The following is a 110358-nucleotide window of genomic DNA, read 5'->3' as shown; positions in this document are numbered from 1 at the left end:
TTGCCTCCCCGCCTTTGAGTCGGGGAGGGGGCTGTCTGCAAGGTCTCGACGGGCCTCCGGGGACCGGGCCGCAGTCTCCCCATCTCAGACCCGGGAAGGAGATGCACAGACGGGCACAAGACCGAGGCCGGCCCGGGAGCCGCACGGACCCCGGGCTCAGTCATCGCCCGGGGCCACACCTCGTGTCCTTGGGAAGGGTGAGGCAGACACGCCCCTCGCCCCCACCTCCGCCTCCGAGGCTGGTGCGCAGACGGGGTGAGACAGTGGCTGGCACGGAACCAGTGTTGACCAGACGGACACTTTCCCCCTGGTTTCACAAGTGGTCAGTGGCTGAGTCAGAACCTCCTGTCAGAGAGCGGGTGAAAACCATCCTCCTCACTGTGGCCTCACGGACCTTGGCCCACGCTCCCCTCTTGCCCACTGGTTTCCAGCCACACCGGAGTCTTTCCTGCTGACCTTTGTTCCCACTCACTTCCGATTGCCCACTCGACGTCTCCACTTGGATTTTTTTTAAAAGGTATTTCAGACCTTGAGGTGGACAGAGGAGAATGTTTCGCCCCTCCCCCCTAGCAAAGAAACTTGCTTTCGTCCCAGTTTTCTACGGTCTTAGGAAATGAGTCTAAAGGACTTCCCTAGCGGTCCAGTGGTTAAGACTCCACGCTTCCACTTCAGGGGCCTGGTTTCGATCCCCGATGGGGGAACTAAGATCCCACAAGCCACGCGGTACAGCAAAAAAAAAAATATATATATATATATATACAGTTGGATGGCATTTAGGACATTCACATGGTGCAAACCATCACCACCGTCCATCTCTAAAACACTCCTTATCTTGCGAAACTGAGACCGGCCACACTCGACTCCCTCGTTCCCATGCCCCAGCCCCTGGCAGCCCCCATTCTACATTCTGCCTTATGAATGTGAATATTCTAGGCACTTCACGTAAATGAAATCATACAGTACTTGTCTCTTGTGACTGGTATATTTCACTTAGCATAATGTTTACCCTTGTTGTGGCACGTGTCACATTTTCCTTCCTTTTTTCTTTTAAGGCTGAGTAATATTCCATGGTATGAATAGACCACATTTTGTGTATCCATTCCGCAGAAGGCTCTTCCTAAAACTTAAACTTTTGGACTTCCTTGGTGGTCCTGTGGTTAAGACTCTGAGGTTCCACTGTAGGGGGTGTGAGTCCAATCCCTGCCTGGGGAACTAAGATCCTGCATACTGCATGGCAAGGCAAACAACAACAACTTAAACCATTGACTCTGGCCTGCAAGTTCCCACAAAATAGGACCCCTTCATAGACCCAGGATTCCTCCAGCTTTGGGGCAAATCAGGAGTGCCAGGGCTTGCCTAGCAGAGTAGGGAGTCAGTAGATAAACATTCATTCCCTAGTGGGCTTCCCTGGTGGCTCAGACGGTAATCTGCCCACAATGTGGGAGACCTGGGTTCGATCCCTGGGTTGGGAAGATCCCCTGGAGAAGGGCATGGCAACCCACTCCAGTATTCTTGCCTGGAGAATCCCCAAGGACAGAGGAGCCTTGCTGGCTACAGTCCATGGGGTTGCAAAGAGTCTGACATGACCAAGCGACTAAGCACAGCACAAATAAACATTAGCTAATTTTTCACTTTACCTATGGTTGAGTCAGTAACGAAAGCATGCCCAACCCAGACACAAAATTCACCCCACCCCACCCCCAGCCTGCTGCCATGAAATGAAATACCCTGTTTCACCACAGAATCTCCTCCGCTTATCCCTTGTCTGATTCCTGCTGCGCACTTGTATATTGTTATTAATATAAAGACAGATGCTGGGGCAGACTCAGGACATGGGCAGGGTTGAGGAGGAAGGACAAGGCAAACAGATTCCAGGTCCATCTGGAGCTTCAGCGTTGCACAATGGGTGTGTCAAGGTTCAGAATCCCCTCCAGCACCATCTCTCACACACACACACACACACACACACACACACACCCCATGCCGTCCTCCCTAGCTACAACACGTCAGCATTTTCATCTGAATTGTAGGTGACCTAGCACGCAGATATATTCCCAGGTGGTACTAGTGGTAAAGAATCTACTTGCAATGCAGGAGACACAAAAGACATGGGTTCGATCCTCAGGTTGGGAAGACGCCCTGGAGGAGGAAATGGCAACCCACCCCAGTAGTCTTGCCTGGAGAATACCATGGACAGAGGAGCCTGGTGGGCTACAGTCCATGGGGTGGTAAAGAGTCTGTCAGGACCGAGGGACTGAGCACACAGACCACCTTCAAATTCTTTATATGTATCTATATATATCATTATTATTATTTGGCTGCTTTGGGTCTTAGTTGTGGCATGCAGGGTCTTTGGTTGCGGTGCGCAGGCTCTCTAGCTGTTGCATGCGGGCTCTAGAGCATACCATTCTATAGTTGCCATGCAGGGCTTAGCTTTCCATGGCATGTGGGATCTTAGTTCCTCAACCAGGGATCAAACCCGTGTCCCCTACATTGCAAGGTGGATTCTTAACCAATGGACCACAGGAAAAGTCCCATCTTCAAATTATCTTTGTGTGTGTGTGTGGGGGGGGGGTGTAAATTGAGGTATTTTAATGTTAAAAAATGAACACCAGTGATATTAAAGAATATCACTTCAAGTATATTTCAGGTGCCCTTTGAGATAAGAAAATATTGTGAATATCTGCATTTGAAGTTGACTTTGGCAGATGCTAGACCCATCTTCAAATTCTTAATGCTTTTTTTTTTTTTTTAACATGGGGCTCTGCATTGTCACTGTTCACTGGGCCCAGAAATTAAGTAACATAACATCGCCTTGATGAGTTATGCAATACCCACACAAGGCGGCCGTTTCTCCAGCGCTCACGTGTACCGTCGTTATGGGTGAGGAATAGAATAAAAGGACTCTCTGGATGTCTTTCCTCCATTTCTTCACCCAGTATGATCGTACCTACTGATCAGTGATCAAGTCACATGTCACCTCCTCCAAGAAGCCCTCCCAGACCATGCCCACTGCAATAAACCTGGAGGAAGGGCCTCATCTGACCCTCCACAGTGTCCCTTCTCTCTCCATCTCTGTGGGTGTGTGGCTGCCCCGCCCACCCTCTGGTGAGGAACTCATCAACACAGATCCAGTGGTTGCCAGCTCCTCGCTTGGGGCCTGATCTGGAAAAGAGTAAATAAGCAGGGGAGGAAAGAAATTCTTACCCTGCTTCCCAGGCCTGAGGGCGAGAATTCCTTTGGCAGCAAACCTAGCCGTACCCCACCAAAGCTCCCCGGCTTCTTTGTAGCACAATATAATTATTACTCAAAATAATAATTAACGCTTTCTTTCTGTCTGGTCTTTAAAGTAAGGAGATCCAGCAGGGTGGTGAGGGCGTTGAGCTCTCCTCTGGGTCTCTGGCCCTGCCCTGAGCGGCCGGGAGGCTCAGGTAACCTTCCTGCATAAACAGGTGATAGACGAGCCCCTGCACAAGGGAGGGGACAAGTCCTGGGATGAACGGGGCAGTCTGCACCCCACCGCAAGGGCTCCGGGGCAGGGAGTGGGGGCTGAATTTGAGAGTGAGTCATCTTCCCCTTAGGAAACACTCAGGATAAATAAGGAAATTAGGAATGAATTGCTTAATGATGGGATTACACTGCCCCCATTATGTTATTTCACCGGCACACTCACCCAGGGGAGAAGGCAGAGCAGGTCAAAGCATTGAGCCCATTTTACAGTCAGGAGAAGTTAGGCCCTGCGAGGTGAGTAGGCTTGGCCCAAGTGACACAGTGGGAGAGAGGCAGGGGTGGGGCTCGACCCAGGCTTTAGGACCTGCAGTGGAGGGTGGGGTGCAGGTTCTTCGCTGGCTGGAATACATGCCACCCCCCATCCCTCCTTCCATGGGTGTAGGGACAGTGAGCAGGGCCTACAGCAGGAGGGAGACAAAGAGAGGTTTAATTTTTCACCATTCTGGAGGCTGGAAGTCCAAGATCACGGTGTTGTGGAGCCCTGTACCAAGGTCACAGAACTAAAATCCCTGGAACTGACCACGCCCCATAGCAACTGTTTCGACGAGTCTATAGGTCTAAACCGGCCAATTCCCTGACCCCGGGTTGTTCAGTCACTAAGTCATTTCCATCTCTTTGCGACACCATGGACTGCAGCTTGCCAGACTCTTCTGTCCTCCACTATCTCCTGGAGTTTGATCAAACTCATGTCCATTGAGTTGGTGATGCCATCCAACCATCTCATCTTCTGTCATCCCCTTCTTCTCCTGCCCTCAATCTTTCCCAGCATCAGGGTCTTTCCAGTGAGGCGGGTCTTTGTATCAGGTGGCCAAAGTATTGGAGCTTCAACTTCAGCATCAGTCCTTTCAATGAATATTCAGGGTTGATTTCCTTTAGGATTGACTGGTTTGATGTCCTTGCTGTCCAAGGGCCTCTGAACAGTCTTCTCTAGCACCACAGTTTGAAAACATCAATTCTTTGGGGGTCAGCCTTCTTTAGGGTCCAACTCTCACATCTATACCTAACTACTGGAAAAACCATAGCTTTGACTAGACAGACCTTTGTTGGCAAAGTGATGTCTCTGCTCTTTTATCGTTGTCTAGGTTTGTCATGGCTTTTCTTCCAATCTTCCTGATCCAATATCAGATAAAATACCCACCCTATTACTCACCCTGTAGCATCCTAGATCAGATCAGATCAGATCAGTCGCTCAGTCCTGTCCGACTCTGCGACCCCATGAATCACAGCACGCCAGGCCTCCCTGTCCATCACCAACTCCCGGAGTTCACTGAGACTCACATCTGTCGAGTCAGTGATGCCATCCAGCCATCTCATCCTCTGTCATCCCCTTCTCCTCCTGCCCCCAATCCCTCCCAGCATCAGAGTCTTTTCCAATGAGTCAACTCTTCGCATGAGGTGGCCAAACTACTGGAGTTTCAGCTTTAGCATCATTCCTTCCAAAGAAATCCCAGGGCTGATCTCCTTCAGAATGGACTGGTTGGATCTCCTTGCAGTCCAAGGGACTCTCAAGAGTCTTCTCCAACACCACAGTTCAAAAGCATCAATTCTTCGGCGCTCAGCCTTCTTCACAGTCCAACTCTCACATCCATACATGACCACAGGAAAAACCATATCCTTGACTAGACGAACCTTTGTTGGCAAAGTAATGTTTCTGCTTTTGAATATGCTATCTATTGGTCATAACTTTCCAAGTTGGTCATAACTTTCCTTCCAAGGAGTAAGCGTCTTTTGATTTCATGGCTGCAGTCACCATCTGCAGTGATTTTGGAGCCCAGAAAAATAAAGTCTGACACTGTTTCCACTGTTTCCCCATCTATTTCCCATGAAGTGATGGAACCAGATGCCATGATCTTCATTTTCTGAATGTTGAGCTTTAAGCCAACTTTTTCACTCTCCACTTTCACTTTTGTCAAGAGGCTTTTTAATTTAAAAAAATTTTTTTTAATTTTTTTTAGTTCCTCTTCACTTTCTGCCATAAGGGTGGTGTCATCTGCAGATCTGAGGTTCTTGATATTTCTCCCGGCAATCTTGATTCCAGTTTGTGCTTCTTCCAGCCCAGCGTTTCTCATGATGTACTCTGCATATAAGTTAAATAAACAGGGTAACAATATACAGCCTTGACGTACTCCTTTTCCTATTTGGAACCAGTCTGTTGTTCCATGTCCAGTTCTAACTGTTGCTTCCTGACCTGCATACACATTTCTCAAGAGGCAGATCAGGTGGTCTGGTATTCCCATCTCTTTCAGAATTTTCCACAGTTTATTGTGATCCACACAGTCAAAGGCTTTGGCATAGTCAATAAAGCAGAAATAGATGTTTTTCTGAAACTCTCTTGCTTTTTCCATGATCCAGCGGATGTTGGCAATTTGATCTCTGGTTCCTCTGCCCTTTCTAAAACCAGCTTGAACATTAGGAAGTTCACGGTTCACATATTGTTGAAGCCTGGCTTGGAGAATTTTGAGCATTACTTTACTAGCGTGTGAGATGAGTGCAATTGTGCAGTAGTTTGAGCATTCTTTGGCATTGCCTTTCTTTGGGATTGGAATGAAAACTGACCTTTTCCAGTCCTGTGGCCACTGCTGAGTTTTCCAAAGTTGCTGGCATATTGAGTGCAGCACTTTCACAGCATCATCTTTCAGGATTTGGAATAGCATCCTAACCGATCACCTAATGCCACCCTTCCAGTCTACAAACATCAACTACTAGCTCATGAGAGAGGTTAGCTCTCCCTTGAGCCGGTCCACTCTTCTAACAGTGTCGCCCGCTCTCATAAACTTTATCCTTCTCTCATTCTGCCTCATGTCTGGAAATTCTCTTCCAACCCGCGCACAGACCAGGACAGGTGTCGTCAGAGTTGGTTTCTTGCAAGTCCTGATTTTGAGTATTTGTTGGGCATAAACCCATTTACTTAGTAGGAGAGTTCAAAGGTATGGAATTCACATACAAGGAGGATCGACTACTTTTTTTGGTTTTTAACTGGAGTAGTTGCTTTACATGTTGTGTTAGTTTCTGCTAACAGCAAAGTGAATCAGCTCTATGTATACATATGTGCCCGCCCTCTTGAGCCTCCCCCCACCCTTCTAGGTCATCAGAGCACAAGCTCTGTGCTACAGAGCATCTTCCTGCTGACTATCTACTTGACACACAGTCGTGTATGTACCTCAGTGTTGCTATCTCATTCTCCCCCTCCCCCTTCCCGAGTCCACAGGATGGACTACTTTTTAAGAAAATAATAATAGTTTTTAGTTTCATTGGTCAAGAGAGAATCCCAGCCAAACCCAGAAATAACATTCTTGTAAATACGAGATACAGGTCCCTGTGGGAAGTGGCCATTCCCCAGAACCACTTATTCTGGGATGCTGAGGCCCTCGTGTGCTGTTCATTGTCATTCCACAGAGTCCCCGACACACACACACACACACATATGCACAATGCAGCCTGGAGAGAGGCGCTGAGAATGACCAACTGGGAGATCTTAGTTCCCTGCCTAGGAATCGAACCTGGGTAACCTGGCATTCCTGGTGCCTCAGTGATAAAGGACCCGCCTGCCGACACAGGAGATGCAGGTTGGACCCCTAGGTCCAGAAGATCCCCTGCAGAAGGAAATGGCAACCCACTCCAGTATTCTTGCCTGGAGAATCCCATGGGCAGAGGAACCTGGTGGGCTACAGTCTTCGGGGTGGCAAAAGGAATCGGACATGACTGAGCAGCAGAACCAAAACAAGTCTGAGTCCAGGGTCCCTCACCTTCACAAAGGCAGCCCCTGCCTGTTCAGTGGTCCCTCTGGGGAGTCAGGGAGACAGTAGTGGGATCAGATGCAGAGCCAGCAGCCCCAAATTTATCTTCTGTCCTGTGATAATGTCGGGAAAAACTGCCAGACATAAATAAACGTTTATTTTTAAACAAACTCCTCCGGCAACAAGAGAGTGTTCCCTTTTAAACCTCACAACCATTTGGAATTTACGCTGAACTTTTTATAGCTCTGGGAACAACCCGCCAGCCTAAGAGGAAAGTTTAATGGGTTTTATAGTTTGTTTACACCAACCAACGCCTGCCCCTGCCCCCACCTCTAGTTAACTTTCTCCTGACGTTTTTGTAATTGCCAAACCACATCTCGCTGGAAATGAACTGAGATCTAGAGGATCTTAATGCACTTTGCTTCTTCAGTAATAAGGATCCTACTTTATTTTGTAATGAAATGTATTAAAAGCTGGTTGGATTAATAGTTAAGGAGGTCTTTGGGGGTTTTACTGTGTCTTATTTCTCTGGTCCATCTTTTCCCCCCTTGAGTGTCAAGAGTGTTAGGAAGAGCAGTGAATAACCAATTCAGTCTCACTCGGAGATTCTTACTCTTTTACAGATGGAGTTAGAAAAGCCTCTTAAGGAGACACACATTTCATTCTTTTTTTGAGAACCTATTTATTTATTCGCCTGTGCTGGGTCGTCTTTACCGCGTGAGGGCTTTTCTTTATTGTGGCGTGTGGGCTTCTCATTCCGGTGGCTTCTCTTGTTGGGGAGCACAGGTTCTACGGCGCACGGGCTTCTGTGGTGGTGGCATGTGCCCTCAGTAGTTGGGGCACACGGGCTTAGTTGCCCTGAGACCTGTGGGGTCTTCGTTCCCAGACCAGGGATCAACCACATGTCCCCTGCTCTGGAAGGCAGATTCTTAACCACTGAAGCATCAGGGAAGTCCCCATGTTTCCTTTAGAAAGGGAGTTGCCATGATCTGAATATTCACGTCTCCCCAGCATTTCTGTTGAAATCCTAATGTGGCTGGATGCCTTGATGTGTGTGTGTGGGAGGTCTCTGAGAGGTGATTAGGTCATGAGGGAGGTGCCCTCAGGTACCAGAATTAGCGCTTGTATAAAAGGGACCCCAGAGAGCTTGCTAGACCCTTACACCATGTGAGGCCACATCGAGAAGGTGCTGGCTGTGAGCCAGGAAGGTGGTGGTGGGGGGGGATCCTTACCAGAAGGCAACCGCGCTGCAGCCTTGACCTTGGACGTCTAGCTTCCAGAGCTGTGAACAATGAATTTCCATTGTGGAGAAGTCACCCAGTCTGCGATGTTCCGTGATAGCAGCCTGAATGTACTGTAACAAGAGTATACATTAATGTGTATGTGTGTGCATCCGTATTGTCCTCTATCTTCCACATCTGTGTGTTCTCAGTTGCTCAGTTGTGTCTGACTCTTTGTGACCCCAGGGACTATAACCTGCCAGGCTCCTCTGTCCGTGGAATTCTCCAGGCAAGAATACTGGAGTGGGTTGCCGTTCCTGTCTCCAGGGTATGTTTACAACCCAGAGATCAAACCCAGGTCTCCTGCATTGCAGGCGGATTATTTATCATCTGAGCCATCAGGGAAGCCGAAGAATACTGGAGTGGGTAGCCTATCCCTTCTCCAGGGGGATAACCGAGGGATCAATCCCAGGTCTCTTGTGTTGGCAGGCAGATTCTTTACTATCTGAGCCACCAGGGGATCAAGGGACTTGTTTCATGGGATTGTTGTGAGGAGTAGTTGAGATCAGGTAAGTGAAGAGCCCAGCAGTGTCCCCATGGACACACTTTAGCTGATGTTGTTAATTCCTTGCACAATGATGAAGATAAGGTGAGGAAACGCCTGTGAAGCACCCAGCACGCCCACCTGTCACCAGCCTGGACCCTTCCTTGAAACCTTCACTATCCTCCCAGTATCCATTCCCTTGTCTCCAGTAACTGCACCCAGTTTTCCTGGGGAGCCGAATGGGTCACCTTTTCCCGACTCCTCTTCTACCTGGTTTTGGGGAAGCTGGCTCCATAGGAGTGATCCTGTGACTCAGGACTGGCCAATCAGAACAGCACACCCCCCCTCCCCAGGCCACTGTGATTGGTTCAGGCCACCCAATCAGATTTAACCAAATAGAACTGGGCCGTTTGCCAGGACAAGTGAGAGAAAGGCACGCACCAACTTTCCCACCTAATTTTTAGAGGTAAGCATAGTTTGGAAACTGCTGGAGGCCATCTTGCCACCATATGCATGCCTAGAATGAAACAAAATGGAGGCTAGCAGAGCCCAAAAATACGTGGCAAGAGACCAGTACTTGGTGACATTCTTTGAGCTCCTGGATCAAATCACACCTGAAGGTGTTGATACGTGTGGAAATTTTGGGATGTTATATAAGCCAACACAATGTTATTGCCCTCCCCCCTTTTTGTTTTTGGCCTTACACCTTTTTGAACTGTGGTTCTGTTTCATGCAAGCTGAGCCCTAACTGTTCAAGTCTTAGTTTGTGATCAGATTTCTGGGGATTGGAATCTTTGAAATCTGCATGCAGCAGCCACACACTTGGATCATAGAGCTCCAAAGCCTTAGGGCCGCAAGGGGCTTTTGAGGAAACCCCAAGCAGTGACCAGAGTTTCAGAGCCCGATAGGTGTGGGATCGAATCTCTGCCCTGTCCTTGCTCACTGTGGGTTCTGGACAAAAAGGGGTTGTCATTATAATGGGAATGGTACAGGGAGATGGAGGATGGGGGAGGTACCCAACCTGGTTGAGTCAGGAAGGATGAGTAGGAATTACTGAGGCAAAATGAGAGAGAGCAACAGAGCTTAAGGGACCAGTGAAAGAAAATGCCCAGAAGTGGGGAGATGGCAGCACAGCTGGGAAAATTTCCAGTAGCTTCTGTGGCCATGGTCTAGCGTCACTCTGGGGGCCGGGGCGGCTCTGAGAGCCTAGACCCATGGGCCAGAGCCACACTGGCAGGTCTCGGGGCTCAGTCAGCTGTGGCTTCCTCCTGAGGGTGATGGTGAGCCACTGGAGGGCTTCAGACAGTCATGTCAGGGTGTTAGACACAGTCATATAAGAGCGACAGACACAGCCGTATCAGGGTGACAGACACAGCCGTATCAGGGTGTTAGATACAGTTGTATCAGGATGACAGCCATATCAGGGTGACAGCAAGTCATATCAGGGTGACAGACACAGTCATATCAGGATGACAGACTCAGTCGTATCAGGGTGTTAGATACAGTTGTATCAGGGTGACAGACAGCCATATCACGGTGACAGACAAGTCATATCAGGGTGACAGACAGTCATGTCAGAGTGTTAGACACAATCATATCAGGGTGACAGACACAGTCATATCAGGTTGACAGCCAGCCATGTCACGGTGTTAGACAGTCATATCAGGGTGATAGACACAGTCATGTCAGGGTGTTAGACACAGTGATATCAGGGTGACAGACCGTCATGTCAGGGTGATAGACAATCATGTCAGGGTGTTAGACAGTCATATCAGAGTGACAGACAGGCATATCTGAGTGTGTGTGAAAGCTCTTTCTGAGCCTGAAATGAGGCGAGACTGGAGCAGAGGAGACAGGACAGTCGGGAGTGAACCATCCCCTCCGTCCCCTGCGGCCCTCAGCGCCTGGGACGCACAGAGGAGGTGTGGAAATCTGGGGACATCAGTGATGTAGAGGGTGGACAGATGTTATAGGAGCACCTGCAGTGTCCCCTTGGGAAGCACTGATGCTGAAGCTGAAGCTGCAGTATTTTGGTCACCTGATGCGAAGAGATGACTCACTGGAAGAGACCCTGATGCTGGGAAAGATTGAGGGCAAGAGGAGAAGGGACGACAGAGGATGAGGTGGTTGGATGGCATCACAGACTCAATGGACATAGGTTTGGGTGAACTCTGGGAGTTGGTGGTGGACAGGGAAGCCTGGCGTGCTGCAGTCCGTGGGGTCACAAAGAGTCGGACACGACTCAGCAGCTGAACATGGAAGTCCAAGTTCCATGGAATGGAAGTCCAAGAGTAAGGTACTGGCAAGGTTGTGTTCTGGTGAAAGCCTTCTTCAGGGCAGCAGACGGCCGGTTTCTTGCTGTGTCCTCACATGGTGTAAGGGAAGTCTCCGGGTCTCCTTTTTAAATTTTGTTTATTTATTTATATATATTTTTTGGTCGCACTGCACGGCATGTGGGATCTTAGTTCCCCGACCAGGGATTGGACACTCGGAGTCTCTTTTTTTGATACCAAATTCATTCAAATTTATTAACAGACATTTAAAATATGAAACTATCAAAATAATAGACAAAAACATAGAAAATCTACATGATCTTGGGTTTGGCCTGTGGATCATGGACTTTGAATTTTAACACACAACACAAAAAGCCAGCCCACAAAAGAAAAAGGTAGTATTGTGGAATTTATAGGGTTAAAGATTTCTACTCTGAAACACCGTATTCAGAAAATCAAAAGACAAGCCACAAATCGAGAGGAAAATATTTGTAAAACTTGTACCTGATAAAGGATTTGGACTCAAAATACAGAAAGACCTCTAAAACAACTCCATCAAAAACGGAAAAGGATCTGAACAGACACCCAGCCAAAAAACATTTACAGATAGTAAAAATCATACGAAAATACGCCCAGCATCATAAGCCTCTGTTGTTTTTGCTATGTTGTGCCCAACTCTTTGTGACCCCATGGACTGTAGCCTGCCAGGCTCCTCTGTCCGTGGGATTATCCAGGCAAGAATACTGGAGTGGGGCGCCATGCCCTCCTCTAGGAAGCTCAGAGCATCACCTCAGGGACTAGGTTTCAACATAGGGATTTTGTGGGTACACATGCAGACCATAACACCATACATTACAACAGTAAACCACAAGTTTGTTTCTCTTTAAACTTTTAATTATTGTAAATACACATAACTTACCATCTAAACCATTTTAAAGCGCACAGTTCAATGTCACTAAGTACATTCACATTGTTGTATAACCATTCCCACCGTCCATCTCCAAAGCTGCTTTCATCTTGCAAATAAACTCTGTCCCCATTAAACTCCCCATTCCTCCTCCCCACCAGGCTCCTCTGTCCATGGGATTTCCCAGGCAAGACCAGTGGGTTGCCATTTCCCTCTCCAGGCATCTTCCTGACCCAGGGATCAAATCTTCCTCTGTTACACCACCTGTTACGCTCAGGTGGCAGCCAGCCAACTGTAGACCCAGAAAGGGATCAGAGGGACTCAGCCCGCGAGGACACTGTGGTGTAAGTTATTTAAAAAGCATGTATTTATTAACAGAAACAGGTAAGCTCACAAAGCGCCCTCCTCTCCAGAGAGAAGGAAATGAATCCCTGGACGTTACGATCAACCTTCAGTGACAGGAGGCAGTTTGCAAAGGCACTGCTCAATGCAGGAATTGGGAGCCAGATTCCACGAGTTCGAGCCCAGGACCCGCATCCTCGGTGTGTGGCTTTGGCCAGGTGCCTTGACCTCTCTATTCCTCGTTATCTGCAAAACGGTACTGGATTATCCACAAACTACTTAATGTACCTAAAGCCCCTGGAGGCAGGCGCACAATGTGTTACTGTCGCTCTAGAAGGGAGGACACCGGCTCAAGCGGGCGCTGGGAGGAGCCTGAAGCGATCAGTCCAGTAAAGAAGGGACCAGGGTGGCAGACGAGCCCTCCGGGCGCGCGGGCTCCGGCCGCCGCGGGCGGCGCCGGCACGGAACGGGTTACAACGATAGAGACGACCGGCGGACCCAGGGTAGCTGAGCGGCCCCGGCCGCCACCCTCGACGCCTACCGCGCGACCGCGCAGGCGCAAGAGCCCGGCGCGGGGGCGGGGGGCACCTCCCTGGGCACCCGGAAGTCTCCGCCTAACGGGCCGAGCCCGCGCCTCCTGGCCTGGAAGGGGGCGGGGCGCGAAGCCCCTCGTCGTGCAGCGCCATAGAGCGTGGCCGGAGGACCCGTGTCCTAGACGCGTCCGGAAGTGCCACCCTGGGGCGCCCGCTCCGCATCATAGAGCTGGGGGGGGGTGGCCCGCGGCAGCTGGGGGGGGTCGCCGGACTCGCCTTCCTAGAGCGGCGAGGACGGGGTGGAGGCTGGAAGGGGGGTAGGGAGAGGAGGGGGGGAGCGGCGCGGGCGGAAGCGGCCAGGAAGGTCACTTCCGGCCTGGGCGCCCGTCCCCCTGACCCCAGGGTCTGAGTCGCCGCTGCCGCCGCTGCCACCATCCGCGAGGGAGGAGAGAGGAGGAGGAGTGCGGCGCGGCGGCCCCGGGACCGAGGAGGTGAGGGGAGGGCGCGGGGGCGGGGGCCGTGCGCCCGGGGCCAGGTGGGCGCGCGCCTCAGGGCGCCGGGCTGCGGCCGGGGGGGCGGGCGGGGAGGCGGGCGGCGAGCGCGACTGGGCGGGCGAGTGCGCGTGCGCGCCGCGGGGGGCGGGGGCGTGAGTGAGCGCGCTGCCGCTGACGCGGGGCGGGGCGCGCGCGCGCCGGGACGGGAGCTCGCATCACACCCGGGGGCGCGCCCGAGGCGGGCGCGCGCAGCGCGGGCGCGCCCGGGGGCTCGCCCGTGGGGCCGCCGTGTCGCCCCCACCCCCACCCCAGCCTTCCCGGCCGCTCGTGGCCGGAAGTGGTGGCGACTCCCGGGGGAAGTTGAGGCCCCGGTGGGCGAGGCGGCGCGCGCGGGCCCAGCAGGCCTGACCGGAAACGGTGGCCCCCGGGGGGCCGGTGGCGGCCCCTGGCCTGCCCGCTCCGCTCTCCCCCGTTTTCAAAGGAGCCAGATCCCGTTGCCGCCCCGGGCGCGCTGCGTGCGGCCTTTGATCCGGCCGGTAATTACGGGCATTCCGGCCGGCGGGAGGCTCATTCATTCGCCCGGGCGCGGGCGGCGGGCAGGAAGCGCGTGCGCTGGAGGGGAAATGTTAGGCCAAGGTCAGGCACCGCGTGGCCCGCGGGGCAGGGCGAGGCCGACGGCCGGGCCCGATGGCCACCCCGAGGCCTCCCGGGCGCCGCACAGCGCCCTTGAGCCCCTGTTTGCGGCCCGGCCATAAAGGGGAGCACCCCAGTTCGTGGAAACGGGTGCCCCTGGGGCACAGGCCAGCCGGGGATGGCGTGATCAGACGGAAAAGTGAGCCACGGCGAGTGTGGACAGAGACTCTTGCGGGCCCATTGGTTGGCACGAGGACAGGGAGATGAAGCAGGCTCGCTGTGTGCACGGAAGAGCTGGACCGGGCCCATGCGCCTCCTCACCTCCACACTCCTGTCCTCACCCAGGGGACCAGGGAGGGCACCCTAGCCCCAGTCCAGAGGGGCACTGTAGGAGGGGACTGACTTAGTCTGTGTGCTCTGCGTGGTTCCTGGTGCCTGGACCTGCCTTAGGGATCCAGGGTTAGAATCCAGCTGGGGGTTGGGTCTGCCCTTGCTCCCGGAGAAACCCGGTTACGGTGGCTTATCTCTTCCCTAAGAACATAAGCCTCTTTGGCTCAGCTGGCATTCACCCTCCACCTCTGCAGGCAGGCCCTCCGGCCTGAGTCCCAGAACATTCAGATCTGATTCCTTCTTGTGTTGTCTCTTGTCTTAGCCCCTTGCTCCTGGAGGTCTTGGAGTCTAACCCCCGCAGGTGGAGCTAGAGAACTGGAAGGATTCGGCCCAGGGTGGCCCCGGGCGTCAGGCGGCACTGCTGTGTGGTAGCCCCGGGCTCTGGGGTCAGACAGACTGGTTTCAGGTCCCAGCTCCACGTTCATCACCTTTCTGACCTCACAGCACAAGGAATTTCTCAGTTTCTACTAGTGCAAAAGAGGGGCTGTACTAACGGCGCTGACCTTGGTAGGAAGGCTCCCAGTGCTCTCCTTTGGGAGCCAGCGCACAGCTCTCAGAAGTGGGTGTGAAGCGGCTGCACAGGCCTCAGGCCGCCCAGCATTCCCGGCTCCGTCTCTTCCAGCCCCGTGACCTTGGACCTGCCGCTTCCCCTTTCCCAGGCTCAGTTCCTCCTCAGGCCCCTATGACCCAGAGCACAGTCCACCATCCCTGGGTGAGCCTCGTCCATTGAGGCTGCTGCCAGCCCCGCCTGGTGCTGGGCCTGGGACACAGTGGTCCTGGCGCGGTGCTCCGCTGGGGGTGGGGCAGGACGGTGCAGTAGTGGAGAGGCTCGGACGCCCCAGGCAGGGGCTGGGGGTTGCCAGGCTAGCCGGGAGCTGGAGGAGCCTGGGGGAGACACCTCGAGTCTCACAGGACAGAGGAGCTGGCCGAGAGGACCCGGGGACCTGAGGGGGGCCTGAGTTCCGGGCTGGTGGCGGCGGTCTTGGTCTTGACCTCCAGTCTCTGCCTGGCTGCCCTGGGTCTCGGGTGGTCCCTTCTGGGCACTCCTGGGCTCAGACGCCCCCAGCCCTGACCCTGGACATGTGTCCTGCAGCGCCCCCAGCTGGCCGAGGCTGTGCCTGGGACCCCGCTGTGGCCCTGGCCGCCTTGTGGAGGCAGACTGCAGCCAGGGGCCTGGCTCACACCCCAGAGGCCCCAGGGTGGGGGTGGTCGCCCCACTCGAGGGGGGGGCTGAGCCCCCACACTGGTGCAGGGTTGGCGGGAGTCCAGAGCCTGGCCTTTACCAGAGCTGCCGCCTCCTCTGGCTTCTTTTGGCCAGGCTTGGGGTGTGGGGAGATGGAGGCTGTTCTGGAGGTCTCTGGGGTGTCCGTTGGTTTGGGGTTATTAGGGGACTTGGGTACCCCCCATGGGGTGGGGCCGATGACTGGCTCGGAGACTCAGAGCTGGCGCCTGTTTTCAGGTGTGACTCTCGGTCCGTGTGTTAGGAGGCCTCCCTGCCCCAGTTGCGGGGGGTCGCTCGTCTCTCCAGCGGGGCCAGCAGCCCTGTCCTGGTGGCAGAGAGGGCGCCTCTCACCACTGCGCTGCCCCCCGGCTGAGCCGGCTGCTCCTGGGGTCCACCTTGGTGTGGGGGTCTCCTTGCTCTGCCTGCCTGACTGTTGGGCCCACAGAACACTGGCCTCTCTTTGCCAAATGGGGGGTCCTGTGCGGGCTGCCTCATCACGAGTGATGCTGGGGACCCACATGTGGCCCAGCCTGGAGGCGCAGGGTCAGGCCGGCCAGGACATCCTGACTCCCTGGGCTGGAGGAACTTGCCGTCTGCTGGGGCGTGTGTGGACACACAGGGTGGAGGAAGTCAGGGAGAGCCTCCAAGGGATGTGGGCTTGGCTGTAATCGGGAGTAAGGGGACCCAGTACTGGTGTTCTTGGCGGAAGGGAGGACGGGCCCTGGAGGCTGGGCCGCGGGTGTGTCCCAAGGCCTGTCCACGTCCCCTGGGCGCCCAGCTCCTAGTGGAGCGCAGCCGTTCCTCTCGTGATCTGGATGCCAAGCCCTTGAAGACGAGGCGCGGGGTGGAGCACCCGCCCCGGATGGTGTGGCTGGGGGTGAGGCCGACTCCACCCTGGCCGCCCACCTACCAGCCCAGCGAGGGCAGCCTCCCATCCCCTTAGTGGCTGTGGGGATCAGGCGGTGCCCACGCTGTGTCCAGTCCTCGGTGTTGTTGTTTGCTCTTGTGTGGGGAGAAGGGACAGTGGAGCTGAGGGAAGGGAGGAGTCTGGGAAGGCTTCCTGGGGGAGGTGCTGTGTTCTCTGGGCTCTGGCGTCAGATCTCCAGGGAACAGACGGGCGGGGCGAGGAGGAAAGAAGTACCCTGCAGATACCAGCCAGGACAGCCCAGCGCCCCCAGAGGGAGCGGAGTCTGGCCCATCGCCCGGTCAAGGGGTGACAACCAGCGATGGCCCACATGTGCAGCTGTGTTTTTCTGTCCTGAAGAGTATTTTGTTGTTTTAAGGAATCTTCATTTATCTACCAGCATTTAAGGGCAGATGTGTGGGAAGCTCTAGGAAGGCCAGGCACTGGAGAGCAGACCCCTGGAAGGCCAGAAGGTGCCCGGCAGGTGTGATGCGGGGCAGCGCTCCCAGGAGGAAGTGCGTCTGCAGGGCTGACCTGGCAGACACCGCCCGGGTCTGGAGTTTGGACCTAGTGCAAGGGCCACGTGTGGGGGTAGTTCAGGTAGGGGGGTGGTGGGACCGAGCTGCCCTTAATAAAACAGACAGCAGCTCCCCTGTGAGGTCGTTGCCGTGCAGACAGGTCACCCTCTACAGCTCACGGTGGCCACGTGCACAGGGACGTGCCCCCGGGGACCACAGGCCCGCGTCCTGTCTGGGTCTGCCCGTCCTGACTTCTCGAGCAAGCGGAGTCACCGCGGTCTCCCCTCCGAGACCAGTGCTTCCTCTTCCTGCTCCTCCAGCTGCCACGGGCTGCACGCGCGTCCATCACCGGTGACAGCCGTTTGGGCTGTCTCCACGCGCGGCTCTTGTGACTTGTGCTTCCGTAAACACGCGTGTGTAAACTGTCGTGTGGACGTGTTTTCACTTCTCTTGGGTTCGTGGCTTGAAGGCCCCGCTTCTCCGCATGCGTGCGCGTGCTTTCTGTGGTCATCATGTCCGGCCGGCGCGCCTGCTCTGGGGTCTGTCTGTGGTCTTGATGCCACGCCGAGCATGTATCTCTTCGTGTGCTTGCCAGTTCCTTGCGTGTCGTTTTGGAGAAGTGTCTCTTCCCATCTTCTGCCCCCTTTCAGTCGACTGATTTGTTTGAACCTAGTGCCTGGAAAAGATGAACCGGTCCGTGGTGTGGGGAGCGGATTTGGAGAGGGCTTGGAGCGTGCAGGCCCCAGGGGTGGGAGTTGGGAGAGGGCGGTGAGGGTGGGTGCAGGGCCCTCCCAGGGTGGAGGCTGAGAGGTAGCCACCGGGCTTTGGTGGCCTTGAGGCTGGGACGGGGGCTGGGGAAGAATGGCTGGGGGTCCCAGCTAAGGCCTGACTGCAGCCCAGGAACAGAGAGGCGCGGGGGGTGGGCGGGGGGAGGGTGGGGCGGAGAAGCGAGGGGACAGCCGGGGCAGCTGTCTCCGGCAGCGGGAGCCCTGGGCAGGCGCCGGAGCAGCGCCGGCCGGAGGAGGCAGCGAGATTGGCAGCGGAAGAAAGAGCCGGCGGGTAATTGGTGGGCAGGCATCCAGTGCAGGTGGGTGGGTCTAATAACAACAATAATAATAATTTGTCTCGCAGGCCCTGCCGGCTCCCAGGCTAATTGGATCGCTGTAGGGCCCCGCGGGGGTGGGCCTTCATCTCTGTGGAGTGGGTGGGGGTCAGAGTGGGGCAGCCGGGCCTGACAGGTGTGCCGGGCCTTGGAGCGTCTGGGGGGCCGGGAGGGCAGGACCCACTACCTTCAGCTTCCGGAGTCATCAGGTTCCACAGTCGGGCTGGCGCGGGAATCACCCCACTTCCCCCAGGGAGCCGCCGGGTCAGGGGCTGCCCCAGCCCCCAGCTCTGGGTGGGAGGGCTGTGGCTTCCCCCTCCCCCCAGGTCCCAGGGTTGGACCCCAAGGCCCTGGGGCTCGGGGCAACACAGGAGCCCGAGTGGCCACAGTGGAGGAGCACACAAGTGGCCAGGGGTGACTCTCCAGTGCACGCCCTTGGCCCTTCACAGGGATCCAGGGAGTCTCCCAGGGCGCGCTCCGGCTCCTCCCCACCCCCAACCCCAGGCTCCTGGGGTCCCTGCTGTGCGAGGCCTCGGTGGGGGCACAGGGCGCGGCCCCCACGAGAGGCCCAGCAGGTGGATGCCAGGGTGTTTACCTGGTGGCTGGCTTTAAGTCTCCCTTCCCGGGGGTGGGGTCACCGCCCTCTGCTCAGGGCCCAAACCAGAATGCAGAGCAGACTGTCCCGGGTCCTGGGTGTGCCCCGCGCCAGGTGGGAGAGCCTGTGGGCCCTAGAAGTCAGCCAGAGAAGCTGCCATTTGTGGAGTGTAATCGGGGCTTCCTGCCAGGTCCGAGGTCCCGTCCGATCGCCCCCGCCCCCTCCACTGCGGGCTCTGCCTTGGGCTCCTCCAGGCGTTTCCCAGGGTGCCCGCGTGGCCGGCGCTTCCCCGAATCGTGGCGACCCTGTGCCCTGGCCTCTGGGTCTCAGACTCTGTGACCTGCCGCTGGTCGGCCTCGCTGAGGGTCTGTGTGGACACCTCGATCCCACTTAGATCCAGTGAAAAGCGCCCTTCGTTGGACGGCAGCTCCCAGGAGGATCATCGAGTGTGCACCCCCGCCCCTGCTCTGCTCCAGTCTGTCGAGGGGCCTTACCCTGCCCTCCTCTGCCCTCCTGGGGCTTCCAGCTGGACTGACTGAGGCGATCAGCAGGAGAGCAGATGGAATCTGTTAAGCGCCAGCTCAGGAAAACCGAGTGACAGGGCGGGGCGCCAGCGGGGGTCTGCGTGCTGGGGGGTAGCCTGGGCTGCGGTGGGGGAGACAAAGGAAGGTCATGCCTCCAGGTTCCCCGCCCTCTGGGGCGTTGTTCCCTCCTGATGCAGGACCCTCTATAGCGGGGGACTTGCCTCCTCTTCTCGGGGAGTCGTGGGTTCAGAGGAGCTCCTTGCATCAGGAGCTGGGTGTGGGCAGGGGTCCTGCAGTTCGAGGCCCGCCCCGCTCCCCACCCGCCATGGGAATCAGGTGGTGTCTCCCTCACTCCCTGAGCTGCCCCGTCTGGGGGTGTGGGGACCTCTGGCCTTGGGGCAAGCTGCCCAACACCTCCCTGTCCTGCGTCCCCTCCCCTGGAGCCTGTGGATGCCCTGGGGAGGATGGAGGGCCCCTGCCTTCTCAGTGCAGGAAGTGGGCGGAGGTGGACGCCCGCCGGGAAGGTCCTGCTTGCTTGACTTGGACGCAGTTGTTCCGGCCCCACAGGTGGCCGCCCAGCAGATAGGTATGGATCGGAAGGCTCGCCGAGTGGCCCCTCCTGCCCCTGCCGCTCCTATTTCTCTTTTACTCGTTTCTGACATGGACGGTGCTTGAGTCAGGGCCTGCACACACATCTCAGTCTGTTTACAGATTCACTGGGGCATAAGCCACCCTCGTGAAAGGGACAGTCCACTGGATGTTACTCACAGAATTCGGCAGCCACTGCCACCGTCTCGTCCCAGAACATTTCATCACTCAGAGAAGCCCCGTGCCCACACGTGGGCGCTCCCCCCACCCTCGGCCTGGCAGCCTGGCCTCAGCTGGATCTTCCATGGCCTGCTCCGCTCCCCTCGCTGCCTCTGAGCGGCGCTGCTGTGAAGGCAGCCTCGGAGCGGGATTCTGGGGCCACGTGGGCTGAGCCCCTGTGGTCGGCCTGCTAGGCTGTTCTCACGGCGGCCGTCCCGGTTGGCATGCCCGACCGCCCTGTACCCGGACTGTGGAGTGGTACCCGCTCAGCTCCGGCCGTCTGTCCTGTGTGGTCTGGGGTGGAAGGGCCTGGGGGCCCGTGTGTCGGCGTTCGGCGGGCTGCCTTCCGGGCCTGGAGCCTCCACGCTGCTCGGGCAGTTCATGGGCGTTGCCCACCGTCAGCAGCACCTGCTGTGTCTGGGGCTGTCGTGGGCCCGGGGGTCTCGGGGTGGCGCGTCCTGGGGCCACCAGCTTCCTGGGAACCCCGTGGCCCCCACGCCCCCGCCCCTCCACTTGGGGCAGTCGCCGTGGGAAGGCAGCTGGGGTCCCCAGCTCGGGCTGAGCGCCGCCCGCATCTGTCTTGTGGCCGTCCAGCCGGGGGGCGGAGGGTGCAGCTCGGGCCCCCGCGTGCGCTCTGGCGTCCTGTGAACCCTCTCCTTGTCTCCCCTCTGACAGGGCCCAGACATGGAGCTGCGGGAAGAGGCCTGGTCTCCGGGGCCGCTGGACTCCGAGGACCAGCAGATGGCCAGTCACGAGAACCCAGGTGAGGGGCCCTGGGCTTCTCCCGGCTGACCTCGCGCCCTGCCCACCTCCTGGAGGCTCGGGGTCCTACCCCGCCTCCCGGGCCCAGCCAGCTGCCTCCCGGGCCTGGTGGGGTCTCCGCGGCCCCCCAGCTGGGAGCCTTTGGGGGCAGCCCCCTCGGCTGCCGCGGGTGGGGGCTCCTCAGCCCGGGGAGGGCCCGGGGGCCGGGGGCCAGGAGGACACAGGGCATCCGGGTGGGCCTGGGTCCTCCCGGGTGTTCATCTCATTTAAGGCATGGGCAGCCTGCCTTATGTAAGATTTAAGGCATGGGCAGCCTGCCTCATGTAAGATTTAAGGCATGGGCAGCCTGCCTCATGTAACATTTAAGGCATGGGCAGCCTGCCTTATGTAACATTTAAGGCATGGGCAGCCTGCCTTATGTAATAAAGCGTTACCTGGCTTGAGTAACCCCCTCTGTGAGCCCCCGCGGATGAGGCTTCGCCTGCTGAGGCCGGGCCACAGCCTCGCCAGCTCCCGCCCTTGCGGGGAGCCGTGGCCCGTCTCCCCGGGCCCCGGGCTTCCGTGCAGGGCGCCTGTGAAATAAAGTGTGAAGCGCTCTGTGCTGCTGTCGATGCGTCTTCATGCGTCCCGGCCGTGTCCACGACCTCTCACTGTGAGGGCTCCAGGCCTGGGGGAACAGACCCCGCCCTACAGGGAGGGCCCAGGCCCTCCTTCACCACGGCGCCCCCGTTCCGTTTTTTACCGCTTTAAAGTAAGATTAACCTTACAGTCGGTTTCCTTCTGGAAACTTCCAGCCCGACAGTGTGGTGGCCGCACGTCGCGCTGCCTGGCCCCAGCAGTGAACCACGCTGGGCGGAACTACGCTGCCTGTGCCTGTTTCCTGGAGGATTTCAAAAAGCATCCCCAGGTGTCGCAGCGGCTCACCCATAAATTCTCTGCGAGCAGCAAACGCTTGTCTCGGTTGACGGACTCAGCGTTTCCCCTGACTGTCCTCTGCCCCCAGCCGCCTCCGGAAGGCGGTTTACCTCGGAGCCCGGAGTTCTGACCGTCCACGCTGTCCACTCAGGCACTCTCCTGGGCAGACCTTGAAGGGCAGGTGGGCTCTCACCTGTGTTCTGCCCAGCAGTCTGCTCAGGCCCCGACCTTGTGACCCCCTGCTCCTAAGCCATGGGACCTGCGAGCTTCCCAGCTGCTCTGCTCCCCCTTGTGGGCACCCCTGTGGGCCCCTCCCTTGAGGGGCAGTGTGGGACCCCTGCCCTGAGACCCCTGGTGCCGTCTGGTGCGGTGGGGAGGGCCGAGGGGCCCCGGGGGCAGGGCTGTGAGCCTGGGGCACAGGATGGCGGGGCCACCAGGAGCCAGGGCTGGGGCTGGGGCTGGGCTGAACTGTCTGCAGGCTGCAGCCAGGTCTGTGCTGACTGACTCATGGGCGCACTGACCCCCCCCCCCACCCCGACCCAGGCCTGCAGACCCCGGGGGAGGGGGGGAGCCAGCAGGGGTGGTGTGAGAGCTGGCCAGGTCTTCCACGTGGGCGCTCAGAGAGAGGTCCTCTGAACACAGATGGTAGGTGAAGAGACGGCCTGACTGAGGCGGGGAGGAGTCTTCAGCCAGTGGGTTGGAGATAACCCTCCAGGGCCAGGGTCCCGGCCTCACACGGTCAGGCCCGCCTCTCCTATCTCAGTGCCATAGCATCGCCCTGCAGAGTGCCCTGAAATGCTCTGCCTGAGCTGGGGCGACAGCAGACCCCGCGTGAAAAGACAGCAACCTCACCCGGGCAACACCCACGTGCCCTGGCACAGCCCTGAGCACAGGGGGATGGGGGCGAGCTGACGGCCCGTGTGCTGTTAGGGGGCGGGGAGCTGGCCACCAGGCCGCCCTCAGGGGTCACTGGGCAGCAGCTGCAGCGGGTGTTCCATGCAGAGCAGCAGTGGGGTGCGCAGGCTGCCTGGGCCCGCGGCTTTCTGACTGTTCAGGGAAAGCACCCAACACGGAGGCCCCAGGCAGGGCAGGGCCTGCACAGAGGGGCTTCAGGGTCCAGTGGGGACTGCAGTGGGGAGGAGAAGGTACTGACCAAATGGGGTGGCGGCAGAGCAGGGGTCCCTGGGAGAGCAGGTCACACACACGGCAGAGGACCCCCGAGGAGCTGGAAACACTGCCCAGAATGTAGCCGCCTGCGAATTCAGGGAAGTGGACGTCCAGAGATGGGCAGACAGGGAACTAAAGTTCCGTTCTGCTGACTCCACCCCGCAGGAGCTACTAGAATAAGAGAAAGGGGCCGAGAAGGGTGTCCTCAGATGGGGAGGCTGCGGTGTCAGAGGTGCACTCCCAGACAGCCGGGACTGTGCGGAGGGGCTTGGAAGAACAAGACCAGGACCGCGCGGCCCAGGGGCAGAGCTCAGCAGACAGCCAGAAACACAGACAAAGCCATTTCAAGACAAAGATGGAGCAGCTCAAGACCGAGTAAAAGTAGTGAGTGCATCGTTCCCTGAGAAAACCTGAAGGTGAAAAGGAGGAACGTTGTAAAATCAAAAAGAAATAAAGATTACAGCAGGGTTTAAAAAAAAAAAAGGTACTGAAGTTAGTTAAAGAAAGCCCCAAGAAGACAAAATCCTGTATAAGGAAGAGAACAGTGAAACCTACGCGTCTAGAAAACATTCCTGAAATGGAAAAGTTGGGTGTCGAAAGAGCAAGTCAAAACTCTGAGAACATCTGCTCGGATGGATGGTCTTTGAATCAAGTCGCTGGGCTCGAAGAAGCAGATCCCCCCGGGTACCTGGGGAAAGAGCGAATGGCCCCAGGCAGAGGAGATGGCCCCAGGCAGAGGAGACGGCATCGCACTCAGCCAGTCAGCGGTGCCTTCTGCCAGGGCAAAGTGGAGGGCTCCTGTTTCTGATTGTTGGGGGAAGGAAAGGGAGGCCGCGGGTCACATCATACGGAAAAGCGACCTGCACGTTGGAAGGGCGGAGCCAAGTAGACCGGCTCCGCGTGGGCCCTTCCTGGGGATCTGCGGGCCAGGGATCCACGGGCAGGGAGCGGGGCCAGGCTGGCTGTGAGGTGGGCTCCCGAGTCCTGAGGAACCGCGCTTGGCCGTGCCGGTGTGCGCACCGCCATCCCGATGCTGGTGCTGTGGTGTCAGCAGCCTGGCACAGACGGCGCCTCTGGGTTCTCTCCTCGCCTTGTGAGGACCGGGCATGCGGGCGTCTAAGGAAGACCGCAGAGAAGCCTACTGGCCTGGATCTGTATGAAAAGTGTCAGTTAGGGCTTACAGGAATTTTACCTTAAAAAAAAGAAAAAGCAGTGATCACTTCCAGATTTAGAGCTTGAAATTGTTTCCTGCTCAGAGAAACCAGAGTGCCCTTGTAGATTGGCCGGCTGCAGGTCTGGGGAAGAAAGTGTGGGTGAGCCTGTGGTGGCAGAGACGCTGTCAAAGGACCCCCTAGGTCCCATCCAGAGGACTCGGAGCCCCCTCAAGGCTCCCACGCGCCGCAGCTGGCGGGGTGACAGGCGAGGGGTGCAGCCCACCAGATGTGTGTAAATCCGTGGGCTCAGAGTGCAGTGAGGAAAGGGAAGGTTACTTGGTCACGCTGGAGGACAACGGAAGACCGGGCAGATGAGGGAAAATGAGGTTCATCCCGCTGTAAACCCGTGAAATTGACCACTGGGTCCCAACCAGCGGGCGAGGGAGCGTCTCAAAACTACTCCACCTACTAAACGGAATGTGGAGCTGACCACAATCAATGCAGGACAAATGCCCTGTCACGACGGGGGCGGGGCCCCTCTGTGCCCGCTGCATGCAGGGGCTGCGCCGTGCATCCCTCCATGGTTCCGTAGATGTCTGAGTTCCTGCGTGTCAGTGGCCCTTGATGTCACAGAAACAATACGCCATCACACGAGAGACGATAATCCATGCCTTTAGTGAGAGGACGGGATCGCACCTTCAGAATGACCGACCACAGGGCCGGCGGGGCTGGGCCCCCAGCTGCAGCCCACGAGGAGGAGCTGGCAGCCCGCGAGGGTCCAGAGGGCCACAGGGCTCTGCGAAAAGAAGATTGTCAGCAAAAGTAAGAGACCGGCGAAGCTGTGTATTACACAGGACCTAAAAGACTTAGCTGAAGTCAAAAGTAAAGGGACCGAACTCATGTCTGGGGATGTGCACTTGGGTGACGGCGTGCAGGAACGCGAGGGGGCGGCTCTTGCACGGCTCTTTGGGCTTGGGGTCGGGGAGAGTGCGTGGGACCGGGCACGGAGGGGCTCCGGTAGGGAGGGCGGACCGGGGGCAGCCGCTGACCATCTTCCTGACGTGGACGGGGTGCAGAGTCGGACTCGGGGGTGCACGAGAGCGTGGGGCCCTGCACCCACTGCAGGAGACCAGAGGTCCGCTGGTTGAGGGGCAGGCCCGCCTCCTGGAGTGAGTAGACACTCCTCCACTGGGCCGTTTAACACCTGCTCGAAAAGGAGTGCCTGCGGTGAAGGCGGCAGCAGCGCCGCTCCCGGCTCAGCCCCCCTCTCAGCCCAGCCCTGCGGGCCGCTCCCCCCCCGCCCCCCCCACCGAGCTTTCTCTCCTGTTTCCGGACCGGCGCTCCGCCCCTCGCCCCCCACCCGCATCCAGGACTAATGGTTGAGTCCCAGGGGTCTCACGGGTTCAGGTGGGCCATGTTATGTCCGGGTCCTCGTGATGGCAAATGCGCGTCATCGCCGAGTCACGTGTCTGTTGTTAAACTTTAGGGACAACTTGGAAAGCAGAGCGTGTACTTCGGCCTTACGCCAATAGCAAGCCTACTTCCCACCCCCTCCCTTCCCCACGCCTCGGGACGTCGTGTGCTTATGCCTGTTTCTCCTTCTTATCTCCCTTGGCCGCGCTGCGTGGCTTGCTGGATCGCAGGGCCCCGATCAGGGTGGGACTGGGGCCCGCGAGGCAGTGGAGTCCTAACGGCGGCCGCCCCGAGTTCCCGATTTATGTTGACGTCAAAGTGGAGTGGGCCCCAGGCCATCTCTTCGGAAGCGCCTCCCACCCCGCCCAGGCTTCCTACCGAAGTGATGTCCTGTCCCAGCTCGGGCCCTGTTCCGGTACTCCTCGCGTGGAGCCCTGGTTCTCAAAGCGTCGGTGCTCAGTCACCGGGGGTGGCGCGTGGGGCATCATCTCCCAGAGCTGCCGGAGCTCAGGGCGGCCACCTGGGATCCGGACTGCGGGCCCCTGGTGCTTCTCCGCCCCCAGGCCGTGTCGCCGCGGGAGGCGGCTCATCTGGCTGGCCCCTCGGTGTCCTCGCTGCGAAGGACCGAGTCCCCAGCGCCCACCTCGCGGGTCTTAACGCACAGATGCTTACCGAGTGCACGAGGACGTTATCTCGAGGACTGTGTTGGGGCACTTTGTCCCCGGCCGGGTGCTGGAACACGGTCCGACCGCTGGCCCTGTGGGCCTGCAGGCTAGTGAGAGAGGGCGGGAAAACAGAGCTAGGTAGGTTATGGTGGGGTTCACCTTTGAGCGACGCCTTCGCGTAGCACCTAGGGGCGGGGCCGGAGGCTGGTGGGCGGGGCTATTTCCGGGGCGGAACCGAAGCCTGGTGGGCGGAGCTGTGTCCGCGGCCCTGGCCGGAGGCTGGTGGGCGGGGCTGTGCCGGGGCGAGGCTGGGTCCGGGTGTGGGCGGGGCTGTGCCCAGGGGTGGAGCCGGAGACTGGTGGGCGGGGCCGTGTGGGTGAGGCCACGCCCAGGGGTGGAGCCGGAGGGTGGTGGGCGGGGCTGGGCCCGAGCTCGGGCCCCCGGCAGCTGTCTGAGCTGGAGCCCCCTAAATCCGTCTCCATTTTGTAGCTCAGGCCCGAGTCGCACAGGGAAGGCAGATGTCGCCGAGGGTGCACCCAGATCTCGTAGAGCCGCTCATCTCTCCCGGGAGGCCGCCCGGGCAAGGGGCGGTGCAAATGTATTAAGGCTTTGTCGGGCAGTCGGCCCGCGGAGGTGTCCGAGGTGGTGTCCTCGGTTCGCAGGCGCCGGAAACGAGGCCCCGCACTCCTTTCTTGTCTCCACTGGGCACACAGGCCCACAGAACCAGGGCCCAGGCTGAGGACGTCTGTGATAGAGGCTGCGGGGTGTGGGGTTGCACCCCCAGTTAGTTGGGGAGGGGCGTAGTCAGGGCTCTCCTGCTGTGATCTCATTAGCCAATCCGACCCCCGCAGCCAGGGTCGTCTTCCCAGAACCCAAATGTGACACCGTCCTTTCCCGGGCCGAGATGAGAGCCGCCTGGTGCGAGGGTCTCCTGCCTCAGGGGTCATTCTGTACTAGGGCCTTCCCTAGCCCTCCACGCGCAGCCCCGTTCGATTCTGTTGATTCCTTTAGCAGACATTTCTGGAATCCCCACCAAGTCCCGGGCATTGTTCTGGGTGTGGGGGAAACGGCTGTGAAGGAAGGCGAAGCCCTAGGGGATGGTTACGGAGTGTTTGGTAAAACGCAGGAAACTGGGGGGTGTGGGGATGGGGATTGAGCGAGCACGTCTGCCCGGGGCAGGCCTGGCAGCAGCAGGCCCGGTTCTCGGCGCTCCGAGGTGCCGCCCCCGGCCTGGTGGAGGGGAGCCGGTTCCCGAGGCCTCGCAGCGCGGCGGGGAAGCAGCCCCAGCCGCCCTCCGCGGGCTCTCTGACGCCCTCTCCCCGCTTCCTTGCAGTGGACATCCTCATCATGGATGACGACGACGTCCCCAGTTGGCCCCCGACCAAGCTGTCCCCTTCCCCATCGGCGCCCCCCGCCGGCGCTCCGCCCCGGCCGCGGCCGCCCGCGCCCTACATCTGCAACGAGTGCGGCAAGAGCTTCAGCCACTGGTCCAAGCTGACGCGGCACCAGCGCACGCACACTGGCGAGCGGCCCAACGCCTGCGCCGACTGCGGCAAGACCTTCTCGCAGAGCTCGCACCTGGTGCAGCACCGGCGCATCCACACGGGCGAGAAGCCCTACGCCTGCTCCGAGTGCGGCAAGCGCTTCAGCTGGAGCTCCAACCTCATGCAGCACCAGCGCATCCACACGGGCGAGAAGCCCTACGCCTGCCCCGATTGCGGCCGCAGCTTCACGCAGAGCAAGAGCCTGGCCAAGCACCGGCGCTCGCACAGCGGCCTCAAGCCCTTCGTGTGCCCGCGCTGTGGCCGCGGCTTCAGCCAGCCCAAGAGCCTGGCGCGCCACCTGCGGCTGCACCCCGAGCTGTCGGGGCCGGGCGTGGCGGCCAAGGTGCTAGCGGCCAGCGTGCGCCGGGCCAAGGCGCCCGAGGAGGCGGCGGCGGCGGACGGCGAGATTGCCATCCCGGTGGGCGACGGCGAGGGCATCATCGTGGTGGGCGCGCCGGGCGAGGGGGCGGCGGCGGCTGCAGCCATGGCGAGCACGGGGGCCAGGGCGCCGGGACCCCGCTCGCGGCGCGCCCCGGCCCCCAAGCCGTACGTGTGCGTGGAGTGCGGGAAGGGCTTCGGGCACGGGGCCGGGCTGCTGGCCCACCAGCGCGCCCAGCACGGGGACGGGCTGGGGGCGGCGGGGGGTGAGGAGCCGGCGCACATCTGCGTGGAGTGCGGCGAGGGCTTCGTGCAGGGCGCGGCGCTGCGCCGGCACAAGAAGGTGCACGCCGTGGGCGCTCCCTCGGTCTGCAGCCACTGCGGACAGAACTACTACCGGGCAGGCGGGGACGACGACGACGAGGACGACGACGAGGAGGCGGCGGGCGGGCGGTGCAGCGAGTGCCGCGGCGGGGAGGGCCGGTAGGGGCGGCGGCCCGGGGGGGCGGGGCCCCTCGGGCTGGGCGGGAACGACGGCGCGGGACCCAGAGGCTGGGGCGAAACGGACAGAGGGGCGCCCCGGCGGTGCGGCGGGCCTGGGGCGGGGCGCGCGGAGCGCCCACCAGGCCGCCCGGCCCCTCCCCGCGCCCGCCGTTCGGCCTGGCTTGGCCCCGTCGGTTCTCGGCCGAGCCCGAATCGAGACGTTGGGTGGGAACTAGAGAGACCAAGACGCGACGAAACCCATGAGCGGAAGACCATTCGCCCTCTTTCCTTTCCCTCGCCGACCGGGCTGCTGCGAGAACGGCGAGCCGTGCACCCTTTACCCTCGGAGGGGCCCCAGCAGGAAGGGAGAGAGGGTCCTTTTACCCTTTAGAATTTTCTTTTAATCACACTGCCTCCTGCCCCCGCCCGCCTGTTATTTTCTTCCCCTTCGCGGTCCCAGCCTTTCTCCTCTCCCTATCCTCCCCCACCCCGCCGGGTCTGGGGTCGCGGAGGCGTGCGGAGCAGAGCGCCCGCGGACAGCGGGTCTCGGCTCATCCCAGGCCTGGGCGCGGCGGGAAGAGGGCTCGGGGGCAATAAATCGCACTATCCGATCGTCCCTCCTGTGCGTGGTTCTTGAGTCCGGGGAAAAGGAGGGCCCCGCACCCTGGCAACTGCTGCTGGGTGCGTGGGTGGGGGGCACCGGCCAGGCCGGAGGAGAGAGGCCGACATCGCCCCAGGCCGCGCGCGTGCCCGGGTGCGCCCTGGAGACTGTCCTGGGAGAGTGACCGGCCGGCTCCGGCAGCGGGCTCTGGGTCCCCGCGTGAGCGGCGTCCTCAATCCGGGAGGACGGGCAGGCCAGTGAGGACCTGGGGCGGGTGTTCCGAGCGAGGCCCGCCCACCGCTGCTTTTAAAAGGACTCCGGCGGCCGGGGGGCGGGGCGGGGCGGGGCGGGGCGGGGCTGAACAGGCCGTGCCTCTCCTTGCGGTGGCGGGCAGCTCTCCCCCGCGCTGCCAAGTACCCCAGGCTCCCGTCTCCACCAGCCCGGTGGCCCCGCCTGCGTCCAGCGTCTTGGAAGACTTGTCCTGCACCTTGTAGCTGTGTCCTGTCCTCAGATCCACTGAGGGAGCAGGGGACAGCCACGGCGTCACAGGTCACCGCAGAGAAGTGCCTGTCTCGACTTCCCAGCGACAGAATTACTGCCTCTAGGAAGAAGCTGGACTCTGGTGGGTGGGCGGGTATCTGCCTACACACCGCCCCCCGCCTCCCAGGAGCCAGCGGGGCCCGGGGGAAGACAAGGGTGGGCAGTGGCTTGCTGCTGCTGCTGGGCCACGTGCCAGACCCACAGGTCGGCCCGGGTGGGGGCGGTGCCTGATACCACCCCAGCATCCCGGGACCCTCCGCTGGAGGCCAGGGGACCGTGGGGTCTTGGGAGGCTGCAGTGGGTGACCCCGGGGAGGTAGGGTCCTCCCAGGGCGTGTTTCCAGCCTGGCCAAACGGTTCCTCTGGGTTCCTCTGGGTTCGTCTGACCTCCGCGGAGCGCGGAGCTGACCAACCAGCCGGGGGAGCTGAAGGAGGAAGCAGGGGTTGGGGGGTGTGTCCTCTCAGGCCTGAGTCTCCCCTGGCCTCTGCTGTCCCTGAGCAGGCCCCAGGCCACAGCCCCTTGGGGCCTCGGGTTCGGAAGCCAAAGTCACGGCCGGCCACCCGTGGGCAGGGACGTGTAGCCCAGGAGGCTTCATTAGAACACCTTGTTCTCAAGTGGCCGTGGCCTCGCTTGGAAATGGTGGACCTGGGTCAGTTTCTTCTGAGGTCTCGGACCCCTGTACGGGAGGGAGGGGGAAAGCTGCTGTTTGTCCAGCGAGGCCGGGGAAACAAAGGCTGAGGAGACGTTGCCGGTGCCCGCAGGTCCCTTCTCCGTCGGCCAGCGCTGACCTTGGGCCCTTCCGGAGGCGGGGAGGACGTGGGGGAGTGCTGCCTGCTGGGGGCGGGGGTGTTCCCTGTCCCCTGGGGAGGAGTAAGCATTGGGTTGAGTCGTCCTGTCCCCACCTCCGCGGGCAGAGGCAGCACCTGACACCCGGGCCAGATTCTGGGCCACAGAGAGAGGCTGTGTGACCCTGGGCAAGTGAACTAACCCCTCTGACCCTCCGCTGCCTCCTCTATGCAAAGAAAAACTTGCCTGTCACAACTGTTTGAAGGGACCCCTGGGGTGTCTCTAAGTGCCTGGTCTCCTCCGGTCACTGACCTCAATTCCTGTCCTGGGAGGAGCCTAGTGCAGGACTTAGGAGCCAGGCACACTGCTCTGCCAGCCGGTGCCGCCCACCTTCTCCAGTCCTCAGTTCACTTCTCGTCACAATGTGCCATTCAGTGAGCTCGAGGGGCTTCCCAGGTGGCTCGGTGGTCAAGAATCCACCTGCCAATGCAGGAGATGCGAGGAAGAGCCCCTGGAGCAGGGTATGGCACCCCACTCCCGAATTCTTGCCTGGATAATCCCATGGACAGAGGAGCCTGGTGGGCTGCAGTCCACCGGCTCACACAGGCATGACTGAGCGCGCGTGCAGTGAGCCAGCAGAGGCACGTACTTCGTTTATTGATCCCGTCTCCTTCTGCTCCCAAGCTCTGGTGGCTGTGACTCACGCAGCTGCACCTTTGGGTCTAGGAAACAGCCCTCCTCCTCCGCGGGGAGCAGGCAGTGACAACCCCCTAACATGTCAGGAGGACGCGGGCCTGTGTGGAGGGCACTTTCGTCCCGTGGGGCGTGGACGTGTGGCCAGGAGAGGGTTTTCTGTCTCAAGTGAAGCGGCAGTTCTCAGCTGAGGCGACTGTGCCCTGGGGTCATCTCTAATTCCCAGGGCAGAGGAGGAGGGGTGTGTGGGTGCACCTGGCATCTAGTGGGGGAAAGGCCAGGGATGCTGCTGACGTCCTGCCATGCTCGGGGGGGCTCCCGCCCCCAAAGGGTTATCCTGCCCGGAGGCCGGCGGGGCTGGGGAGACACTGGCCCCAGGGACCCCTCCATCCTTCCTGCTCCTGCGCGTGTAAAGGGAAAGGCGACTTTCTGCCGCCACCTCGTGGGCACCAGGGGGAGCGCAGGGAGGTGGGCTGGGCGCCTGCTCCTGGGGCCGCGGGATTAACTGAACTGGACGCATCCACCCATCGACTTGTCCCCCAGTGAACGGGGAGGTTCTACACAGCGACCCCAGGCCAGGCATTCGGGAACTTGTGGCTTAGAGGACCAGCTGACATGGCTTCACACCAGACACACACACACACACACACACACACACACAGCCCCCCGACTTTATCCACCTGGAGAAAATGACAAGGGGCGAGCCCACAGTCATCCAGGACGCAGTACAGATGCCCCCACCCCAGGTCACCACCCCCCCATGGCCAGACGTACTTGGTTGGTCAGGGCGATGCCCCTGGATTTGCCAAGGGTCACCGTCCAGGGCTTCCCTGGTGCTCAGTGCTAATCCCCTGGCAGAGGAAATAGCAACCCCCTCCATATTCTTGCCTGGAGACTCCCATGGACAGAGGGGCCTGGTGAGCTACAGTCCACGGGGTGGCAAAGAGTCGGACATGACTGAGCGACTGAACGGTAGGGATGGACCCCTCCGGGAGTGGGTCCCTGCCCTCTTGCCCTGCCTTTCCCTGGTGCAGATATAGAAGTAAATGTGCACATAACTGTGCTTCGAATATTAGATTCCACGTGGAGTGACAGCCACGTGGCATTTGCTTTCTCTTCCTGACTTACTGTGATCATCCTGGGTCCACCCACGTTGCTGCAAATGGCAAGCGTTCGCTCTTTTTACGGCCAAGTAGTACTCCCTTGTGCATACCTATTCATCTATCATGGCCACTTAGGTTGTCTCCATGTCTTTGGTTATTGTAAATAGTGCTCCTATGAATATTGGGCTGCAGATTTTTTTTTTTTCAAATAAGAGTTTTCTCAGGATGACTAAATGACTTTTTGTGACACCAGGCCAATGTCAACATCCATCGGCCTTTGTTTCCTTTTCTGTAAAAACAGGAAAAATATTACCTGCCTCGTGGTTGCTTTGAGGAGGAGACTCTGGCAGACCAGTTCTTTACTACACTAAGCGATACATTCAACGTTGTGTTTATACCTCTGATGCTCAGTGATAGTCACATCCTCCTTTGAAATTCAGATATGCACTTAAAAATCTTTTGTTTAAAAAACATCAACAGAGTTGTGACTTTTTTAAAGACCCAAGGCCTCCCTCGTCTACTCCGGAGTCACACCCGCATCGATCAAGAAGGCACTGGATGCTTCTTCCAAATGCTCAGTGTTTATTCAGTCCTCCCTGTGTGTTCAGGTAGGACAGACGCTTCACAGATAACTGAAGTCCCAGGACGTGAAGGGCACACGCCTTCGTCAGAGGCAGACACCGACAACCGAGCTAGAGTGGATACTCAGGAGCCACCACCAGGGAGGCTTTGTGAGGATCAGGAATCGTCATCCGTCTCCTGAAGGGTCCCGCATCAGAGCGGGGGTGGGCGGGGCGGTTCTCCCGACTTCAGATTCTCCACCAGCGCCCGTCCTCCTCCTCCTCCGAGTACCAGGCGTCACTGATGACCACGTGGGGCTTCAGTCTCTGCACCTGCTCCAGCAGCCTTCTTACTCGGGCCGGATATTGCTCTTTCCACAGCCTGGGAAGGGGGCCAGAAAGGGGCCTCCTTACTCTGGGAATTTGCTTCTGATGCCTCTCCCTTCCCCAGCACTCCCAGACACCCCGCCCAAGGGTCTGAAATCTCTAATTGCACTGTTGCAGACAGACAGCGCCTTCTTCCTTGAATAAAACTCAGCCCCCCACCCTTTTTAAAAAATCAAATTCTGTATCTTTTAGGGCTTCCAAGGTGGCTCAGATAGTAAAGAATCTGCCTGCAACATAGGAGACCCGAGTTCCATCCCTGGGTCTGGAAGATCCCCTGGAGAAGGAAATAACAACCCACTCCAGTGTTCTTGCCTGGAGAATCCCCATGGACAGAGGAGCCTGGCGGGCTACAGTCCAGGGGGCTCACAATAGAGTCAGACACGACTTAGCGACCAAACTACCACTAAAACCACAAGTGGTTTGGCTGGACCCTGCGGTAATTCTCCTTGTGGTTTTTTGGAAGATACAAACATTTTGTTTGTCTGTTTGCATTTCAGAAGCCATCTCTGGGGGCTCACCCGATGGTCTGTAGATTAGAGGCGGGATGCATGAAGGCGGAACACAGCGTCGCCATTCCTCTGGGGCCGAGGTCGTTGCGCATCAGGTTCAGGCTGGCCAGGTGGCGGCTGCAGGTGAGGGCGGCGGACAGGGCCTTGCAGCCTTCGGAGGTCAGTCCACACGCCTCCAGCCTGCAGGGTCAGCACAACCAAGAAAGACCCCGCCATCTGGGAGCCTCCCTCCAACCTGTATTTGACTTCCACTACAGTCTTATTTATTTTAGATAGCTGTCTCTTTTATTTATTATCATTATTTGGGCTCCCCTGGTGTGCTCAGATGGTAAAGAACCTGCTTGCTAATGCAGGATACCCTGGTTCGATCCCTGGGTCGTGAAGATCCCCTGGAGAAGGGAATGGTAACCCACTCTGGTATTCTTGCATGTACAACATTTTTAAAAATTTTATTTTAAGGAGATATCTCTTATTATCATCGTTATTTGGCTGTGCCACATGGCATGCGGGATCTTAGTTCTCCAACCAGAGTTCGAGCCCATGGCCCCTGCATTGGAAGCGCAGGGTCCGAACCACTGAACCCCTAGGGAACTGCCCTACTGCAATTTTAAAAGTACAGTGGAATACTATTCAGCCATAAAAAGAACAAAAATCTTGCCATTTGCAACAACATGACTGGACCTGGAGGGTATTATGTGTGGTAAAGGAAGCTAGAGAAAGACAAACACTGTATGTTTTCACTTAAATATGGAATCTAAAAAATGAAATGAATGAAGAAAGTGGAAAGAGAGTCACGGATACTGAGAACAAACCAGTGGTTGCCAGTGGAGTGGTCTTCTTTGTTAAAAACTTTTGTGAGAGTGTAGTTGATTTATAATGTATTACTTTCAGGTGTGCATCAAAGTGATTCAGTGACACCATACATAAATCCACCGTTTTTCAGATTCTTTGCCCATGTAGGTTATTACAGAATGTTGAGTAGAGTTCCCTGTGCTCTACGGTAGGTCCTCGTTGATTATTTTCATACACAGTATTTTGTGTATGTTAGTTCCAACCTCCTAGTTTACCCCTCTCCCACCACCCCTTTCCCCTTTGGTAACCCTCAGTTTGTTTTCTATCTGTGTCTGTGAGTCTGTCTGTTTCATAGGTAAGTTCATTTGTATCATTTCTTAAGATCCCACACTTAAGTGATGTCATACGATATTTGTCCTTCTCTGCCCAACTTACTTCACTCAGTGTGGTCATCTCTAGGTCCATCCCTGTTGCTGCAAATGGCTTTAGTCCTTCCCCTTTCAGGGCTGCATAGCAGTCCACCGTATGTACTGGCACAGTGTTCTAAGAGGCCTCCGGGGTGATTCTGGTGCTTTCGAGAGTTTGAGCTCCACCCATGTCATCATCTGCTTTTTGATCCATCCTTCTCACTAGACCGGCAATGCCAGGGTCTGTATACCTCCACCGTTTGGCACTGTGTCCAGCAAACGCTTATCTACTTAGTTCTCACCACCTCTAGACCATGTTCTCCAGCATTTGCTATTTCATTCATCCATATACAGGTGCGCAGTCGGACTGGATGCCTCGGTCTGCTCCCCTGCCGAGGCTGGGCTCCATTTGATGGGATGGTGAACAGACCCTGCTCTTTGTGGGAGCGACGTCGTGTCTGCGTTCCCCTCCCCCTGCGCCCAGCCCTCTGGGAGGTGGTCCCATGACCCTACCCGAGTCTCGTCAGGGTGTTCTTCTGCTTCAGTCCCTCGCACAGCGCCGCAATCCCCTCATCACCCAGGGCGTTGGCAGCCAGATCCAGGCTTCTCAGGCGCGGACTCCTCGCGATCACGTTGGACAGACTCTTGCAGCACAAGGCGGTGAGGCGGCAGTTCACCAAACTGCGCGAGGTGGGAGGTGGGAGGGGTCGGAGAGCGAGGGAGAGCTGGAGGTGGGGGAGAGAGCGAGCCAGACGGGGACGCGGAGACGGCCCCTACAACTAACTCCTGGTCCCTCTCTTTCGGCCGGCTAGAACCTCAGGCCCCCATGTGGTAGACCTGATCTCCGACAAGCGGGGAAACTTACTCCAGGTCCCGGAGGGGACAGGATGGCTCCATCATGACCTCGCACAGAAGGTTCATCCCGGGATCTTCCAGGGGGTTCATGCTGAGGCTCAGGTGCGTCAGATGCCCGTTGCCCATGAGTGCAAAGGCGAGGAAGCCACAGCCAGCCACACCCAGGCTGCATGCGTTTAGTCTGCGGGGCACACACAGAGAAGAGGAAGCTCAAGTGTGCTCCTCAGAGTGACCTCGGCCTTTCAGATGGCCCCCAGGGACAGCCTGAGGCTACGGAGGCTGGAAGGCGCCTTAGAGAAAACGGGCGTGTTCCACAAGCTTCCTGCGGGCGCGGGTACAGCGCTGTTGGCTGCGAGCTCCACGTTTGGTGTTGAGTCGCTCAGTCGTGTCCGACTCTCGCGACCGCATAGACCGTAGCCCGCCAGGCTCCTCTGTCCATGGGATTCTCCAGGCAAGAATACTGGAGTGGGTTGCTATGTCCTCCTCCAGGGGATCTTCCCCTCCCAGGGAGGAATCCCCTGCATTGGCAGGCGGATTCTTTACCACTGAGCCCCCAGGGAAGCCCGAGTTCAATGTTAATGATTCAATAATATGTATTACATAAGGTGTCTGTAAACAGAAACACATAAAACAAGGTTAGGTATTGATCGGTTGGAGAAAATAACGCCACAGATGAACTTTTGTCTTAAACAGAAACAGACTCACAGACTGGTGGTGGCCAAGGGGCAAGGGTGTCGGGCGGGGGAAGGATGGGGAGTCTGGGTCAGCAGAAGTGAGCTCCTACAGACAGGATGGGTAAACATCAGGGTCCTACTGCGGAGCACAGGAAGCGCATTCAACATCCTGTGGCGAGCCACAATGGAAAAGCGTTTTGAAAAAGAGTTGAGTCACCTGTGCAATGAGCAGAAATTAACACAACATGCTAAATCAACCATACTTCAATAAAAGAAATTTTAAGAAAACGCTGTGACCAGAGGTGCCCAGGAACCGTGGGAGTCTTTCCCTGGAGAGTCACTCATCCTGCGTCCACCTGTCCCGTACTCACAGCAAATTTACAGAACAGGACTGCCGGGAGTAATGAGACGTGGCTGTATGTGGGTGAATGAGGACTTCCGGCTCGAAACACAGAGGCAGAGGTGGGATTTTCCAGGGTAGAAGCTATCAGGAGCGGGCAGGACGCGGCACTTCCGAGGTCCCTGCGTCCTGACCATTTCCCCACTGGTCTGCGCTCGCTGTAATAGAGCTACGGATGCTCTGGGGTCCTTGGGGTGGACTCACGCCAGCTTCTGCAGACCGCAGCTGGGGAGCTTCACGGCCCGACACAGCAGGCTCATCCCTTCGTTCCCCAGTTCGTCGCCCGACAGGGACAGGTGTGTCAAGCCCTGGTTGTCGATGAGAGCAGAGGCCAGGTCTTGGCAGGTGGCGGCTGTGAGCCCGCAGCTCCCCAGGCTGCAAGGAGAGAGGCCAGAAAGGAGATGACGGCTCAGCCGGTGAAGAACCCGCCTGCCAGCGCAGGAGACACCGCAGACGCAGGTTCCATCCCTGGGTCAGGAGGATCTCCTGGAGGAGAGCACGGCAACCCCCTCCAGTATCCTTCCCTGGAGAATTCCATGGAGAGAGGAGCCTGGCGGGCTACCATCTATGGGGTCACAAAAGAGTCAGACAGGACTTAGCGACTAAACAGAAATAAACTTCCACAAAGGGCTCCCTGCAGGAGGCCCTCCCTCCCCGTTCTAACCCTCAGCTTGTGCATCAGCCAGTTCCCCTCCCTTTCCTCCACCCGCTGTGACATGGACGATCACAAGGGAAGATAGGGCTCGTGACCAGGAGTACCGCTCACATTAGCTTCTGCAGGGCGCAGGGTGTGACCTTCAAGGCGTCACAGAGAGACTTCACGCCCTGGTCCGCCACCTTATTTCCCGTGAGGCTGAGGGATTTCAGGCTGACGGATGTAGCAAGCACTTGGGAGATGGCCTGACAAGAGGCTGGGGTTAATCCACAGCGATCCAACCTGCAGAGACAGGCAACGTGGAGCACGTCCTCAGCTCTCCCCAGCAGGAGCCCACCTTACCCCCATCAGCTGCCCTGTCCCTTTGGCTGGCTCCTGGGCGTTCTCTACTCTGGCCTGAGGGTCCCAGCACTTGCTGTGCCTGTTCGCAGCCTCAGATCTTTTTGTGGTTCAGTTTTCCGTTCACCCTCTGGGATGCCACCTCGTCTGAGTGAGTCGGTCTCACCACCTTGCCAACCACGCCTGCCCGCCCTCCTCTGCCCCGTCTTCTCGTCCCCGTATTACTTTGTTCATAGCAATGATCACCAGCTGACTGCCTCAGTAGCATTAGCTAACATCTCTGTCACGTCACACAGTAGCATTTTTTTTTTTTGGTAGGAATCATTAAAATGTATTCTTTCAGCAATTTTGATGTTTATAATACAGGATTGAGGTATGTTAGTCAATAAAGCTGAACAGACCTCATGTTTATCTCTCAAAATATAGCCAAAGCACCCAGTAGTCCTGGTGTTTAGTCCCAGCAAATCTAAATGGCAAAACACAGCCCCAGGAAATCACAAACTGGCAGCGACTGAGATGTCCCTGGAATGGAGAATGACCACACTAACTGCACACGCCTGTATCACCAAATGGGGTGTGTGTGTGTGGGTGCGTGTGCGTGTGTGTGCGTGTGTGTGGGTGTGTGTGGGTGCGTGTGCGTGTGTGTGCGTGTGTGTGGGTGTGTGGGTGTGTGTGGGTGCGTGTGCGTGTGTGTGCGTGTGTGTGGGTGTGTGGGTGTGTGTGCGTGTGTGTGTGTGGGTGTGTGTGGGTGCGTGTGCGTGTGTGTGCGTGTGTGTGGGTGTGTGTGGGTGTGCATGGCTCAATCAGTCCGACTGCCCCAAACCCCACTCCTGTCCAGGCTACCCCAGAACCCTGAGCAGAGTTCCGTGTGCTGTACGTACACTGGGTTTTTAGTGGTGGCTCGCGGGGTCTGGTTCCCTGGCCAGGGATCGAACCTGGGTGCCCTGCATTTTGAGCACAGAGTCAGCTGCGGCACCACCAGGGGAGTCCCCAGAAGTTACGCTCTATTGTGACGTACACGTGACACAAAGTACCATCTTCACCCTTTCTCGGTGTCCGGTTTGGTGGCGATTTCTTTGGAAGGAATGATGCTAAAGCTGAAACTCCAGTATTTTGGCCACCTCATGCGAAGAGTTGACTCATTAGAAACGACTCTGATGCTGGGAGGGATTGGGGGCAGGAGGAGAAGGGGACGACAGAGGATGAGATGGCTGGATGGCATCACTGACTTGATGGATGTGAGTCTCAGTGAACTCCAGGAGTTCGTGATGGACAGGGAGGCCTGGCGTGCTGCGATTCATGGGGTCGCAAAGAGTTGGACACGACTGAGTGACTGATCTGATCTGATCTGATTACATACACACGGTTGGCATACACACGGTTGGCACTCATCCTGGCCAACCAGCCCCAGACTCCCAAACCTTTGTACGACCTCAGCAGCTTTCTGCGAAAGCTTATTTCAAAATAAAAAGTAAAAACAGTGACGCCCTGAAATCCAAGAGGCAGAAAGCATCCCCATCACGTGACTCGCCTCAGAGATTCCAGCGCACAGTGTGGGTGCCTGAGGGCCTCGCACGCCATCAGCACGTCCTCCTCTCTCAGGCGGGAGCCTGTCAGGTCCAGGTGCGTGATGTTCCGGTTGGTAATCAGAGTCATCCAGAGGTGACGGAGACCAGGGTTAACACAGGCCCCTTTAAATCTACAGATGAGAAAAGGGAACGTGAGTTAGGACGTCCAGGAGAGGTTTCGTTGTACCCTCATCTTTCCTTCTCACTCTGTTCCCATTTCGACCCTGATCTTTCATTATTTGCAATTACAGTTGCTCCTCAAACAACACGGGGTTAAACTATACGAGTTCTTGTGTATGTGGGGTTTTTTTCAATAAATATAAACACACACATGTAGACCATCATATGCAAAACTGGTATTGGTGTGGACCGCCTATCCCTACACAGGAATGAGGTGAGTGGTATTCAGTATAAAATCAATGATGTGTTTTGTTTTCTTACTATTTTAGAACTTTGCTTTCAAAGAATTACATTACTGTACAGAATGCTCTTCTCTCTTATAACCAGAGAAACAGCCTGTCAGCCAATCATTAAAGGTAAGTGTTTTTCTTAAATATAGCAATGTTTCCAATATTGTATTATGATTATGACCGTAATGTGGACGCCGTAAGAAGCTTGTAATGATTCATTCATCAGTGTCCAGGCAGGGCTACCGCGTTGTTGCTGCGGCTTAGTCGCAAAGTCGTGTCTGACTCTGTGACTCTATGGACTGTAGCCCGCCAGGCTCCTCTGTGCATGGGATTCTCCAGGCAGGAATACTGGAGTGGGTTGCCATTTCCTTCTCCAGGGGATCTCTCCTACCCAGGAATCCATAAAGCAACCTTATTGATGCTTCTTCCTTATCAATGTCTGAATCACTATATGTATAAATACATGTATGATTTTCTTTTTTACATTGTATTTTCATTTTTGATGTCCAGTGTTACACGTATGTATAGACACATACGTAGGTTATACATATGACATCCGAAGTGTTTTGTATCATAGCATTGATGAGGTACTGACACATGATTCATCAGATAGACAATGTAAATTTATGGTATCAATGAATACAGTACTGAAATGAACCTTCCTCACTCCCCCACCCCAACTAACCAACTCCTATTCATCCTTCAAAACCCTGAGTGAATGAACCCACCTTAGTAATCCTTTCACAAGATCCTTAGTCATTCCCCACCTCTACTTTTGGGAACTTGGTTCCTACACCCTGCAAATACATTCTATAGATCAGTAGGTAGGAGAGGAGAGCCATGACACAGCCACACAAAGGGATGTACGGGGTCTGGGAAGCCTCACATCAGATTCTGTATTTTACAGGCTGGCTGCCGCAGCTTGACACACAGGGTCTTCATGGCCTCCTTGCTCAAGACGCTGCCACTCAGGTCGAGCTTTCGTAGGTTTGGGTGCGTGGTGAGCACAGAGCAGAGGTCTTCCCAGTGCTCATTGAGGGTCTTGATCTTCAGCCTATTGCGGAGAAGAAAACAAACATTTGTTCACACAGGATGGATTCTGACATGAACAACTGCCCCATCCATGCCCGAGGAGAGAAGTCAGGCTGTTAGGATGGGGAGGGTCTCAGAGGCTCTGAGTGGATCTGATCTCATGGTCTGGAGGACTGTTGTTATAACCAACTGCCTCCAGAACACTTCTGTACCCACAGGGCACACCGCCAGCTCTAAGTAAGATTTGTGCTTGAATTCTAGGTCCTTCTTGAACGTCAAAGTGTAGCCACTGTGGAAAACGGTATGGAACGCCCCCCCCAAAATTAAAAATAGAACTACCATTTGTTGTTGCTCAGTCGCCAAGTCATGTCCGACTCTTTGTGACTCTATGGACTGGAGCATGCCAGCCTTCCCTGTCTTGCACTATTTCCCAGAGTTTGCCCAAGTTCATGTCCACTGAGTCGGTGATGCCATCCAGCCATTTCATCCTCTACCATATGATCCAGAAATCCCACTTTTGGGAATGTGTCCAGGAGAATTGGAATCAGGGTCCCAGAGAGGCATTTGTCCATTATTCACAACAGTCAAGATACAGAAACAACCTAAGTGTCCATCAGTGGATAAAGAAACTGTGGTGTGTGTGCCCCAGCGTACACTGCAGCGCTGTTTACAACAGCCAGGACATGGGAGCAACCTAGATGTCCACCGATAGCGGAGTGGATGAAGAAGTTGTGTTTCATATATACTCAGTGGAATATTACTCAGCCATAAAAAGGAAGGAAACTGAGTCAGTTCTAATGACATAGATGAACCTAGAGCCTATTATATACAGAATGAAGTAAGTCAGAAAGATAAAAATAAATTTTGCATATTAACACATATATATGGAATCTAGAAAGATGGTACTGATGCATCTACTTGCAGGGCAGGAATAGAGACACAGACCTAGAGAACCGACTTGTGGACACAGCGGGGGATGGAGAGGCTGGGATCAGTCGAGAGAGTAGCCCTGAGACATGTACATTATCGTGTAAAACAGACAGCTGATGGGAATTTGCCATATGACACAGGGAGCCCAGCTCGGTGCTATGATGACCTAGAGTGCTGGGATGGGGTGGCAGGGAGGGAGGTTCAAGAGCGGGGGACACATCTATACCTGTGGCTGCTTCACGTGGATGTGTGGCAGAGACCAACACAACACTATGAAGCAATATATCCTCCAACTACAAATAAATACATACAAAGAGAAAATGTGGTGTACACACACACAATGGAATATTATCCAGCCTTGAAAAAGAAGGAAACACTGCCATTGGCCACAACAGCGGTCAGCTAGAGGACACTGTGCCAAGTGAAATAAGCCAGTCACAGAGAGACGTGCCTGGCCTCACTTAGATTCTAAAGCAGTCAAATTCACGGAAGTCGGGCGTGGAGTGGTGGTTGCCTGGGCCTTGGGGTGGGGAGCTGGGAGATGTTGGCCAAAGGATACAAAGTTGCAACTATCAGGATGAGTGCATTCTGGAGCTCTACTGTGTTAACACAATGATGCAGACCCAGGGGGATAGTCTTTAGGTGTTTTCACACACAAAGAAAATGGTAACTATATGAGGCGATGGGTGTGCTGACTAGCCTGACGGTGATTATTTCAGGTACATCAAAATACCAAGTCATACACCTTACATACGTGCAATTTTGCTCAGTTATACCTCTCTTGTGTTGGAAAGAAACACAAGAACGGGAACGGCAGAGGTGGGGCACTCACCCTTGGGGAGCCCCAGGCCATGCCTCAGCAAACTCATCCTTTGGGGTCTCTCTGACATCCAGTCGAACTTTCCGTAAATGCTGGCAACAACGGAGACAGAAGGAGGACACCGTTAAATCCATTGGCCGGTTCAACTGCAGCCACACTTCTTGGAAGCCGTTCAAGGCCAAGCGAACAAACTCGTCGTCCTGTGTCTCGAAGAGGCAGTAGAAGGCCTCGAGCAAGTCTGGGGAGGCGGCGGCAGCAGGGTGCTGACCCAGCAGGCAGATCCAGTGCAGAAGTTGCTGCTTAGCCACGGGGGCGACGGGACAGCCTAGGAGGGTTTCCAGGGCCCGCGTCGCCTCCTTGCTCACAAGGCCAAACAGGAACCTCTTCATCTGGACCAGCTGGACGTTGAGGTCGACATGCCTGAGCTCCGTCAGACTCTTTGTGCTCTGGGGGAACAGCGGGTAGCCCTCCCCGTCTCCCTCGACGTCTCGCAGGACGTAGAACAAGGCCGCAAAGAACTCCTGGAGGCTGAGGTGGGAGAATGCGTGGCCGCTTCTGCAGTGGCCGTCAGGGAGAAGGATGCTCGCCTGCTGCAGGGCGGAGAGCTCGGGCCCCTGCAGCCCGTGGACGCCCAGGTCGTCACCGTCAAACACGAACTTCGCGTTCCACACGCCGTCCGCTGCCAGCCGGCACAAGCCCTTTAGGGCTCTGCGTTCCTCCCCGCTCAGCGCGCGCCGGCCTGCATCTTTGGGAGCCAGCCGCCGGAACACGAAGATGGCGTACAAGCCCGTGAGGGTGTGGCTGGGGACGGGAAGGCCTTTCCCCGGCTCCCCCTGCAGCTCGAGGGCCTCACGGACCAGGGCGCACACCACGGGCACCTGACACTTGTCAAGCACCTCCTGGTGGTCTGCCCCCGCGTGCCAGGCGCATGTCTTACGACGGCAGTGCTTCCCACCTACGAGGAGCAATCGCATCCTGTTTTCCACTGAGAGGCCCCCGACCCATAGGTAACGGGGAGACTGGAGCAGGGCTTGGAGCCTCTGCAATCCCGCATCCCGGACGGTGAGGAGGAGGGCGCACTCGGGGAGCAGGACTTTCTTCAGCAGGCTGTGCACCAGGACGGCTGCGGGCTGCCTCTCCGCCCAGTCGGCCGGGAGGCTGGAGTCCTGGTCTCTGAAGGTGAGCTCCAGCTCTTCGAGTCCATCCACCACGATCAAGAGCCTTTCGGGCTGGGACAGGACCTTCTCCACCGGAACCGGGGCGTCCGGCCACTCCCTGGAGATGAGCTCCGCGAAGCTGGTCTCCCTGGACCCCTGGAGGTCTCTGGCGCGGAGAAGGAAGACGTAGGAGAACAAGCCCTTGTACAGGTCGCCTTGCGCCCAGAACAGCAAGAGCCTCCACGCCAGCGTGGACTTCCCAACCCCCGGGGGTCCGTGCAGAACCACCGTGAAAGGCCGGAAGCCCCCAGAGGGGTCTGGGTTAAATGCCCCCGATAGCGCGTGCGCGTCTGGACACTCGGAGGCAAATTCTTCAAAGCGCTGGGGTGTGTCCAGCCTGGTGGAGAATGTCATCATCACGTGGATCCTGTAGTCCCGCGAGTCCTGTGGGTCCTCTCTGGGTCCTGCATGGGACAGAAGAGAGGGGAAGAATGGGACTGGGTGTGAAGAGAGTCACAGTTTTAGCGAGAAACAAGCAAAGACGCAGAACAAAGACCACAGACTTAGTCGCTGCAAAGACAGCCAGCCTGCCTCTGGGGCGCTTTCGTTTCTTCCTAGCAATGTGCGTATAAGGATCTCTGTCCCTAAGATCACTGCCTCAGAGCGGATGGATGTCCTGGGAAATAGAGCTGTGTCCCTTTAACTGGACCTCTTTCCTGCACGTCACAGCTGACGCTTTACATGTTTGTCTGTCTCCCCACCGTAGGCTGTGCCAGAGACTTTGCTGCCTGCTATTGTATATTTGTGGTAAAGAATCTGCCTACAATGCAGAAGACGCAGGAGATGAGGTTCAATCACTGGGTCGGGAAGATCCCCTGGGGGAGGGAATGACAAGCCACTCCAGTATTCTTGCCTAGAGAATCCCCATGGACTGAGGAGCCTGGCAGGCTACAGTCCCTGTTGCCATTTCCTCCTCCAGGGGATCTTCCTGATCCCGGGATCAAACCTGGGTTTCCTGCATTGCCAGGTAGATTCTTTACTACTGAGCCACCTGGGAAGCCCCAGTAATATCTTAGATATCACTACCAGGACTTCCCAGGTGGTGCAGTGGTCAAGACTTCACCTTCTAATTCAGGGGTTGTGGGTTCAACCCCTGGTCAAGGACCTAAAATCTCACATACCTCAGGGCCAAAACAAAACAAAACAAAACAAAAACAAAAAAATATAAAGCAGAAACAATATTGCAACAAATTCAATACAGACTTTAAAAATGGTCCATATCAAAAAAAATTTTTTTCCCATGATCACATCCTTGTATATAAATGTTAAGAGCAGCATAATTCACACACATCCATGTTTCCACCACTTCTTCCCTCCCTGCAATCCCCAACTAACCTGGCACTTCTTTCATGCTTGGACCTTGGTCAGTCTTTGTTGGTGCAGAATCTTCTGATATTTCAGCCAGTAGATACTCTGCAATCAAGAACAGGTGAGACGGTGTCTCAATAATGTCATGGCAGCTACCCTCATCAGGGATGAAAACATCTCCAGCTCAAAATACTGAAGGGAACCCACACTCGTCTCAGCATCTCACAGTTTATTCCCCAATTCGTCTGCAGTGAGGAAAATGGAGATGCAGAGCCCGTGACAGTCTCAACACGGTGGCTCAGCTGGGGGTACTGATCAGTAAACATCCACTCTTATTTTGATTTTATAACCCTCATTTCCTACAGTGACAGATTTTATTATCCTGGGCTCCAAAATCACTGCAGACAGTGACTACAGCCATGAAATTCAAAGACCCTTGCTCCTTGGAAGGAAAGCTATGACAAACCTAGACAATGTATTAAAAAGCAGAGATTTCACTTTGCTGGCAAAGGTCCTTACAGTCAGAGCTATGGTTTTTCCAGGAGTCATGTATGGATGTGAGATCTGGACTATAAAGAGAGCTGAGTGCTGAAGAACTGATGCTTTTGAACTGTGGTGTTGGAGAAGACACTCGAGAGGCCCTTGGACTGCAAGGAGATCCAACCAGTCAATCGTAAAGGAAATCAACCCTGACTAGTCATTAGAATGACTGATGCTGAAGCTCCAATACTTTGGCCACCTGATGCAAAGAGCTGACTCACTGGAAAAGACCCTGATGCTGGGAAAGATTGAAGGCAGGAGAAGAAGGGGATGACAGAGGATGAGAAGGTTGGATGGCATCACTGGCTCAGTGGACATGAGTTTGAGTAAGCTCCAGGAGTTGGTGATGGACAGGGAGGCCTGGCATGCTGCAGTCCATGGGGTCACAAAGTCAGACGTGACTGAGCAACTGAACAACAACAATTTCCTATGAATAATACTAATATGTTTTCCATCCAGGGATTTTTTTTTGATTCTCAGAAGGAAGAGCTTCTGTTCAAGCCCTTTATGGACACAACAGATGAGCAACATCTAGGCGTGTACTACCTGTAAGTCTTCAGAGCCAATCTGGCTGCTCACACTTGGGACTCTAAGTTTTTGTCCACAGTTGAAGGAGAGAATTCCTCCTGATAAAGGAGAGCTATTATTTTTTTTCTACTACCTTTCTCCTAAATACCTTAAGATAACCACAGAACTTGATGTAAGTACATTGCTAGAATATGGGTACCAACATTCTGAGGGAGGGCAATCCTTAGAGAAGTTCCTTGAACCTTAGTCTCTAAATCTAAAGCAAGAAATAAGGGAGACACCCGTTCTACAGCTGTTACTGTTCTTAAAACAAAAAACAAACAAACCCAAATGCCTCAGACCTAGGGACACACACAGACTGAAAGTGAAGGGCTGGAAAAAGATATTCCATGCAAACGGAAGTCAAAAGAAGCAGGAGTAGCAATACTCATATTAGATAAAATAGACTTTAAAATAAGGAGATGGTGATGGACAGGGAGGCCTGGTGTGCTGCGATTCATGGGATCGCAAAGAGTCGGACACGACTGAGCGACTGAACTGAACTGAACTGAAGGCACTTCCCAGGTGGCGCTAGTGGTAAAGAATCCACCTGCCAATGCAAGAGACATGAAAGACTTGGCTTTGATCCCTGGGTCAGGAAGAGCCCCTGGAGGAGGAAATGGTGGAAAATTCCAGGAAGATGGACAGAGGAACCTGGCAGGCTACAGTCCATGGGTTGCAAAGAGTCAGACAGGACCAAGCACATTCACAAGAGACAAGGAAGGCCACTACATAATGACTGAGGGATCTATCCAAGAAGATGATGTAACAATTACAAAGATACATGCACCCAACATAGCAGCACCTCAGTGCATGAGGCAGATGCTAGCCACTGTTAAAGGGGAATTGACGGCAACAAGAGAGTAGTGGGGGACTTTAGGACCCCACTCACACCGAAGGACAGATCTTCTGGACAGAAAATTAATAAGGAAAAACAAGATGAAGATTCACTTTCTTATTGAACCTTGGCAACAGCACGTCGTTGCAGCACAAATACTGTCCCCAGATGTAGAGAAGGAGAGACTTTGCCAGAAGTCACACATGTGGGGGCACCAGAGCTCTGGCTTGGCACTTTTGATTCCACGTCCCGTCTGCTACCTTCAACCCACCAGGCAGACCTGTCTTCTCCTTCATTGTTTCACGGGCTGGAGATGACTTGGGTTTCCAGCGAGGCAGGTTGAGCAGTGAGTGAGTAAGTTCTCCTAGTTCAGAGTCCCGCTGTAGAGATGGACACCCTCCCACCCGCAACGGTACCTTCCCCATCCCCTGGGAACTTGAGGTCACCCCCTGTTTCCCCTACCCCCGAGGTCTGCCCCAATCTCACTCACTTTTCATCTTGTCCCTTGCCATCTCAGACAGTGCCGACAGGCTCATCTTTTCAAAGATGTCAATGGATGTCTTCCAGGCGAGAGATGCTCTGCAATGCTCATGCAGGAGGGAAGCGAGGGACTCCGCATCAGCCCTGTCCACCTGGATCAGCGGGAAGGAGCATGCTGCCGGTTCTGACGCGTGCTCCTTCAGGAGGGCCTTAAACGTCTGGAACTCCTCTTTGCCCAGCTGCTCGAAACACCACTGCAGTCCGTAATTGGAGAAGGGGGCTATTTTGGCTTCTCTCATCTTGACGCAAGGCTGAGGGCTCAGGTGGAATGGAAAAGTAGTCTTTGGTAAATGAAGCCAATGGGACCTGTTAGAAGAGTGAAGAGTTAGTTGCTCAGTGGTGTCTGACTCTTTGTGACCCCAAGGACTGTAGCCCACTAGGCTCCTCTGTGCGTGGGATTCTCCAGGCAAGAATACTGGAGTGGGTTGCCATGCCCTCCTCCAGGGCATCTTTCCGACCCAGAGATCAAACCCGGGTCTCCTGCATTGCAGGCAGATTCTTTACCTGCTGAGCCCTGGGGGAGGTCATAGAGGAAGATTGAAAACACTTGCCAGTGAGTGATCCTGGCTAACAGGCTAGGCTCAACGGAATTGGCCAATGGGTTCCCATCACTTAGTGAAAATCAGTCACAGGGTTTTCAGATGAGTTGTTTCCTGTTGCGCTTGTTAACGTAACCTCCAGTTACACATATACAGTGAAGACTTTTGGTATAAAGGTATTCCGAAGACTTCCCTGGGAATACAGTGGCTAAGAGTCTTCCTGCCAATGCTGGGGACACGGGTTTAATCCCGGGAGGGTCCCCCATGCTGAGGGCAGCTGAGCCCATGCGGCAGAGCTCCAGGGCCCGGGAGCCTCAGCTCCTGATGCTCGAGTGCCCTGAGCCTCTGCTCTGCAGCGAGAGACTAGCTTCCACTCAGAGCCCTCGGGCAGCAACTGGAGAAACTGTTTTCTATGTCCATGCGTTCGTTTCATAGATAAGTTCATTTGCTGCACGGGGGTCTTGAGTGATCCTACAGAAGCTGTGAGGGTTACAGGGCCTGAAATCAGACCCCGTTTGAATATCGAGTCTTGGTGCCCCAGGCAAAGGCGCTTCACTAAGTAACTCGGTTTCCTCCTGCGACAAAGAGCACCCTCAGGACTGTAGGGTGTCGTAGAGCGCTTTGATGACCGTAAGCCACGGTGAATAACACCCCCAGACTCCTTTAAGACACAGACACACATCAGCTGGTCCTGACCTTCAAGTCAGAGTACCCCAAGTTCATCCTCTACTTTAGACCAAGGGGCTTGCCAAGTGGCGCAGTGGTAAAGAATCCGCCTGCCAATGCAGGAGAGCCAGGTTCGATCCCTGGATCAGGAAGATCCCCTGGAAGAGGAAACACAACCCACTCCAGTAGTCTTATCTGGAGAATCCCATGGACAGGGGAGCCTGGTGGGCTACAGTCCATGGGGTTTGCAAAGAGATACAACTCAGCAGCTAAACAACGACTTCAGACCTAGAGGTTGGGAAGAGCTGAGAGATGTACCCAAATACGCCAAACAGATGTGTTTTGTGGGTGGACTTTTTCATCAAAGCAGAGCAATGGGACACACCTCCTTCTCTCTGAGGGTTTCTTTGGTCCCTGGGCTCTGACGAGTCCAACTGGAGAGACTGGGAGCAGAGAATAGGGCTCAGCGAGTAGGTTCCAACCAGGAAGGGAGAAAAACAGGGAGAGAAAGATTCCATGGAGAAGGCAGGAGGAAACGCCCACCACCCTGGCTCCTCACCTCCAGGACGGGATCCCAACCGGTAAGCAGTGATGACGGGCCTTTGGGGGATCTGTGTGGTGACGTTCTTGCCATCTATTGGCTGCTACGTTCCGCGTGGGCACACCCAGGGTAGACGGGGAGCAGCGGCTCTCTGCACCTGCTTGCCCCGCCCCTTCCCACCTGTCAGGTGAGGATGCTCTGTTGGCCTTAGTTCACCTGTGCTGAAGACCTGAGGGTCAGTACAGCCCTCACCTGGCTGGCCCAGAGCAATGGGGTGTGTGTGTGTACCTCGCTGGCCCAGAGCAACGGGGTGTGTGTGTGTCTGTGTGTGTGTACCTGGTTGGCCCAGAGCAATGGTGTGTGTGTGTGTGTGTGTGTGTGTGTGTGTGTGTACCTGGCTGGCCCAGAGCAATGGGGGGTGTGTGTGTGTGTGTGTGTGTACCTGGCTGGCCCAGAGCAATGGGGTGTGTGTGTGTACACCTGGCTGGCTCAGAGCAACAGTGTGTGTGTGTGTGTGTGTGTGTGTGTGTGTGTGTGTGTGTGTACCTGGTTGGCCCAGAGCAACGGTGTGTGTGTGTGTGTTGGCACTTGCTGACCACTCTCTAAGGATGTTGCTGTTGCTTATTCAGTTGACTTTCTCCATAACACCCTCTTATCTGGATTCCTGTGAATTCATAGTATTTATGTGCTCTGTCCCTCAGTCGTGTCTCACTCTTTGCGAGCCCATGGACTGTAGCCTGCCAGGCTCCTCTGTCCATGGGATTCTCCAGGCAAGAACTCTAGAGTGGGTTGCTAGGCCCTCCCCCAGGGGATCCTCCCAACCCAAGGATCAAACCCACGTCTCCTGCGTTTCCTGCATTGGCAGGCGGGTTCTTTACCACTAGCACCACTTGGGAAGCCCCATGGTATATGCACCTGTTTGTTATCAAACAAATCTTCTCCAGTGTTCTAAAGTGCACCTGTGTTCAACATCGCTAATAAAGGAGATGCAAATCAGAACCACAGTGAGATCTCACCTGACGCCTGTCACAATAGCGATCATCAAAAAGAACACAAATAAGCAATGTTGGCTAGGACTGTAATTTGATGTAATTTGAATGTAAATTGGTGCAGTCACTGGGGCAGGCATTATGGAGGTTTCTCTAAAAACTCCTTTGACATTGAAACTTCAAAAATATTAATGTATCTACTTAAACATAATTGTAATGTATAGTGGAACTATATGCAACTCTGTTCTATTTTTCCCCAGTCTCCTGTAAATATGTTATCATACTTTAAAAAATGAGCAAGAGAAAAAAAGAACAAGTACATAAAAATAAAACTACCATATGACCCAACAAGTCCACTCTTGGGTATATATCTGGATAACCATAGAAGCTCTCACTTGGAAAGATACATGCACCTCTATGGTCATAGCGGCAGCATCCGCAATAGCCAAGGTATGGAAACAACCTCCGTGTCCACCAACAGACGAGTGGATAAAGATGTGGTGCGTTTATACAATGGAGAATTACTCAGGCAGAAAAAAGAGCAAAATTTGCCATGTGCAGCAACATGGTTAGAATTGGAGGGTAGTATGCTGAAGTGAGGGCTTCCCTGGTAGCTCAGCTGGTAAAGGATCCGCCTGCAATCCTGGAGACCCCGGTTCAATTCCTGGGTCAGGAAGTTCCTCTGGAGAAGGGATAGGCTACCCACTCTGGTATTCTTGGGCTTCCCTGGTGGCTCAGACAGTAAAGAATCCGCCTGCAATGTGGGAGACCTGGGTTTAACCCCTGGGTCGGGAAGATCCCCTGGAGGAGGGCATGGCAACCCCCTTCAGTATTCTTGCCTGGAGAATCCCATGGGCAGAGGAGCCTGGCGGGCTCCAGTCCATTGAGTTACAAAGAGTCAGATACGACTGAGCAACTAAACATCACATGTGCTAAAGTGAAATAAGTCAGACAGAGAAAGACAAATACTGGATTTTACCACTGATGTCTGGAATCTAAAAAGGCAACAAACTAATCAATGTACCAAAAGAGAGGCAGACACACACAGAGAATAAGGTACTGGTTAGCAGCAGCAGGTGCAGAAGAGTAATTTAGGGGTGGGGGAGATATTGGCTGTTGGGTTACAGGGATGTTGTGCACAACACAGGGAATTTATAGCCAGTGTTTTGTAATAACTGTACATTAAGTGGGACCTTTGAAAATGGTATAAAAAATAAAAATTTAAAAAATGCCCGTCTCAGTTAATAGTAAGACCAGCTATTTTGTGCCTTGAGTCTCCACGTGAATGGTTCTCTCCCAAAGCATTTTTTTCTTTTTTTCCCCAGCTTTATTAAGAGAATCGTCAACCCTGCGTAGGTTTAAGGTGTATAATGTGTTCATTTCATGCACATATATTGCAAAACATTTACCACAGTAGTGAGGTGTCCCACCCCAGTAATTCCCAAATTTCTCTGTAGCTTGGAGGAACGTTTAAAATCCCTGAGCCTCAGGCCACACCCATTTCACTTAAGACAGGATGGCGCCGGGCTATTGTGTTGTTTAGTCGCTAGGTTGGGGTCTGATTCTTGTGACACCATGGACTGCAGGATGCCAGACTTCTCTGTCTGTGAGATTCTCCAGGCAAGAATACTGGAGTGGGTTGCTATTCCCTTCTGCAGGGGATCTTCCCGACCAAGGAATCGAGCCCACGTCTCCCGCATTGGCAGGCGGGTTCTTTACCACTCAGCCACCTGGAAAGCCCTCTGCTGCTGCTGCTGCTGCTGCTGCTAAGTCGCTTCAGTCGTGTCCGACTCTGTGCGACCCCATAGACGGCAGCCCACCAAGGCTCCGCCATCCCTGGGATTCTCCAGGCAATAACGCTGGAGTGGGTTGCCATTTCCTCCAATGCATGAAAGTGAAAAGTGAAAGTGAAGTTGCTCAGTTGTGTCCAACTCTTCGCGACCCCATGGACTGCAGCCTACAGGCTCCTCCGTCCACAGGATTTTTCCAGGCAAGAGTACTGGAGTGGGGTGCCATTGCCTTCTCCGGGAAAGCCCTCTATGGTATCTTTAAGGAGTCTGTGTAATACAATGTGCCCCAAAGGTGGCTCACCTCAAGACGGTGTCCCTCCTTGCTTTATTTAGCAAAGTGGGGGGCTCTGAGGTCCTCCAAGGGAGTGTATCAGTGGGGGGGCGTGTTTTATGGATTTAAGCTGTCCACCTCCCAGCCTGCTGACCCCAGGGAAAGCATTTTGGGGGCTACTGTTCCTCATTCACCGTGAATCCTCTCACCTGTACGTGATGTGTCAAACTCGGCTTTGGAGAACAAGTTAAAACCAGTTTTCCCTTTAGAGTCTGACTTCGGATGGACCTTTATTTCTGTCTGACTTTGAAAGAGTTGAGTGGGGGTTGGGGTGGGGGTTGAGGGTCCCAACTGCTCTGACTTTTACAACAGAGTCCCTTTATAGTGTAGAGAAGCTGACGCAGGTCATACCTGGTCATCACTTTATGTAGAACAAGATGACTGTTCCAGAATGTAACCAAGCGGGCTCTGATAGTTCTTAGACTTTACCTGGCTTTGATGACCTTGATGATTTTCGAGTACTTGTCAGAGTTTCCCTGGTGGCTCAGACAGTAAATGCAGGAGATGTGAGTTTGATCTCTGGGTCGGGAAGATCCTCTGGAGGAGGGCATGGCAACCCACTCCAGTATTTTCGCCTGGAGAATCCCATGGACAGAGGAGCCTGGTGGGCTATAGTCCTTGGGGTCGCAAGAGTTGGACATGATTGAAGCCACGAACACACAGGCGTTTTTGTAGGATGCCCTTCTAGTGATATTTGCCTTGATGTGTTTTTCATAATTAAAATATAGTTTTGAGATTTGGGGAGGGGTAAAGTACCATTTTTAATCACATCACATCAAGAATAAATATCAATACAGCACAATTTGTCAGCATTGATATTATTCTTGGTTAGCTGGTTGATGTGTCTGTCGGGTTTCTCCACTGTAAATCTGCCCTGCTTTTCCCTACCTTTCCATCCTTCACTTTTTGAGTGGGAGTCACTAGGCATGGCACACACTTAAGGAGTCGGGGGAGTTAACCCCTTCTTTTGACAGCAGAGTGTTTACATCAGTTATTTGGAATTCCATGTGGAAGACTTGGCTATTCTCCCACATTTATTTATTCATGTATATATGTTATAGAATCATGTGCATTTGTATTTCATCACAGCGCCGGCTGAGCCCCGCGTCACGCTGCAGCTTCCCACTGGTTCTCCGTTGTGCTCATGGTAAAGGGTGTAAGTTTCCATGCAGCTCTCAGTTCTTCCCACCCCCTCCTGCCCCTACTGTGTCCACAAGTCTGTTTTTTGTCTGCATCTATTCCTGCCCTGCAAATAGGCTCACCTGTACCATTTTTCTAGATTCCATACATATGCGTTGTTGTTCTTCAGTCGCTCAGTCATGTCTGACTCTTTGCGACCCCGTGGGCTGCAGCATGCCAGGTCTCCCTGTCCATCACCAACTCCCAGAGTTTACTCAAACTCATGACCATTGAGTCGGTGATGCCGTCCAAACTTCTCATCCTCTGCCGCCCCCTTCTCCTCCTGTCCTCAATCTTTCCCAGCATCAGGGTATATGCGTTAGTCACGATGTTTTTCTGACTTAAAGTATCGTCTTCCACCTAGCTTTTAAAAATGGTTTGCCGAAACCCTTTGGGGACATCAGGGCTTTTTAGGGCATGGGTCACTCATCTCTTTGGCCCTGCAGTAAACCTTCCTCTGCTCCACACTGCGACGTTTCAGTTTGTTTCACTTCCGTGTGCGTTGGGCACATGAACTCATGTTAACAAAAAGAAAATGACTGTACAACTGCTTTTGAGGTCTTTGAGTTCTAGATGCTGTCCTAACTTTTAACTAGTTGTGTGCTAGTTAGCCGTGTTTGCTGTACTGTGCTCCCTCGTGTCCAACCCCAGGGACTGTAGCCCGCCAGGCTCCTCTGTCCATGGGATTCTCCAGGCAAGGATACGGGAGTGGGTTGCCATTTCCTTCTCCAGGGGATCTTCCCCACCCAGGGATCAAACCCTCGTCTACTATACTGCAGTTGGATTCCTTACCACTGGGCCCCCAGGGGAGTCCTGGGCTAGATGGCTAGAACCCAAAAAGCCCATAGTCTGGGGAACTCCCAGCTGGTCCAGGGGTAGGACTCCACGCTTCCACTGCCAAGAGCCCAGGGCTCAGTCTCTGCTCGGGGAGCTGAGGTTCTACAAGCAGGGTGGCTGGAAAACACCAGAGCAAAGTCTGTCCTGGGTGGTACAGTCCTTCCAGGAGGTTGCACAGGAAGCCACCTTCATGTTGTACAACTTCTCAAGGCCCTAGGATGATAACTGGGGAGGCAGAATTGAGGAAACCACCCTCTAGACCCCCAGTCTGGGCCCAGGCCCATCCTAGTATAAGTCACAGAGAAATTCCCTTTGCTTTACTCTATTAATGGACTAACCTCCTTTAAAAAGTTGAGAGTCACACTTCACTTTTTTTGTTGTTGTTTTCAGCTCAGTGGCTTAGTTGCTGCACAACACGTGGAATCCTAATGGACCAGGGATTGGACCCCTGTCTCCTGATCGGCAGGCAGACTCTTTACCACCGAGCCACCTGGGAGGTCCACCTTTCACCTTTTAAAAAGAGTTCCTTAAACATGAGGTAATTTCCCTTTTCCATCGCTTGCTATATTATCTTCCTTGGATTTTTCTCCCCCGAAACTTTAAGCTTTTTATTTTGTGTGGGGTATATGATGTTATGATATTTTCAGGTGAACAGGAAAAGGACTCAGCCACACATATACATGTATCCATCCTCCCCCAAACTCCCCTCCCACCCAGGCTGCCTCGTAGCACTGAGCAGACTTCCCTTTGCTGTCAGTGGGTCTTCTTCGTTATCCATTTTGAATACAGCAGTGTGTGCATGTCCCTCCCACACTCCCTAACTGTCCCTCCCCCCACCTGGCCCCCAGGGCAACCATAAGTCCGTTCTCTAAGTCTGTGAGTCTCTGTTTCGTAAGTCAGTCCATTGGTATCATCTCTTTTCGTTCCACACACAAGGGATGTCACATGATATTTCTCCTTCTCTCCCTGACTGACTCCACTCAGTAGGACGCTCTCTAGATCTGAACCCTCTTTCAAAGCAAGATGTCTTCCTTTGTAACAGTTGACTTGCAAGTCTATTTATAAATAAACACTCGAAACGTTTTCTAATTGCATTCATGCACATTTTTAATTCAATTCTTGCAATACCCCAGTAGGTGAGTCTGTGACACTGTTAACAGGACATATTCAAAGACATCTGGAAGCCAGGAGTAGACATGAGCTGGAACGCTCCTTACCATGGTGACCCCAATTCCATGACTAATCTCTGTTGGACACACAACCTTCAGTATCTCCCAGGGGGCTGTTTGCAGGTCATGCTCCATAACATCTCCTGGAACTAACTGCGCCATCCCAGACTCAGAATGGCCCACAGACAAGGCAACCGATTCCCGATTTTCATCAGGAAAAAAACCCACAACTATATCCAGGGCAGGGGGCTGGGGTCACGAGATCAAACCATCCCTGAGGCCTGATCACAGAACTCATCTGTCCAGTCCTGGACCATCTTCAGGACATCCTTGTTCACCACTGGGCCCTCCAGTCTTCTCGTCATGTCCACTCCATTGCTTTGTTTCTTCTTCCTGTGAAACATAAGAATCAGTGTATGCTGTTTTTTTTTTTTTTTTGCAGTCCTGGAAAAATACATAAATCCTCTAGAATAGAACTTCAGCACCCAGGAGATGGATAAATGCAATACTGCCTGTCAGATCAGTAAACAAAGGATGTCACAGGCATCAGCGGTTGCAGGTACAGCCAAAGGTGAGCTGGTGAGCCCCGAGGGAACTCAGGAAGGAACAGCTGCCGTCCAGCAGCCATCAGACTGCACCCACTCCCCACAGTGAGCCCTGAGGAAACTCAGGACGTGAAAACAGGATCCTGGCCCCAGGGAGCTGAGGTGCACATCAAAGGAATGGTTGCAGCGAGCCCACAGTCTTCCAACTTCCCATACACATGCTAAGTCACGTCTGACTCTTTCTGAACCCATGGACTGTAGCCCATCACGCTCCTCCGTCCATGAGATTCTCCTGGCAAGAATACTGGAGTGGGTTGCCATTCCCTTCTCCAGGGATTTTCTCTACCCAGAGATCAAACTGGGGTTTCCTGCATTGCAGGCAGATTCTTTACCACCGAGCCACCTGGGTAGACGAGAACATGCATACACTGCTATATTTAAAATAGATAACTGGACTTCCCTGGTGGTGTCTAGCAGCTAGGACTCCGTGCTCCCAGTGCAGGGGGCCCAGGTTCAGTTTCTGGTCAGGGAACTAGATCCCACATGCCAGAACTAAGATCCTGAGCAGCCAAATAAATAAATATTTTTAAAAATAAAATAGATAACCTACAGGACCTATTGTAAAAAAAAATTAAATTTTTAAATGCAAAAAAAAAAAAAAAAGAGCAGACGGGAGTATCCGGGTCCACTTTCTCATCACAGACAAGCAGGAGTTGGGGTGTGGCAGCCCCATGAGGGAACTGTAGACCCCCAGCAAAGGGGTGCAGGATGTGGCCGCCTCCGCCAGCAGCACCTCGGGCCCAGGGTCGCCCTCCCGACAAGGCGCCTTCCCTCCCAGGCCTGTGGCTGCCGCACCGGAAGCTGCGGGGACGTACAGGACGACCTCGGGGCGGAGCACCCTCTTCAGGGCGGCGTCCTGCAGGAGCTTGGCGCCCCGGAGCCCGACGCCGTTTCCGCTGAGGTCCAGGTGCCGCAGGGTCCGGTTGTGGAGGAGCACGGAGGTCAGGGCTGGGCAGCAGACGGAAGTGAACTGGCACTCCTCCAGCCTGCGGGAGGGAAACAGGCCGCGGCTGAGCGACGGCCAGCCGAGCTGTTCACAGCCCGGAAGGCATACTGTGGCCGGAATACCTCATTTCCTTCTGAATAGTCTAATGCTTTCAAACTGTGGTGCTGGAGAAGACTCTTGAGACTCCCTTGGGCAGAAAGGAGATCCAACCAGTCCATCCTAAAGGAAATCAGTCCTGAATACTCATTGGAAGGACTGATGCTGAAGCTCCAGTGCTTTGGCCACCTGATGCGGAGAGCCAACTCATTGGACCTGATGCTGGGAAAGATTGAAGGTGGGAGAAGAAGGGGATGACAGAGGGTGAGCTGGTTGGATGGCATCACTGACTCAATGGGCATGAGTTTGAGCAAACTCTGGGAGTTGGTGATGGACAGGGAAGCCTGGCATGTTGCAGTCCATGGGGTTGCATGGAGTTGGACACAACTTAGTGACTCAACAACAACAGAAGTTTTATTTTCCTTTTAAAAATTTTATATTGGAGCATAGTTGGTTGACGATGTTGTGTTAGTTGTAGGTGTTCAGCAAAGAGATTCCCTTGTACATATATATGTATCTTTGCTTTTAAAAATTTTTTCCCGTTTAGGTTATTATAGAGTGTTGAACAGGGTTCTTCCGTGCTACACAGTAGGTCCTTGCTGGTTATCTGTTGTATATATAGTAGCAGTTTTAAAAAATTAAACTGTATAGCACAGGGGACTCTGCTCCATGCTATGTGTTAGCCTGGTTAGGAGGGGAATCTGGGAGAGAATAGATACATGGATGCCTACGTTAGGGCCAAGTCCCCTCACTGTTCACCTGAAACTATCACAACATTGTTAATCAGCTATGCTGCTGCTGCTGCTGCTAAGTCGTGTCCGACTCTGTGCGACCCCATAGACGGCAGCCCACCAGGCTCCTCCGTCTCTGGGATTCTCCAGGCAAGAATACTGGAGTGGGTTGCCATTTCCTTCTCCAATGCATGAAAGTGAAGTCGCTCAGTCGTGTCCAACTCTTAGCGACCCCGTGGACTGCAGCCTACCAGGCTCCTCCACCCATGGGATTTTCCAGGCGAGAGTACTGGAGTGGGGTGTCATTGCCTTCTCTGGTTAATCAGCTATACCTTAATACAAAGTAAAAAAGTTAAAAATAGATCACTTATTAAAAATATAGTTGATTTACAATGTTGTGTTAATTTCTGCTGTACTGCAAAATGATTCAAATATACATATATTTTTTTTTTCACTTATGGTTACCTGGAAATGTATTCCATACTTGCAAATATACTTCACTCAACCTAGGAGATAAATCAATATTTAAATCCCAAGACTAAATTTCTGGAGTAAAAGAATTGTGACCTGCAGTGGATTCCCTTCGAGTAGTTAATTATCAACAAAAATGAAATCCATTATCAGGATTAATCCTAGGAATTAAAGGTGTAACATAAAGTGATTTAAATGATCTAGACTTCAGTGATGTCACTTAAATGTGGAATATAAGAAATCACACAAGTGAGTAAAAATGCAAAACAGAAGAAATCTCACAGATATAGAAGACAAACTAGTGTTAACAAGGGGGAGATGGAAAAAAGGGCAAATTGACTAATTGAATTAAGACATACAAACTATTAAGTATAAAATCACTAAGTAACAAGGATGTATTGTACAACATGGGGAATTGTAGCCATTATTTTAATAATGTTTAATGGGGTAAACATTAAATGTAAAAATACTCTGTAAAAATACTCTGGGTCCATACCCAGACGTAGGGCTGCTGGATCATGTGGGCCGTGCACAGCCTGTGTCTCACAAACACCTCCCGTGATTCCCAGGAATGCTAGGGTTTAAGGACCGTCATTCCAGGAAAAATTCTTGTATTCAGTGAAACATAAAGAAAATGTGTTAGTTTTAGACTAATACCTTAGCCGTAGATGGAGTCTTTCGAAATCAATGTTTATGCTTAGGGACTCTAAAAAAAAAAAAAAAAAAGACTCTGTAAAAATACTGAATCACTATGCTGTATGCCTGAAACTAGTGTTATATGATAAGCAACTGTACTTCAATAAAAAAAAACAAAAGCTCACATATCTGAGTGAAAAAAAGACCTAGACTTAGAACCCAGATCATACCAATAGTGAACAGAAAATGCAGGTAGGAAAGAGGCAAAAAAAAAAAGTGTATATGCATAACTGAATCACTTTGCTGTATATCTGAAACTGACACAACATTGTTAATCAATTCTAATAGAAAATTTAAAATAAATAAAAAATAACTCTAAAAAAGTTTCAACCTTTGTTACTGGAGAAGAGATGTTTCCAAATCTTTTCCAAATATCTGGAGTAGCCACTATAACAATTAAAAATAGGATAGATCCTTTTAAGTCACTGACTAGTATGATGTTGGCATAGAGACGTTATAAGAGAAGAAAAAATTACATACAGAGAAAAGAGTCCCTAAGCATAAACATTGATTTCGAAAGACTCCATCTACGGCTAAGGTATTAGTCTAAAACTAACACATTTTCTTTATGTTTCACTGAATACAAGAATTTTTCCTGGAATGATGGTCCTTAAACCCTAGCATTCCTGGGAATCACGGGAGGTGTTTGTGAGACACAGGCTGTGCAGGGCCCACATGATCCAGCAGCCCTAGGTCTGGGTATGGACCCAAGAAATAGAAACGAGAATATGAGAGTTATCTGCACCTCATGTTCACAGCAGCACTGTTTACAACAGCCATGATACGGAGCAACCTAGATGCCCATCGCCAGAAGAGTGGGTAAAGAAGGCGTGCTAGGCACGCACAGGGGGATACTGCGCAGCCGTGAAGCAGCAGCTGTGGCATGTTACACAGCAGCACACATCCCAGCCACCAAGCACAAGGAAACCCTGCCGTTTGTGATGACTTGGGTGGACCTCGAGGGCATAACGCTCAACGAGATAAGCCAGACACACACAGACAAATGATGCAAGAATTTGCCTTTCTAACAACTTCCCAGACAAAAACACTCATAGTCTGAGCCACTTCCCACGTGGCTCAGTGATAAAAAATCCACTTGCCGATGCAGGAGATGTAGGTTTGATCCCTGGGTCAGGAACATCCCTGGGAAGAGGAAATTGCAACCCACTGCAGTATTCTTGCTGGAAAATCTCATGGACAGAGGAACCTGGCAGGCTACAGTCCGTGGGGTCGCAAAGTCGGATGCTACTGAGCAACCACACACACACACACACACACACAGCCCACAGGGTCACAAGAGTCAGACAATGACCGAGCGACTGAACAATATTTGAGGACTACACTCTGAGAACCACTGCTCTGAAGCTTCTAAGTCCTTTACCCAAATGGATGGCAAATCCCAGCAATGCAAAACACATCTCCACATTCTACCCTGAGAATTTTACAGACCCCGGGTCCCAAAGGAAGCAATGGGGACAGCTTACTCGAGAACCTGGAGGCCAGAGTCAGGGTTCAACAGGGGCTGACACAGCAGGACCACGCCGCTGTCCCTCAGGCTGTTACTGCCAAGGTCCAGACTTCTCAGGGTTTTATTTTTATCAAGAGCAGATGCTATATCTTGACAGCACTCGGAGGTCAGGGCGCAATTCCTCAGCCTGCAAAGAAACACCAACCAAACGCCTTTAAGCTTATTTTCTGCCTTTTGTATTGTTTTTGTAGAACAGCTTTACCTAAATATAATAATTGATGCTTTCGAACTGTGGTGCTGGAGAAGACTCTTGAGGGTCCCCTGGACAGCAAGATCAAACCAGTCAATCCTAAAGGAAGTCACCCTGAATATTCATTGGTGATGCTGAAGCTAAAGCTCCAATACTTCGACCACCTGATGTGAAGAGAAGACTCATTGTAAAAGACCCTGATGCTGGGAAAGACTGAGGGCGGGAGAAGAGGGCGACAGAAGATGAGATGGTTGGATGGCATCATTGACTCAATGGACATGAGTTTGAGCAAGCTCCGGGAGACGGTGAAGGACAGGGAAGGGAAGCCTAGCGTGCTGCAGTAGATGGGGTTGCAAAGAGTCAGACACGACTGAAGTCATTTAGCACACATGCACAGCATCGCTGAAAAGAATTTAGCATGATCTGGTGTTGGAACTGCCTCAAGCTAATGGCTCCTGCAGTGACGAAAAGATGTCAGCATCTCTGACATCTCACAAAGCTGTGCCTCTGTGATTCCCTGCTGGGTCGCCTGGCACATAATCTGAGAACTCTGTCCCTAGCTAGTTTGCCCCTGAAACTGAAACCACTGCCATCCTCCTCTCTGTTACGCTTTCTTCCAGTATCCACACAATGCCATGCGTGCAGTAGGTGCTTGATCAATCCGTGGCATAAAGGAACATATAACATACACACGGCAGTCTCTCCCCACTGCCCTATTCTTCCCCAGGGAGTTCCAGAGAGCAGTGTCTAGGGACTTACACCAGCCTCTGCAGAGGAGACGGAAAATGTCCCAAGATGTTCCAGAGCTGCTTCACCCCGTCATCCTGCAAGGCGTTTTCTGCCAGGCTCAGGTGGGTCAGACTCTGGTTACTCACGAGAGAAAAGGCAAGACTTCCGCAGGAAAGCGGTGTGAGGTCACAATTCTCCAGCCTGTGGGTGAGACACTCACAGTCGGGATGCAGTTTAATTTGTTCCCTTGACTGGGTTTTTCCTGGTCTCCTGCTGAAACTCAACGGTTTCCATCTGGGCTTCCGATCTAAAGGCAGACGTCTCCTCCCACTTCTGTGACCACCTCTTAGGGCTTCCCGGGCTTAAAGAAGAGGACTGGGGGTCATGATGTGAGAAGAAATTGTGGATCAAGAAAAAAGTTATAGAGAGGGATGAAGAGGGTGAGAAAGTGACCAGCAGGGAGTCTAAGAGTGAAGACATTTATGGAGATGACGTGGGAAGAGACAACATGTCTGAAAGTTACAGAAAGATGGAAAGGTGCCCTGAAGACGTAAGGCAGGCCTGCGTGTTAGAGAAGCTAAGGTGCAGCGGCTTCCTTGGAGGTCCAGTGGTTACGGCCCTGCGCTTCCACAGCAGGGGCACGGGTTTGATCCCGGGTGGGGGGATCTAACCTCCCACATGCCCTGTAGCCAAAAAGCAGACAAAAAAAACAGCTAAGGTGGAGAGGATGGTTCTGAAAGCGTTTTCATCCACAGCGAAGGAGGGCAGATGTAAATAAGAAAGTGTCTGTGGTTGGGACTTCTCTGGTGGTCCAGTGGCTAAGCCTGCACGTCCCCAGTGCAGGGGCTCAGGTTCGATCCCCAGTCAGGGAAGTCGATCTCACATGCTGCAACTAAGACCGGCTCAGCCAAATAAAAATTAAAAAAATTTAAATGTTACAAAAATAAAATGGAGGAAAGAAAGTATCTAATGTTGGCATCACTCGGTTTGGTGACAGCTGATCCCTGGACTTGCCGTGGTGATCGTTCTGTGAGCTAGAAAGTACCAGGTCACCAGAAACTCACTCAGGTTGTGAGTCAGTCATCCTTCAGTTAAAAAATAAAATCTAGTGCTTGAGTTACACGTAAACAGCAGCATGTCATTTTCCCCTCAACAGATGGGCCAAAGCCGGAGCAGTAACAAGAGTCTGATGAGAATTTGGCGTGGGGGGATTTTCACACGCACCGCAGGTGGGCCTGCAAATTGGTACGTGTGGTCTGGAAATGAGCCTGGTAATCCTGAAGATGAGCGCTCTCCGTGACGTGGCAGTTCTACGTGTATGTGTGTGTGTGTGTGTGTGTGAACAGCTCAGGCCTCAGCGGCGGATAAGACAGACACTTAGACTGTTGCGTGTTCATACACACGTTACCGCTCAGCACCAAAGAGGAACAGCCTGTAGAAAAGCGAAACACAGGAGATGTCGGTTGGCTGGGAAAAGCACACACGGCTGATGAGGCCGCTCAAGAGCCCGAGGGTCTGCAGACCCGTGCTCCGTGTCGTCCGTGTGTGGCCGTGTCGCGGCAAACACAGGTAGGGAGCCTGAGCCCACCTCCAGATGGGGCGGGGCGGGGGTTCCGGGGCCAGGGCCACCCGTGAGGAGGGAAGACGGTGCCGGCGAGGTTCCAGTGCGAAGAGGGGCTGATGATGCGCCAGGATCACTGTGCTTCTACCTCCCGGGACAGCAGGTGCGAACACGTGCTGGGCTAGAGCCCTGTCTGTGTCTCTGTCTGTCTCTCCCATTGTCTGTCTGTCTCTGTCTCGCATTCTCCCTGCCTCCTTGTCTGTCTCCCTGTCTGTCTCTCCATCTGTCTCTCCATCTCTGTCTGTCTGTGTCTCTCTCTGTGTGTCTTTCCCTGTCTCTGTCTCTCAGTCTCTTTCTGTCTGTCTGCCTGTCTCTCTCTGTCTGTCTCTGTCTCTGTCTCCCTGTCTGTCTCTCCATCTGTCTCTGTCTCTCTATCTCTGTCTGTCTGTCTCTGTCCGTCTCTCAGTCTCTGTCTCTGTCTCCCTGTCTCTCCATCTGTCTTTGTCTGTCTCTGTCTCTGTCTGTGTCTGTCTGTCTGTCTCTGTCTCTGTCTGTCTCTCTGTATCTGTCTCTGTCTGTCTGCCTGTCTCTCTCTCTCTGTCTCTGTCTGTCTGTCTCTGTCTGTCCGTCTCTCAGTCTCTGTCTCTGTCTGTCTGTCTGTCTCTCTGTGTCTCTGTCTCTCTCTCTCTGTCTCAACCCTTCACTGTCCCTCCCACACCATTAACAATCACAAGACTTTGCTTTGTTCCGTGATGCACTCTCCCGCCTTTTCTGTTTTTCTCCATCTACCGACCATCTGAGGCACAGCATGGCACCCGGTAAGACTCACGACAGCCTCTCCAGCTGGGGCGCCAGCACGGGGGGACACTGCTCGCCCCTCTCCAGGGAGACACGTCTCAGCATCAGGGTCTTCAGATGGATGTTCCTCTTGAGACTCCTGGTGAGCTCAGCTCCGTTGGTGGGGTCGAACGGGCAACCTTCCAGCCTGCGGGAGTCACAGCGACAGCAGCCCTGAGCTCCCGGGTGGCGTGGTGCCCCCAGCCACCTGACCTTGCATCCTCCTTGGCCCTCGTCCCTCCCCAAGAGCCGTGGGAGGGGGCTTCCATCCTCCCTGGGTGAACCTGCATCTATTCAGCATCTGAACTGCACATCACCAACGGAAAACAGGCTTCCCTGCTGGCTCAGCTGGTAAAGAATCCACCGCAACGCGGGAGACCCCGGTTCAATTCCTGGGTTGGGAAGATCCACTGGAGAAGGGAAAGGCTACCCACTCCAGGATTCTGGCCTGGAGAATCCCATGGACTGTGTAGTCCACGGGGTCACAAAGGATCAGACACGACGGAGCGACTTTCACTAGCACAATAGAAAACAACACACGAGGGGCTGTGACGAACGGGCGTGGGGTAACCGTGGGGCTCCAATCCCAGACAGGGACTCTGCCTGCCCTTGAGCACATCTTCTTTCCACGTTTATCCGCCAAACCACCTTCAGGATGAAGAACCAGTGGACAGAGTGGGGGCTGCAGGCAGGGGGCGGGGTGGAGGAAATGATGGTTAAAGGGCGCAACCCCCCAGTTATAAGGTGACTGAACTCTGGAGATCTCTGGTCCAGTCTGCTGATGGTTAACTCGATGGCCGTGTGCACAGAAGTGGCTAACAGAGCTGATCTCAAGTGTTCAAACGGTGGCTTGTGAGCCGGCCAAGGGGTTAATTAGCCTGATGGTGGTGAGCGGTTCACAGTGCGTGCATGTATGAGACCATCATCTTAAAAAAGAAGCTGAGTGAACGGTCACAAATAGGAATGAAAGGCTGCCATTTGCAGCAACAGAGATGGACCCAGAGATGATCATACTGTGTGAAGTGAGTCAAACACAGACATTTTGGTATCACTTATATGTGGAATCTGCAGCATAACATGAAAGAATTTATTTACTGAAGAGAAAAAGACTCACAAACATAGGATACAAACTCACAGTTACCAGAGGGGAAAGGGGTGGGGAGAGGCAGAGATCAGGAGTCTGGGATGAACAGGTGTATGTTCAGAATAGATTATGTCCAGAATCGATCACGTTGCTGTACAGCAGAAGCAAAGACAATGCTGTAACGCAACTATAGTCCAATTAAACAATAAAGTAGATGAAGCAACCAGGGTTTCCTCTATAGCACAGAGAACTGTAGGGCTTCCCAGGTTAAGGACCCGCCTGCCAATGCAGGAGACACCAGTTCCATCCCTGGGTCGGGAAGAACCCCTGGAGGAGGGCCCGGCAATCCACTCTAGTATTCTTGCCTGGAGAATCCCCCTGGACAGAGGAGCCTGGTGGGCTACAGTCCATGGTGTCGCACAGAGTTGGACAGGACTGAAGCAACTTAGCACAGCACAGCATAGCCCAGGGAACTATCTTCAATATCTCACAATAACCTATAATGGAAAAGAATCTGAAAAAAAATCTATCTGCAGAACGGAATTGCTGTGCTGTACACCTGAAGCTAACACGATATTGTAAATCGATGACACTTTGATAAAAGAAGAAAGCTGGGTGAAACGAGCAGCAACTGCACACAATGAGACGTCAGCCAGACTGAGCCTGCGACCAGCGCCCTGGGTGCCGGCGTCCTCTCCCCGCCGCGCCTCGGGCCTCACCTGAGAAACTGCAGAAAACACCATGGGTGTTTCAGGGTGTTGCAGAGAGCGTCTATCACTTGGCATCCCACTTCCGTGTCTTGTATTTCCAAGTGTCTCAGGTACTGGTTTTCCACCAAAACTCTGATGATGCCTTCACTCACCACGAGAGAGCCCACACGCTTAAAGCTGAAGAAGCAAGCGGTGGCAGTTATCACAGCGTCCTACGAGCCCATCAACCCTGAACACTCTCTGGAAGGATGGATGCTGAAGCTGAAGCTCCAGTACTTTGGCCCCCTGATGTAAAGAGCTGACTCCTTGGAAAAGACCCTGATGCTGGGAAAGAGAAAAGGCGGGAGGAGAAGGGGGAGACAGAGGATGAGATGGCTGGATGGCATCACTGACTCGATGGACATGAGTTTGAGCAAGCTCTGGGAGATGGTGAAGGACAGGGAAGCCCGGCGTGCTGCGGTCCATGGGGTCGCTAAGAGTTGGACACGACTGAGTGGCCGACACGGAGGTCAGGCTGACTGGCACTCACATCAGTTTCCGGAGGTTACAGTGGGGATGCCTCAGTGCTGCGGCAAGAGTCTCCACGGCCTCCGTGTCCATCACACTGTCTCTCACAGTCAGGACTTCCAAACTCTCGTGTGTCTTAAACACAGAGCAGAAGTCTTGCCACCAGAGAGAACGCCTCTCACTGCCTTCTGGTCTGTGTGGGAGTGAAAAAAACAAAAACAAAAACAAAAACAGAAAAAATGGCTCATCAGTAGCGATTAAGCTCGAGAAAACCTACCAGCAAACCCAGGACTTACTTATGATCATGGATCCCTTTGGGGCTTTCCTGAGATGTCCTCATTTAGAAAGTGGCCCAGGAGACTTGCCTGGTGGCCCAGTGATTAAGAATCTGCTTCGCAATGCAGGGGGTGTGGGTTTGATCCCTGGTGGGAACTAAGCTCCCACATGCCTGCAGAGCAGCAAATCCCCGCGCTACAGCTACTGAGCCCAGGAGGCACAGCTGGAGCATCTGCGCTGCGAGGGGAGATCCCACACGATGCAAGCAGGAAGCCGCTGCCGCCACCCAGACCCCACGCAGCCAAATGCATAATACATACTTAAAAAATAAATACAAAGTTGCCCAGCAGAACGGCTCTGAGACTTCTCATTCTATTCCAGGAGGATTTGTGGCCCCACTTACAGTTTAATGTGACTGAGGGAGAGAGAGCTGAGCTGTGATCAGTCAGGATTTATGTGCAGGCAGGAATTAGGTCACCAGATAGAAATCATATTCTTACTGTGTGCCTATGAAATTGTCATTAAGGAGAAACGCCTTGAAGCAAGTCAGAGAAGGAGAAGTATCATATGACACCCCTCGTATGTGGATCTAGAGAGAAATGATGAAAATGAGCTTACGAAACAGAAAGAGACTCAGACTTAGAGAACGAACTTATGGTCCAGTTCAGTCGCTCAGTCGTGTCTGACTCTTTGGGAACTTATGGTTAGCAGGGGGGAAGGATGGGGGGAAGGGATGGTTAGGGAGTTTGGGATGGACATGCACACGCTGCTATTAAAATGGAGAACCAACAAGGACCTTCTGTAGACACAGGGAACTCTGTGTATGTAGGGCTGAGTCCCTTCACTGTTCACCCGAAACTATCGCGGCATGGTTGATTGGCTCTACCACACATAAAGTAAAACGTTTTAAAAAGGAAGAAAAAACTCTATAAAGGAACAGAATAAGGGGAAAGTATCATTATTACTATTAGGGCATGGTGAGCACAGAATCTAAACTCTCTCCCAACAGCAGCGTGTTCAGTGGTTCGGCTCTGGTCTTCGCCTTCACTCTTCCCTGTCAGAGACCCCACTGGACAGCACGTGCCTGGAGACTGAAAACATTACAGTGTGTACAGAATGAGGGGGACAGACAGGGGAGCCCCACAGAATGAGGGGGACAGACGGGGGACCCCACAGAGTGAGGGGGACAGACGGGGGAGCCCCACAGAATGAGGGGGTGATAGAGGGGGGACCCCACAGAGTGAGGGGGACAGATGGAGGGAGCCCCACAGAGTGAGGGGGACAGACAGGGAGCCCCACAGAATGAGGGGGTGATAGAGGGGGGAGCCCCACAGAATGAGGGGGACAGATGGGGGGAGCCCCACAGAGTGAGGGGTGACAGACGGGGGGAGCCCCACAGAGTGAGGGGTGACAGATGGGGGGAGCCCCACACAATGAGGGGGACAGACAGGAGGGAACCCCAGGTGCGTGAGGGGGAGGGCACTCGGCATAGCAGGAAGGAAGGTGATCTGTGCATCTTGCTTTTTTGTTCCAGTATTTTCTCGGTTTTAGTGGAACTCAGCAACCCCAGGAATACTGTCTGTCCTGTTATTTTCCCCCCAGCTTAGGAGTTACTTTCTCTTCCATTTTATGCTTTTCCACCAGCAGTTTGGGGCTTCCTTGGTGGGTCAGCTGTAAAGAACCTGCCTGCCAGTGCAGGAGATGTAAGAAACATGGGTTCGATCCCTGGGTCAGGAAGACCCCCTGGAGAAGGACATGGCAACCCACTCCAGTGTAGTCCCCTGGAGAATCCCATGGACAGAGGAGCCTGGCGGGCTACAGTCCGTGGGGTTGCCAAGAATCAGACACGACTTATCAACTAAACAACAACAGGAGGTTTAGAATGCCACACACTCTTAGACACGTGGGTCAGTGAAAGTGTACCAAATGTTCACGACAACCCTCAACCGAGACATAAACGTTTGTTTCCTGCTCATGTTTTCAACGAAGCCATATTGTTTCAAGCAGAATTTACTCGGAATATGACTAAACACATGCTCTGCAGAACATTTAACCCAGCACTTCCTTTAGTTGCATGAGAGAGAAAAAAAATACACGAAGTTTCTCTAGTTCACTGATGGTCTCTGGGGTTCAGATAATGAAGTCACCATTGAGCCCACCACTACCAATTCTTTTTTTTTTGTTAAACCAGAACGGCCGGTTTATAAGACAAACTCCCATGCGCAAGGGATCCACTCACGACAGGCGGTCACCCTTGATGCCCAGGAGATGCTAGACAAGGTTCCCCAGCAGGACCTCGAATCCCACCGAAGGAGAGATTCGAGCACTTACTGGGGGGAAGGAAGAGGGCCTGGCAAGAGGCTGGTGGCTTTGGCGACGGCCCAGGCGATGGTCAGTTCTAACTCCCGCAGCTGTCGGCAGAACTTGAGGCAGAAAGCGGAGACCTGCAGGTCTCTGATCTTGCTGATGACCAGCAGAGACTTACGGTGGTCGTGGAGGATCTGACCCACGAAGACCTCCTCCCGGATCTCGTGCAGACAGTAGAACAGCTGGGGGAGCCCGTGGTGCGGGGTTGGGGGGTCACCGTCGGGCGGCATGGTGGCGACCTTCAGCAGTTTCCTCTTGTTCCCCAGGGACACCTTGCACCCAAACAGCTGCTCCACGGCAAGGGCGCACGTGTCATTCAACAGGCCAAACAGGAACAGCGCCATCCCGGCCAGGTGGTTTTTCCTTCTCCCAGGATGAGCAAGCAGCTGTAAGATGCGGAAGTGGTCCAACACTTGGAAATTCCTGAGCCTCTGTGGGAAGCAGAGGATGAATAGCAGGGCGGCAAAGAACTCCTGGAAGCTCGGGTGGGCGAAGGCGACAAGGTCCCCGCCGGCCACTGCCCTCCGGAGGACCCTCACCCCAAGAAACACCTCGATGTCCCTTTCGTCCAGTCTGGCCAGGTTGAGGTCCGTCTCACTGAACACCCACTGGTTCTTCCACATGCCCTCCACAGCCAAGGAGCACAGGCGTTTCAACTGCTCCTGGGGGGTCTCGCCGACGACATGCCTCACCCTGGTTGGCAACAGGCTGGAGAGGTAGTGGATGAACACGGCCGTGGCGTTGGGGAATGCCCGAGGCAGGCTGCTTCCTCTCTCCATCTGTTGCTTCAGACAAGAGCAGACCAGCCAGCAGATGACGGGGACTCGGCACATGGAGAAGAGGACCGCGTTGCCCATGGCGAAACGCAAGGCTGCGTCGGCATCGCGCCTGTTTTTGAAGTACGACCTGAAGTACCTGGATCTCTCAGGCGCACTGAAGCCCATCAGGGTGATCAGAGAGGGACTGTTCAGAAAGGGGCTCACGGTCTTCCACAAGCTGAACCTCAGGAAGACGATGATCGTGGCATCAGGGAGCATCCTTTTGCTCAACAGACTGGTCAGGAGGACGGAGCCTGGCATCTTCTGGCTCCAGTCTTCTCTCAGGTCCTCCTGTCTGTCTATGAGGGTCAAGGTTAGTTCCTCGAAGCCATCCAGCAGGAGGAGGAGGTGTTCTGGGTGGGAAAGGATCCTAGACGCGAGAGCCGGAGACCCGGACAACTTGCAGGCGATCAGCTCGGAGAAGCTCTGCTCCTCCGGCCGGTCCATATCCTGGCAGTGGAGGTAGAAAGCGAGCCAGCCCTTGTGGGCGTAGAACTTGTTCTCTGCCCACTGCTGCATCACTTTTTTGGCTATGGTGGTTTTCCCGACGCCGGCATCTCCCTGAAGGACCACGGTCTTGGGCTGTCTTCCGTGGGGCTTTCTGGGGAGAAGAAGACACTGCAGGAGTGTGTCTTCTCTGCAGGGCTCTTGGTAAAAGAAGTCCATGTTGTTCCCAGGCCAAGATGTCCTGTCCCACAGGGTTGAGTGCTCACTCATCACACGTGCCTTGTACTCCCGAATTTTATCTGCAGGAACAAGACAGGGGAGACACAGGGTCCAGCATCAGCTATTTGTGAGAACTAACCGATCAACCAGAGAACGAGCCTCCGTGTCTACCACTGGCTCTGGGACACAGGTGCACTGATCAGGCACTTGTCCTGCAAGCCCTGGTGGTCCAGGAGCTAAGGCTCCATGCTCCCAATGCAGGGGGCGTGGGCTCTGTCCCTGGTCAGGGAACTAGACCCCACATGCCACAACTAAGACCTGGCACAGCCAAAAATAAATTAAAAAAAAAATAAATACGAAGAAAAAAAAAGACTGAATCCAACCAAGGGAGAGAGAGAAGGATGGTGGCTGGACTTCCTCCTGAGATGAGTTCACAAGCGCTCCTTTATCTGAAGTTCTGATTCACAGAAGGGACACTGGGCACACCCGTTTGCAGCGCCCCCCACCTCAGGAAGCCAGCATCTCATCCCAACCCACCGCCTCTCGTCTGCCAGGGTCTACGCAGGGCCAGCACGTACCAGACTCATCTTCCTCCAAAGTCAGCTCCCTCTTTCTCAGGCTCAAGGCCTCTGGTTCCAAGTTAGGTAAAATTTCTGGAACAGACCGAAAAAACAAAAAGGAGGCTGTCTCATAGGCATGACAAGATGGACAGAAAGACAGAGCCGCCCAGAGGCAACAGGGCCTTTAAGGAGAGTGGCGGCCAGGCCATCCACAAGTCTCATCCTCTCATCTTCTTGGCGCAGAGAGAGGAAAATACCTCGGCTTCCATCACCATGTTGGGAGGTGAGAATGGTGCAGAGGCAGACGGTACCAGGGAGGGTGTTTGTGTGTGTGTATTCAGTCGCTTAGTCGTAATGTAAAGCCAATGTCAAAAGGGTGGGGAGGGGAGGGAAGTTCTAGAATAAAAGTGTTTTAAAAGCCGTAATGCGGGCGTGCTAAGTTGCTTCAGTCGTGTATGACCCTTTGTGACCCCATGGACTGTAGCCTGTTAGGATCCTCTGTCCATGGGATTCTCCAGGCAGGAATACTGGAGCAGGTTGCCATTTCCTTCTCCAGGGGATCTTACTGACCCAGGGATCGAACTCATGTCTCCTACATTGCAGGCGACTTCTTTACCACGGAGCCACCAGGGAAGCCCGTACATGTGTGTGTATGTGTGTGTGTACACACACATATACACTCCACTTCTTGCCCTTGTTCAGCTGGCCCACAGGAGCGGCTGAGAAAGCACTGAATTCTCCAGCCCCCAAGCCCACCCCCCTGCTCTGTTCTAGATGTCCTCTCACCGTTCAGCTCCCTCTGCGTCTGAAGACACAGCTCTGTCTGGTTCATCTTGGCGAAGATGTCACGAGCCACCTCCCAGGCACGTTGTCCCGGGAAGTACTCGGTCAGCAGATGAACCAGCTCCCCGCAGCGGGCTGACTTCAGCTGGTCCCAGGTGAGCGGGGTGCAGCCGGGTCTGGGGTTCTCCTCCACCAAAAGCTGCTTGAACCTCTGTAGATGCTCCGCGCTTACAGAAAGCATGAAAGGCATGACTCCGTTTCTGAAGGGGAGGGTGGGGGAGGAGGAGGACTCCAGCAAGGGAGGGGAGACACCAGAGGGGGACAGAGGGGAGGACGGGCAGGAGGAGGGGTCAGAGTTCAAGTTCATGTCACCCATGGTCACTCAGGGTTGGGAACCGCAGCACCGGCGGGCAGAGGGGACCAGCTGGAAGAGAAGACAGAGGCAGCCTGTGGAGACATGAGGTTACAGAACATGAGAGCACCATCCCGGGGAGGAGGTTTATTTAGACTTGATGGAGCCTGGCGGCTTCCCTGGTGGTCCAGACCTAAAGAACCCGCCTGCAGTGCAGGAGACCCGGGTTCCATCCCTGGGCGGGGAAGAGCCTCTGGAGGAGGAAATGGCAACCCGCTCCAGTGTCCTTGCCTGGAGAATCCCATGGACAGAGGAGCCTGGCGGGCTGTAGTCCACGGGGTCACGAAAGGGTGTGATATGACTGAGTGACGAACACTGTAACCGGTGAAGCCTGTCACGTGCTGGATTTTCTCTTTCCCTCCCTTCCTGGGAAACTCTCTGTCCTGTGGAAAGACCTGGGGTCCATCCGGTGCTGGGGCTCAGCATTTAGACTCAAATCCACTCTGGCATTTATTCTTTTCTCACCTTTGATGGCAGGAATCTTATCATAGCTGCCGGGCACGGTTCTCAGAGAGACACCCCCAGAGGTACATTTAAGACAGCGCCTGGTACATCAAAGCGAGTAGTGACTCGGGCTTCCTTCTATTCCATGGTTATTTTAAAGACTCACTGAGTGTTTATAAAAAGCACCTGAAATCAACGTCTCCGTTTGATTGTGAAACATTCAGGAGAGGGATGACGGTGAGACTTGTGTGACAACGGGGAATTTTTTAGCACTGCTGAACTGTACAGTTAAATGAGGTTAATATAGTAGGTTTAATATTGTGTCACTTTTACCACAATAAAAAAAAAACCAATGTCAAAAGGGTAGGGAGGGGAGGGAAGTTCTAAAATAAAAGTGTTTTAAAAGCCGTAATGCTTTTAGCCGTACTTGCTAAGTCGTTTCAGTCCTGACTCTTTGCAACCCTGTGGACTGTAGCCTGCCAGGCTCCTCTGTCCATGGGATTCTCCAGGCAAGAATACTGGACTGGGTTGCCATTTCCTTCTCCAGGGCATCTTCCCAACCCAGGGATCGAACCTGCGTCTCTTACGTCTCCTGAATTGGCAGGCAGGCTCTTTACACCAGTGCCACCTGGGAAGCTCAAACCCTGTAATAAGCAGATGCAATCTGTGCTCCTAGTTTAAATAAGACAGCTGTAGGAGATATTCTTAGGATAGCTGGGGAAGTTCAAATATGGATTTGATAATATATGGTATTAAAGAATTAATGTAAATATTTTTTAAAAGGTATGTATGTTATTCCCTGCTACCTATCTTCTCCACATCACATCCTTCTTCCACCGGCTTGCACCGGATTTATTGTGTGTAAAGAGTGGAATGTGGAGGAGAGAGAATGAAGTCTTTATCAGGAGGGGCTTGAGTCTCGGTCTACTTATGCTCACATCCTATTGCTTCTCTGAGTTTTTTTGTTTTTTAAGATTTTGGGATGTGGACCATTTTTAAAGTCTTTATTGAGTTTGTTACCATAATGCTTCTGTTCCATGCTTTGGATTTTTGGCCACAAGGCACGTGGGATCTTAGCCCCCTGACCAGGATGGAACCCGCCCCCTCCCGCCCCCGCACCGGGAGGTGGGGTCTCAACCGCTGGACCACCAAGGGGGCCCCTCTCTGAGTCATCTTTCCTTATTATCCTTCAGCACTCATCCCCTCATCCGGGAACCTCCCGGTGGCTTAAGTCATCCTGTGCTGGGAGCTGACTCCAAGTTTTCTCTCTCCCTTTGCAGCAGTGGTTGTGGATAATTGCAAGCTCCCCGTGGATAAGAACCACCTCCACTCTTGATTCCGTTATTCTGCTATTTGAGCAAAAAGAAGAAGCCTAGGTTAAGAAAAAGGAAAGATCTTCAATATAACAACCAAACTTCACACCTCGAGGAACTAGAAAGAGAAGCGTGAATGCACGGGTCTGATCCAGTAACTGTGGGAAAGTGCCGTGGAAGACTAGGACGTAGAAAAGGAAAACAACCCACTCACCCCGAAGGGAGCTAGGCTTCCTGGCTCCTTCCTGTCACAGACATCTCCCAAAGCAGAAAGAGAAGGCGCTGGGCCGGCCCGCCGTCCACCTTTATAAGTTCTGGGCACCGCTCAGCTTCCGCCTTCGTTTCCCATTGGCTGCGGCTGGCACGTTGCCGCCTCCTCACCGCACAAGCTGGAAAGCATTTAGCATTCTGAGTGGGAGGCCCTGGGCTGCAAGGCTTATCCTCACGGGTGCTCCCATTTGGGAAGGACCTGCGCCCCTACCTCTTCGATTCAGCAGAACAAGCAACTTTAAAAAATTACAGGTTTGGGGAGTTCCCCCATACTCGTAGAGGGCAAAACGCCTGTCCTCAGCCTAAAGATGCTGCGTCCAGCGGTAAACCTCTAGAGCCATTAACCGGATGATCTTGTTCCCATGACCGTCACCCCTATTTGGAATGTAATTTCACTGAGCAAAAGGAAGGTTTTGGTGTCAGCAGGTCCTAATGTGGGTCTCCCCGAAACAGACCGTCTCAGAGGGAGACCCAGAGACAGAGCATGTCAGAATATCACACACACACACATCTTGGTCATAGCTTTTCCACAAAATCTGTTGGGTTTTCCAATATGTAATCAAGAATCTGCATATACAGCTTTACCTGTTCTTTTCCAGGCCTTACGCCTTGCTCTAATTGCTTCCTCATTGCTAAATTTAAAACTAATTACAATTGCCCATTGCCTGGATCCTCAGCCTATTAAAGGTGGAAGGCGGGGCACATTGTGGGTTATTCTCAAATATCCTTTGGTATTGATTTCTAATATAATTCCACAGTGACAAGAGAAGAGACTTTGTATGCTTTCAAAACCTTTAGACCGTGACATTTTTTTCACCTGGTTTACATCCCTGGATATGTTCAGTCCTAAAGGAAATCAACCCTGAATATTCATTGGAAGGACTGAAGCTGAAACTCCAGTACTTTAGCCACCTGATACAAAGAGCTGACTCATCGAAAAAGACCCTGATGTTGGGAAAGATTGAAGGCAGGAGGAGAAGGGGACGACAGAGGATGAGATGGTTGGATGCCATCATGGACTCAATGGATATGATTTTGAGTAAACTCCGGGAGATGGTGATGGACAGGGAGGCCTGGTGTGCTGCGGTTCATAGGGTTGCACAGAGTCAGACAAGACTGAGCGACTGAACAACAACACGTTCCAGTGTCTCCTAGTGTATACTCCATGGGAACCTGAATAGAATTTATTCCCTGCTGTTGTGTGAAAACTGTATAAATCTTAATTGTTGAATTGGTTCATAGTGCTTTTTAGATCTATAGTATCCTTCTATGGGCTTTCCCAGTGGCTCAGTGGTAAAGAATCTGTCTGCAATGCAGGGGTTGCAGGAGATGCAGCTTTGATCCCTGGATCAGGAAGATCCCCTCGAGTAGGAAATGGCAACCCACTCCAGTATTCTTGCCTGGAGAATCCCATGGACAGAGGAGCCTTGCGGGCCACAGTCCATAAGGTTGCAGAGTCGGACACGACTGAAGCAACTTAACATCACACACACATATCCTTCTACTTTCTGTCTATTCATTCTATTGATTTCTGAGAGTTTAATATTGAAACTCCAAGTAAAAGTCTTAATTATCTACTTAAAAAATAATTGCAATAGATAGTGGAATTATATGTAACTTTGTTCTGTTTTTCAAGTCTACTGTAAATGTGCTATCCTACCTGCATACTTTAAAAGATTTTAATAAAAGGGGGGGAAAGGTGGATGGTGGGGCGGACCAAGTGCATTTTCCTTCTGCTTTGGGAGATGTTTATGACAGGAAGGAGTCAAGAAGCCTACTTCCCTCCAGGGGTGAGTTAAATGAGTTAAAATTGTTCGTTAAAATCACTAATTTAATTGGTAATACAATAGTAAATAGTGGTGGTATAAAGACTAAGCTGCCTTGATCCTGACTTCAGTGGAAAAGCCTCCGTGTTTCTGATGGAATGGGTTCACCGGTGGTTTTCCTTGCATTGGGAGAAGAAATGGTTCCAGATGTGGTTGTGATTTTCAGACGTCATGGACTCTTTTTTTTTAATTTTATTGAAGCATAGTTGATATACAATGCTGCGTTCATTTCTCCTGTACAGCAAAGTGATTCAGTTACACGCAGACACATACATCCTTTTAAATAGTCTTTTCCATGATGGGTTATCCTGGGAAGTTGAATACAGTCTCCTGAGCTCTGCAGTAGGACCTTATCCCTCCTCTATAATCATTCACATCTGCTAATCCAAAGCCCCAGTCCTCCCCAGCCTCTCCCTTGGCAACCACCAGTCTGTTCCCTATGTCGGAGCCTCACAGACTCTTTATTCATCTCTTCTTTCATCATCCTATTAAGACCTCTGCACACCCCCCCTGCCTCGAAGACGGTTGTTGTTTTTCAGCTGCTAAGTTGTGTCTGACTTTGCGACCCCATGGACTGCAGCACACCAGGCCTCCCTGTCCATCACCAACTCATGGAGTTTACTCAAACTCATGTCCATCCAGTCAGTGATGCCATCCAAACATCTCATCCTCTGTCGTCCCCTTCTCCTCCTGCCTTCAGTCTTTCCCAGCATCAGGCTCTTTTCCAGTGAGTTAGTTCTCATCAGGTGGCCAAAGTATTGGAGTTTCAGCTTCAGCATCAGTCCTTCCAATGAATATTCAGGAGTGATTTCCTTTAGAATGGACTGGTTGGATCTGCTTGCAGTCCAAGGGACTCTCAAGAGTCTTCTCCAACACCATAGCTCAAAAGCATCAATTCTTCGGCGCTCAGCTTTCTTTATGGCCCCACTCTAGGACAGGTATTCACACCAGTGGCCTCCGGCTGATGTGGGAGATTTCATTTACATCAGCTGGGTTTTAATTAGAACCCCAACTCTGCATCCCTTTCCTAGCCAGGACAACTTACACCTGGAAGAGAAGGACTCCAGGATCACCTATGGCAGGTGGCTTCTCCACCCTCCAGAGACAGCTGCGACGGAGGGGGCGGGACACCCGCAGACAGACCTGATAGGAGCTGGAGGGGCCCCGGGGCCAATCACGGGCTGGGGAGGGGTGAGGCAGACTGCTTCGGGTCCGGAGTCTGCGTTCTAGAAACTCGCAAGAGCTGAGAAGACAGCTTGGTGAGTGAGGTCTCTTTACTCTGCGGCTCAAAACTTTTCCTTACTCTGGCTTTTTATTTCTTTTCTTTTTTTAAACAGCTTTGATGTGATGGATTTAAAGGTAAGGGGGAAAAAACCCCAGCTATATTGAGGTATAATTGAATACAAAAAAAAAAAAAAAAAACCCAACCCTCAACACTGCAAACATTTAACAAGCAGCTTAATGAGTGTGGGCACAGACAAGGGGAGACCTAGCCAGAACCTCCAGAAGTTTCTTTGCAGGGCCTGTGTGTGTGGCGGGAACATTTAACATGAGGCTGACCCTCTTACCATTTTCAGGGTACAAAAGAGTGTTGATGACTGGGGGCCCTTTGCTGTAGGGCACATCCCCAAACTAATTCCTCCTGCATGACTTGCATTTACTCTGTGGGAGATACATAGTAATACAATAGGATCTTAGCCTTAAAAAGGGGGAAAAAAAAAAGTGTTAGTTGCTCAGTCATTTCTGACTCTGTGAGCCCATCAGGCTCCTCTGTCCATGAGATTTCCCGCAAAAATGCTGGGCGGGTTACCGCTTCCTCCTCCACGGATCTTCCCGACTCAGGGATGGAACCCGGGTCTCCTGCACTGGGAGGCGGATTCTTTACGGCTGAGCCCCCTGGGAAGCCCTCCTTGTGGAAGAGAGAGGTCAGTAAGCACAGAAAAACAAGGCAGGCGTGCTGCGCGGAGAAAGCAGCGCGTGGCTGGATTCGGCTGCGCGAAGGGGGTGACAGTCGCGGTGCCTGGCTTCCGCTGTTTCCGCAGGAGCTGTTCCTGTTGCGGCTGGAGACCTCGCTCCCGGGCCGATGGCTTCCCCTGCCGGCATTTCTGGGCATGATGGTGCCCGTGACCAGCTGCTGTCCCACCTGAGGGGCTTGGATCCCTGGCAGCTGGAGGACTTCAAACTCGCCCTGCAGTGCCCGGAGCTGCTGCCGGAGGGCGCCCGCAGGATCCCCTGGGCAGACCTGAGAGCCGCGGGCCCCGCCGACCTGCTCTGCCTGCTGGAGGAGCGCTTCCCAGGGAGGCGGACTTGGGAGGCGGCCCTCCGCGTCTTTGAGGACCTGCGGCTGAGCTCGCTGTGCGAGCGGATGCGAGCAGAGCTGCACGGTGAGCGGGCGGCGAGCGCGCTGCGGGGCGTTTGTGGGGTCCTCCCTGATTGCTAGTGCCCCCTGAGCGGGAGCCTCCCTGACGGGCTGTGAGAGTCCGGCGCCCTGGCACGGGAGAGGGTGGTGATGGTAAGGAAAGCACCAAGAGGGAACTGAAAGTTCAGCTCTGTTACTAGACAGCTTTTGTTTCAAAAATATTTACTTTTTATTCATTTTTGGCTGTGCTCGGTCTTCACTGCTGCGCCCGGGCTTTCTATAGTTGCAGTCAGCGGGGCGTCTTTGGTTTCCGAGCACAGGCTCTAGGTGCACGCGGGCTCCAGAGCACAGGCTCAGGAGTTGAGCAGGAGTTTATTTGCTCCATGGCCTGTGGGATCTTCCCGGACCAGGGATTGAACTGGTGTCTCTTGCATTGCAAGGCAGATTGTAGCCACTGGACCACACAGGGAAGCCCTGTGTGTGTTTTTTTTTTTAAAAGCTTATTTAGTTATTTGAGTTTCCCCAGTGGCTCAGTGGTAAAGAATTCGCCTGCCAATGCAGGAGACATAGGAGATGCAGGTTCGATCCCTAGTCTGGGACGATCCCCTGAAGGAGGAAATTGCAATCTATCCAATATTCTTGCCGGGGAAATCCCGTGGGCTACAGTCCATGGGGTCTCAAAGAGTCGGACACGACTGAGTGACTTAGCACGCACATCAGTGTAAGACAGTTCTCTGTTCCCTACACACCTTCCAGCATTGATTGCTTGTAGACCTTTCGATAGCCATTCTGACTGATGTGAGCTGATAGCTCATTGTAGTTTTGATTAGAATTTTTTAAATATTTAGCAAAGTGGAGTGTTTCTCTTTTTTATTTTTTTTTATTTTTTTTTCCTGAGCTTTTTTTTTTTTAATTTTATTTTATTTTTAAACTTAACATAACTGTATTAGATTTGCCAAATATCAAAATGAATCTGCCACAGGTATACATGTGTTCCCCATCCTGAACCCTCCTCCCTCCTCCCTCCCCATTCCATCCCTCTGGGTCGTCCCAGTGCACCAGCCCCAAGCATCCAGTATCGTGCATCGAACCTGGACTGGCAACTCGTTTCATACATGATATTTTACATGTTTAAATGCCATTCTCCCAAATCTTCCCACCCTCTCCCTCTCCCACAGAGTCCATAAGACTGTTCTATACATCAGTGTCTCTTTTGCTGTCTCGTACACAGGGTTATTGTTACCATCTTTCTAAATTCCATATATATGCGTTAGTATACTGTATTGGTGTTTTTCTTTCTGGCTTACTTCACTCTGTATAATAGGCTCCAGTTTCATCCACCTCATTAGTTGGAGTATAATTGCTTTAAGGTTACAATGTACTTTAAAAAAACGGTAGGAGTAAACTTGGAAATTGGCTTCTTGACCGTCTGCCCTGCTTTGAATTCTTTTTCCTGGACTTACTCCAGGACATTTGTTGACCACGAGTGTTTTTCCCTTACATCCGGAAGGCCAGGTGAATGTTAAGTGCCCATCAGCAGAGGTTTTTCAGGTGTTGTTACCAAAAGTGGCCACAAGGTGGCGGCACGCGCTACTTGATCATTTAGTTTTTAGTTTCTACTGGAGTCGAGTTGATTTCCGATGTTCTGTTTGTTTACAGGAAATACCTAGACGTTTATATATTATTCTTGGAGTCTTCCCATTTAGGTTATCACAGTGTGTTCGATAGACTTCCCTGTGCTATTCAGTAGGTTTTTAAAAATTATCTGTTTGATATATACCGGCGTGTATATGGACTTCCCAGGTGGTTAGCAAGAGACGCGGGTTTGATCCCTGGTCCATGGAAGATCCCCTGGAGGACCAGGATTCTTGCCTGGAGAATCCCACGGACAAAGGAGCCTGGTCGGCTACAGTCCATGGGGTCGCAGAGAGTCAGATGCGACTGAAGCATTTTAGCAAGAGGCTCAGGTGTGTATATATTAACCCCAGCCTCTTAATGTATCCCTCCCAAGTTTTTGTAAAATCATAAGATGGTTTTCTTAGTCTGTGTCCGTTTATAAGTAAGTTCGTTTGTGTGGGTTCATAGATTCCACCTGTCAGTGATATCTTAGCGTGTTTGTCTCTCTCTGACTTCCTCCACTTAGCATGATCTCTCGGTGGCATTTTTTCGTCCTTCGGGCCGAGTGTATTCCAGTGTCTAGATGCATTGGTGATGCTTCTTTGTCTATCGATGGACATTTTGTTTGATTCTCTGCCTTAGGTATTATAAACAGCGCTGCCCTGAAAATAATGGTGCGTGTGGCCTTTAAAATTATGGTTTTCTTGGTATCTCAGGCAAGGAGTGGGCTTGCGGGGGATCGTGGTTTAACTCTATATTTAGTGTTCTAAGGAATCTCCATACCGTTTCCTTCCTGGCCGCACCCACCTATTTACCTCCGGCCCACAGTGTCGGAGGATTCCCTGTTCCCCTCGCCGCCCTCGACAGCATTTAACCTCTGTAGATCTTTTGGAGGATGGCCCTTCTGAGCGGTGTAAGCTGCTCTCCTGGTAGATTTGATTGGAATTTACCTAGTAACTGGTGATGCTGCGTCTCTTTCCATGGGCTTTTAATCTTCTACAGTGTGAGTACAATTTACCTTTTGAGATTGGCTAATTGAAAGCCTGCCCTGTTTTGAATTCTTTTCCGGTGATTTACCCCAGGACAATTTTTTTTTTTTAATTGGAGGATGATTACAGTGTTGGGTTGGTTTCTGCCATACATCACCATGAATCAGCCACAGGTACACGTATGTCCCCCGCCTCTTGGAGCTCCCTCCCACCCCCGCCCGCCCCTCTTAGCACCGGGTTGAGCTTTCTCGAGGGCAGATGTCAATTACAGCCCCGCAGGCCTGGTGAATATTAAGAGCCGCGAGCACGATTTCTAAGTGGTTGTTGCCCAAAGCTGCCACAGGGCGGCAGCATTTCTTCCCGCCCAACTCGGGTTACCCGGGCAACCAGAGCCTCAGGGCGAGTCCTGTTCCTGGGATGTTAATTAAAGTGGAGACACCTAAGGCTTGTGTCTCCTTCTTTCTCCTTACCCTTGATCCCCCGACACACCCAGTTCCTGCCACACAGCTCTGCAGAGGGAGCTGTCCTCAGGCGGGGACCCTAAAGGAGGAGGCTGGAGGTGGGAACCCACCCCCAGGACGCACGGAGCCCAGAGACCCAGGTTGGCTCTGCTGCCGAAGAGACGCCTGGGTCTGGAGACCGTGGGCCCAGGCAGAGGGGAACAGGAAGGCCAGCTCCGGGGGCGCTCACTGCGGGCACAGCCTGCCCAGCGCCCTCAGCCCCAGGACAGTCCCGCCCGGGGACCGAGCCTGCTCCGGCCCCAGGGCTGTGACACCAGCCCGGGTCCCCAAGGCCTGAGGGGAAGAGAGCGTTTCTTCTCTCTGTCTCTCTTTTCCCTCCCTTCTTTATTTTCAGTTGGAATATACAGGTGATTTCCAATGGCTGTGGGTGTGTTTTTCAGGTGTACAGAAACTTATTTGTCCATAGACGTATGCATGTTCTCTTCCGGTTCTTTCCCATATAGGTTATTACAGAGTGTTGAGTAGGGTTCCTTGTGCTCCGCAGTGGGTCCTTGGGGATTCTTTTATAAATAGTGTGTCTATGTTATTCTCAAGCTGCTAATTTCTCCCAGCCCCTCACCTTTCCTTTTTGCAACCTGAGTTTCTTTTCCGAGTCTGTGAGGCTGTTTCTGTTTTGTAAGCAGTTCACGTGTATCCATGTTTAGATTCCAGCTGGAAGTGGTTTCATGGGACACTTGTCTTTCCTGGTCTCGCCTACTTCCCTTGGGATGAGCCTGTCTGTTCTCACCCCTGGCTGCAAATGGCGTCCCTCGTCCTTCTTGGGGCTGAGTCACATTCCTTGAGTCCGTGCGCCCCACCTCCTTTATCCAGCCCTCTGCCCTTCTGCACTCAGGTTGCTTCTGCATCTTGACTGTTGGACCTGGTGCCATAATCATTGTGGCACGGGCGTCTTTTAAAGTTTTGGTTTTCTGAGGATCTGTGCCCAGACTGGGATGGCTGGGTCACATTGTACTTGTTGAGTGTCTTCGAGAACCTCTGTACTACTCTCCAGAGCGGATGCAATGATTTCCATTCCCACGCACGGTGCAGGAGGGTGCCCTTCTTTCCACACCCTCTCCAGCATTTATGGTTGTCGAATATTTGAGATGTCCATTCGGTCCAGTGTGAGCTGATACCTCATTGTAGTTTTGATTGGCATCTCTGTAATTAGTGATGCTGAGCATGTGTTCATGTGCTCTGATGAAGTATCCATTTAGATCTCTAGCCCATTTTTCTACTGCATTTTAAAAAATATTGAGCTGTACAAGCTGTTTGTATGTTCTGGAGATGAATCGCTTATGGGCCTCTTCATTTGCAAATATTTTCCCCATTCTGAGGGCTGTCTTTTTCTTTATAAATTCCCTTGCTGTGCAAACGCTTGTAAGGTTGATGAGGTCCTATTTGTTGACTTAAAAAAAATTGCATTACTCTTAAGAGCTGGATCCAAAGAGAACTGCCTGCGATTAATGTGAAACCTGGCTGCCTACAGTTTCCTAGGAGGTTTATAGTATCCGTCCTCTGCTTTGTTATGTTGAAAGCTTTTCATGTGATTAAAAAAAAAAAGTGTGAGCAAAACTCACCTCTCGAGGTTGCCTTCATCACTGTTTGTTCTCTTTTGAATTATTTTGCCAGGACCTACCCCAGGACAGTTTTTGAGGACAGATATCATTTCCTTACATCCTGGAAGAGCAAGTGGTCATGAGCACAGGCTTTTCAGGTGTTGTACCAAAAGCGGCCACAAGGCGGCAGCATTTCTCCATGCGCAACTTTTTTTCTTTTGTAATTTAATTTTTATTTTCGATTGGAGTAGAGTTGATTTCTGATGTTGTGTTTGTTTTAGGTGTACCGGAACTTGATTCAATTACACATATATTTATATCTTTTTTTTTTCCGGTTCTCTTCCCATGTAGGTTATTACAGTGTGTTCAGTAGACTTCCCTGTGCTCTTCAGTAGGTCCTTTGGATTATCTATTTGATAATAAGTACTGTGTATCTGTTAACCAACCTTTTAATGTATCCCTCCCCGTGGACTTAAAAAAATAATAATAAGTTTCTTTTTTAGTCTGAGTCTGTTTCTGTTTATAAATGAGTTCATCAGTATGAATTATCAATTCTGTCTGTAAGTGGTACACCATTTCTCTTTCCCTCTCTTACTTCACGCCGTATGGTAAATCTCTAGGCCCATCCACTGGCATTTTTCGTTCTTTTTGATGACTGAGTGTATTCCAGGGTGTAGGTGGACCCGTTCCTCTTCGTTTCTCTACTGATGGACATTCTGGTTTGATGCTGTGTCTTGTATATTGTGAATAGTCCTGCCCTGAAGCTTACTCCTTGGAAGGAAAGTTATGACCAATCTAGATAGCATATTGAAAAGCAGAGACATTACTTTGCCAACAAAGGTCCATCTAGTCAAGGCTATGGTTTTTCCAGTGGTCATGTATGGATGTGAGATTTGGACTGTGAAGAAAGCTGAGCATCGAAGAATTGATGCTTTTGAACTGTGGTGTTGGCGAAGACTCTTGAGAGTCCCTTGGACTGCAAGAAGATCCAACCAGTCCATTCTGAAGGAGATCAGCCCTGGGATTTCTTTGGAAGGAATGATGCTAAAGCTGAAACTCTATACTTTGGCCACCTCATGTGAAGAGTTGACTCATTGGAAAAGACTCTGATGCTGGGTGGGATTGGGGGCAGGAGGAGAAGGGGATGACAGAGGATGAGATGGCTGGATGGCATCACTGACTCGATGGACGTGAGTCTGAGTGAACTCCGGGAGTTGGTGATGGTCAGGGAGGCCTGGCGTGCTGCGATTCGTGGGGTCTTAGAGTCGGACATGACTGAGCAACTGAAATGAACTGAAGATTGAGATGCACGTGTCGTTTTAAACTGTGACTTTCTCCGGACCTAAGGCAAAGGCTGGGGTTGCCAGATCAGGTGGTTAGTCTGCGTTTAGTGTTTTAAGACTTCCCTGGTGGCTCAGATGTAAGGCGTCTGGTGTTTTAAGGAATCGCCCTACTGCTTTCCTTGTGGCCTCACCCACCCTCCTCCGTCCCCGCCCACAGAGCAAGAGGAGTCCCTGTCCCCCCGCCCTCCACAGCCATTATCTTTGTAGCTTTTCCAAGGATGGCCATTCTGGGGGGTTGAGCTGATGGTACCTTATTGCCGTTTTGATTGGCATTTCTCTAACAGTGATGCTGAGCATCTTTTCACGTGCTGTGTGGCCATCTGGATGCCTTCCTTGGAGAAACGTCCATTTAGGTCTTTGGCTCATTTTTCCATTAGGTTATTTGGTTTGTGTTTTTTGATATTGCACTGCATGTTTCAGAGATGAATTTTCTGTGGGTATCTTCATTTGCAAAGTGTTTTTTTTTCTCATTCTGAGGCTTGTCTTTTTCTGTATGGCTTTTTCTAGCTGTGCAAATGCTTTTCCCTTCATTGAGTTTTCTTTTTCATTATTCTGAGTTGGGCCCAAAAAGCATTGCCTGTGGATAATGTGAAAACTCACTCTGCCTATATTTTGCCCAAGAGGTTTAGAGTAGTCGTGCCCCCATGGAGGTCTTTAATCAATTTGGGGTTTCTTTTTCTGTCTGGGGTCCGGAAGTGTCCTAACTTCATTCTCTTTTCACTTATTTAATGACCCTGCACTTAGTCCTCCATCCTGCTGTTCCAAGTTTCCCAGCCTCGATGCAGGAGGCTTCCTTTTCTCCACACCCTCACCAGCGTTTATTGTTTGTGGACTTTTTAACAAAGGCCATTCTGACCAGTGAGGTGATAACCTCCTTTGAGTTTGGTTTGCATTTCTCTTAAGATTAAGCGATGTTGAAAGCTTTTTCATGTGATTTTTAAAAAAACAGTGTGAGTAAAACTAACCTCTTGAAATTTGCCTATTAAACGTCTACTCCGTTTTGAATTCTTTCCCCGGACCTACCCAGGGACATTTGTTGAGGGCAGGTGTTTCTTTCCATCCATCCCTGCAGGCTTGGTGATATTAAGTGCCCATGAAGTGAAGTGAAAGTCGCTCAGTCATGTCCGACTGTTTGCAACCCCATGGACTGTATACTGGAGTGGATAGCCTTTCCCTTCTCCAGGGGATCTTCCCAACCCAGGGATCAAACCCAGGTCTCCAGCATTGCAGGTGGATTCTTTCCCAACTGAGCTATCAGGGTCAACTGCCCATGAGCACAGGTTTTTCCCCTGTAGTTACCAAAAGCGACCACGAAGCGGCAGCATTTTTCCATGCGCAACTTTTTTCTTCTTTTGGTAATATAATTTTTATTTTCTATTGGATTTCCGATGTGTTTGTTTCAGGTGAACAGGAACATGATTGAGTTACACATCGATGTGTATCTTTTTTTTTTCAGGTTCTCTTCCCATATATATTAAGAGAGTGTGTTCAGTAGACTTCCCTGGTCTAACAGTAGGATCATAAGTGGTGTGTATCTGTTAATCCCCAACCTCTTAATGTCTCCCTTCTCCTCCCCCCCTTTTTCCCCTTAATAATCATAACTTGGTTTTCTAAGTCTGTGAGTCTGTTTGTAAATGAGTTGATTGGTATGAATTTATAGCTTGCACCTGTAAGCGGTCTATTTCTCTGCCTCTTTTACTGACTTCACTTGGTGTGGTCATCTCTCCGTCCATCCATGCTGCCGATAGTGGCATTTTCCCCCGCTCTTTTTGATGGCTGAGTGTATTCTGGTGTGTGGATGGACCAGGTACTCAGTTTTCTGTCGGTGGATATTTTGGCCAATGCTCTGCCTAGGATATTACGCAGAGTGCTGCCCTGAAAATAGGGGTGACGTGTCATTTCAAATTATGATTTTCTGTGGATCTAAGCCAAGGCGTGGGCTTGGGAAATCATGCGGTAACTCTATGTTTAGTGTATTAAGAAATCTCCGTGCTGTTTTCCTTCCTACATCCCGCCTACAGTGTGGGAGGATTCCATGCTCCCATAGCCCTGTGTAACAATCTTTCTAAAATCTTTTGGAGGATGGCCATTCTGAGCAGTGGGACTGATATCATGTGTTTTTATTTGTGTTGCTTGAATAATTAGTGACGCAGAGTCTCTGCATGGGCTTTTTATCTTCTAATCAGCCCTGTTGTGAATTGATTTACCCCGGGGCATTTCTTGAGGGCAGGCGTCATTTCCAGCCCCGCAGGCCTGGTGAATATTGGGCCCATCAGCACCGGTTTTCACGGAGTTGTTACAGGGAATGGCCACAAGGCGGCAGCATTTCTTCCTGCCCAACTCCGGTTACCTGGGCAACCAGAGCCTCAGGGTCCTGTTCCTGGGGTGTTGATTAGAATGGAGACACCTAAGGCCTGTGTGTCCTTCTTTCTCCTTAGCTTTGATCCCCAGACACACCCCAGCTCCTGCCACACCGCTCTGCAGAGGGAGCTGTCCTCAGGCGGGAACCCTAAGGGAGGAGGCTGAATCCCACCCCCAGGACACACGGAGCCCCGGGGAATTTGCGAAGCGCCTCCAGCCCAGAGACCGCACCGTCCTTTGGGGGCGCTAGGGTTGGCTCTGCTGCAGGAGAGACCCCTGGGTCTGGAGACAGTGGGCTCAGGCAGACGGGAACTGGAAGGCCAGGTCCAGGGGGGCTCACTGCGGGCACAGCCTGCCCAGCGCCCTCAGACCCGTCCCGCCTGGGGACCCGAGCCTGCTCAGGCCCCAGGGCTGCGACACCAGCCCGGGTCCCCAAGGCCTGAGGGGACAGGGCCAGCGGTTCTTCTGTCCCTTTCTCTCCCTCCCTCCATGTTTTTTTCAATTGGCGTATATAGGTGAGTTACAATGGTGTGGGATTTTTTTTGTCTGTGTGTTTACAGAAACTTAGTTCATTTATACGTAGACACACGTGTTCTTTTCTGGTTCTTTCCCATATAGGTGGTTACAGAGTGTTGAGCAGGGTTCCTTGTGCTCCGCAGTGGGTCCTTGTGGATTCTTTTATAAACAGCAGTGTGTCTGTGTTCTCCCGTCTGCTGATTTCTCCCTGCCGCACACCTTTCCCTTGGTAACCGTGGTTTCTTGTTTTAGTCTGTGAGGCTGCTTCCGTTTCCTAAGCAAGTTCGTGTGTGTCCATGTTGAGACTCCAGCTCTCAGTGATATTGCATGGCGCTTGTCTCTCCTCTCCTCGCTGACCTCACTTCGTGTGGTCGCTGCCGCGCTTCCCCGCGGCTGAGCGGTGGCGTCTCTCGTCAGTTTTCGAGGCGGCTGACACCGCCTTGTGTCCGTGCTCCCCACCTCCTTTATCCAGCCCTCTGCCCTTCTGCACGCAGGTGGCTTCTGCATCTTGGCTGTTGGACCTGGTGCCGCCGTGATCGTTGTGGTGCGGGCGTCCTTAAAGTTTTGGTTTTCTTTGAATCTATGCTTGGGTGTGGGATGGCTGCGTCACATGCATGGTGGGTGTTTAGCTGTCTCCTGCTCCAGCTTAGGGAGCTGGTGATGGACGTGCTGAATCAGTACATTATAGAACCCGGTAGACGGTGAGCAGTGCAGGGGAGAGGAAAGGAGGGGCAGGGCTGGGGTGGGGAGGGGAGGGGAGGGCGAGTGGGGCCGAGGAAGGCACGTGGTGAGGAAGGCGTGTGATGCATCCTTAACAGGATCGTCAACTACCATTTTTTCTTTTCTTTTTTTGCTTTTACAGCAGTTGGTAGGGGCCAGATATTTTTACTTTCTTTTTAAAGCCGTCTTTCTGGGAGTATGGCTGCTTACAGCGCTGTCAGTTCCTGCTGTGCAGCAGGGCGTCTAGACCCCTCTCTGGGATTCCCTCCGGTCACGCGGAGCGCTGAGCGGAGCTCCATGCTGGGCGGCAGGGTCTCATTAGGTGCCTGTTTACGTGCAGTCTCCAGTGTACGTCCGCGTCTCCAGGCCCCCCCGGCCCTCTTGGTGTCCATACGCTCCTTCTCTTCGTCTATTTCTGCTTTATAATTAAGATAATCTCTGCCAATTTTTTCAGACTCCACATATATGTAATCCATATCTGATATGTGTATTTCTCTTTCTGACTCACCACATCTGACACACTGTAGGTCCACCCAGGTCACCAGGCGCCAAGATGTGAGCGGAGACTCCGAGGGGATGGAGCGAGCCAAGCGGAAATGGGGTGGGGGGTGGAGGGTGGAGGGGGAGCATTCCAGACCGGGTGGGGGGTGCTGGCTGGATCCAGGGCTCCAGGCAGTGGTATTTTTTTTAATAATTAAAAAAAAATTTAATTGAAGGATAATTGCTTTACAGACTTTTGTTTCTGTCAAACCTCAACATTTATCGGTCATAGGTATACACATGCCCCTCCCTCTTGAAGCTCCCTCCCATCTCCCCACCCACCCCACCCCACCCCACCCCACCCCACCCCACCCCACCCGTCTAGGTTGATATGGAGCCCCATTTGAGTTTCCTGAGCCATGCAGCAAATTCCCATTGCTATCTATTTTACATATGGGAATGTACCTTTCCGTCTTACTCTCTCCATGCATCTCACCCTCTCCTCCCCTCTCCCTGTGTCCATAGGGGTGCACTTTTAACATGAGCTGCAGTTTTGCAAGCGAGCATGTTTTCAGTGTGGTCAGGTTGATAAGCCGGAAGGTATGACTTTCAGTCTCTTTAATCCCACGTCTGGCAGAGAAATGGTTGGTTCTGCTGAGATCGCCCACGGTTCTGAGCTTATTCTCCAGCCGGGCAGAATCTCAGCATCCCATCCTGTTTCGTTTCAGAAATGTCACAGGTGTGCAGACTCCAAGATCCAAACCAGGAAGAACCAGAGACGGTGGAAGAGACAGGTTTGTAGACTACACGATGATCGCAGACAAGCTGCTCGGTGGAACGCGCGTTCCATGCATTCTACTTTTGCTTCTGCCTTGAAATTGCCTTCCAGTTATAGTGTGCCAGGAACTAGCCGATCTGACCTTCTGATGAAGCCTGGAAGGGCAACAGGTCACCGTTAGCTGGACATTCTCACCGGGTCCCCTCTAAGGGCTTAGGTACAGCGTCTGTCTCTGGATTTTGCGCTGCAGTGATAGGTAGCTCTATTTTATTTTTTACACAGTTGTAACAGGAGAAGGCAATGGCACCCCACTCCAGTACTCTTGCCTGGAAAATCCCATGGACGGAGGAGCCTGGTAGGCTGCAGTCCATGGGGTCACGAAGAGTCGGACACGACTGAGCGACTTCACTTTCACTTTTCACTTTCATGCATTGGAGGAGGAAATGGCAACCCACTCCAGTGTTCTTGCCTGGAGGATCCCAGGGACGGGGGAGCCTGGTGGGCTGCCGTCTATGGGGTCGCACAGAGTCGGACACGACTGAAGCGACTTAGCAGCAGCAGCAGCACTGTATTTACAGTTTTAAAAAATATATATATTGGCTCTATTCCCCGTGTTGTACACAGCATCCTGTAGCCTTAAGAACAGTAGTTTGTGCCTCCCCTCCCCCACCCTCTATGTTGCCCCTCCCCTTCCCTCCCCCCATGGGCAACCACAGCTTTGTTCTCTGTGTCTGTGTGTCTTTTCTGTTATAGTCACTAGTTTTAATTTTTTAGATGTCACATATGAGTGATATTGTATGTAGGTCTGACTTAGTTCATTTAGTATAATGATGTCCAAGTCCATTCCATATTGCTGCAGGTGGCATTACTGTATTCTTTTTATAGCTGAGTAATAGTCCACTACACACGTGCGCGCGCACACACGCACACAAACACACTCTCTCGGTCTTTCTTATCCGTCTGTCAGTGGACATCTAGGCTGCTTCTGCATCCTGGCTGTTGTAAATAGTGCTGCTGTGAACACTGGGATGCATGTGTCTTTTCGGACTCTGGCTTTCTTCAGATATATGCCCAGAAGTGGGCATGCGGTAGTTTTTTTTAAGGAACCTCCACACTCTTCTCCTTAGTGGCTGCACCAATTTCCACTCCCACCCACAGTGTAGGAGGGCTCCCTTTTCTCCGCACCCTCTCCAGCATTTATTTCTCATGGACTTTTTTATGATGGCCATTCTGACCAGTGTGAGGTGATACCTCATTGTAGGGTTTTTTTTTTTAAGTTTTTCATTTCATATTGGAGTACCGCTTTTCCACTGGCTCCAGGGTAAAGAATCTGCCTGCCAATGCAGGAGACTAGGCTTCGATCCCTGAGTGGGGACGATCCCCTGGAGAAAGAAATGGCAACTCACTCCAGCATTCTTGCTTGGAGAATCCCCTGGACAGAGGAGCCTGGTGGGTGATAGTCCACGGGGTTGCAGAGTCAGACACGACTTAGCAACTCTAGAGCGACCACAGTGGATTAACAATGCTGTTACAGTTTCAGGCGGACTGCGAAGGGACTCAGCCGTACCTATACCTGTATCCGTTCTCCACCCAAACCTCGCTCCCACCGCCCTGTAGTTCCGACTTGCGTTTCTCTGGTCCTTAGTGATACTGAGCATCATCTCAGGAGCCTCTGGGCTGTCTGTGTCGCCTCCCTTCCCTTTCAGCCCACAGAAGAAGATACAGGGAGAGGCTGAGGACCCGGATCCTGGCCCTGTGGGACTGCACGCCCTGGCCCGAGGACCACATCTACCTGCGGCACGTGACGCAGCGGGAGCACGCGGAGCTGCAGGGCCTCCTGCGCCCGCGGGGGGCCGGGGCGCCGCCCCTCACCATGCTGCTGGAGGGCGCGGCCGGCGTGGGCAAGACCACCCTGGCCACCAAGCTGGTGCTGCACTGGGCGGAGGGCGTCCTCTTCCGGGGCCGCTTCTCCTACGTTTTCTACATAAGCGGCCACCGGCTGGCCAAGCTCGGCGACATCAGCTTCGCCGGTCTGCTGGCCCTGGACTGGCCGGACTCGCAAGTCCCCGTGGAAGAGTTCAGGGCGCACCCCGAGCGGCTGCTGTTCGTCATCGACGGCGCGGAAGAGGTGACCCTGGGCTCCAAGGGCTCGGCCAGCCGGCCCGGCGCCGACTGGTACCAGGAGCTCCCGGCGGCCAGCATCCTATTCCGCCTGCTGAAGAAGGAGCTGGTCCCCGAGGCGACCTTGCTTGTCACCGCTGGGCCCCCCGGGGGCCGCGCCCTCCGGGGGCTGCTGCTCAGGCCGTGCTGCGTGGGCATCCCGGGCTTCACCGAAGGGGACCGTCGGGAGTATCTCAGGAGGTTCCTGGGGGACCCGGACGTGGCCGAGGAGGCCTGGCGCCGGATGCGGGGGTCAGAGACCCTGGTCCGCTTGTGCGCCGCGCCGCTGGCGTGTTGGGCCGTGTGCGCCGGCCTCAAGCGGCAGCTGGCTGGCAGCCCGGCCTCGGCACTGGCGCTGGGCGCGCCCACCCCCACCAGCCTCTACGCCCGCCTCTTCTGCAGCCTCCTCGCGGGGGCGGAGCCGGGTCTGCGGACCGGCAGCTCGGCCGGACAGTGGAGGGCCTTCTGCTCGCTGGCCGCCGAGGGGCTGTGGTTGGCCGCCTTCACCTTTGCGGGAGACGCCCTGGAGCGCTGGCGCCTGGAAGCCCCTTTCATCGACGGCCTGCTGAGGCTGCAGATTCTTCGAAGGGTCAGCGATTGTGAGCACTGCGTGACGTTTGCTCACCGGAGCTTCCAGGAGTTCTTCGGGGCCTTGTTTTATGTGCTCTGGGGGGCCCGAGGCTCGCTGGGCGGGGTCCCCCGGCATCAGGAGATGAGGCGGTGGCTGAACCACGCCTTTGCCGACGCCAACCCCTACTGGCGTCAGATGGTGCGCTTTTTCTTCGGTCTCTTAGGAACAGACCTGGCCAGGCAACTGGAAGAGGCCGTGGGTTGCCGGATGTCCCCCGGGGTGGCGGACGAGGTGTTGGACTGGGCGGAGGAGCTGGAGAGGTGCGGCGCCGTCTCGGGGCGCTTTGACTTCCTGTGGCTCTTCCAGTGCCTGCACGAGACCCAGGACGAAAACTTGGCCCGGCGGGTTTTGAATCACCTCCCAGTGGCCGATCTGGACATTCAGGGCTGCGAACACCTCCGGGTCTCTTCCTTTTGCCTCAAGCACTGTCCGAAGTTACGAAAGCTGAGGCTCTCTGTCAGCCGCCGGGTCCTGGAAAAGAAATGGACTTCCGGCCTGGGAACTCCGGAGTGAGTATTCCGGAGGCCCTCCTCCTTAACTGACTTTGGCTCCCCTTCGCAGGCTCTGCCCACGTTCTTCCAGGAAACACTGGGGGTCTGGTCTGTTGTTGTGTTATCCGTGGTTTGTTGTTTGGTTGTTGAGTCATGTCCGGCTCTTTGAGACCCCACGGACTGCAGCACGCCAGGCTCCCCTGTCCTTCAGTATCTCCTGGAGCTTGCTCAAACTCATGTCCATTGAGTCAGTCATGCCATCCAACCATCTCATCCTCTGTCGTCCCCTTATTCTCCTGCCTTCAATATTTCCCAGCATCAGGGTCTTTTCCAGTGAGCCAGTTCTTCGCATCAGGTGGCCAAAGGATTGGAGCTTCAGATTCAGCATCAGTCCTTCCAGTGAATATTCAGGGTTGATTTCTTTTAGGATTGACCAAGCATCCTAGATCAGTTCCAGTCTGTGAGCACTTTTTCCTTTAGGTTTTATGTAGGATTCCCTGGATTCTTAACTCATTTACTTAGGGGTAATTTTTGTTTCTCAGACCCTGCATGTTGAAGGTTCATGTACCAGGCATCAAGAGATGATATCTACTTGTGTCAAACAGGTGCCCGAAACTCAGTGGAGGGGGGTCTGGTGTTGTCAGTCAGAGATAAGAATGCACAGTTCTCTTAGTCCGTGTGGCTGTGAAGTAGCCCGGCCCGGGTCAGTGCCCAGCTCTATTTCAGAGCTCCGGACCGTCCATAACATGCCCTGTGGCTCTCCTCGGAGCATCTGTTGGAGCCAGAGTGTGGCCAGCGGTGTCACCAAAGTCTTAAGCTGTCTCTGCATTTGTCCCTTTGTCCTCCTGAAGGAATAATATTTTAAAATACTTGAGTTTCATCTGGTTCTTCTCCTGTGACCTTTTTTATCCTGTCCCTGACACTTCTGGCTTCCCGGCTGGATGATAAGGAAGCTTAGCTGTTCTCCTAAATTCAGGTCCCAGAAATGTTTTCTAAATTGTTATCTTGAAACAGGAGTTGCTGTAAATGTTCTCAAACCCTTTCCTGTTTAACCCTCAAATTTTCGAGAAGCACCAGTTCAGTTTTGAGTGAAGAAGTTGAAATGCTGAGTAGCTTAATTTCTTTGTGTTCACCTGACTGATATCAATAAGGTGCTTGGTTTGGGGGTATGATGGCAGGAGGAGAAGGGGACAACAGAGAATGAGATGGTTGGATGGTGTCACCGACTTGATGGACATGAGTTTCAGCAAGTTCTGGGAGTTGGTGATGGACAGGGAGGCCTGGCTTGCTGCAGTCCATGGGATCGCAGAGTTGGGTGTGACTGAGTGACTGAACTGAACTGATACTTACTGGTGATCATTTGTCCTGTCCTGGAATCCCTAAAACTTCAAAAGGTGACTATTTCGGTGATGTTCAGTATTGGGTCATGTAAGTGCTTTTACTACAAGTGATTTTCCAAAAGTAATCTCACCTTATTATAAGAATTAACACCCACAACATCATCCCTCCCTTTATGTGTGATCATCCTAAGGCGTAAGGAAGTTTCAGACCTTCCCTGAAGTGAAAATCTTCTGATGTTGAGATTATTTCTTGCTTCTCTACAGCACAGCTTCTTACTGGCTTTTTTCCCCTCAGTGGTTTTAAACGATATATCAGTATTACTGTTGCTCAGTTGCTAAGTCATAGCCTGTCCAACTCTTTGCCACCCCATGGACTGCAGCACGCCAGGCTTCCTTGTATTTTACTATCCCCCTGAGTTTACTCAAACTCATGTCCATTGAGCCAATGATGCCATCCAACCATCTCATCCTCTGTCATCCCTTTCTCCTCCTGCCCTCAGTCTTTCCCAGCATCAGGATATCTTCCAATGAGTTGACTCTTCTCATCAGGTGGCCAAAGTATTGGAGTTTCAGCTTCAGCATCAGTCCTTCTAATGAATATTCAGAACTGATGTTCTTTAGGATGGACTGGTTGGATCTCCTTGCAGTCCCAGGGACTCTCAGGAGTCTCCTCCAACACCACAGTTCAAAAGCATCAATTCTTCGGTGCTCAGCTTTCTTTATAGTCCAACTCTCACATCCATACATGACCACTGGAAAAACCATAGCCTTGACTAGACGGACCTTTGTGGGCAAAGTAGTGTCTCTGCTTTTCGGGTTGCACACTTTCATATTCAGGGCCCCAGTGAGTCCCTGGTGAGGGTGTCTTCCTGCCGCCTGTACTTCACATGCTGGGTGTTGGTCAGGTTTCATCTACTCTCATCAGCTTTCTCTCTTGTTTCCCCCACGAAGGATGAGGGTTGCCGATTTCTGGATGCATCAGTGGGAGGATATTTGCTCGGTGTTTTGCAGCGGGAACCTGAGCGAGCTGGACCTGAGTAACAGCAAGCTTAGCACTGCGTCCATGATGAGACTCTGTCTCAAGCTGGGAAACCCACGGTGCAGACTTCAGAAACTGGCGTAAGTGTGAGACGCTCATGATTTGAAGAACACGATTGGAGAATAACCCAACTTACTTTATCTTTTGATGATGGTCATAAGTATCTATCAGCCAGAAAGTGAGCTGGGCACTTAGGAGAACAAAATCAAGGGCCTTAGAGTCATGAAGTTCCTACTTAGGCAGAGTCGACTTAAGTTTTTTTTTTAAATGGCCAGCTGATGGAGTTAGAAGTGGCAAGCTGGTCAGAGACTTGACCTTTCTAGAACAGATTCCTTCAGAGCCATTAACAGCTCAGTTACTGTCATAAATCATGGCTCTAGAATTAGTGTGTGGCATTCCCTTGTACGTGGCACCCTTTATTTCTACTTGGTTTATTTGAGTCTGACCTTTTTGTGCTTTTTTTAAAATTTTGCCACGTTGTGTTGCTACTGCCAGACAACAAGGCGTATCAGCCATAATTACACATCCAAACGCCTCCTGCCTCCCCGCTTCCTCCCCTGTCCTGGAAAGGGCTCCCTGTGCCACAGAGCAGCTTGTCACGCCCCCCAACCTTACGCCGATTGCGTGTACACGTTGGTGCTCCTCTCCATCCGCCCCTCTGTCTCCTTCCCCTGCTGTTTCCACAATTTTGTCTGCGTCTCCATCGCTGCCTGCAAATAGGCTCATCGGTACCATCTTTCTAGATTCCATATACATGCGTTGATATGCAGTATTTGTTTTTCTTTCTGACTTTGTATAACAGGCTCTAGGTTCATCCACTTCACTAGAATTGACTCAAATGCATTGTTTTTTACAGCTGAGTATACAGAGCACACCTTCCTTATCCATTCATCTGTTGCTGGACATCTAGGTTGCTTCCGTGTCCTGGCTACTGCAAACAGTGCTGCGGTGAACACTGGGGGACCCGACCCTTTAATCATTTAGCTCTAGGGCACCTGGGCGTCAGGAGTTCTGGCGCATGGGCTTAGTGGCCCTGCAGCACGTGGGATCCTCCTGGATCAGGGATCAAACCTGTGTCCCCTATATAGCCAGGCAAATTCTTAGCCTCTGGACCACCAGGGAAGTACCAGAACAGTTACTTCTTGCCTTCATGGAGCTTACGTTATGGCGGAGAAACAAAGTTTTTTTTTATTTTAAAGATTTTGTGTGTGTTGGCGGGTGGTGGGGGGGGACCATTTTTAAAGTCTTTATTGAATTTGTTGCAGTACTGCTTCTGTTGTTGTTTTTATTTTTTCGCTGGAAGGCCTGTGGAATCTTAGCTCCAGCCAGGGATTGAACCCACACCCCTTGCACTGAGAGGCAGAATCTTAAACACTGGGTCACCAGGGAAGTCCCTGGGGAAACAGACTTCAGTGTCTTTATGGGATGGTGACTTCTCCCAAAGCAGAAGGAAACCAGTTCAGCAACTCCGGGCCTGAAGAGGATGTTGTGTGTGTGTGTGTGTGTGTGTGTGTGTTTTTAATTTAATTTTATTTTTAACTTTACAATATTGTATTGGTTTTGCCATATATCGAAATGAATCTGCCACAGGTATACATGTGTTCCCCATCCTGAACCCTCCTCCTTCCTCCCTCCCCATACCATCCCTCTGGGTCGTCCCAGTGCACCAGCCCCAAGCATCCAGTATCATGCATCGAACCTGGACTGGCGACTTGTTTCATATATGATATTACACATATTTCAATGCCATTCTCCCAAATCATCCCACCCTCTCCCTCTCCCACAGAGTCCAAAAGACTCTTCTATACATCAGTGTCTCTTTTGCTGTCTCGTACACAGGGTTATTGTTACCATCTTTCTAAATTCCATATATATGCGTTAGTATACTGTGTTGGTGTTTTTCTTTCTGGCTTACTTCACTCTGTATAATAGGCTCCAGTTTCATCCACCTCATTAGAACTGATTCAAATGTATTCTTTTTAATGCCTGAGTAATACTCCATTGTGTATATGTACCACAGATTTCTTATCCATTCATCTGCTGATGGACATCTAGGTTGCTTCCATGTCCTGGCTATTATAAACAGTGCTGCGATGAACATTGGGGTACACGTGTCTCTTTCAGTTCTGGTTTCCTCAGTGTGTATGCCCAGAAGTGGGATTGCTGGATCATAAGGCAGTTCTATTTCCAGTTTTTTAAGGAATCTCTACACTGTTCTCCATAGTGGCTGTACTAGTTTGCATTCCCACCAACAGTGTAAGAGAGTTCCCTTTTCTCCACACCCTCTCCAGCATTTATTGCTTGTAGACTTTTGGATTGCAGCAATTCTGACTGGCATGAAATGGTACCTTATAGTGGTTTTGATTTGCATTTCTCTGATAATGAGTGATGTTGAGCATCTTTTCATGTGTTTGTTAGCCATCTGTATGTCTTCTTTGGAGAAATGTCTGTTTAGTTCTTTGGCCCATTTTTTGATTGGGTCATTTATTTTCCTGGAATTGAGCTGTAGGAGTTGCTTGTCTATTTTTGAGATTAGTTGTTTGTCAGTTGCTTTATTTGCTATTATTTTCTCCCATTCTGAAGGCTGTCTTTTCACCTTGCTTATAGTTTCCTTTGTTATGCAGAAGCTTTTAAGTTTAATTAGGTCCCATTTGTTTATTTTTGCTTTTATTTCCAATATTCTGGGAGGTGGGTCATAGAGGATCCTGCTGTGACGTATGTCGGAGAGTGTTTTGCCTATGTTCTCCTCTAGGAGTTTTATAGTTTCTGGTGTTACGTTTAGATCTTTAATCCATTTTGAGTTTATTTTTGTGTATGGTGTTAGAAAGTGCTCTAGTTTCATTCTTTTACAAGTGGTTGACCAGAGTTCCCAGCACCACTTGTTAAAGAGATTGTCTTTAATCCACTGTATATTCTTGCCTCCTTTGTCAAAGATAAGGTGTCCATATGTGTGTGGATTTATCTCTGGGCTTTCTATTTTGTTCCATTGATCTATATGTCTGTCTTTGTGCCAGTACCATACTGTCACTGTCTTGATGACTGTGGCATAGTAGTAGAGCCTGAAGTCAGGCAGGTTGATTCCTCCAGTTCCATTCTTCTTTCTCAAGATCGCTTTGGCTATTCGAGGTTTTTTGTAATTCCATACAAATTGTGAAATTATTTGTTCTAGCTCTGTGAAGAATACCATTGGTAGCTTGATAGGGATTGCATTGAATCTATACATTGCTTTGGGTAGTATACTCATTTTCACTATATTGATTCTTCCAATCCATGAACATGGTATATTTCTCCAACTATTAGTGTCCTCTTTGATTTCTTTCACCAGTGTTTTATAGTTTTCTATATATGGGGGAGCCCCACCCCCGTCTTCCCTTGTTGTTCAGAGTTGTCCAACTCTCTGTGACCCCATGGACTGTAGCCCACCAGGCTCCTCTGTCTATGAGATTCTCCAGGCAGGAATTCTGGAGTGGGTTGACATTTCCTCCTCCAGGGGATCTTCCTGACCCAGGGATCAAACCTACACCTCCTGCATTGCCAGGCGGATTCTTTACCGCTCAGCCATCTGGGAAGCCCACAGACACACCAAAGTATATAAGCAGACAGATGGGGGGAAGCTGCTGTGTAGCTCAGGGAGCTCAGCCCGGTGCTCCGCGAGGACCTAGGGGCTGGGATGGGGCGGGAGGCGGGAGGAGGGTTCAGAGGGAGGGGCCTGTGTATGCCTGTGGCTGGTTCATGTTGATGTATGGCAGAGACAACACTGTAAAACAATTGTCCTCCAATTAGAAATAAAAATTGAGTATGGTTCAGCACCGCAATGCCCCTCAGCGTCTGGGTTCCTCTTGTATCACGTCCCTCGTCCTGGCAGTTGGGTGTGTGTGCATTGTTGGAAAGATGAGCCACGGGAGCGTCTCCTCTCCAGTGCTCCGTCCTTGCGTCTCTCCACAGCTGGAAGTCCATGGCCCCCGTGGAGGGTCTGAGGAAGCTTGGCCTTCTGCTTCGTGGTGACCGGCACCTGACCCACCTGGACCTGAGCTCCAACAGCCTGGACGCCGCTGTGTCCAGGGGCGTGTTCAGAATGCTGGGGCACTCGGCCTGTGGCCTCAAGTATCTGTGGTGAGTCGCTGCGTTCCAGGCCTGTCCCCAACATTACGTGTGGGTTTGAGGACTCACTGGGAGGACTGGAGTCAACGTTGCAGGAAAAGCATGTGAAGGCTAGCAAAGGAGGAGAATACATGGGGGTGGAGCACGCGTGCTAAGTTGCTTCAGCCGTGTCCGATTCTTTCTGACCCCGTGGACTGTAGCCTGCCAGGCTCCTCTGTCCCTGAGAATTCTCCAGGCAAGAATACTGGAGTGGGTTGCCATCTCCTCCTCCAGGGCATCTTCCCGACCCAAGGATCAAACCCTGGTCTCCTGCATTGGCAGGCGGGTTCTTTACTATCTGAGCCACCAGGGAAGCCCCGGGTCTCTCCAATAGGTTGGAGTCCTGTGGCCTGAGCACTGAGGTTTGCCATCAGCTCTTCACTGAACTCGGCAGGAACTCGAGTCTGAGCTTCCTCAGCCTGGCAGACAATGACCTCTCCCACGTTGAGCTGGCGAGACTGCGGGAGCCCCCGGGGATGGCCACCTGTGCCCTGAAGGAGCTGTCGTAAGTCGCCCCGCTTCCACAGAAAGCCCTTCCTTGCAGGATTGCGGGGCAGAGTGGAGGTATCATTGGGGCTGTGTCTGGGGCACCTCAGGGACCCCCGTGTTGTGTCTCCCTACCCCCGACACGGGTCTCGTCACCCTCATGCCTCCCGCCCCTCCCCTCGGGGCCGCTGTCTCGGCCGCCCCTCCCCTCGGGGGCCTGTCTCAGCCGCCTCTCCCCTGGGGGCCCCAACTCGGCCACCTCTCCCCTCTCCCCTCGGGGCCCCGTCTCAGCCACCTCTCCCCTCGGGGCCCCTTCTCAGCCAGCTTTGCTCTCACCTTGTCTTGGCCATCTTGACCATTGGCTGCTTTTGTCTCTTTTGTCTCACCTCCTCAGGCCTCTGCCAGCCTCCTCCAAACAGGCTAGTTTTCATCCAGGGGCGATTTTGTCCCACCAGGGATGTGAGGCAGTGTCTGGACACGTGCTTGGTTTTCACATGTGGGGAGGGGAGTTTGCTCTTGGAATCTAGTGCGTCAGGACCACCTGTGATCAGACCCTCTGGAGCCCTGGAGCGCATGTGCTCTATTGTGTCCAACCCTTGGTCGCTCGCTGCGGCCTCTGTCCGTGGGATTCTCCAGACGAGAAGACTAGAGTGGGTTGGCCATTTCCTCCTCCAGGGGATCTTTCCGACCCAGGGATTGAACGCGGGTCTCCTGCAATTGGCAGGTGGATTCTTTACCACTGAGCCACATGGGAAGCCCCAATCAAGAACGATCTGGCCCAAAGGTCAGCAGGACTGAGATGGAGAAATCTTTTTTTTTTAATGTTTTATTTTGTATTGGGGTCACTCCAGTACTCTTGCCTGGAAAATTCCATGGACGGGGAGCCTGGTAGGCTGCAGTCCATGGGGTTGCTAAGAGTCAGCCATGACTGAGCAACTTATTTTCACTTTTCGCTTTCATGCATTGGAGAAGGAAATGGCAACCCACTCCAGTGTTCTTGCCTGGAGAATCCCAGGGACGGGGGAGCCTGGTGGGCTGCCGCCTATGGGGTCGCACAGAGTCGGACATGACTGAAGTGACTTAGCAGCAGCAGTAGCATAGCTGATTAGCAAACAATGTTGTGTTAGTTTCAAGTGAACAGCAAAGAGACTCAGGCCAACATATATATGCATCCGTTCTCCCCCAAAGTCCCCTCCCATCCAGGCTGCCACATGGAGCAGAGTTCCCTGTGCTTACAGCAGGTCCTTGTTGGTGCTCCATGTTAAATACAGCTGTGTGCTCATGTCCATCCCAAACTCCCTAACCATCCCTTCCCCCATCCTCCCCCCCTGGAAACTATAAGTTCATTCTCTGAGTCTGTGCATTTCCTTTTAAATTAAAAAATTTTTTGATACATATTTTATCTTTTTTAATTTTTAAATTATGAAAATATAAACAGGTTTGGAAAACACAGAACAAAGTTACATACAGTTCCATTATATATTACAGTTGTTTAAGGAGATAAATGATTTTTAGTTGGAGTTTCAGTTTCAAACTCTCAGGAATTAGAGTGAATGTACAGAGAAGCAGAAGAATGTAGCAGACTTGAAAAGCATTATGAACCAATTCGACATAATTAGGATTTATACAGTTTTGTGAGCCTCCTTCTATTCCATGAGATCATTTGTGAGATTTAGATTTCACATATGAGGAATGTCATGCGGTAGAGAAGTGTTACCTGTGCCACCTCACTCTCCTTGGTGCTTCTCTCCTTTACCTGACTTGATCTTTGCACAGACTTGGGCCCCAGGACAGAGAGTTGGGGAGCAGAAAGGGAGCCGGGCGTGGTGCGGCTCACCCGGTGTCTTCCCCTCTGCAGGCTGGAGAAGGGGAACCTGTCGGCGGCCGCCTGTGAGGACTTGGCCTCACTTCTCACCAGCACCCCCCGCCTGACTCGACTGTGCCTGGGACTGAACCCGCTCGGAGATGAGGGCGTGCAGCTGCTGTGTGGCTCCCTGACTCGGCCTGAGTGTGTCCTGCAGAGACTGGAGTGAGTCCCTCCTGGCTCGGTGTCCAGGGTGGACCCTCTGTGGGGCGGCCCCTGGGACAGAAGAGCCTGGTGGGCTACAGTCCATGGGGTCACAAAGAGTCGGACACAACTGGAGTGACTTAACACATTTGTATAAAGCTCAAAAAAGCAAAACAAAAGATGCTTTTATTTTTTTTTAACCCAGCCACGAGTGACGGGCACATCCTCGGTGTGCTCGATGCGTCAGGCTGGGGTGAGAGAGGGTAACGGGCAGGTACCCGGTGTGTCCGGGACAGGGCTCAGGGAGGCCCCGGAGGGGCGGTCGGGCGGGCGTCGCCCCGAGCTGCTGTCCCGAGTGCCCGTCTCTGTGCTTCTGGGAGCGCAGGCTCTGGTGCTGCCGGCTCAGCACACCCAGCTGCAGGCACCTGTCTGACACCCTCCTCCGGAGCCGGAGCCTGACGCATCTGAACCTGAGGAGGAACAGCCTGGGAGACGGTGGAGTGAAGCTTCTGAGCTCAGCCCTGGGCCGTGCGGACTGCGCCCTGCAGAGCCTGAAGTGAGTTCCACCACTTCCTGCGGTCAGAGGCCGAGAGGAGGGTCGTGTCACTCGGCGTGAGGTCAGCTGGGATCTGAGTCCTGGGCCTGGTGGCCAGTCCCCAGCGGGCTCTTGGTTTTGTTGGAGGTGGGAATGTGTGGGTGGGTGTTGGTGGTGGTGGTTGTTCAGTCGCTCAGTCGTCTCCAACTCTTTGCGACCCCATGAACCGCAGCACGCCAGGCCTCCCTGTCCATCACCAACTCCCGGAGTCCACCCAAATCCATGTCCATTGAGTCGGTGATGCCATCCAACCATCTCATCCTCTGTCGTCCCCTTCTCCTCCTGCCTTCAATCTTTCCCAGCATCAGGGGCTTTTCAAATGAGTCAGTTTTTCACATCAGGTGGCCAAACTATTGGAGCTTCAGCTTCAGCATTAGTCCTTTCAGTGAACACCCAGGACTGATCTCCTTTAGGATGGAATATTCTTTGATAGTAAAAAAAAAAAAAAAAAAAAAAAAGAAGAATGAGTCTGGGGGTCAGTGTTGCAGAGAGAAGTCCTGCACACAGATGAGCCTGTCGGTGGCCTGAGAGTCGGCAGGGAGAGGGCCGCGTGGCTGTTCCTTTTGCTTTCTTCCGTTCATGGGTACATGGGGCGCCCAGGTGTTCAGACCTCCTAACCAGCACCCTCGTCTTTCCAGGACTCGGGAGAAGCCTGGTTTTGGAGTCGCTTTCTTTCTTAGAAGGCAGGCTGGAACATGCAGAGAGGAAGGGTTCAGGGGTTGCTTTTCCCTTGTTTGTATTTTCTTTTTTTTATCTTGCAGCTTGTCACACTGTTCTCTCACGGTGGCGGGCTGTCGCGAGCTTGCTCACGCCCTCAAGTGCAACGGTCACCTGAAGATTCTGGACGTCGGGAACAATGACGTTCAGGACGAGGGGCTGAAGGAGCTGTGCAGGGTCCTGAAAAGCCCGAGTTGTGTGTTGCAGACACTTGGGTGAGTCAGTGCTTTTTCTTTCTTTTTTTTTGGTTACCTTTTCTTCTGGTAATACATTGAATTTACAGAAAAGGTGCAAAAGGGGTACAAAGAATTGCCATTAACCTTTGAGCAAGATTCAGTGGTAGTTTACATTCTGCCTGAAAGACTTATTCTGTAATCTCTCTGTCTCCTCTCCCATCTCTCTGTATCTATAACATCTATCATCCAGGTACCTGTGTATCTACCATCTGTGTAAATGTCTGTTATCTATGGATATGTGTGTCAGTCTCTTGTCACTTTTGCTTTAGTATTGCTAGTAGCTAGCTAGTATTTTCAGATTTTTGCATTTGAAATTTAAGAAATAGGATGGAAAAAGTGTAATGAGGAGTGGTTGTGTTATTTTTGTCCTTTTAAGGGCCTTATAAATGAACACATCCACTTTATACTAAAATTACTTCTTCTGTATTCGGGCAGGCTAAACTTCAGTTTCCTCATCTGTCAGGTGGGGTTTAAGAGATCCCCTGCCTTTCACAGGATTGGTGTACGGATTGAATGTTACCCGTCAACACTTGGACAATGTCTGGTGTGTGTTAGCAAGTCTGTTTAAGTAGCACGTGTGCTCTGTGCGTGTCTTCAGGGTCCAGCTCTTTGCGACCCTGTGGACTGTAGACCGCCAGGCTCCTCTGTCCATGGGATTCTCCAGGCAAGAGTACTGGAGGTGGTTGCCATTCCCTTCTCCAGGGGATCTTCCCCACCCAGGGATTGAACCCACGTCTCCTGTGCCTCCCTCATTGCAGGTGGATTCTTTACCACTGAGCCGCCTGGGAAGCCCTTCAGTATGTTTCCCCCTAAATCCTGAGTCCCTTTTGTCTGTAACTCCTCCGTCTTGGAGGACCATCTTTCACGCTTCTGTCCCACCACCCCTAGGTTGGAGAAATGCAGTTTGACGGCCGCTTGCTGCCAGCTGCTGTCCTCTGTTCTCAGAAGCAGTAAAAGCCTGGAGAACCTGAACCTTTTAGGAAACGACCTGGGGCCAGACGGAGTCGGCAGGCTGTGGATGCCCTTGAGAAAGTCGACGTGCAAGCTGCGGAAACTCGGGTAATCCCCCGACTCCTCCATGGGGAAGCGGCTGTCGGGATGGGGATGAATGGGACGAGGTCCTAAAGCAAGCCCATGGTTCGGTTTCCCAGGGCGTTCAGTTTCCTAGGGCGGTTCGGGCCAGCAGAACTTCTGGCATCCCACGTGTGGTCTGCATCCACGTTGTCCAGTAGAGGAGCCGCTAGCGGTGTGCGTGTACGGCACGCTTGAAACGTGGTTCCTGCGGTGGACAAGCTGACTTTTTAGTCTTTAGGCTGAATTAACCAGCTACATGTGCCTGTAGTCCCCAGACGATGGCGCGGTCCTACGCACGTGGTGTTTTGGGGAGAGTCCCCTACTTTTCTCATTCTGGCGCCTGGTGTGTCTCGCTCAGACGTTCACTCAGCGACTTCCTTCCCAGTGCTGACCTTGGGCCGAGCACGGGGGTGTGGTGGTTGGTGTGACACACGATCCTGGGCCTTCTCATCCTGGTGTGTGTTTGTCTTTGGGAGATAACAAATCCAAGACCCGTGACAGCAGGGTTAGCTGCGTGAATGCTGGGAGGGAAGCTCCGGGTTGTGGTGGAGAGCAGGGTGGTGAGGGAAGGCGTGTCTGGGGGGTCCCGGTGAGGCTGGAAGGATGAACCGTGTGTCAGGCGGGGAAGACGGACAGTGACTGCAGGTGAGGGCGGCGTGTGCCCCGAGGAAGTCAGAGGAACGTGTGCGGAGCCCCGAGGTTGGACCGAGCTCTGTGTGATCTTTGGGGGCATCACAAGAAGCGCATTTGATTTTTTAAACTTTTTGTTTTGTATTGGAGTACAGCCAACGAACAATGTTGTGGTAGTTTCAGGTGAACAGCGGAGGGACTCAGCCATCCACATATATATACCCGTTCTCCCCCAAACTCCCCTCCCATCCAGCCTGCCACACGATGCTGAGCAGAGTTCCCTGTGTCTGCAGTAGGGCCTTGTTACCCATTTTAAATACAGCCGTGTGTGCATGTCCATCTCAAACTCTATTTCTTTTGCCACTGGCAACTGTGAGTTCGTTTGAAAGAAGAGCATTTAATTAGAACACTTCCCACCTTGTTTAATATCCTGGAGATGAGGTCAGAAAGATAAGCTGTGGTTTTACTTATTTATTTTTTTGAGAAAGACGTTAAACTAAGCACGCTTTAGCAGGAATCCTCTTCAGTACCAGGGAACCTTGCCCACTTTGAGAAGTTGGTCGCAAGCTGTACACTGAGGATTTTGTGTTATCAACTTCAGAACTAAGACACACATTAAAGTTTTTATTGGGGTCTAGTTGCTTTACAGTGTTGCTAGTTTCTGCCATGCAGCAAAGGGTGTCAGCCATCCGCTACCTACATCCCCTCGGTTTTGCGTTTCCTTCCCATTTAGGTCCCAGAGTATTGAGTAGGGTTCCCTGTGCTGTACAGAGGGTTCTCCTTAGTCATGATTCTATACATAGTATCAATAGTGGACAAGCGTCAGTTCCAATCTCCCAGTTCTTCCCACCCCCCTCCCCTTTACGTCTATGTTTGTTCTCAGTGTCTGTGTCTCTACTTCTGCTTTGTAAATAAGGTTGTATACAGCAGCATTTTTCGGATTCCATGTATTTGCATTAATATACGGCATTTGTTTTCCGCTGACTGACTTCACTCTGTTTGACAGTCTCTAGGTCCATCAGCGTCTCTGCAGATGCTACGTCATACATTTTAAAAATGGAAGTATGGCTGATTTATAACTGCCGCTTTCCGGTGTAAAGCCAAGTGATTCAGTTATGCGTTCCGTGTCTATTATATCTGTTCTTTTCTACTCGCATTCCTTTCCCTTGTGGGTTATTACAGAGTGTTGAGTATGGTTTTCTGTGCTGTGTAGGCCCTTTGCGGTTGTGCTTTTCATTGGAATACCCCGTCTTACGTTTGTTTCATCATCTTTCCTGGGGATTTCCCGTCTCTTTCCTTTGTGCTCTGCTTTTCTGTGGAAAGGAGCTCTAGTGCCCTGGAATCTCTGCATGAAGCTGGAGGTAGAGAGAGATCCAGGGGACGGTAAAAGTTAGCTTCTCTGGGACACCCATCTTAGCATCTCATCCTGTCTCCATCTCTTCTCCTTCTGTCTCTGTTTTTGCAGGCTCGAAAAAGACCTGTGCTCTGTAGTGAGTGCTGAGTTGGAGAAACTACACGAGAAGGGGTGCTTTTTGAGAGTCAAGTCTCAGTGGGACTTTAATGACCCTGAAGAGAGATGGTGGTGGTGACCCACGGAGGCGACACCACAGGTTACCGCGGCCCGTCCTGGGAGAACAGCCTCCCTGACGCGTGTGTTGCTCAGGAATTTCCGTTCATGGGGACGAATGAGCCGTCGCCTCCAGGATGCCCCTTCAGTCTGTGACAGGCAGCACGTTAAATGCCCAGTCTCCAGAATCCTGACCCAAGTCTGTACTGGGCCCAAGATCCTACATGGGCTCGCCTGTAAGTGTTTTTTTCCCTCATTGGTGTAATAATTTAAATTCTTGGGGCCATTAAGAGGATTAAATAAAGCAAAGGATGTAAAAAAATGTCTTGAGGAAATCGAAAACTTCATTTCTCGTGGATTGAGAGGTGGGATAGACGTGGTTATAATTCCATAATTATAATACTGTGATGAAATTAGCCTGATGGACACCTTGACTGATTCTTTTTTGTTTTACAAATTGTATTTATTTATTTATTCTTTAACACTTTATTTTGTATTGGAGTAGAGCTGATTAACAATGTTATGACAGTGTCAGGTGGACAGCAAGGGGACTCAGCCATACATACACATGTATCCATTCTCCCCGAAACTCCCCTCCCGTCCAGGCTGCCACATAACCCCGAGCAGAGTTCCCTGTGTCTACAGTAGGTCCTTATTGGTTCTCCATTTTAAATACAACCCTGTTTGCATGTCCATCCCACACTCCGGGGGGAGGTGGGGTTAGACTGGTTCTTAATATGTAAATAGGCCCAGTTTCAGCCTTTGCTTCTTGTTGTGAAAGATCACAGGCTGTGTTTACATCTAAGGCGTAATCCACCAACCTGGAAATACGGAAGGTGGATCGCACACAGGATGTGACGTGACATCGATGGTGTCATGCATGAAACGTATATGAGGAGTAGGAACTTACGGAATGGCCATTTTCTCTCCCTTTTCCAAACACCCAAGGTTCTTTCTTATCCTCCTTTCCAACAAGCAGAGGCTACGAGTGGTTGCAGGGCACAGATGGAGACTTTATTTTCAACTTGATGATTTGTAACACCTTCGTGTTTTTGATGTTGTTCAGTGGCTAAGTCATGTCCAGCTCTTTGCAACCCCATGGACTGCAGCACGCCAGGCTTCCCTTTACTGTCGTTTACTACATCATCCTTCACTATCTCCCGGAGTTTGCTCAAATTCATGTCCATTGAGTCGGCGATGCCGTCCAGCCATCTCATCCTCTGTCATCCCCTTCTCGTCCTGCCTTCAATCTTTCCCAGCACCAGGCTCTTTTCCAGTGAGTCAATTCTTTGCATCAGGTGGCCAAAGTATTGGAGTTTCAGCTTCAGCATCAGTCCTTCCAATGAATATCCAGGACTGATTTCCTTTAGGATGGACTGTTTGGATCTCCTTGCAGTCCAAGGGTCTCAAGAGTCTTCTTCAACACCACAGTTCAAAAGCATCAGTTCTTCAGCATTCAGCTTTCTCTATAGTCCAACTCTCACATCCATACACAACTATTGGAGAAACCATAGCCTTGACTAGAAGGACCTTTGTTGGCAAAGTAATGCTTCTGTTTTTTAATATGCTGTCTAGGTTGGTCATAGCTTTTCTTCCAAGGAGCAAGCGTCTTTTAATTTCATGGCTGCAGTCACCATCTGCAGTTATTTTGGAGCCCCCCCCTCAAATAAAGTCTGTCAGTGTTTCCATTGTTTCCCCAGCTATTTGCCAAGATTCAGGAGCAGAACCTGGGGGTTCTAGGATCCCTCAGGAGCAGCAGGAAGGGGGAAATGGTGGGAAAACACGAAGCCAAGACATCTGAGACCTGCATCAACCACAGGCGAAAATCATCATGGGCCCTGATATAAAAAGTGAATACAGAATTCAGCAGGTAGAAGATGACAAAGGTGACAACCAGCATCAGGATGGTGTGGGCGGCTCTGGTCTCCGGGGGGCATCTGTGGTGTCCAGTGGGGGTGTGAATATACTGCACCCTCTGGTGGTGTCTGAGCAGGAGAAGCACCATGGAGCCACTGGACCAGACCATGAGGGTAAGAAACACGGCATCCGAGGTGGACCACAAGTAGACACAGCCTGCTTTAGAAGCCGAGGGTGAGCAGAACCACTTGTCTTGGGCATCAGTATAGTTGTGCTCATCCTGTGGACCAGAGATGCTCACAGGAATCCAGATATTCATGAAGAGACTGAGCATCCAGCAGACCCAGCAGGAAGGACCAGTGACCCTGGGGGCCCTTCCTCTGAGCATCACCCACTCCACCCTCCTGGGGGTGAGAGTGAAGGACTGATAAGTGCTCAGGATGCAGGTGGAGCACAGGGTGGTGCTGCGAGCCACCCTCTGTACGTAATACACAAGCTTACACCCAAGACTGGACAGGGGCTTCCTTGACACAAAAGCTGCCATTGTGTGGGGAACCCCAGCGGAGAGAAGAACCAAGAAGTTGGCCACGGCCATGTGGGTGACAATCATCTGTGGGGGTCTCTGTCTGTGGCCAAGCAAGACTGGGGAGACATTACAGAAGAAGAGGATGACGTTAGCCAGAGCCCCGTTCCCAACCTGTAACAGAAATAGGGCTTTCAGAAACATTGCCCCTGATTCTTTCTGTGGGGGGAGCATCTTTCTGAATGGGGATTTCTCTGGTGGCTCAGGCAGTAAAGAATCTGCCTGCAATGCGGGACACACAGGTTTGATCCCTGGGTCGGGAAGCTCCCCTGGAGAGGGGAATGACAACCTACTCCAGTATTCTTGCCTGGAGAATCCCACAGACAGAGGGGCCTGGTGGGCTATGGTCCACAGGGTCACAAAGATTCGGACATGACCGAGCAACTGGCGCTTCTGCTTTCTCACATCCTTCTGAGCACACGTGGAGAGGGCTTCAGAGCGGCCTGGCAGGAAGATCAGGACTTGCTAATGCAGACATGGGGACTCTTATATGACCTTGACACCATCATCCGTCACACAGGAGGGACTGAACCTGCAGAAGTACACCATTGACACCTATTTCACATTTTATCATTATTACTTTGTATTTCTTTCTATTTACTTTTATATTCTGACTCCCTACACAGATGTAAAACCCATGAGCTTAGAAGCCATGCCTGTGTTGGTAAAAAATATATGATAGACACATAATAATAAATTTAATAAACATGTAGTTGGTAAACAAGTGAAAGGAGACAAAAATAAAAATACACGGTTGTTCTTCAGTCGCTCAGTCGTGTCTGACTCTTTTTTGACCCCATGGACTGCGCACACCAGGCTTCCCTGTCCTTCACCATCTCCTGGAGTTTGCTCAAACTCACATCCATGGAGTCAGTGCCTGCACCATATTTATAATTCATTTTCATCCTCCCTACCATTATCATGCATGAAGAAAATTAAACAGAAAGGCAGAATAATATACATATTACAGGGTTACAGAGGTTATTAAAATTTTCAGGGAACATAGTTCCAACTGTGGAGAAATTTAAATTATACATTCATGTGATAGTATACAAAACACCCGCCATGAAATTGGTAGCACTCTGACTGTACAGGCTGCTGAACGTCCCTCAGGTCATCTATTTGGTATGGAAAATAACCTTAGTTTGCAAAGAATTTTAATCATTAATAATTTTGCACATCTTGACTTGCTGAGAAGTCTGTCTGTGGAGAGATTTTTCTAGAGCAGTCTCCAGCTTGCCTCAGGCCATATGTAAAAATAAACATTTCAGTCAAAACATCCAGGCATACACCTTCAAGAAGTACAGT

At 52.6% G+C, this 110358-nt stretch overlaps 5 protein-coding genes and 2 long non-coding RNA genes across 29 annotated transcripts; 2 read left to right on the top strand and 5 right to left on the bottom strand.

Moving 5' to 3' along the window:
- Positions 1 to 13424: 13424 nt before the first annotated feature.
- Positions 13425 to 29652, top strand: ZNF787 (zinc finger protein 787). 2 transcript variants are annotated; one of them, XM_055551356.1, is made up of 3 exons: positions 13425 to 13557; positions 20931 to 21018; positions 27665 to 29650. In XM_055551356.1, the coding sequence occupies exons 2-3, from the start codon at positions 20940 to 20942 to the stop codon at positions 28738 to 28740; spliced, it is 1155 nt and encodes a 384-aa protein (XP_055407331.1). In that variant the 5' UTR covers positions 13425 to 13557; positions 20931 to 20939; the 3' UTR covers positions 28741 to 29650. The 2 variants fall into 2 exon arrangements, with proteins under 2 accessions (XP_055407331.1, XP_055407329.1); XM_055551354.1 differs by lacking the exon at positions 13425 to 13557 and adding an exon at positions 13722 to 14096 and having other exon boundaries at positions 27665 to 29652.
- LOC129630844 (uncharacterized) lies at positions 17637 to 19630 on the bottom strand. Its single transcript, XR_008703777.1, has 3 exons — positions 19419 to 19630; positions 18925 to 19057; positions 17637 to 17903 (listed from the first exon to the last, which is right to left on the bottom strand). It is a non-coding gene; the product is annotated as an uncharacterized LOC129630844 (long non-coding RNA).
- On the bottom strand, positions 24803 to 26476 carry LOC129630843 (uncharacterized). Of its 2 annotated transcripts, XR_008703776.1 has the most exons (4): positions 26339 to 26476; positions 25653 to 25745; positions 25303 to 25457; positions 24803 to 25049 (listed from the first exon to the last, which is right to left on the bottom strand). It is a non-coding gene; the product is annotated as an uncharacterized LOC129630843 (long non-coding RNA). The 2 variants fall into 2 exon arrangements; XR_008703775.1 differs by lacking the exon at positions 24803 to 25049 and having other exon boundaries at positions 25101 to 25457.
- A 3366-nt stretch (positions 29653 to 33018) lies between the features above and the next one.
- On the bottom strand, positions 33019 to 50460 carry NLRP5 (NLR family pyrin domain containing 5). 2 transcript variants are annotated; one of them, XM_055551352.1, is made up of 12 exons: positions 49572 to 50460; positions 47758 to 48113; positions 45350 to 45427; positions 42810 to 44418; positions 40902 to 41069; positions 39569 to 39736; positions 37810 to 37980; positions 37248 to 37418; positions 35980 to 36150; positions 35628 to 35795; positions 33925 to 34095; positions 33019 to 33401 (listed from the first exon to the last, which is right to left on the bottom strand). In XM_055551352.1, exons 2-12 carry the CDS (start codon positions 48044 to 48046, stop codon positions 33269 to 33271), a joined length of 3297 nt encoding a protein of 1098 aa, XP_055407327.1. In that variant the 5' UTR covers positions 48047 to 48113; positions 49572 to 50460; the 3' UTR covers positions 33019 to 33268. The 2 variants fall into 2 exon arrangements, with proteins under 2 accessions (XP_055407327.1, XP_055407328.1); XM_055551353.1 differs by lacking the exon at positions 49572 to 50460 and adding an exon at positions 49398 to 49558.
- A 5300-nt stretch (positions 50461 to 55760) lies between these two features.
- Positions 55761 to 74527, bottom strand: NLRP8 (NLR family pyrin domain containing 8). Of its 12 annotated transcripts, none has more exons than XM_055551614.1 (12): positions 74393 to 74521; positions 72013 to 72456; positions 71245 to 71319; positions 69147 to 70746; positions 66562 to 66732; positions 66042 to 66209; positions 64231 to 64386; positions 61871 to 62041; positions 60878 to 61048; positions 57522 to 57717; positions 57277 to 57439; positions 55761 to 56241 (listed from the first exon to the last, which is right to left on the bottom strand). In XM_055551614.1, exons 2-12 carry the CDS (start codon positions 72383 to 72385, stop codon positions 56210 to 56212), a joined length of 3276 nt encoding a protein of 1091 aa, XP_055407589.1. In that variant the 5' UTR covers positions 72386 to 72456; positions 74393 to 74521; the 3' UTR covers positions 55761 to 56209. The 12 variants fall into 12 exon arrangements, with proteins under 12 accessions (XP_055407589.1, XP_055407586.1, XP_055407588.1 ...); XM_055551611.1 differs by having other exon boundaries at positions 57249 to 57439; positions 74393 to 74515; XM_055551613.1 differs by having other exon boundaries at positions 57269 to 57439; positions 74393 to 74513.
- Positions 74528 to 74671: 144 nt separating this feature from the next.
- Positions 74672 to 106932, top strand: NLRP13 (NLR family pyrin domain containing 13). Of its 9 annotated transcripts, none has more exons than XM_055551627.1 (12): positions 74672 to 77533; positions 78317 to 78658; positions 89447 to 89512; positions 91203 to 92796; positions 95130 to 95237; positions 99103 to 99270; positions 99632 to 99802; positions 101642 to 101812; positions 102177 to 102347; positions 103148 to 103318; positions 104228 to 104398; positions 106509 to 106932. In XM_055551627.1, the coding sequence occupies exons 2-12, from the start codon at positions 78358 to 78360 to the stop codon at positions 106630 to 106632; spliced, it is 3216 nt and encodes a 1071-aa protein (XP_055407602.1). In that variant the 5' UTR covers positions 74672 to 77533; positions 78317 to 78357; the 3' UTR covers positions 106633 to 106932. The 9 variants fall into 9 exon arrangements, with proteins under 9 accessions (XP_055407602.1, XP_055407603.1, XP_055407599.1 ...); XM_055551628.1 differs by having other exon boundaries at positions 95070 to 95237; positions 99692 to 99802; XM_055551624.1 differs by having other exon boundaries at positions 95070 to 95237.
- Positions 106933 to 108324: 1392 nt separating this feature from the next.
- LOC129630982 (vomeronasal type-1 receptor 4-like) lies at positions 108325 to 109711 on the bottom strand. The gene has a single exon (XM_055551651.1). It carries the CDS (start codon positions 109222 to 109224, stop codon positions 108325 to 108327), a length of 900 nt encoding a protein of 299 aa, XP_055407626.1. The 5' UTR covers positions 109225 to 109711.
- Between the last annotated feature and the right edge of the window lie 647 nt (positions 109712 to 110358).

This window comes from Bubalus kerabau, chromosome 17, assembly GCF_029407905.1.
Source record: "Bubalus kerabau isolate K-KA32 ecotype Philippines breed swamp buffalo chromosome 17, PCC_UOA_SB_1v2, whole genome shotgun sequence".
In the NCBI taxonomy this organism is placed as follows: domain Eukaryota; kingdom Metazoa; phylum Chordata; class Mammalia; order Artiodactyla; family Bovidae; genus Bubalus; species Bubalus kerabau.
This window is presented reverse-complemented; position numbering and strand designations above follow the sequence as displayed.

Excerpts from the sequence above, each read along its gene's own strand:
- NLRP13 (XM_055551624.1), top strand. The coding sequence starts at position 78,358 with ATGGCTTCCCCTGCCGGCATTTCTGGGCATGATGGTGCCCGTGACCAG. Across the intron at positions 101,813-102,176 it reads TGTGTCCTGCAGAGACTGGA|GCTCTGGTGCTGCCGGCTCA; the intron begins GTGAGTCCCTCC and ends CTGGGAGCGCAG. Across the intron at positions 104,399-106,508 it reads TGCAAGCTGCGGAAACTCGG|GCTCGAAAAAGACCTGTGCT; the intron begins GTAATCCCCCGA and ends CTGTTTTTGCAG.
- NLRP8 (XM_055551611.1), bottom strand. The coding sequence starts at position 72,385 with ATGGGTGACATGAACTTGAACTCTGACCCCTCCTCCTGCCCGTCCTCC. Across the intron at positions 70,747-71,244 it reads TTTGGAGGAAGATGAGTCTG|ATAAAATTCGGGAGTACAAG; the intron begins GTACGTGCTGGC and ends TTGTTCCTGCAG. Across the intron at positions 61,049-61,870 it reads TCTCCTCTGCAGAGGCTGGT|GCTGAGGAATTGCGCCCTGA; the intron begins GTAAGTCCCTAG and ends GTTTCTTTGCAG.
- ZNF787 (XM_055551354.1), top strand. The coding sequence starts at position 20,940 with ATGGAGCTGCGGGAAGAGGCCTGGTCTCCGGGGCCGCTGGACTCCGAG. Across the intron at positions 21,019-27,664 it reads GGCCAGTCACGAGAACCCAG|TGGACATCCTCATCATGGAT; the intron begins GTGAGGGGCCCT and ends GCTTCCTTGCAG.
- LOC129630982 (XM_055551651.1), bottom strand. The coding sequence starts at position 109,224 with ATGCTCCCCCCACAGAAAGAATCAGGGGCAATGTTTCTGAAAGCCCTA.
- NLRP5 (XM_055551352.1), bottom strand. The coding sequence starts at position 48,046 with ATGAGAGAAGCCAAAATAGCCCCCTTCTCCAATTACGGACTGCAGTGG. Across the intron at positions 37,419-37,809 it reads TGCGCCCTGCAGAAGCTAAT|CCTGGGGAGCTGCGGGCTCA; the intron begins GTGAGCGGTACT and ends CTCTCCTTGCAG. Across the intron at positions 33,402-33,924 it reads TCTAATCTACAGACCATCGG|GCTGTGGAAAGAGCAATATC; the intron begins GTGAGCCCCCAG and ends CCCCCTTCCCAG.